This window comes from Mus musculus, chromosome 2 (genome assembly GCF_000001635.26).
Source record: "Mus musculus strain C57BL/6J chromosome 2, GRCm38.p6 C57BL/6J".
In the NCBI taxonomy this organism is placed as follows: Eukaryota; Metazoa; Chordata; class Mammalia; order Rodentia; family Muridae; genus Mus; species Mus musculus.
In genome coordinates, this window is record NC_000068.7 from 61,541,711 (window position 1) to 61,685,889 (window position 144,179).

The 144,179-nt window shown below is 38.9% G+C and overlaps 1 protein-coding gene and 1 long non-coding RNA gene across 13 annotated transcripts in view; both read left to right on the forward strand.

The window, feature by feature from the left end:
• Gm33841 overlaps positions 1-789 on the forward strand; it is a 9,013-nt gene extending 8,224 nt beyond the window's left edge. The window contains exon 3 of the long non-coding RNA XR_001783316.2: positions 1-789. This exon is cut by the window's left edge and continues 487 nt beyond it. This is a non-coding gene — a long non-coding RNA (predicted gene, 33841).
• Positions 790-36,846: 36,057 nt separating this feature from the next.
• Tank (TRAF family member-associated Nf-kappa B activator) lies at positions 36,847-112,461 on the forward strand. Of its 12 annotated transcripts, none has more exons than NR_149323.1 (10): positions 51,387-51,498; positions 52,287-52,491; positions 71,941-72,088; positions 85,193-85,304; positions 86,011-86,129; positions 88,472-89,947; positions 102,005-102,075; positions 102,597-102,712; positions 108,028-108,578; positions 111,669-112,461. NR_149323.1 is itself a non-coding variant. In NM_001355268.1 (10 exons), coding segments are annotated over exons 6-9 (747 nt in total). In that variant the 5' UTR covers positions 51,387-51,498; positions 71,941-72,088; positions 85,193-85,304; positions 86,011-86,129; positions 87,575-87,662; positions 102,005-102,106; the 3' UTR covers positions 109,795-109,819; positions 111,669-112,461. The 12 variants fall into 12 exon arrangements, 9 of the variants coding, with proteins under 9 accessions (NP_001361596.1, NP_035659.1, XP_017172402.1 ...); NR_149324.1 differs by lacking the exons at positions 52,287-52,491; positions 88,472-89,947 and adding an exon at positions 104,441-104,656 and having other exon boundaries at positions 85,196-85,304; positions 108,028-108,120; positions 108,251-108,578; NM_001355268.1 differs by lacking the exons at positions 52,287-52,491; positions 88,472-89,947 and adding exons at positions 87,575-87,662; positions 109,717-109,819 and having other exon boundaries at positions 102,005-102,108.
• The last annotated feature ends 31,718 nt before the right edge of the window (positions 112,462-144,179 follow it).

Below are 144,179 nucleotides of genomic sequence, written 5' to 3' on the forward strand. Positions count from 1 at the left end.
CCCAGGGACTAAACCACCAACCAAAAAGTATACACGGAGGGACCCATGGCTCCAGGTGCATATGTAGCAGAAGATGGGCTTATCTGGCATCAATGGAAGGAGAGGCTCTTTGTCCTGTGAAGGCTCGATGCACCAGTGTAGGGGAATGCCAGGGTGGTAAAGTGGGAGTGGGTGGGTGGGTGGGGGAGCACCCTCATAGAAGAAGGGGGAGTGGGGAAGGGATAGGGGGTTTCCGGGACATGGGGGAAAGGAGATAACATTTGAAATGTAAATAAAGAGAATTAAAAAAAAAAAAGAGGACAGGATGACCAGCTGTCCCTTTTCCAAAGCTGTTGACTAATAACTAGCAACATCTGGCCATTTATCGAATGCTTTATTAATTATTGTTTATAGAAGCATCTGATGACATAACTGTGCAGAAAGGTTTTAAACAACGGATTGTGGGGGAGAATGCCAACTTTAAAAGGTAAATCTAAACAAGAATAATAAGTAGGTTTTGACATCTGTATCAGTTAGGGTTCTCCAGAGTCATAGAACTTATGGAATGTCTCTCTATATTGAGGGAATGTATTGTGATGACTTACAGTCTGTAGTCCAGCTAACCCAACAATGGTCAGCTGAGGACGGGAAGTCCAAGAATCTAGTAGTTGCTTAATCCAATGAGGCTAGGTGTTTCAACTGATCTTCTGTATAAGCTGCAATCCTAAAGAAGTAAGCTCCAAAAGATGTGCTGGCAAGTTAAGTGCAAGCAGGCAAAGAAGAACGAGTCTTCCTTCTTCCATTGTCCTTATGTAGGCTTCCAGAAAAGGTGTGGCCCAGATTAAAGGTGTGTACTACCACACCTGGATCTGGAACTTGCTTTGTCCCAGTCTGACCTTGAACTCAGAGATCATCTTGCCTCAGTCTCCTGGGATTAAAGGTGTGTAATACCTTGCCTGGACCTAAGCTTTTCTTGGCCACTATGCCTCCAAGATCTGGATCACAGGTGTGCCCTCCAGTTCTGGATTGTAGTTCATTCCAGATACAGTCAAGTTGACAAGAAGGAATATCCATTACAACATCCACAACTAATTCCACGTTATGTAATTTTTGAAACCCACACTTGCCTCTCTGTACTAAAGTCTGCCAGGATTCACATGGCCCCAATACAATGGCATTAAGAACAGTCTATCATTGTTTATTCTTTGTGATCAGTTGTTTATCCGGTGTTAAACAAATATTGTGGGAAGAATAGATTGGAACAGGCTTCAGAACTATTCTTTGGATGCTCATCAACAGAAACACAGAGAGACAGCAGAGCTCAGCACTTGGATAGATAAAATCCAGCAGGAAATCTAAAAGAAAACTGACTCGAATTTTAAATCTTCAACAATGAATAGAGTCATGGGATTACTGGTATAAATGCAAACCTGATGCTGCAGAAAATAACTCTGAATTTTTGTTTCCAAAAAATAAATATATCAACTTGTCTTTCCAAGGAGATCCTTAATGATACATGTGCCAGGGTAATGTATGCATATATATATATATATATATATATATATATATATATATATATATAATGTGTGTACTTTATATATAGGCTTTTTTGAAAAAAGCAGAAGTAAAAAAAAAAAGCATGAAGAACATATAACATATGGCATTCTCTGTCGCCTCAGCTGGTGTTTGCCATTTCCTGCTTGTAACTTTCTTAATTTTACATCTTCTTTTCAATTTCAATATACTAGACATTTAAATCAGAATTTTAAGTTGGTCTCCCCCCTTTTTTCCCATTTGCTGTTCCTGCTCCTATTAGTTTTTTTCAGCTACACGATGAGCTCTAACTAATTTAAAGAAGAGCTTGTGATTGCTGTGAGGTATCATCAGGATTAATCAATGCAGCGTTCATGATGATGTGACTACCCAGGGTAGGAGATGCTCAGAGGCGAGCAATAAAATAAAAACTTATTCTAATATCTTAATCGAATTCTGTAGGACTTTAACTGATATTAGGGAGAATGAAAATCTGTGACTGTTACAGAGCCGGTCTTCAAAATAATACCCAAGTCACTCTGATCCACTTACACATCGCCCCTCAGAAGTGGTGCCTTGGTTTCCTAACCCCAACCAAAGCCAGGCCACCCGAGGAAGAAGTCCTCTTTAGAAAACTCGGGAAAGCAAAAGCATCCTTAACCCTCAGACAAACAAGTTCTTCCTCAAACCACCTTACTAGGATTCCAAAGTATTAAGAGCCTGGTCTCTGCTGGCTGCAGAAACATTTCTCATCAATTCCAAAAGTCAAAAGTGAAGGGAAGAGAACAAAAAATAAAAGCCGCCTTACTCCTTCTACAGTGAATCTTTGGGGCCAGCCAGACGGCTCAGTGGATAAAGTTATCAGAGCCTGAGTCTGATGCCTGGACCCACGTGACCAGAGAAGAGAAGCAGTTCTCAAGAGTTATCCTCTCACGTCCACATGACTGCCTGACACGTAGGGAATAAGTAAATAAATGAGATATAATAATATCTCTGCCGGGCAGTGGTGGCATACGCCTTTAATCCCAGCACTTGGGAGGCAGAGGCAGGCGGATTTCTGAGTTCCAGACCAGCCTGGTCTACAAAGTGAGTTCCAGGACAGCCAGGGCTACACAAGAAACCCTGTCTCAAAAACCACAAAAAAAGTTTAACAACAAAAACGTATCTTGTTCTACACTAGAAATCAGTTGCACTCTTCCATACTCAGGCAGTAGTGCCTAAGATGAGACTGTGTCCGCTAAGGGCTAATGTAGCTAGGTAGAATTCCGTCAGCGTCTTAGCTGTCAAAGTGTGTCTAGCGGCTCTTAATCGAAATTCCTCTTAATCACATACATGCACATGAATCCCACCACACTCCTCCTGCTTCACTAGCTTTTAGAGGATGGGGGTATTATCTTAAAATCTTAGGATTTGCGATTGAAAACTCACGCCAGCGCCTCCCTTGTATGCTTCCTCAAAGCTGTCTGATGGCGTTATGCTTTGCGCTTTCGTGAATCCTTCTACCATGACGATGGCCAGGTTTCAGTGGAATTACAAATATCAGTAGTTACAAAATTTGAGGGGGGGGGGGAGAGAAGGGGGGAGAGAGAGAAAGAGAGAGAGATCAGGCTGGAGAGATCAGTAGTTAAGAACTTGTACCTCTCTTTCAGTGGCCCGGAGCTTGTTTTCCAGTGCCCATATGAGATGGCTGGCAGTTACCTATCACTCCAGCTCCAGGGGACTTAAAGCCTCTGATGTCTTTGGGCACTGGCACTCACAGACACAGACATATACATGCAAACATAATTGAAATGTTAAAATAAATGCTTAAAAGCAAAAGATACAAACATTCTAGGCTACCCGTCTTCCTGCGGTATCGAGGGCGGTAATTTCCTCCATCTGCTGATGTTTTTGATGTAACGGTTCATAAGCCAAAGCATGAGTCTCCAAACATGGAACCAAGACTTCAGTAGAAGAACCCGGGTCGAAGTGAGTCAAGTAAAACAGCTAAAAAGGGGGTGGAAGTTGGGGGAGGGGCATGGTCCAAAGCAGAGAAGTATACCCTAGTGTCCTCTAACCTGTGAGTTACCTAACTGCAATGTGGAATTATAGACATTTTTGTCAAACAGCTATGAGCATGACTAATCCTTATTGTTAATATTTTTATGATCATGAACACATAGTTCAGAATTTTTAAAATTTATTCATAAGAGAGCAGTCATTACACTCACGCCACTGTGAAATTTGTTTCTCTACAAAAGAAAGGAAAAGCAAGGAAAAGCAACAGATTCAAAATAAAGCATCTCAGAGCTTCACCCGGATCTCGGAGCTTCACCCAGACCTCGGAGCTTCACCCTGACCTCGGAGCTTCACCCGGATCACAGTTCCAAAACTAATCGCTGAGACTGGGACTAGAGATTAATTAGAATTAATTCTTAAGTCAAGTGAATCTTTGGGTGTGTAAGAAATCCCATCTATTGCTAAATAAGAGAATTTTCGTGTTACCAAACGGATGGGGAAAGGCTAAAGATTACACAATCAAGGAAAGCCAAAACTTAGTGTGTCTTCAAACAAAACTTAGCATTTTCATTTCTTGCCCTCATGCCTTACCCCAGCTAGAGAACTAATATGGAACTGAGGCTTAAGGCCCTTAGACCCCAACACCTATAAATCACTATGAAAATGTACTATTCCAAGCGTGACAAGAAGAAATTCTTATGATGAACATTTACAGCATTCAAAAAAAAAGTGATGCCAGATGTCAAAATATGTATTTAGTGGCTCATAAAATTCCATTGCCCTAATGTGGAAAAAGAAAAAAAAAAAAAAAAGAGGAATACCACAGTTAAAAAATATTTTCTGCAGATGTCTCTAAAGTACTTCTAACTTTAAAATAATTCTTCCATCTTCTCAGCATTTTCTCCTGACCTTAAGTAGCTCTCATTTCGTTGATATTTTCTTAGCACTGTTCTCTAGGATTAGATACAGATCTAAAGGGAGAAGAAAGGGGACGTGACTGCTCGGCTCTCACTCCCTGCTCACTCCCAGACACACAGCCAGACAGGGGAGATGGGAGACACAAGGGGAAGAAAATGAGTGTTTTTAACCCCATCCCCCATCTCCATCTTTGTGAAAAGCGATGTACAGGTTCCATATTATATATAATGTTTTAAAATTGTTCCATGGTCCATTAAAGTAAAACACCATTAGCAAAATAGCAATTTCATACTGACAAAGATGAAGAAAACGCTACACACCAGAAAAGGAAAAAAAAAAAAAAAAGACCAAAAATGCCTCCTTTCCCCAGCCTCTGAAGAAAATTATCTTTTACGAAAATTGAGACCAAAGGCTAACTAAATCTTCCTACAGATAGGCGTTCATTGTTGCGTGTTTTGTTTCCTTGCTAATGGTTTTGTTTTTAAGGCATGGGGTCATGTCGCTCAGACTGTTGCAGAGAGACGGATGATTTCACACTCTTGACCCTCCTTCTCTACCTACCAATGATGAGATTACAGGCATGTACCACTTTGCAAGGGTACAGGTACATACATTTCTGATAAGTGAAATATCTTTCAAAAGATCTCCACCCTACAGTTTGACATAGTCCTTACCACCACCTCCTAAGTGTCCCAGGCCACTTCACACATTCACCTAGTTTCTTAGTCCCTCTATGGACTTCAGATTTTGAACCTCAAAGTTAAAATCATCTTTTATCCACTCACATAAACTCAGCACAGGAGGGGGCTTCCAAACCCATCCTTTATCTGTTAGATAATTAGATTTTTCTGATACACACACACACACACACACACACACAAGCTTTAGCAAATCAGAAAACCAAAGGGACTTTGAACTATTAGAAGGCTAAGTTCTATCTCCCTCCCATTGAATTAAAATAGCCAAGGAAGAGGGAGAGGGAAACTCCTCATCTACTCAGGCAAATCTACCTGGTGAGCAGCCAGCACACATTTCCTTATTATATCTAATAACAAAGAGCTCGCAGTTTGTTTGGTTGGTTATTAAGCCCTGAGGTAGTTTGACAGTATATCACAGATCCTTGTCAAAACTTGAGGGGTTTGTTATCAAAACTAGTCTTAGTTTCTTCTTCCTGTTGTACATCTCATTCGCTGCCTGCTCAGTCTGGAGAAATCTGTCCTTCTCCATGTCCACGTGAATACCTATTTAGGTATTTCAGCTGTCATCAACAATATCTTGGTGGTGGGATGAAGGGGATTTTGCTTCCAAAACTATGAAAGAGAGTCCGTGTGCAGAAATGACACATTGGGAAATGATGAAGAGCAACATCTGGCCCAGATTGAGTCATACAGGTGCCGTCAACAAAACAAACAGGAAACTTCCTTACTAAATAGCAGAGTTAAACTTCCAGGCTATTTTGGACGTTATACAGGCCTATTAATTAATTAAGTAAAAATGTAATTAGAATGGATTTGACCAGATGTTTGTCTGTACTAGTTGAAGTGATGATCATTATAACATGGCAAAAATTCATCCATAAAACTGACCACAGAAATTTAATAGCCATAGCTAGTATACCATACTATAATATAACGTAATAGAATATGCCAGATAGACAGTGTAACATATTTGATTCTTTTCAGAGTTTTAACTCACAAATAATCTCTCTGCAGTAATAAATAAATCCAGTGTCAAGTGATAACAAACCCACATGAAATGAAGAACAGACCTGTCACATGATTTACTCATTTAGAATCAGTGCCCACTCAGACAATCAAATTTCCAAATCTGACACCAATGCTCAAGCCCTGCAGATCTTCATCTTTCCGGCTTACAGTGTCTAAGAGGAAGCTGGGAAGAGAAGAAAAACTTAGCCAACACAAACTAAACTGTGATTGTAGGAAACATATCCCCAGACAAGAAGAAAAGCAGGAGAGAAAATAAACCTGAGAAATGAGGAGTGGTGAGGTACTGCTGGGACATAAACATCTGCAAGCAATTCCCAGGCACATCAGGAACAGGCTGTCAAAGACACAGATGCAGGGCCACAGACAGGAAAATGGCACCGCCCAGCTGAGCAGCCCTGGCACCGCCATACAGAAGAAAACTGACATTTTTCTTGCAAGACATCCCATCTAAGGAATTGAGCTCTGGAACATCTGGGGAAAGCAGCTGAAAGGGTTGCTGAACCAACCTCAGCAACCAAAATGTTTCCTGAGGGTCACTTATCAGAGTGGGAGATACAAAGACATTTCCTCTGCAAGGAAATAACTTTGAAAAAAAAAAAAAAAACCCGATGGATAGTTATTTGATTCTGCCACATTTTGTTCGGCATGCAAAGGTCCGTCAGGACAAAATAGAAGAAACAGTATCTTCTATGTCAAGATGTTAATTCCTTCTAGTGACTAAATGCTGGGATTATCAGTTTGAAACAAACAAGAAAAAAATGACGATGGGCAGACCTGGTGGAATAAAGATTCAATTCCCTGCTCAGGAGGCAGGAGTAAAAGGATCTCTGTGAGTTCAAGACTAGCCTGGTATGCATACAGAGCCCCAGACTAACCAAAGCTACATAACAAGACCCTGTCTCAAAAATTTGAAAACATATAAAAAATATTAACACATTACAGTAAAACAGCATTCTATCCCATGCAAATGTACAGGGATGAGATTGGAAGTGGACTGATTTCGTCTTCAGTACAATTCTTCAAGGACATGATATTAAAACTCTGCTGTGAGTCTGGAGAGATGGATCATCAGTTAAGAGCACGACTGCTGTTCTGAAGACCCTGAGTTCAAATCCAGGCAACTACATGGTGGCTCACAACCATCCATAATGAAATCTGATGCCCTCTTTTGGGGTGTCAGCTACTGTGTACTTACATATAATAAATAAGTAAATCTTAAAAAAAAAAAAGCTCTGCTGTGGAATTGTAAACAGATTACAGAACTCTTTGAGGCTTGTTGTTTTGTTTTGTTTTGCTTTGCTTTGCTTTGTTTGTTTCTTTGTTTTGATTTTTGAGATAGTATCTCTGTGTCGCTGTCCCTTTCCTAGCACTCACTTTGTAGACCAGGTGGCCTCAAACTCAGAGATCTGCCTGCCTCTGCCTCCGAGTCTTGAGATTAAAGGCATGTGCCACCACACCCAGTTCCTTTTGAGGTTTAAAATATATCATTTCATTTCTTTCAGTTTTTAAATTTTACTAGTTTTCAGTGTTAGTTTAAAGATAGATAAACTTACTCCAATTGTCATGTGTGCCTATACTAATATTTATTAGTAAGTTTTATATGTATATGTGTGTACACATGCCTGCTTTAGAAAAAACAGAATTTAAATACACAGGAAAGGCCAACATAATAAAATTCAAAATATTAAAATCAAAGCAATTATTCATCTTTGTTCATATTAAGTCTGACTTATGTTATAATCTGTGTGTATTATAAAACATGTAAATTGGAATATAGGTTAAGAAGCCATATCTGAAATGCTGTGACCAGAAAGCCTGCAGGTTTCAAAAGATGATTTAGATTTTTGGAACATTTGTATAAGTATTATTGATTAAACTTCAATATAAAGCTCAGAAGGCTACTGAACAGAAGACTTCTTTCTTAAGAGCCTTACCATGAAAAGGGGGTGTCAAAATGAATAAAAGAATGAAACTATAACTATATTCAGTGTAGAGTAAGAACACAAGACAGTTGTCAGCATCCTGATGATAAGTAACATAAAGATAGTTATCATCAGGAAGATGGACTTTTTACTGTAGGCAAAAACACTAAGAAGTTTTAACAGTAAATGATTCTTAAAATTGTATTTCAAAAATAGCATTTCACTATCAGAAAACAAAAGAGTTTGAAAGGATCAAGACCAGACATGAGGAAACCAAATATCAAGTCTACTAGTTGAGTTCATGTGATAGGGTTAAGCATGTGGTTTTCTCTCTCTCTCTCTCTCTCTCTCTCTCTCTCTCTCTCTCTCTCTCCCTCTCCCTCTCTCTCCCTCTCCATTTCAATGTAAAATGGCTAGGTCTTAAAGTAGAAATACTGAAAGGAAATAGAAATAGAGTAGAGGAAGAGTACAGTGGAGATGGATATAAATAAATTCATTTAGTAGACTCACATAATGCTTTGAGAGAACCTCCCTCTACAAAGAATCTTAAGCTAGAAAAGCCCCTGTTTTCTAAATCAACAAGTAAGAAAATAATAGTTTAAACATAAGCTACTGTTTTCACAAATTCTAGACTTTCTTTGTGAAACTGAACTTCTAAAAAGCCAGGCAGGAAAGAATGTATGAAGTCCACAGTGCAGAGCAAATGAGAATACAGCTGTAGAAATATACTGAGTCAACAGAAGGAGACACCGCCCACAAGATGAGAGTGGATGGCATCAAAGGAAAGAGAGGATACCAGGTAAGGGACTTGGATCAATTTCCTCCAAAGGAGATACACAAATGTCCATTAAGAATCTAAAATGATGTTCTATATCACAAATCTTCAGAGACATCAACACGATAGCACAATGAGCTATTGTTTCACCCACTAGAGCAATGGGAGTGGGGATAGCATATTGGTGGGAATGTGGAAAATGGAAAGCTTTTTACACTCTGATGGGATGGCAGGATTGTGAAATGGTGCCACTTCCATAGCAGCTCCTTTAAAAATTAAAAATAGAACTACCATGTGAACCCAGAATTCTAGTTCCCAGTATTTGGAAGTATTGAAAGTAGTTTTAAGGAGAAATGTTTAGACTGTGTTTATAGTGGCATTTACAGTATCCAGGGATGGAAAAAACAAAACAAAACTATGTACCCATGGGCCAGTAGAAGAATGGACAAACAATGGCATTTCACTCGGTCTTAAAAGGAAGGAAATTCTGTCATATGCCAAACATGGATGGAACTCGAAAGCATCATGTTAAATGAAGCATCAGAAAAAGACTATGATTCATTCCCCTTACATGAAATGTATAGACCAATGCACAATCTTCTCAACAATTCACTGACAAATCCCAACACTTGGGAAGACCACTGTGAGTTTCAGGCCAGCCAGCACTACATAGTCATAGATAGATAGATAGATAGATAGATAGATAGATAGATAGATAGATAGATAGATAATCACCCACAAAAACAGATTCTGGTCAGCACTCTGTTCTCCGGGGGGAACTTGTGACCAGGGCATAGAAGATAGTTCAGAGTGCTGGCTGTCAAATTCTTGGAAGAATTATCAGGATCCACAATGACTTCCAATAGAAGACTGCATAGAAAAGGTTGAGTAATTGCCTAGGAGACTGCTTTCAACCCAGAGATAAAGGTGGGTGTTATTGGCATAACCAGTGTATTCTACCATCAGTGAGAAGGAGGTCTCCAAAGAACATGGGAATCAGTTATAGAAATAAAATGAAAACATGAGATTTGGTGTGTAAATTTCTACCACCTGCTACATTTCCCATGTTTTGAGATGGAAAAGTCCCTGCAAATTGCACAGATAAGAATAGGCTTCTGGAAGTTATGTTTTGAGTTTTGGTGCTGAGTTTAACCCAATGCATGCCCATAACAACAAGAGGAGGAAAAAAAAAAGTACTTGACAGTAATATATATATGGAGATGATCAAGACCGTCTTGTACAGCTTCTACTTTTCCTGGAATTACAACATATGTACTTGAGCCAAAAGCAACTCCATGACAGAGGGTTCTCAGAAGGATCGTGAGGCCCTCCCTTTTCCAACTACATAGCTGTGTGAGGCTGGATTTTAAAAATATACACTTCAACCAAAACAACATTTCACAACAGATTGAACGCAGGAATAGACACGAGAATCCAGCTGTCTTCTAGTGAGACAGACATTAAAGCGCTTTGCAAAGATGTAAAACAATGCCACTCTCCACATTAATTTTTGTTTTTTAAAGTAAAATTAATATATATGGTTATATAATATATAATTACGTTACTATGTCAATAAACCCGTCTCACTAATTTCCAATAAATTAGTACGTCTACTTAAGCTTCTCTAATTTCTACCATGATGCATAAAACATTAATCACAGACTTGAAGGTCTCCCCAGCAATTTTGAAAAACACTGGGCTACCAAGGAGGATGATTTATGCCCTTAAGCCCAGGAACTTGGGATGCTGAGGCAGAATAGCGCGACCTGATGGACTGTCAGCTTAAAGCTAAAGTGGGATACTCAGCTAAACAGTTTCTAAATTAAGAAATAACACAAAGGTATCCTGAAAGCAGAAAGAACCGCTGTTCCGAAGAACCTAAATGTGTGCTGTTTGTAAAAGACACTTTTTGACTTTATAACACAGAGGAAGGACAGAGACTAGGACAACAACAGAAACTAAGGACACATAAATAGCACACACACAAAAAAGGTGACTTTAAGCTTCCTCTTCAATATCACCCTCACAAAAACACTCCATTGGAAGTAGTTCCCACTAGCAGGAAATGACACAGACTTTAGGGAGCATCAAAGTACTAACAGTACTTGACCACTCATTTGTGTCTGATCCGATTTTATTACTGTGTTTTATCCAAGTTTGTTCTAATAACTGATTTAGCTTCTGATTTGAGAAGCTCATCAAAAAGTTAAACACCTAGCTGTGTACATACATATACATGTGTGTGAGTAAACATGCATGCATATATGTGTATATATGTACATATATAAGTATGTGTGTGTATATATACATACACACACAAACATATATATATATATATATATATATATATATATATATATACACACACATATATATATACACACTTACGCACATATTGAGGCCTGCCCACCTAGCATAGCTGTAGCCATTTTGTTCCATGCTTGCCAGCTATTTCATATCGTTGCTGTAATATGCCTGCCAGTCATTGACAAAGAAAAATAACTTGACTTAGAGCAGGATCATGCTGAAGAACATACCCTGTTATGTTCCATATATTATGAGGTTTGTTAATATTAAGAAACTGCATAACCATAAGCTTCACATAGGACCCATTATATTAAAGGTTTGAGTGAGGGCCAAACACCAGGCAGCACTGCCAGGACCTGCGTATAAGCTCATAGTGGTTTCTGAAGTTCTAGCCTTTATAAGCTGGCCCTGAGAAATGTCCAGTGCACAGCTTTTAGCTCTAGAGCCTGAGCTGTTGCCCTGGTCCATCAGTCTTTAGGTGTGTGTTCAATAAACTATCCCTGTCTGACTGAGATCGGTGTGAGATTGATGTTTGTGTGATTTGTGGGGAGGCTCCTGGATCCCAACATATGTACAAGTATGCACACATATATATGAGACCAGGCTGGTTATAATAAGTGCGTTTCAATGAAAGGGGACAGTGTATGCTAGGGGAAAACATAAACAAAGGATATTTATTACAACATTTACAAAGCACACAACACATACAGCCAGCATCCCCTTAGAGAGAGGATCTGATCGTTTATGGACACCACTTACTGGATCATAGATTCTAGATTCCCCTAGAACTTTAGCTTACAGAATAAACAGAGAGTAACATGGTTACACGTGGTATACATTCCTGTTCCTGACCTGGTTGAATCTGAGTTTGCTTCATCACTAAATCCCTTGCTAAGGTGTTTTTGTTTGTAATATGTAGATAATAATATCTCCCTTACTAATTCATCCTAAAAGGATGCTATAAAGGAAGATAAGATTGGTGATGGCAATGCTCTTTGTTTGAAAGGTGCTATTTAAATTTTTAAGTGCTATTATTAGGGCTCTGCAGTGCAACAGATGGGACCTGGAAGAAGCTTAGTGTTGTTGATATTTCCTTTGAATATTTCTTCTCCCCATCTCTCTCACTTATTATTTATTAAGAGCCTACCTCTGATGTGCATAATAATAAAAAGTGGGGGGGTCTATATTTGAGCTGAATTTACCAAGATAACCTTATCCAGACAGTATAAAATGTGTTGCTTCCATCCTTTGGCAATGATCTATACCCTGGGATTGCTGGCCTGCTAGGACTTGATGCATGTAAATAGATTGATTATAAGCTATTTTCTTTGTAAAAGCATTGCTTTTTATAGTTGAAAAAGAATATGAAGAAAAAGCAAAGACACACTGCTGGTGGGAATGTAAATTAGTATAGTCTTTATGGAAAACACTATGGCCCTTCCTCAAAATATTTAAAATATAGAGCTATCATGTGATCCAGAGTCCTACTTCTAGATCTACATTAAAGTGATACGATTACTTTATTAGTATATGGATAAGACATCTGCACTCCCATGCTAGCTGCAACAGGATTCACAGTAACCAAGATAAATAAACTTCATTGTCGACTAAGGAATGAATGGGCAAAGAAAATGTGATGTATGTACCCCACACTCCAGCCACAATGAAGGAAATTCTGCCATTGGTGATAATCTGAGTAAATCTAGACAACATGAATGACGAAAAAATTAGGATAAGTACAGATAAATGAATACCCAGGGATCTCATTTATGAAATCTGCAAAAGTAGATTCTACAGAAATAGAGAGTTGAATGGTAGCTACCAGAGGCAGAAGTAGTTGGAGGAGGGTAAGGAAGAGCTATTGATTAAAGATTATAAAAGTGTAGTTGGGAGGAATAATATCAAGTTTGATAACTATAGTTAATGATTCTATGTTACAATATAAGGGGTGCTAAGTATTCTTTTTGTAATAATAACCATGTGAGGTGACACATTTGTTAATTACCTGGATTTAACTACTATGTGTGCATATGCTTCAAGATATCTTACTGTATATGAGAAGCGTATAGTTTTAAAACCATCTTATTTTAAAATGTGTTTAAAAATAAAAGTGTTCTCTATTGGCACTTAACGTCCATGAAATGAAAGTAGAGCAATACAACATTAAAGCTCCGCCTATGATTCAGGTGTTTCCCTGGGGTGGCTAAATGAACACCATAAATGAGAGCACCATCGTGCCATTATCGGTAGGTGCCAGCAGTTCACAGCAATGAGGGAGGGAGATCAGGAAGGCTCAGTGATGGGAGCACTGGCCAACAGAGGACGTGGCAGTATACAGCAGATATAAAAAGGGATTTCCTATAAAGGCCTGATTTGAGAACCTAACAGAGTCAGATCATGCCTCTCTCTCTTCCACTACCTCCACTTCCAAGTTGCTTTCTGTATACAGACACCTCTGGCTAAAGCATTTTTTTTACTTCAAGGCTGACCTAGTGTTCCTTTTAATTGTATGTAAATTGTTTCTGTAGCCAACTCACTACTGTGATACAGTTCCGCACTGAAGATTTGACAGGGAAAATGCCTGGAACGCATCTTTACCTTGCCCGACTTGTGGATTAACACAGTCACAGAGAGGGAGATGCTGCTTCGGAAGCGAAACGATGAGCAGGCTGCTGCTGGGCAGAATATGAGAGAAAAAGAACAGGTTGTGCCTGTTTATTGCTGCTTGGTGTTGTTCCCAAATAAATGGATGCTAATTGAGAGGGAGTGTGGCTTCATATTTTATGACACCCCGGGTATATGCTAGGAAGTCTCAGGAGAGGTGATTTAAATTAAAGCTAATGTTGAACTCCACTTAATTAGCATTGCTGTGGATGATTTCATTTTTTTTCCCTGCTAAGGGAAGAATGTGCGAGGTTACTGTTTTCCTGTTGCAAATACTAAACTATATGACGGAGGTGAAGAAGTTATTTCAGAAATGAATGACTTGCTGGCAAAAGAGAACCAGACAAGGATGGCATGTTACTAATTAAGATGAGTGATGTACGAGCCAGATGGAAGGAATACAGATTAGAACAATGGAAAGAAATCCTCAGAATGACACCATTATTTTGGAAACTATTGTAAATCAGCCAGGGGTGGAGACTACAAGCAATTTCCCTGACAAATGAACCAGTCACCCTGAACATCCTGTAGGAGGCACATGATGGAGAGTCCATACTAAAACCTTGAATGTTCATCTCTACCTAATGAGAACCTAAAAGTCTAGCAGGAGAGTGACTAGCCCTCACATTTGCCAGATCCTGCCAGTCAGTACGACAATTACTCTAACATTGGCCTCCCTTCATCTTCAGCTCTACCACTCGCCTTTATCTTTTTTTCACATTTGTGTGTACGCTGTGCAGACTTTATGCATCTGATCAAGTTTCTTCCTTGAGTGCCAGGGAAGGAGTTGCCATGTTGGCTACAACAAAGGGGCTGAGACAGTCTCTGATCTCCTTTTCTATGAGACCATCTCTCAATTTGGAATCCTAGCTTCTCTCCAGTCAGACAACAGTCCTGAATTTATCTCCCAAGTTTCTCGAACCCTATCTAAAGTACTCAACATCCCTTGGTATTTTCATATTCTGTATTACTCCTAGTCCTCAGGAAAGATAGAATGGACTAACCTTTCCTTTAAAACCACCCTTCCTTGTCAAACTGAACTTCAGAGCACACGATTGGTTTGTTGTGATATAGCCTTCTGACCATTGCATCAGGCACAAATACTCCAGAAGCATTTTTTGCAGATTAAGAGAGAAATAAGTGGACCAGAGAAGAAATACAAGTGTGTAATGATCCTACAAACTATTTGCTAAGTGGCCTGTCCTGCTCAAAGTCTCAGGAGAAAAATTCTGAAGTTGGCCAGTACTCAGTTACCTACCTCTGCCAAAGTGGACGACTGCCATCTCAGAATCAAGATGATTATTCAGCTCTCTGACGCAAGTCAAACACACTCCCATCTCCTGCTCACAAGGCGCCAACATAAAATGGATGCTGAACTGGGAGAACAGGTGTGTTTGTGCTTGGAGAAAGCAGCCAGGGATATGAAAATGACTTAGCAGCTGGTGGGAAAGAAGATTGAAGTTGTGCCAGGCAAAAGGTGCTTTTCCCCTAATTATGCAAAAGCTTTAATTTCATTGATCATATTGTTCCCTTCTTTCTCCCTCTAAATGATATGAAATCTATATAACAACTCTTTGGGGAAGTCCAAATCATTGCCAGGGATGCTTAATAAGGGAGCGAGGGGCAGAAAACACTCTTAGGTGAATGACCTTGCTATTTTATGAGCATTTGTGAACTGTGGTAAGATTAATTAGCAGGGAAAACACATTTAAAATGAGATGTAGTCATTAGAGCTCAAAAATCTGTCAATAGACCCAGGGAACCTGAAAAGCTCTTTAATATCCCCGCCGCTATTAAACTATTGACATTTATTCATTCTTCTCATTTGATAAAAATGTATCAACCAACAGTGCCTTGGCGGGCACTGAACCATACTTAACGAAACATAGGTTGAAAAATATAGTTCCTACTTTCTATAGTGGCTCACAATGTAGGCATGAAAAAAATGATCTGCCCTCACTCCTCTGAGGTGTGAAAGAGGCAGTGATTTAGATAGAACATGATTCCAAGGTCAGTCTGTCTTTTCATTTAAGGTGGAAAGATAATTTTCTAAGTTGAGTCTTAGGTGAACTTGATGATTTGTAAAAACAACAAAAACAACTTGGTAAAGGATTTTAATTAAGGGCAAGAAGCTTACTCACTCACATGGAGCAGTGACCCTCGGGTTTATGGCATCCCCTAGCATTGCTCTGTAACATACAAGTGGTCCCATATAAGTATGTTTGCAAGATATGCCTAGCTTTGGTAAATAAAGTTTAAAAAGCAGAGAATTATAAAATCGCACACACACAGACACACACGCACACACGCATGCACAAACATGCACATATTCTCAGCAAAGAACAACTGCATGCAAATGTGTTGGTGACATTGTTGTTCTTAATCTCACTTCGTTCCCATTTAAGAAAGCAACGTGTGCCAAGTCACCAAGTTAAGGCTACCTTCTGACTCTACAGCTTGTGGTTATGAACCAACATTACACATCTCTCCACACTGTCAAAAAACTGTATCAGCCGTCCTCAGAGCTGGAAACAGCAGTCACAGAATGAGGTTCCGTATCTCTCTGTTTGACTTATAAAATGTCAATCATTGTGTGGTCTCAGATACATTGACTTGCTCACTGTTTGGTAACATTGCAATGACAATGTGTTTTAAATATATGCTGGAAGGACAATTTAAACACTTGACAGCAGTGAGAGTCAAGACAGACCATATTTTCTTTTCTGAATCTAGTATGCAAGAGAATCTGCACATACTGCCAGGGTTTCATTGTCATTTACATAGTCTTGGAATGTGAAAGTGCCGCTTAAGCAAGCATTTCACTGGTTGGCTTTTACCTTGAGAGCCTGACACAGGGAAGGAGGTTAGTGGAAAGAAACCAAAGAAGACATAAGCATAAAGAACAAGCCTATGGGTACTACCCTTTTGTTCTGCTCACTCTCTGCAATTAATTAATTAATTAATTTTACCAAATATTCTGGGAATATTTGGCTTCTCTTGTTTCTTTTATTGTTGAACTTTGAAGGCCACATGGCATGAATTTGGAGTAGAAGACCTAGATTTTACTGGATATTATATGAGTACACTTCTATTGCACAGGTTTCAATCAAACTTTCTTTTTTAATTTATTTTTTATTTTATTTTTATGTGCTGTGGTGTGCGGGTGTCAGATCCTCTGGAACCAGAGTTATAGACAGTTGAGAGCAGCCACAGGGGGTGCTAGGAATGAACCTGGGTCCTTTTGGAAGAGCAGTGTTCTTAACCACTGAACCATCTCTCTAGGCCCTGATCTCCACTCTTTAATACAAATAACTGGCTCTAGAATTTAACTTTACTGATTAATAAGTTAGCCTGCCATGATTTAATGGATCTTGCTGGCTGATGAGATCTTGGGTCAAAGACAACAAATTTTATAGCTAATGGTGAGGAAGGTTAGTGAGTACCGTGGTTTATATGGATACATGTGTGTGTTTGTTTGTTTGTTTGTTTGGACAGTTCTTTCCTGCCTTTGTGTCCCACGGAAGCTGTATAAATACATTTGTGTGCCTGCAGTGGGCTACCCTTCAAGAATGCCGTGCTGAACTCTAGTCTCTTCTACTGAACAGCAAGCATGCTTGATTTAGACTCTTGGGACTCTAACTCTATCCTCGAAAACTATTTGCTGTACAAGCCATTTTGAAAATGCATCCAGGATCTTTACCTATCCCAAATTGGATAGGGGACTAATATCCAATATATATAAAGAACTCAAGAAGGTAGTCTCCAGAAAATCAAATAACCCCATTAAAAAATGGGGCTCAGAGCTGAACAAAGAATTCTCACCTGAGGAATACCGAATGGCAGAGAAGCACCTGAAAAAATGTTCAACATCCTTAATCATCAGGGAAATGCAAATCAAAACAACACTGAGATTCCACTTCACTCCAGTCAGAATGGCTAAGATCAAAAACTCAGGTGACAGCAGATGCTGGCGAGGATGTGGAGAAAGGGGAACACTCCTCCATTGTTGGTGGGATTGCAAGCTTGTACAACCACTCTGGAAATCAGTCTGGCGGTTCCTCAGAAAACTGGACATAGTACTACCGGAGGATCCAGCAATACCTCTCCTGGGCATATATCCAGCAGATGTCCCAACCGGTAAGAAGGACACATGCTCCACTATGTTCATAGCAGCCTTGTTTATAATAGCCAGAAGCTGGAAAGAACCCAGATGCCCCTCAGCAGAGGAATGGATACAAAAAATGTGGTACATTTACACAATGAAATACTACTCAGCTATTAAAAAATGAATTTATGAAATTCCTAGGCAGATGGGTGGACCTGGAGGGTATCATCCTGAGTGAAGTAACCCAATCACAAAGGAACTCGCACAATATGTACTCACTGATAAGTGGATATTAGCCCAGAAACTTAGGATACCCAAGATATAAGATACAACTTGCCAAACGCATGAAATTCAAGAAGAACGAAGACCAAAGTATGGACACTTTACCCTTTCTTAGAAATGGGAACAAAACACCCATGGAAGGAGTTACAGAGACAAAATTTGGAGCTGTGACGACAGGATGGACCATCTAGTGATTGCCATATGCAGGGATCCATCCCATAATCAGCTTCCAAATGCTGACACCATTGCATACACTAGCAAGATTTTGCTGAAAGGACCCAGATATAGCTGTCTCTTGTGAGACTATGCCAGGGCCTAGCAAACACAGAAGTTGATGCTCACAGTCAGCTATTGGATGGATCACACGGCCCCCAATGGAGGAGCTAGAGAAATTACCCAAGGAGCTAAAGGGAACTGCAACCCTATAGGTGGAACAACAATATGAACTAACCAGTACCTGGGAGCTCTTGTCTCTAGCTGCATATGTATCAAAAGATGGCCTAGTCGGCCATCACTGCAAAGAGAGGCCCATTGGACTTGTAAACTTTATATGCCCCAGTACAGGGGAATGCCAGGGCCAAAAAGGGGGAGTGGGTGGGTAGGGGAGTGGGGGGGGGGGGTGGGTATGGGGGACCTTTGGGATAGCATTGAAAATGTAAACGAGGAAAATTCCTAATAAAACAAAACAAACAAACAAACAAACAAACAAAAAAAAAAAAAGAAAATGCATCCAGCAATCCCAGATTATACCTCTGCTCCTGTGGCATGCAGAAATGTCAGAGACCCATGAAAAATTGTCTCTCAGCAGTGTTAATCCTACTGTAACATTTACAAAGGCTTAAAAAAAAAGGCATGACCTCAGCCCTTCAAGAATCCCACAAAAGAGCTCAAATTAGCTGATGCGAGACTGCAAGCAAAGAACTTCACTTTTCAGTGCTCCTCTCTGTGTGATTATACAACAGGAATGATATCTGCCCACTCGTTGCTTATTTTGAGAAATAAAGGGAAAAGAACAGTTTGACAAATACTTTGGGTTTCGTGACGGACACTAAAATAGGAGAAGAGTATATACAAACATATTGAGTTCTAATCACACGTTTATCCTCCAAGGCTTTGGGAGGAAGTATGATAAGTTTACAGATATTTTATTCTGATAAGGTGGGAAGCACATCTTTTCATTAATGTTGAACATGTTTAAGCCTTTAGATCCATCAAACTATAGAAGTCAATCAGATATCTATTAAATACTCTGTTATTATTGAAGCCACCAAGTGATTCCCTGAGCTCATATGATTCTCCTTACAGCTTGTTCCCTGCCCCCCTCATTAGCATATGCACGTGGTGGCCACAGTGGCCATAGTGGCCAGGGTCCCCTCCCTTCCAGCTCAGAACTAGATGTTATCTTCATGATTTTTACTGTCTTAAACATTCTCCCTGCTATCTGCTGAGTGTGTGAATAAAGCCAAAGTAGACTTTGAAGTTCTAGCAGCTGCCTTTTTCTTTTTATCTGAATGCAGATCTCAGGCTACTAACAATTGGATAGCCTGCATTTCCCTTGAAAGTGTTTGACTACATGCAGTCTGTAATCCTCAATATGAGAATGCCTCTCCCACACCCCAGATCAGCTAAATTAGAATATCTGAGGATGGAGCCAAGAAATAAGCAACCTAGCTGATACTGAAAGTCTCTAGGGTTTGAGTACTGTTCATTAAAATAATCACTAATATAATTCCAATAATTATGTTAACCTTATACATTTTAGAATATAAGAGGCAAGCATAGGCTACTCGTTAAAAGGAAAATGAGACGTAAAGAAACTGTATTTTAAATGAAACAAAAAAGACCAAGTGTATCTTGATGATGCACTTTTAAACATTCTCCCTGTCCATTTTAAAAGGACAATGAGCTAAAAATAATTCAACAATGGGAATGCAGTCTAAGCATCTATTCAATGACTATTTTGCAGTTATTATAAATAATCATTATGGAACATGAATAAAAATATGCATAACTGATACTAAATAGTTCATGTGTTTGGAAAAAACTGATAGAGAAAAGGTCAGAGTTATAAAATTATATGTGGATTCTCTTTCTATTATTATTTTCAAAAATACATTTGCTTATATAATTTAAGCTGAAGCAATAGAAAGTAACCAAACTTAGAAATTTTTGCCGCAGCCTCATCATAACACGTCTTGATCCTATGAAACAATAGATGATGGTGGCTGGTTCTGAGCATATATTTCATATTAATATCTTAAATTAGTCACATTTATTATACCCAGTCACTTATGATCAAGACCTAAAGACACGTGTCAGTCTAGGAATCACATATTCTTGTCTCTTCTCTCCACTGTTGGCCTCCCATGCTTGCCTCTGCCAGTCATTTACTGTTTCTCATGTGAACTCTCAGAAATCACTTTCTAGAAAGTTCCCGTACTCTCTTCCTCTGAACACCCACAGACCTGGTGGCCCAACCTTAGAATTCATAGCGAATTTTGTTCTGCAGTGCAAAGGTCACTGACGGGCCTATCACAACTGGGTGTTATATTTTCGGTTGTTGCTGTTCTTTTTAGAATGTCTAGTTAGGAAAAGAGATTATTTCCCCCCCCCCCTTCTACTTAGTAGCTGAAAACCTACAAAGTGGACAAATCTCGAGATGAGATGCCCTTCCATCCTTTGTTTAATAGGAAGCAGCATACATCATATCAGGAATACCATAAAGTGCTGCTCAAGATGTACATAACCCTAAAGGGGAGGCAAAAGTTGAGTGGCAGCTAGCAACCAGCCGGAGCTGTGCTCACCAGATCTGCTCCTTTGTTGATGTAACACCTGGAAGGGAGTACACAGTCCCTTATTGGGAGAAAAAAAATCTGCAATATGTTTGTCTGTCATTAAAGCTCTTTGATTGATTTTTCACCCCATCAAAAATGCCTGCCCAAGCATTCAGAATAACTGAGGATCTGAAAATACAAAATTGTTCTTTTTTAGTGCTTTTTTTTCCTGTACTTGCAAACAAAGGAGCTAGCTAAGACCCCACCAAGATTACCCCGGGTATTTGATTTCTTTCGTGCACAGCCTGCTGAAGAGATCATGGCTTGAATTTTTCTGCTTAAAAGTAATTCTAGCATTTGCCATGCAGAACTCCAGGGAAATCCAGTAATAATAATGTCAGTGTTTCTGGAAACAGAACAGTTTCTTCAGTATATAGAATAAAATATGGTAGTAGGTACTATGTAGACATAATAGGTCCTATTAATACGCTGTGAACCTTAGCATTAACTTATAATACATAGAACACACATGTGTCTGATGAACCATTAATATTACCGCTGTCATTACTGTTTCTCTCATGTGAAGTCTGAAAAAGAGGAAGTCAATCAAGGATTTAGTTAGAAGGGGAAGATCAGAAAGTAACATATGAGTTGATTTCATCTTATTAACAGTTATATTTTCCATTTAAGTAGCTTTTACTGAAACTAATGACTGCCTGCACCGTGCTTGGTAATCAAAGCATGACTCATGACTGTCACATGCCCGTTCAGCTTTTCCACACCATCAGACGTTCTCTTTGTCACTTGCCCGTCTTCAACTCATCTGTTCTTTAATCAGTGATGTCTTCTAAGATTGTTTGCTTTAGCACTTTTTGTAGTTCCGACTAACCAAGCCTACAGCTTTCATTTTAGATATTTGACATTCAAATATCCATTTTATAGAATTTCTGCCAAATTTCCCTTTAAGATCTGCTTTAACGATTCCATTAGTGTTAAGTGCATCCAATCACAAGGGTAAGAATCCCCAGAATAAACCTGTAAGTATGATCCGGGGTAGTCAGGTCTCAGAGGCCTGTGGTGCTAACTATTAGAGTTAAGCCTGAACTCATCTGACTCAGAATGTGAGAGCTATAGGGACAGGATGATTCCGCTTCTCATCCATCACAAGATCATGGCCAGCAACAACAAGGGAAAAGTGTGCAAATTCATTTAATATGTTTTGTGTGTGACATGAGCTTCAGAAAGGAAGCGCAAGAAAAAAAAAACATGTCTTCTCTGAGCAGTTATGCAGAAACAAGATCAGAGGACAAAAGCCCTGATGTAAAGGAAAGAACCAGGGGGCTGAGTGCTCAGAAAAGCCTGCTTGTTCAGATTTTCCTTGTCCTCCCTCTCCAACATTCTTTCCTCAGTGTATTGTGAGGAGCCGCCCTCACATTTGCCATTACAAGATGGCGCTGACATCCTGTGTTCTAAGTAGTAAACAAATAATCTGCGCATGTGCCGGGGTAGTTTTCCACTCCATGTGCTCTGCCTTCCCCGTGAAGACAACTTGGCCGATGGGCTGCAGCCAATTAGGGAGTGACACGTCCGAGGCGGAGGACAATTCTCCATAAAAGGGACAGGGTTTTGCCATTCGCTCTCTTCCTCCTGAAGAACTAAGCAATAAAGCCTTTTGCCGCAGAAGATTCCGGTTGTCCTGAGTGTGTTCTTGCCGGTGGGGACAAAAGCTCGGGATAGTGTATGAGGCAGAACACTGGTACAATGAGTGACTTACGGCCTACCTGCATGGCAGATGGAGTAGAGAATGCCTTTATGACCAGATCTCCGAGGAGAAAAGCAGAAAGCGGCTGCAGAGCTGGATATTGCTTGCCAACCTGTCTATACTGAAAGATACCTAGAAATTCATAAAGCAAGTTCCATGTGGGTCTGTGAGGGTGTTTCCAGAGATGATTGGCATGTGGGTCAGGAAAGTGAGGGTAACATCTTTCAATAGGTTGGGGAAGGGGCTCTAGAAAAGTGGGAGGCTTCTGCACAACTATTTCTACCCAACTCTCACTGAATAGGTGATGGTTTTGGCTACTGCCTCCACAGGTTATTAAGCCTCTGAATGGTAGCTCCCTCTAGCTCTGTATCATTTGGTCCTTCTCATTCCGCGATTGCCAGCTTCCAGGACTGAGCAGCTAACGGTTGCTTCAGTTTTCAGGCCTACAACCATCAACTGTTCAGCCTTTGTTCACTATCTTGGTTACTTTTCTATTGTTGTGAAAGAACACCAAGGCCAAAGCAACCTATAAAAGAATGCATTTGGTTTGGCTTACAGTTTAAGGGTTAGAGTCCATGACACCAGAGAGAGGAGTAACCTGAGAGCTCACATCTTGATCCACAACCACTGGGAAATTGCACAAGTTTTTTGAAACCTCAAAGTTCACAGTCCTAGACACCTCCAACAAGGCCACACTCCTAACCCTTCCCAAAGAGTTCTACCAATTGAGGATCAAATCTTCAAACTTATGAGATCTTTGGGGCCAGCCTCATCTAAACCATGAAAGTCATGTAAACCAATCTCATAAATCCCATTTTGTTTTTATTATTATTATTATTATTATTATTATTATTATTATTATTATAAACAAGTCCTATTGATACTGCTTGTCTTCAGCAGAGAGTAAACATCCTGCCTTGTTTTGTTTCGTTTTGTTTTTATTTTCCTAATCTTCAACAGAACTTACAATTTTATTCCACGCTTACAAACATGGACTTAAACAGGTTCAAATACCGTCTATCTCATTGACTTTGTTAGCTGTCTTCAGAATTGGACTAACCCGACCCTCTGCCTGAATTTCTAACACTGCCAGGCCAGAATCTGCAGCTAAGAGTTTTGCTGGGTATCTGGCAGCTGGGCCAGAAATTGGCTCCTCCAGCCACACAGGGAAAGACGCAGCATACTGAAAAATTAAGTACGCAGAGAGTACATAGAAAGAGAGTGGTGAGAGATGAGGGGAAACGGAGCAGGGGCCACTGCCATGATAGGAGGTACACATCTATCTAAAATGTGTTTTGTATGTAGCTCATTTGTTCATTTGTGGGTTTTTCATCTTGGTTTTGATCTGTGTGTGTGTTTTAAAACATTCATTTGTCCATTTTAAAATAATTGTTATCCATCTTCTTGTGTAGATGTATTCTTATGGAGATAAACAAGGAAGTTAGTAGTCCCATCTGCCTCTCTAAAGTGTATGTATATGAAGACCATAGACCCATGAGTCAGGGACTAGTTGCCTTCTGTTGTCAAATTGATTAGGTCTGGGATCAACTAAGAGATAAGCCTCTGGGAGAGTCTGTGGGGCTGTTTCCTGGGAGGCTTAAATGAGGCAGAAGTACTGTGTCCCAGAATGGACAGCACCTTCCTATGGCTACCCAAATACAAAAAGAACTAAGGGGAGTGGGGTGGGGTGGGAAGAGCTGTGTTCATCTGCCCACTTTCCTTCTTCCTGGTAAGTGTATCTGCCCCATTGCTGCTACTATGGTCATCCTTAGTCGATATTAGTAACTAGGTGCTTCAGTCTGCCAGGATGGACTGAAAACCAGCAGTTCTCCAAGGATCCTACAAGCCTTCAGCACCAAATTGAGATTCTTGAAGCACCCAGTCTTGTGGATGAGCAGGCTGTGAATTCTCCGCCTCTCCAGTGTGCAGACAGCCAGTGTGATGCAGATGGTCACTGTTCCCTAGGTCTCCCTTGTAAGACATATTCATTCCCATGGTTCCATTCCCCTAAAGAACATTCACTGCACACCTGACAACTAATTCACCTGCTATTTACTGTGGCCAAGTTCACTTGTCTCTGAGCCTGCCTTGTCGCCTGAAAAATATCAAATTTGCAAGATAATTAAGAAAATAAAATGAAAATAGCCTATCCCAGAAAAGGTACAGGATACAAGTTAGCTTCCTGCTCCGTCCTTTTACTGAAATTTGCAAACTAGGTGTTAAGGTAATAAAAAGAACCTCCATGTTTCCAAGATTAGCCTTTTCTGAAACTGCTCTACTTCAAGGCAATCTCATTAACACCCACTTCACCTTCACCCACACAGCCGTCAGCTCCAACAGCAGTTAATCACTAGCAGGAGGTCACAACGTACATCCAGGCCTCCTGAGCCTTACTCCCAATTTATAGTTTCTGGGCCTGTTTGCTACAGAAAATTTAAACACGATGACAACACAATATTTTATTTGTGGTCTAAAAATAGGTAGATTGAGTTTTGAATTTATGCTTCTCCCTTATCCTAATTTCCAGCATAAATAGATTATCTGTAAATACTCTAATATACATAAAATATTTCCAAATAAATATTTTGTGTAATTTTCATATTCATTTACACAGCATTTATTTGTGCTATAATACAGCAGCTTTTGTGGGATGTAAATGCTTTTTTTTTTTAGGACTTTTAAGGTTTTTTTATTTTGTTTTACTTATTGTTGTTGTGGTGGTGTGGGTAATGCTCATCATGCTAGAGAGAACGTGTACAGATCAGAGGACAACCCTGTGGAACTGGTTCTGCCACTTCACTGGATCACCTTTTAGGTCTTTCAAGACATAGAATGTCACAGAGTTTGCAATGTTGACTGCAAAAAAACAACCAACTGGGGGCAGTACTTTAAATACTGATACCCAGGGTGACATATCTATCTGGATCATGTGACAAAGCTAAACTGACCCCTCATGTCCAGGAAAAAAAAAAAAAAAAAAAGAAGAGAGAGAGAAGAGAAAGAGACCTTTCTTTCAATCATACAATAAAGGTCTTAACAAGCTCTTTTAGGACACGCCCACACTGGCACTGACCCAAGTACCTCCCACTGGCCACACCTCCCAGGATTTCCCCCATTTTCTATTTGCACCATCCTGGGAACAAAGCGTCTTTTTAATACCTGGGCTTTGGCAGGGTGGAGTGTGGTGGGGAGACTCAGTACACATCATTCAAGATCCAAGCAGAGACTGAAAATCAGTACCAATCTCAAGCATACTGTGAATGTCATCCCATTAGTTCTCTGGGCAGTAAGCAGCACGCCATCCCAGAAGTCCACCTCCATGTCTGTTTGCCCATTCCCTCTTCCTTCTGCTACCCCAGGGTCCGCATTCATAGGCTCTAGTACATCTAAGGGATGACAAGCTTCTTTCCCGTCAGCTGAAGAAATGTCTGACGCTGGACAAAAAACAAAACAGTAACAATAACAAAAAACTCACATTTTTTTTTCCAGACTTTCTGGAACGTAAACCTCTCATCTCTGTCAAGTTGCCACAGACAGTTTTATCCAACGCAGGCTGCATAGATGAGCAGCCAACACAGTGTGAGGACCAAGAGTAGAAACAAGAGCCTGAATCTCTGTCAGGATTTATTTCTGCCATCTTTTAAGAGTTAGTGCTGCTTCCACTGGGCAGAGCTGAGCAGGGCTCATAGGGCCCTCCAGAGACTGAATCATGGGCCCCCCTCTGAGTACACATTACAGTTGTGTTCTTGTGGGACTCCAACCGTTGGGGTTATTTCTGACTCTTTTGCTTGTGCTTGGAACTCTTCGCTGATACTGGGTTGCCTTGTCCAGCCTTGACGTGAGACTTGTACCTAGTCTTATTATATTTTGTTTTGTTTTGTTTTGTTTTTTTCGAGACAGGGTTTCTCTGTGTAGTCCTGGCTGTCCTGGAACTCACTCTGTAGACCAGGCTGGCCTCAAACTCAGAAATCTACCTGCCTCTGCCTCCCAAGTGCTGGGATTAAAGGTGTACGCCACCACGCCCGGCTTATTATAATTTGTTATGCCGTGTTAGTTGATATCCCTGGGAGGCCTGCTCTTTGTTTTTGAAGGGAAACAGATGGGGAATGGATCTGGGGGAGAGAAAGGAGATGGGGGGAGGGCGGGAGGGGGAGGCACTTAGTTGTTAAGACCATTTGGTGCTTTTCTGCAAGACTGGAGTTTGATTCCCAGCATCCATGTCAAGTTGATGGTTCACAATGCCTTTTCTGGACATGGCCATGCACACACATGCGCACGCGAATGCACAAACACACAAATAAATATAAAATCTAAACACAGAAGGAAATAACTTGATAGAGAAGGCAAAACTATGTTTTAACTATGGTTTAAAATCAGCATCAATGACTGTTTTTAAAAAGGCTTTTCAATTCAAAAACTTGACTTGCAGATTGGTGACTAGTAGGCTCGCTGTGACAACGGAGACAGAGTGCTTCCTGTTGAGTGGACACAGTGGAACAAAGCCCATGGGCAAGTAAAGGCAAGGCAGTAAGAACAGAATTCACACAAGGGAGAAGCAAGAATAGGGCCCAGACTGTCCACTCAGGCTTGAGAACAGACCACTGAATTCCACAGTAAAATAGAAATAGTTCGAGAACACGGGTTATTAAAGTGTGGGAAACCTGCCAAAATCAGCAACACGAGATCAGATTTAGGTCATTATAAAAATGATGATCACAAAAGACCAGACGCAGGGGTTTTTGAATTAAGCAAAACCCCTTGTGTTGGACTTTCACTGGAGAGGAACCATAGTGACTTTAAATATACCTTTTGTAGGTCTTCTCTGTCCACCTTAGCCTACAAAAGCATTTTCATTTCGCAGTTCCGTTTCCCAGCCTGTGGGAACCACCCTGAGAGAATTACAAAAGTCTCAGGGCCTACACACCAAACTGGTCCAACCACTTGGGCTGAAGTAACTCCTTAAGAAAACATGTCCGTGCACCAAACGATCTTCTTCCATTTGTATGCATGGCTAGATTATGAATAGATGACTGAAGCATAAAGCAATACTAGCAAGATTTTTCTTACATTACGATGAGAGGCAACCTATTTCAAATATCATATGATTTGGGGGAGTATCAGACTTTTGGAACTGTACCTGAAAAAAAAATTACAGTTAATGTTTGTTTCTCCAACTTTAACTAATATAGCTAATTCACCTAAATAAGTGCTGTTGTTGAATGCTGGCATACCAGGATAAAGAGAAAAACTCAAGGGTGCCAGATACACATGTACTGTCCTTTTGCTCAAAGACCATCCTCTGCTGTTTGCTTTTCAAAGGGCTTGGGGTGGGGCTGAAACATTGAAATGCTTCTCCTTTGCAGTATGGGCAGCTACAGAGGCATAGAAATGAAACACAGCTTTTCTTTCTTTCTTCTCTTTTCCATTTGCTTCCTTTTCCTATCTTGTGGCTGGTGCCTGGACATTTGCCCCAAGCTGTAGTGTCTATGTATGGGAGGCTTCTAGGGAAACTTCAATACTATACCTGCTGACTGCTTCCCAATGAACCCCACAGGTACCCCTAAAGTTGACTTACCTGGCTCAGTCCCTCTCCACTTGGGAAGCAATCACTGCTGACCCAACGACATGTAGACCATTTTTGGTATGAAGGACCAAGAGCACTTCCTGCAGGTCTCTCCCCTCATTTGTTCCTTATTTGGATGCTCTTTTAGAGACCTGGGGTATTCTCATAAATTATTTTTGCTAACTCTTAGTAGAATACCACATCGAATAATTTGCCATACTAAAATGTCCTTCTCAAATTACCATATGGTTTCTGTCTCCTAGTTGGACACTGACTAATGTCAAGGGATGAAGGAGACCTTTATGCTAGAAGAACAAACTTTTAAATGATTACCTAAACCCGTGTGTGTGCGTGTGTGTGTGTGTGTATACATATATATATGCATATATATAGATATATCAGACATAATTTGACTCTCTGCCAGTTATCTATTTGAAGAGACTTGACTATAATAAAGGAAACAAAAATGAGCTATAAAGTTTAGAAAGACCATCATATTAAATCTTCAACCCAAAGAAAAACAAAAGTCTGAAGCAAACTAAAGCTTCAAGTCTGAGAGCTTTAATCAGCTACAGGATGTCAGTATTATTGTACCCTAATATCTTCTGGAGCCATCATTTTGCTGACTGGGCAGCAAGGCTAAGGGATCTTCCTGTCTCCAAATGACAGCACCATCTTCCTTTAAATATTTACTATTTTTAGTAATACTATTACTATTTGTATGTGGAGTGTGTGGTGTGGTGTTGGGTGTGTGAGTGGGGGGGGGGGTTGTGTGTGTGTGTGTGTGTGTGTGTTCATGTGTATATGAGGTTCCTAGCGTCTTTAGATTACAGAGTCACAAATGGTCAAACACTTTGGAGCTCAGATCTTTAATGCCCTACAAATCTGTCAGTACCATCAGTCAGCTTGATATTGAGAAAATCAATTCATCTCTTCATGTTTGTTTCCTCTTTGAGGTAAATGAATACAGCCAGGTTCAGCCAGAGAAGTAGCATACCCCATACATAATTACTCTGTCCATTTAGCTCTACTTGAGTCTTTCCCCTGGTAACAGTAACTTGTGATTATCTCAGATCAGGTACCTTACTAAATACAATCAAATTTAAAAGAGACCTAACTGATAAATTAAAGTACCCTGAAGTCACTCTGCAAGCTTCAGCTAGTTAGTCCTCCCAGCAGCGTCAGGGCATCAAACTAAACCGTTTTCCATGGTCAGCTCTCACACTTGAGTCTGACTTGTTTTATTAAAGTCCTCAAAGCACCCAGAGCCATGGTTTTCCTGTCTTGGCAGCTTTTCTCTACATCTTATTTCTCTCTTACTGCTGTTGTGCCTTAAAGATTACAAATAGGCTAGTGTATGTGTGTGTGTGTGTGTGTGTGTGTGTGTGTGTGTGTGTGTGTGTGTGTGTGTATTTTTTAATCTCATCATTTACTGAGAATTACAAGTATGAACTGTGAATCTTGCTAATACTAGATGCTCTGTAAGTACTAACTTGCCATGCTGTGTGTACTCAAATGGAAAATTATCAGTGACCTTCGGTATCTTGCAGCTGTTTCAACTTTATGACTTTATCAATCCAAGATAGAGATATCAAGGCATGCAAATTTGTTTTCTGTCATTTATAAACTCTGAAACTTTTTAATGGGAGCCAGTATTTCTAGTTTCTCCTGATATCTAAGCCCTTTTCTAGGTTTCTCAGCTTTGAAGGAAAATGCCTATGAGTCATTTCATTGGTGGTTCTCACTAACATCAGACAGGAGTTCCAGAGCACACATCAAAGTCAGAACATGCTGTAAACTAAATGGGTTGACACCTTAGGTCCTGAAAGAGATAGCAAACCGTCGTCTAATGCTTGAAACAGACTCGTCTCATTCCCTGATGGGATTCTGTCAACTTTCAGATTGCTAATGAAAACATAAGCAGTTCTTGTTCCCTGCAGTCTGGAAAAGCTGTCTGTAACAGATTAGAAATGAAAGAGAAGTTGAAGAACAGAAAAATCAGAACATACATTGCCATCTCCCTTAAGTAATGGTACTGTGCCCTCCAAGGCATCTTGGTTTTGTTAAACTGGCACTTGAGAAGAAACCATGAGCCTAAATTGCCCCTCCTGTTCTTTTTCTTTTTTAATTAGATATTTTCTTTATTTACATTCCAAATGTTATCCCCTTTCCTGGTTTCCACTCCAAAAACCCTCAATCCTTCCCCACACCCCCTGGTCACCAACTCACCCACTCCCTCTTCCTGGCCCTGGCATTCTCCTATACTGGGGCATAGAACCTTCACAGGACCAAGGGCCTCTTCTCTCATTGATGACCAACTAGGTCATCCTCTGCTACATATGCAGCTAGAGTCATGAGTCCCTCATTGAGTTTTCTTTGATTGGTGGTTTAGTCCCAGGGAGCTCTGGGGGTACTGGTTAGTTCATATTGTTGTTCCTTCTATGGGGCTGTAAACCCCTTCAGCTCCTTGGGTACTTTCTCTAGCTCCTTCACTGGGGACCCTATGCTCCATCCAATGGATGACTGTGAGCATCCACTTCTGTATTTGTCAGGCACTGGCAGAGCCTCTCAGGAGACAGCTATATCAGGCTAGCAGCTTTATTTATAATAGCCAGAAGCTGGAAAGAAGCCAGATGTCCCTCAACAGAGGAATGGATACAGAAAATGTGATACATTTACACAATGGAGTCCTACACAGCTATTAAAAACAATGAATTTATGAAATTTGTAGACAAATGGATAGATCTGGAGGGTATCATCCTGAGTGACGTAACCCAATCACAAAAGAACACACATGATATGCACTCACTGATAAGTGCACAGAATCTCAGAACACCCAAGATACAATTTGCAAAACACATGAAACTCAAGAAGAAGGAAGACCAAAGTGTGGATACTTCGATCCTTCTTAGAAGGGGGAACAAAATACTCATGGAAGGAGTTATAGAGACAAAGTTCGGTACAGAGACTGAAGGAATGACCATCCAGAGACTGCCCCACCTGGGGATCCATCCCATATACAACCACCAAACACAGACACTATCGTGGATGCCAGCAAGAGCCCCTCCAGTTTCTTTTTTTTTTAATGCAATAGCCAATTTTATTAAATATCAGATCACTTATACTTGGAAGGTAAGAGTCACATGAGTAAAGTGTCTAATCACAAGGGCAAATCACATGTGGCAGACAAGCCATACATGGTGGGTAAGTCACATATGACAAAAGCATGCTTTTCTATAGCAACACATAAACAAATAATAGTCAGTTATAATGAATAGTCTGAAGTAAACTCACTCTTATCTGCTATACCTGGAAGGGGCACAAAAGCATAATCCAAGAACAAGTCCATGTTTTTGAAGAAAATGAGGTCACAAGATTTTTGTCTTGGTTTCTTGGAGTTGTTTTTTTTTTCCATTTTTTATTAGGTATTTAGCTCATTTACATTTCCAATGCTATACCAAAAGTCCCCCATACCCACCCACCCCCCCTCCAGTTTCTAACCAGAACATCTACTCTGCATCACCCTACTTTCTCTTCACCTTTCTCCTACTTTATCCAACTGTACTATGATTACATGCCTGTGCCAAGACTGAACTTGCAGGTAGAGAGTAGATGTTGAAAGTGATATATTCTCAGTTCATTACTTTTTTGTAAATGGCATGAAGTAATCAAAAGTGGCAGGAAAAAAAAATCTGAATTTCTTTCACCTCCCCTCCAATTCTGTGCTGCTGTTGAATAATGGTCTCCATGTTCAAGTGCATGACAGTAGAGAAGTAGGCCTGCCAGCTTTGCTATGAGATACTTGTTAAAACCATGGACTATGGAGACACACATGAGGGCTTCTACATACAAGTAATTTGTACTCAATTAGGCTAGTTCATTTTTATACATCCATTTTTGTACCTGTAATATAGTACTTTCACCATGGGGTGCTTACAAAAATTGAATGAAGTGTTATATGCAAAGTGCTTGAAATTGTGTCAGGGCCACAGTAATTTTTTAAATTCCTCGTTGACTGAGGTTTTAATCCCTTCTCAAGGTTCCCAAACAACCATCATTTGTCATGTATTTGATTTATTTGTACAAAAAGAAGAAACTCGTTGCTTCCTGGAGTGAACCTACTTATCTTCTGAATACAAGAATGTTGTTTTCCTATAATAAACAAAATTTGTTTCCTAATTGCTCTTATCCACTAGCCTGAGGCCTACCTTGAAGAATTTAATTGATACTTGAATACAGTTGTTTTTTTTTTTTTCTCCATATTCTCTAAGGAAAGCATTTGCCTTTCCTGCAATCATGTGTTTATGACACGGATGAGTATTTAACAGTTTGTCTTTGCTCTCAAAGATCAGAAAGATGGGTCAGAACACAAAAATGTTGCTTCCTTTTTCTCTAAGGGAACTCCAAGGCCTTTATTAGTTTGGGGATGGCTTATTGCCTCCATATTACTGCCTCCAGGAAAACTCGTCAATTTTGTATGATTGCTCATAGATTAAATCTCATCGACCTTCCTAGTCACAATCAGTTTTCCTATTGTTTCTCTTCCTAAGATGGTAGAGACCAATAACTAGAGATCTTGTAATTGTTCCTATTAATTTATTATATATCACAGCATATTTTTTCCTTTAGATAGCCAATAATATCAGTTGTCAAATAAATGAGGATGGCTGAATGCTAGGGAACTTAAGACCCTAGTTTTATTGCCATTCTCAAAAAATAAATCTGAAGTACCTCTTAGCTGCTCAGTTGTGTACCTCAAAGCTTTACTTTAAGAAATGCCAAGAGTATTAACATCATGTCTGTCCCCAAAATTAAAAATATTCTTCTATAATCCTAAAAGCAAATGGAGATTATGTTTTATCTACTTGAAAATCAATAAAAACAAGCAAAAGCCATAAATGTAACCTAAAAGAAACAGTAAATACATTGAGATCATAGGAAAAATATGAACTACAATTTTAACCCTTAACTCTTTGACTTCTTCAGTGCTTACTCTTAATGATTAGTTATTGGACTGAGAACTGTCTCTTTGCCCATAAAGCATTATTATGTAGTGATTTAGATAAGAAGTATCCTCCATGCTCCCGCATAAAAGACCTATGTGTTAAGAGCTTGGTCGCCAGATAGTGAGCATCTGCAATATAAGGGTTTTCACTTCCTTGAAAGATGAGCTCACTGATGAATTTGTAGCTTAAGTGGTGCATTATTAAGATGTAGAGCCTGCTTGAGAAAAGTGTGTCACTGAGTGTCTTTAAAAGGTGTGCTTTGTCCCTTCCTGCCTCTTGTTGGAGTCACTCTATCCCCTCTATGGCACTGTACTCTCTGCAATGATGTCTTGCATTATTATGCAAGCACCCAGAAGCAGTACAATCAAGTAACCATGAAGTGAATTCTGAAATCATGAGTCTACAAGAATTCTTCTTCCCTTAACACATGTGCACAGATGTTCTGCTACAGTGACATAAAAAATGAGTAACACATCCTATTTTCATCTTTCTCAATGAGTTGAGTACACAGCCCGGCATCCCTAAACTCATGGACTTGAATGGTAAGATGCCTCAGTGTGTTGTTCCCAAAGCCTGATAACCTGAGTTGAAGAAACAGGTAATAAATGTTTATCAGACAAACAAACAAGCACTGATATAAGGTTGTCTCAGGGTTTTACTGCTATGAAGAAACACCATTTCCTTATAAAGAACAACATTTAATTGAGTCTGGCTTACAGGTTCAGAGCTTCAGTCCATTATTATCAAGGCAGGAACATGGCAGTGTCCAGGTAGATGTGGAGCTGGAAGAACTGAAAGTTCTACATCTTCTTTGTCCAAAGACAAACAGGAGAAGACTGGCTTCTTGGCAGCTAGGATAAGGGTCTTAAAACCCACCTCCACAGTGATATGCTTCCTCCAACAAGGCCACACCTACCCTAACTAGGACACATCTCCAAATAGTGCCACTCCCTGGGACCAGAATATTTAAACCACCACAAAGGTCAATCATTAAATTGGATTAGAGCATAAATATAAAAGTTGTCGCTCTGTCCTATTACCAAAAGCTTAGGGAACATCTCAGAAGAGGGTGGAAGGAATGTGCCGAGAAGTGTTCTTCTGGACGTCTGACGCAATCATGGGAGCCCTGGCTACTAGCTCATACTAGATTTGGCTTGTCAACATTTATCATGAAATAGGAGAGGGCTAGTGAGACCATGTTCTTCCCTAAAGGACTATTGACAGTTAATGGTAGCTGGAGGAAGGATTACACTTTCTTTAATGATGTAGTCACCGACATGTTACCCATACTTCAGTAAAGCTTTTCTCACCCAAGTTCACTCAGGCTACCCCATGTGACACACACAAAACAAAGGCACAAAAGTGGAAGATGGGTGAGTTAGGAAGAGGAAGAGTTTCAGAGGGAAGGGGCATAAAACAGGCTAACAGCTTTTCACAAGGACGTACATGTATAGAACTGTCAAAGAATAAGAAAAAATATTTTTGAAGAATTGTAACAAGTGAGGTTATTTCCCTATCTAGCTTTGCTCCTTGTATTCTCCAGCCATTCATACCAGCCCCAAATTCTACGGTATGAGAATACCAAACATAAATATTACTACTAAGAAAGAAATATTTGGCAGAAATTTATGTGACGATGCAAAATCTTATCATCAGCTACTCTCCCCTACACGTGGTTTATGGAAGTTGGGGAAGTTAAGTTTAAAATAAAAAAGCATGAATCTTCTCTTCAGATATGGTAAATTACATCTCAGGATCAGGCCTGCTGCAGCCATAGACCAACAAGATCTTAAGAGCTTGCCCCTATCAACAGGTAAAGCCACTGGGATTTCTACAAGAGGATAAGAAGGTAAGAGTCAAGAGCAGGAATGGACAAAGGACTCAATAAGGACAGGGGAAATTATCATTACCTGCCTAGAGTCTAAATTAGTCAGTGGTGTCTTCGGCTTTTAATGTCATGCTTACTCATAACATCTTCAAAACGCATCTCTAACCAAATGAGAAAGCTTCTGCACCACGGTGTTGGGAGCCCCTCTCAATGTCCTACCGGGTTGAAACCAATATTCCAGGAATTTAGCCAGTTTTTCACGAGTTTGGGACTTAGCCAAACTCAATGGCCAAAGTAAATAATTGAAGGAGGAAACGTAGGACGGAGAGACCAAAAACTGAAGGTGGGGGCGTGTATTTCCCCTTCAACACGGGAGGGCTGCTTTTCCAAAAAGCTGTGCTTTAAAAAAGCTTGCTTCACAACTGTAAACTCTTAAGGACTAAACTGTCCACACGCCAGCACTATCATAAGTTTCTGATGTTTCACTTCGTTGTATTTACATTGTTAGATTTTAGTTTTCCATTGCACAAAAGCATGTTTAGTATTTGATATTCGCCGGTGAGATTGTAACAAGTACATAGTGCTGAAAGAACACAAACGCTTCGCTGCATATGTTATAAGAATATAGAACAGTTTTTAACCACATGCTTATTCAGCACTTTAGAAACTTTAAAAAATATTTTTGGGGAAGGAATAATTCCACCATATGCAACATTATCTCCGATATGTTCGATATGCAATTTAAGAACTGATAGTGCTTTACAGTAGCAAAGGAACTAAACTATGAATCAGAAATTGTAGATTTTAGTTTCTATTAACTGGAACCTTGGGGGATGCCTCCCGACATTTCTTACGCAGGAGCTCGGCAGGGAGACTTCCCCACAGGGGGCAACCTTGTTCCAACTCATGAACTTGCTGTGAAGGAGCAGCATACAGTGCACTTGGGGTCAGGCCCGTCAGGGTGGCTGTTGCTTCTAACTTTGTTACCCTCCCTGCTTACTCATATGTAATAAAGGGGGAAACCGAAGAGATCGTGTCTAAGGACATTTCCATTTTATAACAAAGAAAAATGCCCGGATATTGCTGTCTTCCATTTATATGTAAAGCTTACAGTTTGGTCCCATGTGGTCTGAGAGAAACACTCCCCCAGGGCCGAAATGTGCTCATCTATGCAAACAGTGACCTGCATCTCAAACCTGAAATTCTGTCTAAGGAATCCTTTTTTGCTTTACCTCTCTCACTAGTACCTATAGTCCCATTCTGGAATCTTAAGATATACCTTTTTTTTTTTTTTTTTTTTTTTTTCACTAGGCTTCATGAACTTGCTGTGAACTGGCCTCTGTAAGTCAGAAAGCAAAGAAAAATATACTCAAATTTGGGGTTTGCCTTTTATTTATAGATATTACTTGGAGTAAGGCTAAAATGGCATTTTTCCCCAAATAAGCTTACTTTTAAAACTTTTTACATGAAAAATACTTTTTCCAAATAAAATTTTCATGTTTATAATTTCTAGATTTTTTTCATGTCTTAACTATTCAGGTAAAATATCATTGTTTCAAAAGGAAGTCAGAGTTATAGTCACGGGTGGTTTCAGAACATTTTCTGGTAGTTTTTGCTTCATTTCAATATTTTGCCATGATTGGCTGTTGATAGCTACAAATAAGGAAGTCTTCAAGTCAGGGGATTTCTCAGTGGAAGTCCCCAGTTCAACACAAGGGAGAGCTCAGGACAGTTTGGGCAGCATCTGTAGAGCCTGTGCAAACGGCTTCCAGAATGGGTACGTGCCTATGTCTTTAAAGAGACATAGTCTGCGAAGGAACGCCTGTCACCTGGAGACGAGGTAATCAGCTCTTACTAATTTCTATCCACTGTTAGCTTAGCAAGGAGGTTGGGATGCCTTAAGTGTGGCAAGATCTACTCTGGTATAGCTGACTAGGCTGTCCCTGGCACGAGTCGGCGATGCCTTTGGCATCCGCATCAGGGTTAGAAGGATCCAAAGAATATTTAAAGCACTCTGACCCTTTTACTCTGTCCCTAATTTTTAAGACAGAATGGTTTATGTCTTTAATTGAGATGAGTTTTAAAAGTTTATATCTGATATGTGAGTCTTCTCAAGAAGTGTTGTTTTTTTTTTCTTTTTCTAATACTGTGTAACTGAAAGATAGTTGGCCTAAGTTAGGTTACATAAAAACTATGTCGAAAGTAAATTAAAAGTATATGTAGTCCGACTTTTTGCTTATGTTTAAAAAAATCAATTCCAGCCTGATCAAATGTGTCTGTTCAAATGTTAAACTAACATTAGTACTTTTATTCTCATAGGAAATATATAATGATGAGCATTTATGACATCAGATGTTAGCTTCTTGAGCAATTCTAATTACAGTAATCAAGGCTTATGCTGCTCCCAACAGACCCTTTTATTTTCATCATAATTAATATTGACGATCATATCACATTATTTCCTTAAGGATAACCCCAGATTAACTATCAAGAACTATTTTCAGTATTGTTATATTAAATAGTTTTTAGACAATAAGAGTGTCTGCTAAAAAAAAATCATGGATATTCAGTGATATAGTCAGACAAGACTTAAATAGAAATTCATATGACTTCATTTTTCCTGGCTTTTTTATCACTACCAACCTGCCTTCTTACAATACTGAAACTGTGTTCCAAGCTGGAGGAGAATGGGGAAGAGAGAAAATGACTTCATCCAAGTTACAGAATAATCACATGATTCCTGTAGACCGTCTCCCTCCTCACTCACCCTCTGCCACCTCTGGGATTACAGTACCGTATGTGCATAGCAAGAGATGCTAGTCTGCCTCTGGGGATGTGGAACTATATATCAACCTAATGTGCCCAAGTGTATGCCCAGAAGCCAACTGGGGTCCTAGAGTAATGTCCAGTTATTTCTCTTAAACATTTGTGATTTATGGCTACCAAGATGACTCAAAACAACTGTGAAATTCCCCTGGGAGGGGTGGGGATTCTGGCTGGAATTTTAAAAATGTACACACTAACTTGAGAGAATGGGCCGTCCATGCCATAGAAAATATTCCTGTCTGTGAACATTCTGTCTTTCTATGCATTGAGGCTCCAGTAAACATATGGAGTCCTTTGCATGATACATTATAGCTCTAATTGTAGGACATATTCCCGGCCAGTTTGCTTTGTGTCCTCATGTGTGCAGTAGGGGAATTATCTGGGTGAGAACCTTCTTTCTGGTATGTTTTAACTGCTGCTAACATCTGGATTTTATAATTTTATGTAGTCATTTTATTGTTCTCTTACTTTTTTCTAAATTACATAATTTACCTGCCATTTTAGATTTAAAAAAAAAATACGTCTTTCTCGTCTTCTAGACCAGCTAGAGTTTTTGGATCAGGGCTTCTTAACACAGGAGAAAGCAGTAGATTGTTATATTTCTGATGTCAGGGGAATTTTCCCAGTGGTTAATATGAAGAGTGAGATTGGCTGTTGGTTTGAGGTAAATGCTTTTATGATAAAAAAGAAAACCAAATAATTAACAATATCCTGATTTATTAAGGGTACAGTTAATAAACAATTTCGAGGCTTCATGTTGAATAATATTTAATGTCTTTGATCACATTAGAGACAACTGTGTGACTTTAGCATTCACATGAGGCAGCTATCTGCTTTTTTAAAAGACTTCGAAGAAATCAGGTTGCTGTTGTGTTTCTCTGACAGAGCTGATTTTATAATTAGAAACTGTATATATTGATGTTTCTCAGATTAAAATAATACATTTGGTTGATCAAACCAAACCAAGCCTACACATTTCCTTTTTCTCTTCAATCCACATGCTTAGACGCCTCTCTCCTATCATTTTGACTTCACAATTCGGTTCACAGCTCAAACTAACAGGAAAGAATGAAAACAGTGTGTTGGAAGCCAAGCAACCCTATCCAGGCCGAGCAACCAGACTTACAAACAAAGCAGCTGTTCCTACGCACGCTCCCTGCAAACAGCTTTCGAAAGTTACATCCAACGAGGGTCTGCAAAATGTGTGTCCAAATCAGTTATCACCAATCCAGTTTGCATTAAGAAAACATATACTGAAAAGCAAACGTTTGTGGTTTGCTGAGAATTTTTGCACTCATACACAGAAGGCAAATTCATTTAGATTTTCATTTTAGGGCACCTATCAGTAACGAGTTTGTCTACCAAGGTTTAGTTTCGGAAAGGAAAATGAGGAAAAGGCCAAGACATTCTAAATGCTAACACGTATCATGTACGTGGTCTGTTCCCTGACATGTTTAAGGAATCAATCCAAAGCCTCGACCTTGGCATCCCTGTCTACAGATAGTTCTTTAAAATATTTTCCCAATATCTTCTATTGTTGTTGATTGATATAAATTTAATGATTTTTTTTAAACATAGCTTAGGTTTTGTTTGAAAACAATTTTAAAACAATTCTTCTGTTCAATTTTTTTAAACATATAGACGCACATGATATCCTATACTTTTAAAAATCATTTCTATAACTGCATAGATAATCCTTTCTGGTGCTCACTGTTTTATATTTGTATTCTCTCTCTCTCTCTCTTTTTCTTGATTGGTGGATATCACGGAACTAACCCCTTGGATGTGACATTTTATACTTAGCTGTATACAAAATATCTTTTGGTTTTATCTTTGCTAATATTTGAGAGATATTTTAAAGATTATTTTACTCTTCTCAGTTGCTGATTTGAGTGTTTAAGTTTATATATTTTCAACCCTTTACTGTTTCCTAATAATATTTAAGACTATAGAACTTTTAGGGCCACTTTAACTACAACTGATAAATGTTTATATGTCACTATTACAGTAACATAGCTCCATAGTTTCAGCAGGGCTGTTTGGTTTGGCTTTGGGTGCATGGGTGGGAGTGGGGAGTGCTGAGGACCGACCCCCAGGACCGCATACAAGCTCAGGATGCAACTTTACCGGTTTTAACTGCAGTTTTATTTTCTCTTTAACCTGGAAGCTATTTAGGCCAGTAAACTTTGTTTAGAACCATTTTAGATTAAAAAAATTAAGCAAGAACTATTATAGATAATATAGGTATTATATGTACTATAGACAATATATACATTGTATATATATATGTGTGTGTGTGTATATATGCATATATATATGTATATATATATATATATCTTGTATGTCATCCTACTTCCTGCCTTTAACCCAGTGTCACTGCTATTGACGTTAGCATAGATATAACAAATCTAGATCTTTTTATTTTATTAAGTCTTTAGAAGTTTTTATTATTTATTTGGCTTATCTCTCCTGTAGTGCCTGTTAGGCCCTTTCCCCTGATAACTCGTTTGTCTTTTTCTAGTTCTTTGGAGTATACAGGGTCTCACCTTATTCTGATTCTCTAGCAATGGAATTACAAGAGCCCCATCACCATGCCTTCTTATTTGTTTACATGAGCTCTGGAGATCAACTTGGGTTCCCAGGCTTGTAAGGAAGTGCTTTATCAGCAGAGCTAGCTCCCCATCCGAAAGTTTTCCTTTCCTTTCTCTTCTCTTCTCTTCTCTTCTCTTCTCTTCTCTTCTCTTCTCTTCTCTTCTCTTCTCTTCTCTTCTCTTCTCTTCTCTTCTCTTTTCTTCTTTTCTTCTTTTCTTTCTTTCTTTCTTTCTTTCTCTCTTCCTTTCTTTCTTTCTTTCTTTCTTTCTTTCTTTCTTTCTTTCTTTCTTTCTTTCTTTCTTTCTTTTTTGTCTAGATCACATTTATATATTTACTGGGTGTGATGATCAGACATACCTAGAGCATGTCTGCTTTTTCCTCCCACCTTATCTGTGGTCAGACTTAGTGATGAGTGTCTTTATAGACACTGAGCTATCTCATCCCCCTCTGGTTTTCTTCTTAATGAGGATGTTAACTTGTATTCATGGTTCACTGAGCGCCTTTTTAAAGCTACCTGGCCTTTCATGTGTTGCAATGTTGCTTTCACTAACCTCTAAGAAAATCTTCTTTGTTTTGTGATTTCTTTTCTGGCTCACTGGTTGCTTTAGAATGTGTTCATCTTCACAGATCTGTGTCTTTTCCAGTTTTCCTTGGATTATTGACTTCCATCTTCTTTCTATCTTAGTTGAAGAAAGTATTTCATATGACTTCGGTTTTCTGAAATACAGTGAGACTTTGGAAGGGGCAGCATTGGGTCTATCCTGGAGAAGAGTCCTTGTCCACTTGAGGAGAGTGTGTTCTGCTTCCTTTTGGCACAGTGCTCGGTTGACTCGGGGTTGGCCCAGTTGGCTCACAGTACTGTTTCAGTTGCCATTTCCCTATGCTCTGTTTTTCTGCTTGTCATCAAATGTGGCGTAATGAAATCTCCAAGGATTGTTGTAGTCTATTTCCCTTTTCAGTTGTGTAAATGTGCTTTTCAAATTTCTTTAGGGCTCTCTTTTCTGTTTATATGTATAATTGTTATATCTTCTTGGTGAATGTTTTTATAAATGTATATGTATAGGTTTTTTTTTTGTTGTTGTTGTTGTTTTTTGTTGTTTATTTGTTTGTTTGGTTGGTTTGGTTTGGTTTGGTTTGGTTTGGTTTTTTTGAGACAGGGTTTCTCTGTATAGCGTTGGCTGTCCTGAAACTCACTCTGTAGACCAGGCTGGCCTCGAACTCAGAAATCAGCCTGCCTTTGCCTCCCAAGTGCTGGGATTAAAGGCATGCACCACCATCACCCGGTTGTATGTGTATTCTTATTGTTTGTCTCCTATGGAGGGTTTTTTATTCAACACATATTCTGTCTAATATTAGTACAGTCACCCATCTCTCTTTTGATTACTGAACTCAGAAATATTTTTTCATCTTTTATCGTTATTATTTTATCTTTGTGTGTTTTTGTACAGCATATATATGCTTGGGTGTGTGTAAGCATTTCCATGTGTGAATTCACGTGCATGTACATCATGGTGCACCTGTGGAGGTCAGAGGTCACCCTCACATGCCAGTGGTTCTCAGCTTCTTCCATCTTTGAGAAAGGTGCTCTTAGTTTTGTTTCTTTCCCACTGCATAGGCCAAGTTACAGGGCCCCTGGTTTCCAGGGATTCGTCTCTCTCTGTCTCCCATCTCCCCATAAAGATGTTGATATTATAGACATGTGCTACAGCATCTGGACTATACAGCTCTGAGGATTCAAACTTTGAGCCTCATACTCGCATGGCAAACTCTTTATATGCCGAGCCATCTCTCCAGTCCACATCTTTCACTTTCATTGATGAGTGCCTTTTCATCTGAAGTAAGCCTCCTCTAGATAGCATAGTTTAATCTTTGCTTATGTTGGATTTTTCATTGTCCAAGCTCTGCTTTCTATCTATTTTTAAGGTAATCACTAATAAGACGTGCCACTTAATGAATGCATTCTTTATAATGTATTTCTTTTTTTTTTTAAGTCCAAAGTAAAAATACCCAGGCTTAAGAATGGATGAATCATGCCACTTAAAAAAACAAAACCAAAACCAAAATAATAAAAACCCTCCAATGAACATTACTTTTTTTTAACCCATGGTACAGTCTTATGCCATAATCACTTTCACTAATTCAAGTGAGATTATATTTAGAAATGAAGTCTAGCATAAAAGTGAATGGCTAGCAAAGTTACAATAAGTTTTAAAGTTACAAAATAAACAAATGGCACGTAATCAAGAGTACAGACAACGAAGAAACCCTGTCAACCTCAGGCAGGGCAAGAAGTTGAAGCTGCTCAGATCTGATAGAATTTGTCTAGTTTGCACTGAGAAATTTGTAAAGTAAATAGAAATAATATCTCTGAGTTACTGGCAAAGAAAAGCTTAGGTATTACCTATCTGGATTCTTATAGAGAAGTTGAAATATTTCTTCATTGAAAGAAAACAATCTTTAAAGGTTTAGTAATCATTTCATGAATTCACAATAGAAGGCCTAGTTAAGTTAAAATATTACTAAATATTTGGTTGAGGATCAGTTTAGAGAAGATGGCTTTGACATTCAAAGTTCACGAGAAAAACTCAGCTATCTTTTAATTTTGCTTTAATGTCAAATTAAATAAGGCAACTTTAAAATTCAATAAAAACACGATTAGTCTGTTTTAAGAAGAATTTCCAAAATTCAACCCATTAGCTTTTTTTCAGGAGATATCATATGTGAGAACCAATTATCCTAACTTAACTTTAGAAGTTCAAATGCAAAATAAAGCTCACAGCACAATGATGTAAGATATTTCCTCCTCAGTATCAAAGAATTACTTTATGTTCGTAGATGCTATTCGGTGCCAATGGGTAATTCAACTCAAATGGTAGCTTGCCTGGTCAACATCCTTCTCAATAACTTCTTGTTTGCATTGAGGATTGTCTTAGTCAGGGTTTCTATTCCTGCACAAACATCATGACCAAGAAGCAAGTTGGGGAGGAAAGGGTTTATTTGGCTTACACTTCCATGCTGCTGTTCATCGCCAAAGGAAGTCAGGACTGGAACTCAAGCAGGTCAGAAAGCAGGAGCTGATGCAGAGGCCATGGAGGGATGTTCTGTACTGGCTTGCCTCACCTGGCTTGCTCAGCCTGCTCTCTTATAGAACACAAGACTACCAGCCCAGAGATGGTTCCACCCACAAGGGGCCTTTCCCCCTTGATCACTAATTGAGAAAATGCCTTACAGTTGGATCTCATGGAGGCATTTCCTCTACTGAAGATCCTTTCTCTGTGATAACTCCAGCTGTGTCAAGTTGACACAAAACTAGCCAGTACAAGGATGTTCTGACATCATTGTCACTTCCTTAAACTACTCTGTGAACGAAAGCTGGTGACTTTCTGCCTGAGCCAGCTGCTGATGACAGCATAGCCAACATAATCACTGCTGACTGCAGAGATTCATGTTTTCAAGAGAAGCCCCTTCATGGACTGCTTGAATCATCCTTATAATTTGGTTCCCAGACACTGTGCCCTTAACTAACAAATGCCTCTGCATGCTCTTACAAGCTTTTGTCCATTCATTATTTCCTAAATTACTTCCACCTTCTGTGTTTAACTGATTCTTTATTTACACTGTTTTAGCCCCTTTTCATTTTTCTGCTCTGTATTTTTTAACAGATATTTTTCGGAGGTACATGGAAATTCAGATAATTTAAGTGAATATAGGCTTAGTTTTAGTAATATCCATAAACTATCCTATTGGTTTAATGCCTCTCTTATGCTTTATTGCAAGTTATCTTTATCTATTTGTATACTCATGTATAAAATAAAAAAGAAATTATACATAAATATTGAATCATGCTGGAATTTATATTTACATAGTTGATTGATTTATATTATATAGTACAAAAGTGGGGGTTTTTTGCTGTTGTTTCTTTGTATGATTTCAATTCTAGTAGGTTTTTAAATTTATCATTTTCCAGTACTCCTTTATTATTCTTTAGGGTAGTCAACTAACAAAAAATTCCTTCAGCTTTGATTTGATGTCAAAGTATCTTTGTTCTCTCTCTCTTTTTTTTTTTTTTTTGAAGGATAGTTTTGCTGGATATAGAACTCTTGGTTGACGTTTTTTTTCCCCTGCGTTTTCAGCATGTCTTCACATGATCTTGTAGTCTCCATGGTTTTCAAAGCAAAACTGCTGTTAATCTCTTTTTTAAAATGTTGTATATGCTTGTTTTGACATGTCTTTTTGTATGTCTATATACGATGTGTATGCCCAGGGTTCTTGGAGGCCAGAGAGGGTATCTGATCCCCTGGAACTGTATTACAGACTGCTGAAAGTTACCTTACAGACTGTTTCGAGCCACCGTGTCATACTCTGGGAAAGCACCCAGTGACCTTAACCACTGAACCATATGCCTAGCCACCAAACTACCACTAATCTTAATAATAATTGCTTGAAGATAGTATGACACATCTTTTTTGAGATAGGTAGGTAGAAAGACAGACAGACAGACAGACAGACAGACAGGTAGGGACTTGTGAAGCTCAGAGTAGCTCCAGACTTGCTACACTTCTAAGACTGACCTCTCTCCTCCTGAGACAACAGTTGTGTGCCACTGTAGCCTGGCTCCTCTTCTGATTCTCTTGATACTTCCAAGATTCTCATTTTGTCTTGGACTCTTTATGTTTTCCCCAGAGAGGTAGGGTGTCATGTAGCCCAGGCCGAACTAGAACTTGTATCTGAAGATGACCTTGAACTTTTGATCCTGTCTCTAGCTAGGACTAGAGGTATGCACTGCTGCACATGGTTTGTGGGGTGCTGTGATAAAACACAAGGTTTTGTGTACATGAGGCCAGCACTCTAAACAGGCTACATACTCAGCCCCAAATATGGAAAAAAAATTTTTTTGAGATAAGGCTTTATGTAGCTCAGGTTGGCTCAAACTCTCCATGTGCGAAGGTTGACTTTGAATTCCTGATTCCCCCTGCCTTCTCTTCCTGGGTGCTGGGATACCATGTAGAGATGTGGGAATGATACTTATTCCAGGCTTGTGGTTTATATTTAAAGTGATGAGATGACGTAAAGTGACTGTAGGTGATTTAAAAAAATCTAGAAACGTGGTAACATTAAATTTTGATGAGAGATAATATGAGAATAAGTATAATGTCAGTATGAAAATTATGAATTAATGGTGGTTTGAACAAAGGGTAGCAGTGGAAGCAGACTAACATTGAGAACTGTATACGTGTGTGTGTGTGTGCGCGTGCGCACACACGCAAAAATTGAGGGGAAAAATTTGGGGGAGGAATTCTTATTATTTGTCACTCCTATAAATTTCTTGCCAAAGTGTTCACTGTTTTATGTTTTCTTTATGTCTCATAGTCTTCTCAAAGGGATGCTCTGTCTTGTGTTTGCTAGTTTGGATTTTGCTTCATTCTGGGTTTTTTTTTTTTTTTTTTTTTGGATATAGAATTCCATTGTGTAGCTCCAGCTGTTCTAGAACCCACTAGATAGGCAAGACTGACCTTAAATTCACAGAGATCTGCCTGTCTCTACCTCCTTAACACTGAGACTATGCTCAGCTTATATTTACTTACCTGAAGCCTAGTAGCCCTTTCTAATTGGATGCATAGCTTCTCCTTGGTTCTCACCTTCTGCCTGGTGTTCCTTGTCCTTCAGCACAGATCTTGAATTGAGACACCATGTAGATGCGGACAGTTCACAGCTAACTCTCCACTTGAAACTGATATTCATCAGCTTCGGCTCTGTGGGTGTTGGGCTGAAGGGACACAGACTGTCTACTTTTCACTATGAAAAGAGTTCTCAGCTAAGTAGAAACTATTGTGTGTCTTTTCTTGTCATAAATCATATGTAAAAAGTAAGTTCTGACAGAGACTCAGAGTCCCAGCTGTCTAATAACATCCTTTCCTTATTGATTCCACATAATTGGGTATAGAGCATCACACCTATCACTCACATTACAGAATTGTTATCCTCTAAATCTTAGCCCCCAAACAAATAATAAAGATACTTACCAGGAACACTGGGGCCAGAATACCACTTGTAGGTCACACATAATAACAATTACTGTCCAACTGATAAGCAGGTGCCCCAGGACTGTTAGCATTTTCCCTATTCTTCAGGCCTCCAGACTTGCTTCCCTTCACACAGCAAAGAGCATGTCCAATTCTTCCAGGAAGTGTCTTATCAGCAGAGTAATGGGGATTTTAACAGTGCCTTTGTGCAAGGTAGGAAAAAAAAATTTCTCTGGGAAAACTCCGACAAACCTCAGCAAGTGACCACAGCCTGTTCAACCATACATATTTGATACTGACTATAAGACTTAATCTTCAGCACCCTGTGATATTGTAAGTATTCATATAAAAAAAACTTTAAATGGAGAGTCTAAGACACAAAAAGCTCATCCAGATGTGACTGTAAATCAAAAGGCACCATATTGACTGGGATATTTCATATCAGAGGTTTATCCAATACCTGAGATTCCCAACTATAGTAAATATTTATATTGGCATGCTTCCTTGCTCCTAGATTTATATTCAGAACTCTCCATAAAATATGAATTAGCTTCAAAAATAGGTCCTGTTTTCATCCCCTTTCCCAATGCTGTGATTAAATACTCTGACAAAAGCAACGTAGAGGTAAAGGGGTTTATTTGGCTCACAATCCCAGGTTACAATTCACCGTTGCAGAGAAGTAAAGGCAACAGTAATGTCAAACAGCTGCTCACATCCACAGTAAAGAGCTGAGAGTCAGTGAATGCATGATTGCTTTCACACAGCTTGCTTTTTCTATTCTTATCTAATCCAGGAAGGAACCCGTTCCTAGGGAATGCAGCCACCGAAGTGGGCAGGTCTTCCCACCTCAATTACTGTCTTAAAGAAAAGCGTACAGGCTGATCTAGACCATCCCTCACAAAGACCCCCTTCCCAGGACATTCTAAATTATGTTAAGTTATGACTAACACTATCATAGGCCCCAAGGCACATTTTTTTTAAAGCTTGTGATTCCCCATACTACCAACATCAATGCCACTTCATTACTTACTAATCAGAAGTATATACTAACGAGTGAGGAGTAATTGCATTATCATTTTAAAAGATTATTCCTCAAATATCCACACTCGTTATTTGTTAAATGTGGAATCATAAATACATTATTGCTTCTTAGAGTTTTACAGTGTTGGGGTTGGGGAGATAATTCAGTCAGCAAAGTTCTTCACGGGCATAAAGACCCAAGTGTTTGTGTACTTATAATCCCAGCACTGGAGAAATGGAAATAGGCAGGTCCCTGGGACTTATCAACTAGAAAGCATATTCTAATCAATGAGCTAGCCCCAGGTCCTAATGAGAAACAATGTCTCAAGAAACAATATGAATGGCCATGCCTAAGGAGCATCCAATGACAATCCAATGACAATCTTCAGCTTCCATGCATGCATGTGTGTGCAAGCACATGTTAGAAACACATGCATGCCTGCATATACATATACACAAAAATAATTCTACCAATGTTATCCAATATACTTCTTACAGTTCTCATAAAGCATATATTGTATGTTGATCGTATGTCCCCCACACATATCCTCCCTTTCTCAGGCCTCCCTCTTCCCATCAGCCCTTCTTGTTCCATTAGATAGTTTCACTTCAACTTTTGTATTTTGATTTTATATATTTATTTAAAATCTAGGAAATACAAATGAAAGCTAAAACTAAAAAAAAAATCTATTTTTTTGTACATTCTGCCGTTGTCCTTATTTGGTTCTATAACAGATACTGTGAAGAGTGCTACAATAAATATTGCCGTGCAGATATCTCCATGATATATCAACTTGGAGTTCCTCGGGTAAATACCCAGCAATGATATAGCAAGGTCATATCAACTTTTTTTTTTTTTTTGAGAAACATCCATATTGACTTCTGTAGTGATTGGACTAATTTATATTCCTACCAGCAAAGTACAATGGTTCGCTTTTGTTCAATTCCTGCCAGCAAACATTTTGGTTTTATTTGTTTTCCTTATCGCTTCCATGCTGACTGGGGTAAAATGGACTGCCAATATAGTTATAATTTTTATTTCTCTGATGGTTGGTGGCATTTAACATTTTTATATGTTTATTGGTCTTTTGTATCTCATCTCTTGAGCTGTCCATTTCATTGGCTGATTTTTGATTGGGTTGTTTCCATGTTTAATTTATTGAGTTCTTTATATATTCTAGATATTAATCCACTGTCAAATTCCGTAACAACAATTTTCTCCCATTCTGTAGGCTATATCTTTGCTTATTTAACATGAGGTCCCATTCATCAATTATTGGCCTTATTCTCAGAGCAAATAAAGTCCTATTGACAATTTTTGCCTAAGCCTAGATCTCCTCCACTTTTTTCTCTAACCGTTTTAGAGTTTCAGTTCTGACATTCAAGACTTTGGTTCTTTTTGAGTTGATTTTTTTTTTTGTACAGGTGAGAGATATGAATCTAGTTTCATTCTTCTATATATGAATGTCCACAACACTATATTTTTAATATTCATTGAATGTCAATGCTGATGAAAGTCGTAATCATTACAGGAAAAATAAAATATATGTCTGTGTTTTGATTTAAAAATCATCAATTTTAAACAGTTCTGTCAGCATTTAGGCCCGTTGCACATGTACAGTCATTTCTCTTCATGACTAAACATCATGGGAATGGAAAATAAAAAAAATCTATGTGTAAGAAATGCATATTTTCCTTATTCAAAGTTTGCAGCACATCTATATTTCTAACTGCCTATGTAGTCAGCCTTGTGTTCTTAATGTATTATTAATTCTATAATTTTAACAAGGAATTTCTAAAGCAGCTTCAAGTGTACTCAAAACCAATGCTGAATGAACTAGATTTCATTAAAATGTGAAATTTCTACTCTTCCAAAGATATTATCAGGAGGCCCGTGGCCTCTCATGCCCTTAATTCTAGTACCAAGGAAACATGAACAAGCAGATGTTTGTGAGTTCAAGGCCAGCCTGGTTACATAGAAATTTCCTGGCTATCTAGACCTGTTTAAAAAACAACTAATATAAGCATATGCAAAGAAAGGCCATGTGCCCTTAAAGAAAACACTTCCTCTCCCAGAAGTCATCAGTTAAATCAATCAAGACACAATTGCCTGTTAGAACAACCAAAATCTAGAATACTAAAAACACTGAATGAGGACTGGCACAGACAGAAACTTTCCTTCATTACTGCGCTAACAAAATAGATACACACTTACCATCTTTCATATTCTTTGCATCTGCCTTAAGGAGTTGATAATTTATTTTTTCCTCATGAAAATTAGAACATTGTTCTTGCTAGCAGTTTTTTCCACCTCAGCACTGAGGATGAAGATGAGGAACATGCTGGAAGTTTCTAGACCTTTCTCTCAATTTACTTTGCATCTAACCCTGCTCTAGAGAAAACAAGTCATTTTGTTTTATTTTAATATGAGCAGTGCTGTGTCACAATTAACTTGATGACTTAGTGGGAAAAAGTGTTTACTTGATCTAAATGTTATAGGTGGGAAGTTCTGCTTGTTAAAATTTTGAGTAATATTTTATAATATTTTTTAAAGAATCATATAATGTGTTTGTTCTATTTTTCCTTTAGAAATATATTATAATGCATATATGTCTGGGTGAGGGTATAGGATCCCCTGGAACCAGAGTTACAGACAGTTGTGAACTGCCATGTGTGTGCTGGGAATTAAACGGGGGTCTTCTGGAAGAGCAATCATGTGTTTAACCTCTGAGCCATCTTTCCAGCCCCACAATGTTCTGACCATATCCCCCTCAACTCCTCCTAGATCCATCCCCTCTCCCAACCTTATGACCTCCACCTCCCACCCCAAGTGACCACAAAGTCCAGTTTGTGCTGCCTGTATAAATTCAGACATAGTATCATCTACTGAAGCATGAGACACACCCTAAATAAAACTGGCCTCCTCCCCTCAAGTCCACCCACTGCCCTTAGCTCCTCACAGATACTGGTTTGACATATGGGCTTGTGAACCCCACCCACCACTGTGGTAGCAGGTTGATTGGTTGGATCTTGCTTAGGTTTTCTGTGAGCAACCGCAGCTGATGAAAGTTTTTTAATAGTTTTAAACGATGGTTTGAATTTTAAAATTTGCCCCAAATATTCAAGCTAACGGTTAGAACCAGACAAGTGTTTGAATCTTTGAACTAAAGAGAAAATGGGGCAGCCAGAACCCAACTCTCTTGTTCTAACACGGAAAAGATGTTTTTCTCACTGCGTCCATCTGAAATTTCTCTCTCAGCTATCATTCAAGCATGTCTGGATAAAATAATGAGAAACTTTTAATCCCCGAGAAATTTACTAGAAATTGAATTTTTTTTAGCAAGTATATCCATTGGAAAGTATTACTAGTGGGAGGAAACACCGAGTGTATATGTAATATTTCTCAAGTTGTGGACTTTAACTCAATTATATTCGCATAAGGATCTGGTGAAAACTGTAATTTCCTGGGCCTTCCCCTACCTGCTCTAAACAGGAATTTCACAATATATCAAGTTTTTCTGAGTGGTTCTCTAACCTACATATAAGGTAATATTAGAAGTAGTTATTTACTGTTTGCTCAAAATTCTAGCTAAGACACTGAAGTGACCTTTAAACAAATGACTTATGTTTAGGGTTCTCTTACTGTCAGATGCTATTTCCTGTATGGCCCCGGGCCTCCAAGGAGCTTGGCGGGGCGGGGCTTTGTGGGCGGGGCTTTCCTGCAGAGGCGGGACGTGGGGCGGGGCTGGCCCTGAGGATGGAAGGTGAAGCGTTAATGACTCAGAGCGCAGTCGCTGCCCTCTGAACTGGAACGGAAAGCTACTTCCGGTTGCAGTCATTCTGCCGGGCACCGGCGACCTGTGGCGTGAGCGAGCACAGCCGGAACCCTCCACTGTGAGTAAAAGCGGAGACAGGGAGTCTGGGTCGGCCGAGCCCGGGGACGCAGGGCTGGGGTGTGTGAGCGGGTGTGGGATGCGCTGCGCTGCACCGAAGTCTCCTCCGAGAAGTAGAGCTGCGGCCCCAGCGAGTTTACAGCGCGATTTTGAGCGAGAGAAAGCGCGGGTCCCTGTCCCCGAGCTGACCCTGTGGGGCTTTCCCGGCCCGTGACCTCAGCTCCGCGACGACAGTCCCCCACCCGTCGCGGCAGGGTGACTGCCGCTCTCCTCGCTGCTTCCCGGGGCTGGAAACGAGCGCGGCACGGCCTGCGGTGTTGGGGCGCCGGGGATCCCGGAGTCCTCGACTTCGCAGAAGCCGGTCGCCCCGGCGGTTATGCCCTCGAACACTTAATAGACTCTTTGTGTCTATCCCGGGAGTTGCACAATTCCCTTCTCTGCTTTCCTGTGGAGTGTCATCATAGTCTTGTCAATGAGAAGTTGGGTAACTTCCCCCTAGGAGTCCCGGAGAGAATGGGTGGCCAAGGCTCAAAGAGCAGAAGTAGCCATCCTCCTTCCCTGGTCACCCAGTCATTAGGTAGAGTCTCCACCGTCGTGTAAACTGAGTGGCAACGAGTTATACACCAAAAACAAGCAAGCAAGCAAACAAACGAGAAGAAAAAGAGCAATGCTTGTCCTGAAATCCGATCAAGGGGGAAGATGCTCGCTGTACCCCCAGAGGACTTAGGCTCTCTCACTATTAGGCTGGCTGTACAAAGCAGCCTTCTTGGGTGTCTTTTTCTCTCGCAGAAACTTTTGAGAAGTTAACATGAAGAAGAAACGATAAGCTAGAAAGTGAAGAGAGGTGGAGTAACACCCCGCCGTTTGCCCAGTAACAGAAAGACAAGCACCACCTTCTTGCGAAAAGCCATATTGTCCCCTTTGAGAGGGGCCGTGAACCCCTCAAATGATAAAGGAGAAAATGAAACCACCCCGCTAAAGCGTTTTCAATCATGTAAGACAAAGCCTTCCACATCTCTTAAAGGCGCCTACTCACGTTGTTTTGCTCCCCTATGGAAATGAGATCATTGCTTACTCTGTACACCCTCTTCTCTTGGCGTTGGTCACTTTTCCCAAGTTTGGATTTTTATGTCGTTTTTTTTTTCTTCCTTCCTTCCTTTCTTCTTTCTTTCTTTCTTTCTTTCTTTCTTTCTTTCTTTCTTTCTTTCTTTTCCTTTCTTAAAGGTACAGTTGTTGCCAGGCATGGTGGCTCATGCTTTTAATCCCAGAACTCAGGAGGAAGATACAGATATAGTAACCCTTCATGCTATGTGCCACATACTGTAAAGAACTATTAGTCATGTGGCTTTGCCTAGGTTTTGTATCCAAGATTATTGTCCTCTTGCAAATTATTGAGATAATTTCCTGTGCTATTTCATTTTAATACTTGACTCATTTTAAACATCTGAAGTTATTCTTGTACACTGTAGAAACATAATTATGAATTAGGTATCATAGGTTTTTTTTTTCAACGTAATAAAAACAAACATACCAGGAAGAGGAATTTTCATTTGAGGTATCGTCTCTATCAGAATGGCCTGTGAACTTGTCTGTGAGGTATTCTTTTATTGCTGGTTGATATGGGAGGATCCAGCCAGCTCTGAGTACTATGATCCCTGGGCAGGTGGGCCTAGACTTTATAAGAAAGAATGAGCAAGCTGGGAGAAGAAAACTGGGAAGTAGGCATCAACCTTCTGTGGTTTTTTGCTCCAGCTTCTTGCTTGAGTTTCTGCTCCAACTTCCCCCAGTGATGGGTTTTGAACTATGAGTTGTAAGATGGAGTGAACCCCTTCATTCTCAAGTTGCTTTTGGTCATAGTGTTCATCATAGCATCAGAAACAAAAGTACAAGTGGGTTAGGTGAGTAAGTTGACTTAGCAAGTAAAGGTGTCTGCCACTAAGCCTGACATCAGGGATCCATCCCGAGGACCAGCAAGGTAGAAGGAGAGAAACTAACCCCTCAATGTTGCCCTGTGACTCTTTTACACACACACACACACACACACACACACACACACACACACTACACGCCAAAAAAGAAAAGGAAAGAAAGAGAGAAAAGAAATTAGTTCTTTCAGTTCTTTTCCAACTGACTGAAAATTCTTTTTTTATTTTTTTTGAAGTCGAAAGATTGGGCCATGTGAGACCCTGTCTAAAAAGAAAAGCCAGGCATGGTGGCACATGCCTTTAATCCCAGTGCTAGGAGGCAGAGGCAGGATCTCTGTTGAATTCAAGGCCAGGCTGGTCTATAAGCTAGTCAGGTCTATATAAGCGAGACCTGGTTCTCTAAAAAAAGAAGAAGAAAGAAAGGAAAGTTTACAGCGGCTAATTTTATGCTATGTGTAATGTGTATTCTGTCACAGGTTTTAGGGGTGTGTCTTGGTTTTTTTGTTTGTTTGTTTGTTTTTAATCTTTTTCAAGATTAGGGGTTGAAAAATGTGACACATATTACAAAGGCCTGAAATGCACATTTTCAGTTGCTTAGAACCAGGTACCCTTGCCTATTCTAACACTCCTCAGTTTTTGTTTTTGTTTTTGTTTTTGGACTGCATTAGCGATCCACCCAAAATGTAGTCCTTTGTTTTCCCTCTCTACATATAGTTCATAATCTTGATTTTGAAAGGTTTTTTTTTTTTTACCTATTCGGATAGCTTCCTCTTTTCCTTAAATTATTGAAGATTAGCACAGCAGGCAGAGGAAAAATGGCAGTATACATTCTAAAGGGAATGTGGTTTGAATGAGAATAGCCTTTAGTCACCAGCTTGGTGAACTGTCTAGGAACAATTCTGATGTGTGGCTGTGTTGGAAGAGGTGTGTCAGCGAGGATGGGCTTTGAGGTTTCAAAAGGCCTATTCTCTCTCCACACTATTTCTCTACCTTGCTGAGAATGATGACTTAAAGTTCTCAGGTACTGTCTCCAAATGCCATGATGGTCATGAACTAACCTCCGAAACTGTAAGCAAGCCCCAATTAAATGTTTCCTTTTCTAAGTTTCCTTGGTCATGATGTCTCTTCACAGCGATAGAATAGTGACTAAGAAGATAAAAACACAAACTTCACTTGACATAACTGAACATAAATGAGTTAAAATCACCCAGTAATATTTGTATCTTTAAAATGTTAGAGGAAAAAAGATAATTAACTATAATCATACGAATAGAGGTTTCCTATTAGCAGACCATTTTTATTTTCCACTGACCTTAATATAAGTATGTTTTTTAAAAAATTATATGGTATCATGTCAATATTTTTTCAAATTCATTTCATGTGTGTGCATATATGTGAGGGAGGGAGCATGAAGTAAGCATGTGTATGCCATGGTACACGTGTGGAAGTCAGAAGCAACTGCCTTCACAATTCTATTTTCACCTTCTCCCTTGTTAAAGTGGGGTCTTGTTTCTGTGGAGCTGTGTATACTCCAGTCTAGGTGACCCAGCTTCCGGTCATTTATTACATTTCACCATTGGAATGCTATTTCACCTGGCTTTTTATGTGGATTAAGCACTGAGCCATCTTACCAGCCCCAAAATTATTCTTACCATAGAAAATGTAGTCATAAATTAAAATAACCATTCACTAAAATGCCTGAATTCTAATCAAAGTATTGTCATGGCATATCCTCCATAGTTCTCATATATATATATATATATATATATATATATATATATATATATATATATGTATATGTATATATATATATGTATATATATATATATATATATATATATACATACATACACACACACACACACACACACATATATATATATATATATATATATGTATGTATGTATATATAATCTGCCTAAGATGATTCTTGAAAGTAATCAAAAAATGTCTGAAATAGTCATGTGTAAAAGTTAATAATTCTAGGGCCAACTACATGGCTTTGGAAGTAAAGGAGTTTGCCACCAAGTCTGCTGACCTGAGTTTGATCCTGGGACGCACATGATAGAGAGAGAGAGACAACTCTCACAAGTCTTCCCTGTCTTTCAGACACATTCTATGACACACACCCCCATTTATACCCATATATAAATAGCCATGTCTTTTAAATTCAAGTTAATTGTTCACAGGCTAGCTAGATAGCTCAGCAAGTAACGGTGTGTGCTGTACAAGCCTGGCAACCTGAGCGTGAACCCTGGTATGCATTTAAGTAAGTTAGAAGGAGGGAGCTGACTCCACAGAGTCGTCTAACAGATACGTGCACAATAGATTACTTAACATCATTTATATATCAACAATAAACTATTAGTTAAAAAGTGCCGGCTAGTTTTATGTCAACTTGATACAAGCTAGAGTCATTTGAGGAGAGGAAATATTAGTTGAGAAAATGCATCTGGGGAATAGCCTATGGGCAAGCAAGCCTGCAGTGCATTTTTAAATTAGTGATTGATGTAGGAGGGCCCAGCCACTTGTGGGTGGTGCTACATCTGGGCTGGTGTTATATGAAGGCAGGCTGAACAAGCCATGAGGGACAAGGCAGTAAGCAGCACTCCTTCATGGCCTTTTTGGCCTCTGCATCAGCTCCTGCCTCTTTGTTCCTGTCCTATTTGAGTTCCTGCCCTGGCTTCCTTTGATGATGGATTGTGATGTGAAATCAAATCCCCTTTCCTCCCCCAGTTGTAGTGGTGTTCTATCACAGCAATAGAAACCCTAACTAAGACAGCTTTTGTATAGTGATTGGCTTGTAACCAATCCTTAAAGCTCTGCTCCAAGCATTTGTAACACACCATTCATTATCTTTATCCTGAACTGACCTGGTACTTTTCACTTCATATTAAATAGTGTGTAATTTCCCACCCATTTCCTTTAATCTGCCTGTGCAATCTGACTACAGAGCAGTGTCAACTTGGTTATTACCATTAAAATAAGTTTTCCAGAAAAAAAAAGGAAACTAAAAACAATAGAGTGAAGCCGATAGTTACCTTCAGGGTATAGAATCTTGCTCTGCAGACAAAGCAACACCTTTCCATTTGAAAAGGGATAAGAAAAAAAGCATGTGTTTTACTTAATACTAGCACTGTCTGGCTACTTCATTTTTCATTTTGTGTACAGGATTGGTGTTTGGCTAAGATTAGTAGAGCAGTTCTCTGCTCTGTATAATTGGTGTCCTCACCCTCTCGTCTATTTGGGTTTAATTCCAGGAGCTTTGGTTTCATGTTCTGATCTTCATCTCACACTGTAGAACCCTGAACCTGCGATCCTCCTACCTCAACCTTTCTGCTTCCTGGGATTGCAAACCTGTCCCACAAGGTCCAGGAATAACAGTAGTTTTAAAGGGACTTTTGGATCTTTTTTTTTTTTTTCTTGTTTTTAAGAGAAAGAAATTGGAGGAATAAATATTGCTGATTTTCTCACAGAAAAATATCCTGGACAATGACTTGATTCTTCTTCTCTCAGAGCTAAAAGTCTCCATAATAATAGCTTATGTATCAATAACTTTTACTTACCACTAATACTTCTCCTTCACACACACATGCACAAGGGTGTGAACAGTGACAATCACATCTAACTTTTACATTGTGGTAATAGGGAATTACGTGAACTTGACTAAGAAAATAATAAGAACTGTGTTTCACTGGTTACTTAGCAAGTTAAAAGTATGAGTGCTTAGAATACTTGGAGTAGAATGGGAAGCTGCTCATTGGGAAAAGGACCACATACAGTTAAAAAAGTTTGCTACAGACTTGCTTGCTATCAAGATGGAAATCAAGGACTTCCATCCTCTTAGTATCAAGGACCTGTTCTTTTAGATTGCTTGAAGAACATTAGTTGAGCCAGTCAGCGAATCAGCTGTTATTACGGGATGGTTTAGTAGTTTAGGCTTAATGACTAGTTACTATGCAGCATTTTCTACATCATAATTTCATGACCCCATATATTTGCTGTCCCTAAATCAGAAATGTTTTCACTGGATAGTGATGTTTCTCAACATTTTAAAGTTATTTCTTTCAGATTAATCTCAGAAATTGTGGATAATAATTTGTGCTAATCTTCCCCCACATAATTGTACTTGTCCTCCTCACGTGACATACTGAATACATTCTCTGTAGTTTTCTCATCTATGAATGTCCCTGATATATATGATTTATTATAACAGATTAATATGAATATATAAATTTTCATGCCCTTACTTCTCTGTCTCCAGATTCTAACATGTCCTTAACTGAGACCTCTTAAACATGACTCGTGAGGTGGCACATTACCTGCAAGCTCACAATTTCACAGTCTGAGACAGGAGAATAACAAGTTTAAAACCAGTTTAGAGCACATGTAGAGTGTTTCTGTCCATGTGTTTCTCTCTTCCCCTTCTTTTCTCCTCTTCCCTTCTCTTTCTCACTCTACCCTAACTCCATAAAACCCACAACAGAGTAGTCACTCATGTGCCTAAGTACAGCTTCCTGAGTAATTGACATAGTTATATTTAGTTCAGAAGTAGAAAATCATATACCCAGTTTTCCTTCTGATCTTCTGTTCTCTAATTATATACTTGAGTCCCTTGCATTTGATAAAGAGTTTTGAAGAAAGAAAGTACAGTCATATTCCTGATGGTCAGAATGGCCATATCTGATAATAGATGTGGCTCACAGCCTGGATGTGTAGTAGGTATATTATCAGGTTTGTCTAAGTACACAGTTTGGTGTTTTCATGGCGACAAGGTCCCCTAGCTCATACATCCCCATGTACTATGGAGAAAACAAGGAAGTAAAGCAAAACTCAAACTCATGGGTGTGGTCCTATAAAATCTTTCCTTCTTGGGAGACACATTTCTACCAGGCTCTAACATTTAGAGCATTATTCTGAGACTCTCTAGTTCAGCTGGTATAGATGTCCTATTTTGTTTATCTGATAATTTTAGCTAACCAGATTTTAGGAAAAAAAAAAACACAGACAAAACCTTTTGACACTGCTAGAACTATAATAATTTTTTTTGTATCAGCTGCATAATTGGAATACAGAAATTGCTTAGTGTGGCATACGATGAGTACATTCATAACTAAAGCCTATGACGTGAAAATTAAGATTAGAAATGCAAACTGTCATTTGAGAAATTTGCTGATTGCTTCTTCTATAGTCCTGGGAGTGATAAATGATCATGAATTTTAGGGATGATGGTTCCTTCCCATTTTCGTTTGAGTAAGGAAAATATGAAAGGTCTGCCTAACCCATTCAAAACTGACAATAGAAAGTGTCTTATTTATACATGTGGACTGTTGATTTTTCTGGGCTTTGCTCCTGATACTAAAATTAGAGGAACTATAGTTGAGATACATAAAAGATAAAATGTTTCTTGTACTCACCTTTTACCCTGGTCAGGAGACATCTTTTTGTATAGACTGTGAATTCTTACTATTCATACCTGGAAGGGGTTGAGGAAGGCTGGTGACCTTCTCCTCTAGGGCAGAGTAGAAGAGGTTGATGTTTTTGAGGTGGTTTCCTTTCCCTGACCTGAAACTGTATTAGGTTTGAATTGACCTCTCACTGCAAGTATAAGCCCCTAACAGAGCTTTTACCCAGAAGTTCAGAAGGCTCAGCAGTTGAGGAGACCCAGGAGGGGGCCTTCCCTACATCCTAACTCTGCCACACTTAGATTATTGGAGGTACAAAATTGTTTTGCACCAATATCCCCAAGTCTCGGTGAGTTCCTAAAGTACCACTACTCTCTCTTGACCTTTACTGCCTTGATCCAGCATTGGCTGACTCCTTTAGCAGCAAAATACTGGCTCCAGAGCAAACAGACTTTCATTATTATGTCTGAAAATAAGAAAAGTTTATTTGAAATGGCTAGGAGCCTGGTAAGCTAAAGAACGGTGATGGCAAATCTGAGGGCTTGGGGTAACATAACAAGAGCCTGGGTTACACAACAAGGCCTTGTCTTCTAGAAAAGTAAAATAAAACAAGGAAGGGGGGAAAGATAGGCCAAGCATGGTAGTATATTGTCATTAATCTCAGCACTCAAGAGGCAGAGGTAGGTGAATCTCTGAGTTGAGGCCAGCCTGGCCTTCTAGGACAGCCGGGAACCCCCCTCTCCCCATTTAAAAAAACAAAAAAACAAAAAAACCCAAAAGCAAACAAACAAAAAAAACAGGACTAAATTATCAGCAAAGAACTAAAGATTGTGTTTTTACATCAGAGACCTGTGTTCATCCAGAACTTCCATTTTCTAGTTCTGTGACCTTAGGTAACTTACCTACACTTTTGAAGTTGGGTTTTATCTCCACAAAGTAGCAGAATATGTGCTCCTGCAACAGAAAGCTTGCAAGGCAGGTGGTTTATATAAAGCATCTGGCAACTATATGTCTGATCCCAGTAGTCCTTGTAGTCTTCCATGAGGAGTAGGAAACCACTTGTGCAGCCTGACATTTCTTCTTGTGCTGTTGCCTCATGTTTAGAGGACTGCTTTTTACTTCCTTCATTGTTGGGATTCAAATCAAACAAAGAACTTAAATTGCCCTGGCTCATGGCTGTACATCTCTTAGAATTTTTGAAGACATGCCATCGGATCATGTCTTTAAATATCTGTAGACAATTTGAAATTTCAATAGTATTTGGAATGATTATGTATTGATAGGAGAAACATCAAGTAAAAAGGGTCATTGTTGCATGGTCAAAAAAGGACTGATGTTATACTGAACTTTCTCCAAAAGAATGCCATTATAATGAAAATGCTTGTTTATACTCTGAAAAGTAATGGAAATTTCAATAAAGTAGTGTTGTTCTGGGCCATCAAAAAAAAATTTTTTTTAAAAGAAAGACTTCTGTAGCTGGGTGGTAGTGGTGCACACCTTTAATCCCAGTACACAGGAGGCATAGGCAAGTAGATCTCTGTGAGTTTAAGGCCAACCTACTCTACAGAGTGAGTTCTAGGACAGCAAGGGCTGCATAGAGAAAGCCTGTCTTGAAAAACCAGAGAGGGAGAAAGTCTGCATTAGCAACTACTATTTTTGTTTCCGTCTTCAGGAACAGTTCAAAGAGCAGATCATGTATGGAGGTATGGTTTACATATTCCTGCTATAACATGACCTATGACAGTGATTTAAAATGTGTGACATTTTCCCCTTACACAGAATTATCGTTTAAGAAGACTTGTATACAATTTGCTGGTATTTGTTGCTTGATGATCCTAATGTATTTACCCGAAGTAAATTATGTTATAATCACAAACATTTTAAAATGAGCAGATGAATGAGGTCCATGGAAAGGTCTTTATAGAGATATCTAAACTTACCAATTCTGTTAAGAGACATTATGTTTTATGGAAACTGTCTGTACTCAGTTTTATATCATTTAATTTTTTCAGAGATAAATAGAATTGATATAGAAGATCAAATTTGTAGTCAAAACTCTTCATTCCCTGCAGTAGGATAGCACAAAAGTAATGCCCAAATTTATTAGATTTGAATCTTCATATTTAAGAGAAACTGGTAAGATCTTAAAGAAAGGGTGAAAAAGTGGATAATTGTGGCATAGATGGAGATCTGAAAAATTGCCAGGCTATCCAAGGATTTGGGGTAGGTGGAACTTATCAGGGATATTCAGCAGTTGCAATGAGAGTAAGCTACACAGTATACAAATATTGAATCTAGATTTAAATGTATATTATACATTTAAAGTTACACCCTAAACATCTTGGGAATAAGTGGAAATAGAGATTTGGAGAGCTCTGAAACCTTATTTACTTTCTCATTGGCATTCTCACAATTACTTCTAATAAAACAAGTTGTGACTTGCAACCATTTGCCCAACAGCCTCTAGGCGTCCTCAGGGAAATTAACACTGAGGTACGAGGAGCTATGCCAGTGGTTAAGAGCATGCAGGTTATGGCTTTATAATTACAGGGCCTTTGCTTCGTCCTATTTATCCATGTAATATTCTCAAGGCTAAATGCTGCTCAGCAGTTTTAAACTTGTGATTTAAAGGAAAAATGGGCCTTTTGTGAAGAGCTCTATCCTGAAATTTCACTCTCTAGAAGACTGTTCCCCCTTTACAGTCCTCCTTCCTTTTGTTCTGATGCGGTGACTTGGGACGCTAGAAGGGAGGCTAATCTGCTGACTCCTAAGATTTTAAGTACTAGTTTAGAAACAGAGTTGCTCTTTATTAATCTTGTACAGCTTTTGGCATTTTGTATATTGTTCTCTTATGTTTGGAGGATCTTTTAAAAGATTACGCAAAAATATTTTTCTAAGTTTTCATGTTAAGTGCTTAAAGTGATACAAACTACTTCTCTTGAAAAAGAAACATTATTAGTCATTCTTTACTGTCATAAATTTGGAAGATTAGAAAAGAGATTTTTAAAAGACATGCACTCAAGGGCTAGAGATATGGTTCTGTGAGTAAGAGGCTTGTTGAGCAAGCACATGGACCTGCTCTGGGTCCCTAGCACCCATGTGAGAAGGCCCAGCCTGGCTGAGAACGCTTTCCTTCAGGAGGATGGCTAGAGCTTACCAGCTGAAATCCTGAATATCAAGTACAGTGCCGAGGGAGTAAGGTAGAGAACAACCGAGCAGGGCACCCAGCATCTTCCTCCAGCCTGCACAAGGCCACCTGCACATGCCCATACACTCAATCAGAAAGAAGTCAAGCACCTGCCAGACACTTATTTTCCCTGTTATTTAAGTGTATGCAAAGGGTAACAGACCTGCAGTACTACCTATTTCACTAATAATCTCTTTTAGAAAAATCATAGAATTATGTTACAATGACAAGTTTTGTGCATTTCCTAGTTTTCCTTCTAGCATTTATAGATAAATAAATGAACCTATCTTTTTTTTTTTTGGTGAGAGAAAAAAAGTATTAAATGTTGGTGATATAAAGTGATATAATAATAAGTCCTGATTCTCTCTCTTTTCCATTTTCTTTTCAAAAATTATTTTTCCTTGCATTTTTCTTGATAAGAATATTTGAACATTGCTATTCAAAGGTATGCCAGTGTCAGAACATTCAAAACACATGCCAGGAATACAAACAGTGGGAAAGACATATTTAATCCTTACTTCTTATAAATTATCAATTTATTGGCTATTCTCATTAATTATCTTTTCTAGCATTCTTATTCAAAATTTAATTCACTGTATTCTCAACCACCCTACCCACCCCCACCAAACATGCTTCCTCTTACCCTGTGTCTTTCACTACTAGTCTTTTAATATTCTGGAAAATTACTGATGGATCATCTGCAACAGAATCATTTTATGCTCTGTGGTGAGTAGGTCCTAACACCCCTTTCCCGACTAGTTTAGAATCACAAATGCTCAAGTACTGCCTTTTTACCTGTTAATGCATATCAAGTCGGCCATCAAAACATCTGTCCATTTCACCTTTGAATGTCTCTTGAAACCACTCATCTTTTATCTTCTCTGGTTTTACTCCAAGCACCCACCTTCATGTAGAATGTAGCAGTAGTTTCTAAAGAATAGCCGCACATTGTTTCCTTGCTGGCATCCAGTCGTACCTTACCTTACCTACCTTCCTTCCTTCCTTCCTTCCTTCCTTCCTTCCTTCCTTCCTTCCTTCCTTCCTTTCTCTCTCTCTCTCTCTCTCTCTCTCTCTCTCTCTCTCTCTCTCTCTCTCTCTTTCAGTATAATTAGGATTTTGTTTTGTTTTTATGGATAACTTTTCTTTAGTCTGAAGACTCAGTACTTTACGTGAGCTTTGGAGGTAAGTCTAAATCAGAGTGCAGAGTATCTCCATGCGTCATGGACTCAGTTCTCTAGCGATCTCACTGAATGAAGAACATAATGATGTAGCTTCATGTCCAGTCTGGGAGACAGGTAGATGCTGCTGGAGACACTTCAGAAATGTCCCTAAGGACTATGGCCTCTAGTATGCTTCACATGATAAACTTTAGGTTTTGCTTGTTTTTTGTTTTTTTTTTTTCTGGAGACGGGGTATTACTATATAGTCCAGGCAGGTCTGGAACTTACTGTATAGCTCAGGCTGGTTTCAAATTTGTGACAGTCCTCCTGCTTCACCCTTTTACGCTGGAATTACAGATGTGTAGCATTATACCAGACCTAAATGATAAACTGCATAATAGCTGTATTAGTTTTTTTTCTTGTCAGTTTAGCCAAAATGTTTAACAAGAAGCAACTTAAGAGTGCAATGGCTTAATTTGATTTCTAGTTTAAGCTATATAGATATAGCTCTATAGTTAGGGCTGGTGGCAGAAGTATGAGCTCCCTGGACACACTAATCCAGTGAAGACGCAGAGAGAGGACAAAGAGTGGGCTCAGATTGTCAAACTTGAAGGCCCACACTCACCAGGGTACTATCTGGTGAAGGTTCCACTTCCTTCTAAAAGAGCACCTGTTGTCCAGGACCAATCCTTGACACACATGAGCCTTTGGGGAACATTCCACTCTCAGACATCAACAATGGCCTTGTTCTTGGGTATTCATTAGAGTTGATACAGTGCATAGGCTATACAGAGCCTGTTCCCTTTGCTTGTCCTCTTGGAACCAAGGGCATGAGAAACTAAGTCTTCCTTGTAAAAATAGATCTGTGCCCTGTTTGAAAACCCTCATTAAACCTTTAGTTGAACAGGCTGAAGGTTAAGTTTTTCAGTGACGTTTAATGCTTGCGACAGTCTGCCCTTAACTGAATATGTTGACGTTTATGCAGTGACTGCACTCTACAGTCCCAGAAGTCACTTTACGCATCGGCTTTATGAATAGGTGCCTTGGGGTTTTTGCAATGCCATCATACATGATGACTTGACTGTACCATATCTAGACTCTCCCACTCTCATACTCTCTGCACTAAACTTTCATAAAGGAATACTCTAGTCACCAAATAGAGCCTCTTAGTGCCGTTGCTGTTTCAGAATGAATGCTCTTTCTTTAATCCTGTTCTTCTGAAGGTCCTTCTCATCTTTTAGGACTCATTTTGTCATATCCTATATGAAGTTTTCACATTTTCTTCTGACTGAATTTTTTATTTAAACTTTTTATCTTGCTTAGTGCTTTAGCAGTAAATCCTTCGATTCTAACACAAAAATTAATAAAATTCCTCAACCACTGGATGAAATCTTGCAAATAGTTAATTCTTTTCTAGCCAAATCCCTATCAAAATAAGCTCATACCTTGTATCTAGCATTTATAATTAACTTTGTGGGTTGGTTAGGTTTTTTTCTTATGTGTTCGCTTCACTAAATAATAAGGTTTAGTGGGAGAAAAACGTAGGCCCCATGATTATTTTGTCTCCTGAGGGGAACAAAAGTATCATCTGCAATGTGTCCAGTACTGACCCTGTCTTAAATATTTTACTGAATTGGATATAGTGTATCTGTTTTCTTTTAGAAACCTAAAGAATAGTGGCCAACCAAGAAAAACGGTTTCTTTTTCAAAAAAAACGATTGAACTATAGTATGTCCAGACATTGTCTAGCCGACTTACCAATGTCAGTGACCTGAGCTTCTTCATTCTTGTTCCACCTCTTCCGGGAGCCTTCCTACACATATTTCACCTAGCTGAAAGTTGAAACAAATGAAAAAGACTGTGTTTTTGGTAGATATACCACTTGTCAGTGTTCACAGTATAGTCCCTTCACCAGTACCTGCTCAAATTAGAAGTACTTATAACTAAAGAGAGGGAGATGATTGGCTATGCGGCTTGAAATTAAGCATGTTTACTCCAAATAAAAAGTTTTTTCCTGGAGAGTGATAATTTTTCCAGAAAAGCACACCAAAATGTAATTGATATGTAACTACCCCCAGAGACTTTCCTTTTCCTATGGTCAGTGTCACTAATCTAATACATATTTCTCTTCTTGGTTGAATTAAATGTATCATTTATTTATTTATATCAAGAAAAACTTAATTCCTCAGCTTATTTCAGGGAGTAGTATGCACTCATGTGTGATTTACTTAGCAGTTCCTCTTAATGACATCATGTGACCTCATTCAAGGACCTACAGAGTTGAAAATATCCCCACAATTTATTTGCATATGATGAAGGTATTTTTAATAGAGCATTTAGGTTTTTTTTTTTTAAAGATTCATTTGTTTTATGTATGAGTACACTATAGCTGTCTTTAGACACACCGGAAGAGAGCATCAGATCCCATTACAGATGGTTGTGAGCCACCATGTGGTTGCTGGAAATTAAACTTAGGACCTCTGGAAGAGCAGTCAGTGCTCTTGACAACTGAGCCATCTCTCTAGCCTAAGCATTTAGGTTTTTAAAAATAAGAATATACCATTTTAATGGAATAGACATTTTTCATTCACAGAGTAAATTCTTACTCTACTCTAGAGTAGTTCTTACTCTACAGTAAAGTATGTATGTTACTTAGAAATCTTGTCCAAACATCATTTTTATACTGATGAGAAAGTAACTTGAAAATTTAGTGGCCAATAACTAAATAATAGAACAAATCCTTAAGCCAGATAGAGTCTCAGTTCAAGGTTTTAGTATCCTAGCTTTTAAAACAGAAGTGTGGTTTACATTGACAAATTGCTATATATGCAGCTTTTTAAGGTGAGATAACTTCTAACATCTATACTAGTGTGCTTTTCTGGCCTCCTTATTTATTTTTTGTAAATAGTCTTAAGTATACCCCAACCCCTACCTCCCAAACAGAGCAAACATAGGAAGAGTGAGAAAGAATGCCTGAGCATAGGAGTGGCTTCAAGAACATATCCTTAAGTATTTTTGAAAGAGAAAGTATTTAAATAAAATATCAAAATAGTATCATCTATCAGAGATATCAGTGAGAATTCAGTTCCTAAGTGGAACAAGTGAAGAATTACTAGTCCTTCAATTCTTCAGAAGTAATTATACTATGATCATTGCAATTAAAACCTGGAAATTGTTGTTAAGCCTGATAAGTTACTTAGAAATATATTTAAAATAGTAAGATTTAGCTTATTTGCTATGTTAAAAATGGTAAAATATTGAATTATTGGATAGTACTGTTGAAGTATTGTTCATCCCTCTGTGTTTAAAACAGCATTGCGGGACTAGGGCCATAGCTCAGGGGCGGAACATATGCTTACCATGTACAAATCTCTGGGTTCAACCTCTGTCATCACCCTAAACAAAATACTGACATATAGGCAGCTGACTTTCAACAAAGTAGCTAAGGGTATTACTCAGCAGGAAAATGCCCTCAACAAATACTGTCAGGACACCTAGATAGCCTCACAGTAAAAATAAATAAATCTGGACCCTATCTCAAATCATATATAAAATTAATGTGTATGTGTGTGTGAGTGTGTGTGTGTGTGTGTATATACATGTACATATACACACTCACACACACACATATATATATATACACATACATATACACACACACACACACACACACATATATATATATATACACACACATCTCCAAGCATAAACACTAAAATTGTAAAGCACTTCTAGGAAAACAGATGAAAATATATGTCTGTTTTTGGATTAGGTCATAGTTTTTTAGATAAGGCACCAAAAGAAATTGCAAGCAGCAAAAGAAAAGGATTAGTAAATTGAAACTCATTCAAGTTAAAAAATGTCAAGTGCCAAAAAGCACTGTTACAAAAAAGAAAGGAGCTTTTGCATCAGTGACAGTTTTCCCTGAGATCATGCCCCTCATAAGCACTCTTTGTTCTTCTCCAGAAGAGAAGAGGAAATAGGAGCAGAAGCCCCAGATGTAGAGCAGAGCCTCAGTGTTCCTGCCTTGTATGCCTGAAAAACCCAGAATTCTATAAAAGCACCAGGGTCATAAGCCATACACAGTGATCACTTTGTTTGTTGACTGTTCCTCTGTCCTGCGTTAGTGTATAAAGGAAATTAAGGTTTGTAGGAGATAGGCAAATGATTTGAGTGGAAATTATTTCCAATTTGACCAAGATAAATAGCCAAAAAAAAAAGTATATGGAAGAGTTTGTTTTCATTAAACATAAGGCAAAGGAAAACCAAACCACAATTTAATACTACTTCACACCCAGGTTAATATCCCATCCTATTTTAAAAGTGTATGTTTAAGTAAAACACAGTTATATCCTTGCCCTCACCTTCCTTCCAGTCATTCTCATGTCTTTCCCATGTCTCTCCCCTCACTTTCTCTTAAAGTGGAGGCCTCTTTTATTATTATTATTAAACTCCCATGTATGTGTATATGTGTGTGTTTGTGTCTGTGTGCAAGTATAAAACCTACTAAGTCTATTTTTGTTGTTTATGTGTTTATGATTTCAAAGTTGTCCACTTGATATTAGATAACTGTGATGTAGCTGTTTTCCTCTGAGGTTAAAGCCTCTGAGGTTAATCTTGGAAAGAAACTTGATAAGACATAGGATATAAAAGAAAAAGAAAACACCAGGTTATTTAGGACAAATTATTTACAAGGAGATGAAAGAAGAGGACTTCCAAGTGAAGTCAAACACTCCATCCTGGAAAAAAACTCCCTATGATAGGAAATCCTTGAAACTGTCTAGATTCTCTAGTCCTTCTCATTCCAACAGTATACAAACTGTAGACTGAGAAACTGCCAAATTTATCCACACTCCCACCAGCAAAGGAAGAGTGTGTCTCTTGCTCTCCATTCTCACCAGCATGTGCTATCCCTTGAGTTTTTTATCTTAGCCATTCTGATGGGTGTAAGGTGGAAACTCAGAGTCGTTTTGATTTGCATTTCCCTGATGACTAATGATGCTGAGCATTTCTTTAAGTGTTTCTTGGCCATTAGAGATTTGTCTGTTGAGAATTCTCTGTTTAGCTCTGTACCCCATTTTTAATTGGGTTGTTTGGGTTGTTGCTGTCAAACATTAGATAGAGCTCTGGAAATCTTGAGGAAGAGTTGTGGGAAGGATTGAGGGACACAAAGAGGACAGGGACTTCACAGGAAGACCATCAAAGTCAACTAACTTGGATCCCTGGGGGCTCCTAGAGACTGAATTTCTTAGCGTCTTACTGCTGTGAACAGACACCATGACCAAGGCAACTCTTATGAGAACAACATTTAATTAGGGCTGGCCTATAGGTTCAGAGGCTCAATCCATTATCATCCAGGCAGGTCTGGCACAGGAGGAGCTGAGTTCAACATCTTATTCCAAAGGCAAACAGGAGAAGACTGGTTTCCAGGCAGCTAGGATGAAGGTCTTCAAGCCCATGCCCACAATGACACACTACCTCCAACAAGGCCACACCTATTCCAACAAGTTCACACCCACTCCAACAAGGCCACACCTCCTAATAGGGCCACTCCCTGGGCCAAGCATCTTCAAACCATCACCTGAACCACCAATCAAAGAGCAAGAATGGACTGGACCTAGGAGCCCCTGCACATAAGTAGCAGATGTGAAGCTTGGTCTTCATGCAGGTCCCCTAACAACAGAGCAGGGCCTGTCCATGAATCTGTTGACTGCCTGTGGATCCCAATCACCTATCTGGTCTCCACTGGAAAGGATATGCCTAAGCCCTGCAGTGACTTGATATGCCAGGTTGGGTGATACCCAGTGGGGGTTGGGGGTCCCCCTTCTTTTAGGAGAAGGGAAAGAGGGAATAGGGAAAAGATCTATGTGAGGGTATACTGGGAGAAGGAGCTGGTATTGGAATGTAAAGGGAATGAATAAATTAGTGAAGAAAAATAAAAAAAAAACAAACAACAAAACAAACAGTAGACTGCTTAGAGTCACTTTCCGACTAGCCAGGCTTCAAAGAAGACTCAGAAAAGCCCAACAGCATAGAAGCAGGGAGCAGCCAAGAAAGCAATCTGAAGAAGGGACCAGCTACACCAACTGAAAGGGACACCTTCCTGCCTGTTGAGCTTGCTTTTGGGTTTGCAGTGCTCTAGGTTTCCAGCTTTTGTGAGCTCTCATCCATGCTGGGGTAGCCTTTTGTCTATTGCCTATTGATGCTCTCATTGTTCAGGTCTTAGTTGAGACAGCCATTTCTAGGAATCACAGGCTCACAGCAGACTTCCTGGTGGCTGACTCTTAGATTCTTTCTTCCCAATATTTCAAGATGTTATTGAGACATAGATGCAGATGTGTTGTACATATATCCACCAGGGATCCCTGGCCATCTGTTAGTCTCTGTATTGTATCCACTTATGGTTTTCTGTGATGGCCTCCATTTTCTGTTAAAGAGAAGCTGCTTTGATGAGGGCAGTGCCTACAGTTATCTGTGGATATAAAGATAACATTTAGAATGTAGTTTGGAATTATGCTTGTCTAGTAAAGTGGTAGTCAGGTCTTTTCTAAGATCCATGATTTCACTAATCCAAGGAAGCAGGATAAGTTTCTAGTATTAATACTAGGAATGCTAAATGGGCCTTAAGTCCAGTTAGACTGCTGTTAGTTTGTTCTAACGTATGAGTGAGTGCCATTATTGCCATGCTGGTCATTGCTGTGGTTCATAGATGTCATGACAACTATGGTTGTTTTACATGGACTACAAGAAGTGTTGGTGAAGATGTATAAAAATTGGAACCTTTGTGCATTGCTAGTGGAAATGTAAAATGGCACAGCCATTATGGAAGCAGTTTGGCATTCCCCGCTAAAGTAAAGTAAAGTAAAGTAAAGTAAAGTAAAGTAAAGTAAAGTAGAATTATCATTTGACCCAGAAATTCCCCTCCACAGAGGACTGGAGAGATGACTCAGTAGCTAAGAGCACTGACTATGCTTCCAGAGAACCTAGGTTCTATTCCCAGTACCCATATACTGACTTACAAAGTATTTGTAATTCCAGTTCCAAGGAATTCAAAGTCCTTTTCTGGGTACTGGGTATGCATATGGAATACAGATACACATGCAGGCAAAACACCTGTATACATAAAATAATAAATTAAAAAATGTTAATGTGTACACAAAAGTTCATAGTAGCTTCATTCATAGTAGCCTAAAACTAGAAAGAATCTGAGCACCCAGCAACTGAGGAACAGATAAGCAAAGTGTAAATCCATTCCAAAGTGAACATACAACAACATTTGGAATATATTCAGTCATGTAAAAGAAGAAATCATTGGTATGTGCTCCAACGTGGATGAACCTCAGAAATAGTGTATTATGTGAAAGAAGCCACACATTTAAGCCTTATATTATGTGGTTCCATTTATTTATTCATTTTATGATAATTATGAGTTTAACTAGGGTCCTGGATATGCTAGATTAGCACTGTACCACCGGTCTACATCCACAACCATTATCATATCATTTATATATATAAATGTTACAAAGAGACAAATTCATTTAAACTGACCGATTACTTGCTAAGACATAGATGAAGCGAGGAATTGATGATAGCTTTTAACGGGTTCAGTGTTTCTGTCACGGAAAATAAATATTCACAAAATTGTACCAGTTCTGCCACACAGAAATATATTTTAAATGCCCACATATATATGTGAAAATGTTAGATTTTATTTTATGTGAATTATATTTAAATATGATTTAAATATTTAATGCCCAAAATTTACATAGTGAAAAAGGAGAACAGAGTCCCAAAAGTTGTCCTCTGACCTCTACATATGTGTTGTGACACATGTGTTTAAACACATGTGTACAGATACATATAAAATAAGTGTTTTAAATTTTTAATTGAGGTTTATAAAAATTTCCCCCAAATAAATAATTTGCTACCCTTGAGAACCAATAGAGAAATGTATTGGTGTATTCTGTGGCTTTAAGAAAAGCCTTAAAAAAAAAGTCTGGGTTGTATTTTTTTTTTATATATAACTGCACAGGAAGAGTCAGAATCATTAAGGAGCTCTCTGCACAGTGCCAAGGAATGTATTAGAGATGTTAGGCAAACTGAGATGAGAAAACCAAATTACCTCCTCTGAGAATATCATCTGTAGCTCAGAAGCAGCAGGGAAGTTAGGAAGCTAATAGGTAGTAGAGTGGAGACTGAAGGGATGTGAATTTCCTTTTCTTTTTTTTAATGTACAATCCAACAGCAGCTCTCCCTAGATTTTGTTCTAAAATAAGAGCATTTTCACACTTTTTAATTGCTCTGTGATAACAACAGTGTGAATTCCATCCACAAACATTTATTATCTATTTAGTTTTGCTCTAATTTAGTGTAGCAAGAATTCACCTTCTAAGTAGGAGTAACTGTCCATTTAGTAAAGAGAAGTCCCTTCTCCCATTACTAATCATGTTACACATTTCTATATTAGAGTGTTAATAATTAAATGATCTTTTATGTTTCTCCATTTTTAGATGACATTTACAGGTTCCTTTTTCCAAAACAGCATTTTTATGAAATGGTCATTGATTTAGGAATTGCAATATTAGCAAAGACTATTTTACTTAACATTGTAAATTTCATATTTCATGTCATGATTTCAGGTGAAAATTTTTATAGTTTTGTAAACCTTTATATCACCTGGTGCTATGTTTATAGGGCGTTTTTCAGGAAGCAGTTCTAAAAATGTATGTAACTTAATAACTATCTAGCTGTTCTGATATTTTCCAGAGCTGGCATTCCTACCATCCTTTATAGTGATGCTACAGGACAAAGAGGAATGGATAAAAACATTGGTGAGCAACTCAATAGAGCATATGAAGCCTTCCGACAGGCATGCATGGATAGAGATTCAGCAGTAAGAGAGCTACAGCAAAAGGTGTGTGGCTTGGGATTTGAAAATTGGTTAATATTCTGGTAAATTGAGGCTGAGAACTGAGAATATTAGATGGTTGGAAACTTTGGAAAAGTATAATTATTAAAACAGAAGAGTGTAGTGATGAATCAACATTGATATTTTTGTTACCTTTTAAAAAACCATTTTGTGTCATATGGGAAAGGTTTATTTGCTGGATTCATTTTAAATGATTATGATTAAGTAAGATAGAACATTGTTTCTCTCTGTGTAGCTTTTAAATATCACGATTTACTTTCATATAAGTAAAAAATTACTATAAAGGTCATTTTATGATTAAGAGAAGTTTATCACTGCTCCTCAGTTTTGCATTGCTTCTTTGTTTTTTGTTTCTTTCTTTCTTTTTTTTTTTAATTGTTATTTGGGTAACAGGAAGATTCAAGTCTTAATGTATCCTGGAGCTAAATTTGTTATTATCATCTCCCACTCTTTATGACAGCTAAAATAAAATGGAACATGGTAAGTTATTACAGAGATGTACCAAAACTTCATAACCAAAGCATTTATGGAGAAAAAGAGTCTAGAGAAATCTGTGCTCAGCTCCTGTGCACTTTCTTCCCTCCAGCTTCACAAATCTTGTCACATGTGTGGGAAGCATAAGGAATTCCACTAAAGAGTCACAGTTATTTGGGTTTTGTTGTTATTTTTGAATTCAGAGTTGTCCTTATAGATACTGTGTCAACCAAAAGTCCAAACTCAGGACAAGTAGATCCACTGTAAGTGTTACTATACTGTCTAAATAAGCTGAGACAGCAGTCACAGTCTTACTACATAGGAATGGTGTGAAAGGCCATTTTCCCAAGTAATATCAAAGGACCGATTTTGCAAGTAAGCCTTTATGAAAATAACAGTCACAGATCTACTAGGAGGAATAATAGCTTATTCCTCCACTGACAGTTGGAGATAGGGAACCTTACATTGTTTTCTTTGATTAAAAATTTTCTTGAGGAGCTAGAGAGATAGCTCGGTGGTTTAAAGTGCTTGCCATTAAAGCATGAGGACCAGATTTGATTCCCCAGAACCCATGTACATGTTGGGTGAGCATGTTGATCTGCCTGTAATTCCAGCATTTGATAGGCAGAGTTAGGAACTCCTTAGAACAAGCCACATAATCATACTAGCCACATTGGCAGCAGCCTCTAAGGCTCAATTGAGAGAATGAATAAACTGGAGAGTGATTGAAGAAACCCTCAGCATCAGCCTCTAGAGGCACACACATGCACATGTGCCCACAAACATGAACATACATGCATAGGAACCACACGTAAAGATATGAAAAAAATGTGGTTCCATGAAATTAGAAGTTAAAAAAAAAAATCTAGCCATAAAATCTTTTGTTGTTTCAATAACTACAATAAGTCACTCCACACTTTGTTCCTTTGTAGATGGCACAGCTGCTGTTAGACCTTTACACCTCCCGACAGCTACAGAAGCTGCTTTAGTCTGTGTGGATTTTCACTTGGTTTGCAAGAGAATATTCTGTTGTTGAGTAAACGCTAGACTAATCTTCTCATCTGAGGTAGCTGGAAGGAAGGGGCATGATATGACGGGGACCTGAAGGATTATTTAAATGAGAAAGAAATTTTTAAAACACCCAGGTTTTAGTCTTTCTACTTTAGAGTTAGGTTCATTAAAAGACTTGGCAGTTCTATTTGTGTTCTAGGGTAGCTTGGAACTAGGGAAGAAGAGTGTTTAGAGGTTTTTAGATGAAGACAGAAACCAGAATTTCTCCTACCTCCCAGTTTTATCCCTTTTCTGCCATGGATGAAGCCTCTGCTCACACTAACATGGGTCTCAAAGAAGAAAATGGGAATTTAAGTTAATGTTTGTCAAGTATTCAAGAATGGATAAAGAAAACTGTGTTCTTTTATTTTAAACGCAAGATAGCCTGATGAATTTCTTTGATACATTTATTGTGAGTCTGTGTTATTGGACCTTTGATGAAGTTTTAAGGATACCAAAGTGAGTGAAACATTGCTTATGCTTTTAGGAACTTTTACAAGTTCAAATAGACAATAAAATAGTTATTTCATGTATAATTTAAAAGACCAAAAAAAAGAGGCTCAATGGCTGACTATTTTCAAGTGTTACAGAAAAGATCAAGCAGGTAGTGTACGACCCAGAGAAAAGGCATTTAATTCCTTCTTATGGATCAAGTCAGCACACTGTGTGTGTGTGTGCACGCGCGTGTGCCTGTGCCTGTGCCTGTGCCTGTGCCTGTGCCTGTGCCTGTGCCTGTGGCTGTGTGGCTGTGTAAAACAAGAATTAAGGGAATGTTTGGTACCTTGCATGCCCTACTAGGTGGTCCTATGAGTCCATTAAAAGGATGAGTATTGCAGGGAAAGAGCTGTAAAGATAACAAACTCATTAGGAGGAATATGACATAACTAGTATGTATCTTTATTCAGTCAAACATTACTGAAGAGTTGTATGCTTTAGAAATCCTTGACACTGACAAAGAGCTCAGCAAACATACTGAAGACATGTTACATGTGTTCCAAATGCAAGTAATATAAAAATATGGCAATCATCCAGTCATAATTTATAATTATAGCATGTACATTAATTAAAAATAATATATTAATAATTTGTGTAATATACTAAACCTTTATTAACATATATTGGATAATAAGATATATTCTCACGTATTGCACCTCGCCTTAAAAAAATAAATGGATAGCAGTCATTATAAGAATTCAAAACAAGAAGCTGAAGTAGCAGTTATGGGTGAATTAAATGATCTAAAATTTCTTTAGTATCTAATACTGAAAGCAAGTGGCACTTGAATGTAGGTCACTTATGAAGATGATGGTAATAGACTCTAGAATGACTTTATAATGACTACTTTAATGCTGATAACTGAAATCAAGAGTGGTGAAGAAGGTAGAGTTTGGGTATGAAGAAATAAGATACCATAATTTAGTTCTATGATTAGGTTTAGACCTGTGGAACATGTGGAGGACCATATAATGAATAGGTATAAGTTCAGTTCTGTAGGCCTACAAGGAGTTCTGTGTTGAAGACTGTGGTGGTTTAAATAAGAAGCCCCCCCACCCCACCCAAACACACACACACACACACACACACACACACACACACAAGCTCATTTATTTGAATGCTTAGTTACCAGGGAGTAGGACTATTTGAAAGGATTAGAAGGATTAATAGGTATGACCTTGTTAGCTTTGAGATTTTAGTACAGAGACCCATTTATCCTAACTGCACATAGATATTTTTTTCTTTTGCCACTCTATTCCCTAACAGTCTTCCTACTATACATGTCTTCTGAAATTTTTCAAATCATATTCTTTCTTTAGGGCCTTTACAATTGCTCTTCCTAAAGTGGCTTTCCTTTATATAGTGCCATGGTTTGCTTCCTTACTGCCTTCAGGTCTCTCTTCAGATGCCACCTCCTCAAGGCATTTCTTTTTTCTTTCTTTTTTTTAAAATTTTTTTTAAATTAGGTATTTTCCTCATTTACATTTCCAATGCTATCCCAAAAGTCCCCCATACCCTCCCCCCCACTCCCCTACCCACCCACTCCCACTTTTTGGCCCTGGCTTTCCCCTGTACTGGGGCATATAAAGTTTGCAAGTCCAATGGGCCTCTCTTTCCAGTGATGGCCAACTAGGCCATCTTTTGATACATATGCAGCTAGAGTCAAGAGCTCCGGGGTACTGGTTAGTTCATAATGTTGTTCCACCGATAGGGTTGCAGATCCCTTTAGCTCCTTGGGTATTTTCTCTAGCTCCTCCATTGGGGACCCTGTGATCCATCCAATAGCTGACTGTGAGCATCCACTTATATGTTTGCTAGGCCCCGGCGTAGTCTCATAAGAGACAGCTATATCAGGGTTCTTTCAGCAAAATCTTGCTAGTGTATGCAATGTTGTCAGTGTTTGGAGGCTGATTATGGGATGGACCCCTGGATATGGCAGTCTCTAGATGGTCCATCCTTTTGTCTCAGCTCCAAACTTTGTCTCTGTAACTCCTTCCATGGATGTTTTGTTCCCAATTCTAAGAAGGGGCAAAGTGTCCACACTTTGGTCTTCATTCTTCTTGAGTTTCATGTATTTTGCAAATTGTAACTTATATCTTGGGTATTCTAAGTTTCTGGGCTAATATCCACTTATCAGTGAGTACATATCATTTGAGTTCTTTTGTGATTGGGTTACCTCACTCAGGATAATGCCCTCCAGGTCCAACCATTTGCCTAGGAATTTCATAATTCAAAATCTTGCTAGTGTATCCATGGTGTCAGCATTTGGAAGCTGATTATGGGATGGATCCCCTGAATTTTTAATCTTAGCCATTCTGACTGGTGTGAGATGGAATCTCAGGGTTGTTTTGATTTGCATTTCCCTGATGATTAAGGGTGCTGAACATTTTTATAGGTGTTTCTCAGCCATTCGGTATTCCTCGGGTGAGAATTCTTTGTTTAGCTCTGAGCCCCATTTTTAATGGGGTTATTTGGTTTTCTGGAGCCCACCTTCTTGAGTTCTTTATATATATTGGATATTAGTCCTCTATCTGATTTAGGTTAGTAAAGATCCTTTCCCAATCCGTTGGTGGCCTTTTTGTCTTATTGACGGTGTCTTTTGCCTTGCAGAAACTTTGGAGTTTCATTAGGTCCCATTTGTCAATTCTCGATCTTACAGCACAAGCCATTGCTGTTCTGTTCAGGAATTTTTCCCCTGTGCCCTTATCTTCAAGGCTTTTCCCCACTTTCTCCTCTATAAGTTTCAGTGTCTCTGGTTTTATGTGAAGTTCCTTGATCCACTTAGATTTGACCTTAGTACAAGGAGATAAGTATGGATCGATTCACATTCTTCTACATGATAACAACCAGTTGTGCCAGCACCAATTGTTGAAATGCTGTCTTTCTTCCACTGGATGGTTTTTGCTCCCTTGTCGAAGATCAAGTGACCATAGGTGTGTGGGTTCATTTCTGGGTCTTCAATTCTATTCCATTGGTCTACTTGTCTGTCTCTATACCAGTACCATGCAGTTTTTATCACAATTGCTCTGTAGTAAAGCTTTAGGTCAGGCATGGTGATTCCACCAGAGGTTCTTTTATCCTTGAGAAGACTTTTTGCAATCCTAGGTTTTTTGTTATTCCAGATGAATTTGCAAATTGCTCCTTCTAATTCGTTGAAGAATTGAGTTGGAATTTTGATGGGGATTGCATTGAATCTGTAGATTGCTTTTGGCAAGATAGCCATTTTTACAATGTTGATCCTGCCAATCCATGAGCATGGGAGATCCTTCCATCTTCTGAGATCTTCTTTAATTTCTCAGTCTACAGTTTGTATACTGTTGGAATGAGAGGGACTAGAGAATCTAGACAGTTTCAAGGATTTCCTATCATAGGGAGTTTCTTTCCCAGCACTCACATGGCAGCTCACAACCTCCTGTTTCTCCAGTTGCAGATGATCTGGATGAGCTGATGCCTCTCCAGCCCTGTGGCCACCACGCACATGATACACATAATAGGTGGCAGGCAAAACGCCTTTACACATAAAATAAAAATCAGTGATAAGACAAGGGTAGGATAGACACTGCCATTCTAGAAGGGTGGGAAAGAAAAAGGGGATAACAAGTTCTGACTATATCTAAAACCCAGCAGGGCAAATAAAAACTTATGAAGCATGAGAATTGTCTTTGGTCCATGTCTCTTAAACACTTTGTGGTGCAAGTTGGGCCCTCAAGGCTCTAGATAATCCTGCACCCACTTTTCTGTCTACAGATCTCCTGGTTTGGATGGCATGCCTTAGATTCTCCCAGACTAAAGTTACACATTGGTCATTTTACCAGTTTGGGGTCTAAGTGGATGTTTTACCCTGACTATTCCACAAAACGTTGCCCTTGGAGAGCACTCTACAGTGACCCAAACTCCATTAACTTAGTGGAGACTTCAGTGGTACAGCTTCCACAATACTAAGTAGTATGTAGATATTTCTTTGTTACTTGTTATTTAAAAGATCTAACATTTTCAAAAAGGTTAATATATACCAGTATTTTATATTTGCCATTTTTGATCATCCAGTAAAGATTATTTTAAAAGATTATTTATTTTTGAGACAAGGTCTCACTATGTAGCCCTGGTTGATCTTGAACTCAGAAATCTGCCTGCTTCTACTTCCCCAATGCTAGGACTAAATGTCTGCACCACCATACCAGGCTTATTTTTATTTCTTATAGAAACCAAGATCTTAAAGGTTGTGGGGGTAACCAAAATTGGATTATAAAATATTTTGGTCAGGGTTTTCTAGAGTAACAAAACTTATAGAATAAATATACACAGAATGGCTTACAAGCTGTAGTCCACAGCTAGTACAATGACTACCTATGAACAGAAGGTCCATGAATCTATTAAGTTGTTCATTCCATGAAGCAAGATGCCTCACCTGGTCTTCAGTATACACTAGAGTTCTGAATATGTAGGTTCTAATGCCAGTAAAGGAATGGACTTGATAGTGAGGCCAGAGCAAGCAAACAAAAATCAAAAGCATCGTTCTTCCATGTCCTTATATAGGCTTCGAGCAGAAGGTGTGGTTCAGGGTTCAGATATAGAGATGGTTATTCCTAACTCAAAAGATTTTAAATGTGTCTTCCTACCGCATATATCCAGATTACAAGTGGATCATCCCACTTCAAATTAAGCAAATATCACTCACAGATACACCCTTCCATTTATAGGATTAGTTAATTCCAGTGTAGTCAAGTTGACAATAAAGAATAGCCATCACAAGTCCACTCCTTGTCAACCTGACACAATCATATCTTTTAATGCCGTGATTAATTTCCAAATGAAAACTAACCAGATCATAATTATGCCCAAACACATATAATCACAAGTATTATGTATTTAATCAGGTCATAATTAATGCACCATGATATACCTAGCCCACAAACAACCAGCAACAAATGCCATATTGTAAAAGTAGCTTTTATTCTCCTATAGTAGTTGTCTCCGAGGCTTATTGCCTCTGTCTCTAACCTAGGCCTAGTCCTAGAAGCTTCTAGCCTCCATATAATCTATATGGACTCAGAATGTTTTCAGCTTCTGAGACTTACTGCTGAATAAACTCACCCCTTCCTAGTTCTTTCTGATCTCTGGCTGGCTGATTCAATTCGGCTCTTCTGGCTCAAATGCCTCTCCAAGCTGACAAATTGAATCTGTCATCTCTGGGCTTCTGAATTGCTCTGCTTGGGCTCATACTTTAGCAATCTGTTCTGATCTTTGGTTCCTTCTCATTTTCTGTCTATCTGTGTCTAGCTTGTTCTCTCTTCAACCCATATCTGTAAAACTGCCTCTCTTCTTTTTCTCTCTACACTGCTCTCTCTTATGTTGCTTCTCTTTCCTCTTCTTGTGAGAGTTGGGCATAGCCTGTTCTGTCAAATCTTTTTCTGATTCATCACTTTGTCTGCCACTCAATTAGACATCACTTTCAAACATGAGTACTTCCGTCTACAAACTAACTTTATCTTCATTGTTTGGGATTAAAGGCTAAGGCTGAGCCACACCACAACTAGAAAAGTTTTTTTTTTCAGTAAATAACACAATTTTGGGGTCCACAGACTGATCAAATATCTTCCAACTTGCTGTGGGGAAATATTAAAAAATATATACCCAGCACGTTCTGTGATTGTGCCTCTGCCCTGGAGGCCTGGCCAACCATGCACTGGCGGGCAATGGCCCACCTATTTTATCTTGTGGAGATTCTAACTCGGAACTCCACAATCTTTCCACCCAGTTCACTAGGTTCTCATTGGCTGTTGCTACCACACCAGTCCTGTACTTCAAATTTCCTACAGCTGTTTTGGTGCACATCTGGCAAACCCATGCTTTGCCGTACCTTCTCTCTTGAACCCAAACAAGCATGAAGGAAAACACAACACAAGCTCAGTTCAGAAACAATGGTAACTCAATCTCTGGGCCCAACAACTAAAACCTAACCTTGTAAACCTTATTAAAATCTGATTCCTGTGATGGCAAATCCTTGTGGGTCTGCCATCATAGCAGCTACATCTTACCATTTCTGTCCCCATTCCAAAAAGGGCCTAACTCTCTTCTGCTTCCTCTCTTCCTCCATCCTACCCGGAAGTCCGGCCTACTCAGCCAGTATTGGCTCCTTTATTCGTTAGGAGATTGGTTCACAAGAACAGCACCAGGCCCCTCCACAACAACTTCTTACAAATTAGAATAGGTGGCCATGTTTCTCACGGGACATTCTCAAACTTATGAGTATCTCAAATGTGATAACCATTGATATTTTCTTAATTGATGTTACATAACATAATAAAGAACTTGAGTAAAAAATACAAATATCTATACAAATGCATTCTTTACAAAATATGACAGAAGCACTCATGTCAACTATTATCCTCATTTCTACAACTAGTCACATGGCCTTAGCTGGTATTTATAACTACCTTCCTCTACTACCCATTCTGTATTTCCTCCACCCTTGGTAAGCACCTCAACAGCTCTTGGCTCTTTTCCTGAAGAAGTGTTCCATACCTTCATTGCTGGAGGGGCTGTTGTAGTTTCTTGTTGATTTTAATCACAAGACATGATAGCACCCTGAGACACCCTAAAGGATCTCCTGTACTCCAGACAATCTTTCTTACCTACATTTTGGAGAATCAATCCAATTTTCCCATGTTGTGATTGGATCAGTCGCCCTGCCTAGCACTGTTACTCCTTTCTTAACCTGTTTGCTTAAGGGCATCAGAAGCCCAAATGGCCCAGAGGAAGTCTGAGCTTCAGCTGAGTGGGATGTTTGTTATAACTCCCCCTCCCCCCACCTCACCCCTGCATTACCATTTACTATGCAGAGAAATGACAGTACTAGCAGTAGATAGTCAAATTGATAATCTGATTTTTCCAGCTCAGTGGATCCTAGTTAAGTCCTAGTTTCTAGTCAATGGTGAGTGGGAAGCTTATTAAAATAATACACAAAGAATGGTTGAAGAAAGAGCTACATGTAAGACAAAATATATTATCTTGTACATTTTAAAAAAGAAAGTAGCTGGGCGGTGGTGGCACACACCTTCAATCCCAGCACTTGGGAGGCAGAGGAAGGCGGATTTCTGAGTTCAAGGCCAGCCTGATCTACAAAGTGAGTTCAGGACAGCCAGGGCTATACAAAGAAACCCTGTCTTGAAAAAAGCCAAAAAAAAAAGAAAGAAAGTAAAATTGATAACTCTGTTTACCAAAATTTTAAAGTGGATTTAAAAAATAGATTGTGTATAAATTATTAGTTTTTGTCTAAACTGCTATATTTTGGTATAAATAATATTTATTTTCCTTCATGAACTGTGGAGCTCCCTGTTGAGAGATTTTTATACAAGCAGCGCCTTCAATAAAGATCTCATATCTACTAATCTTGGAACAGTTTTAAATATTTTTACATTGAAAGTATGTTTTATCCACCCAACACTTATTTAATTCCCTAGTAAAAAAATCACTGGAAGAAATCCATTGTACTCTCTCAGACTGTTGGGGTTAGTTCCTCAAGATGAGAAATAATATTTGACCAGTATAGAATATTATAGATGATTTAAGGAAATTCAAATTTTTCTCCTAATATAAGAAGTAAGCATCTTAGAAAATATGAAAAATTAGAGCATCCAATGTCTGCAACAAGAAAAAATTCAATTAACAGAACCCAATCTTAATATTTATGAAACTCGTGAAAACTTGAACAGCTGTATGTCCAAAATTATTGGAAATATGGAATCTTAGCTTTGAGGAGAATGGACTGAAAAATTGCTCTAAAAAGAGAGTAATTCTTTTTAATTTATTTTCGTTTCATGTGTATGAATGTTCTGCCTGCATACGTGCCTGTGCATCACGTGCATGCTGATGCCTACAGAGACCAGAAGAGGGCATTGGATCCCCTGGAACTAGCAATACAGATGGTTGTGAACTTCCCTGTGGATGCTGGGAACCTAGTCCAAGTCCTCTGCAAGAGCAGCATTTTCTCTTAGCTGCTGATCCAGCTCTCCAGCTTCAGAATAATTCTTAGGATGAGGCTTTTGCTTTATTCATGATAGTCTATAGAATATTTCAATGACCCTTTTGATAAATTGATGGTATGTACTACTATGTATTTGATCTCCATCATACTATGCTGCTGAACACGAAGAAAGAACACACAACCCTTTATGACACAAGTACCTATATACCTGTTTACTTCTTAGATTCTGATAGACCACTTGTTTTGCTAGTCTTTGGAATTAGAAAGAGTGTCAAGTACACAGAAGCCAGAGTCATCTTGGCCAGATGGTGTTTGATACAGATGGATGGTTAGTTGTCATGCAGATCTCCTAGTTGGTAACTTGTTGCTGCCATCTGACTCAAAGAATCATTCACACACACTGGCTGTCAAAAGCATCTTCTCTTCTGTCTGTTTTAGCTGTCATGTCTGTGCTCTGTACAGAAGTGTTGACAAGACATTACTGTTGTACATTTTCAATGTGGCTGTTAGTGAGTTTTCTGTTTGTGGGGTCTTTGATAGTACTGGAATGCACTTGCTTTGTAATTGTAGTAGCTTTTACAATTATGCGACTGTACATCAATTTTCTGATTTTTTTTAAAAAACATTTTATGCTATTTATTTGTTTATTTGCAGTGAACATAATCTTTTGACTTAAAAAAAAAAAGTAAACATGTTTTACTTAGTTTCAAGCATCAAAAACAAGGCCATTTACCCCTCTGTTTCTTCAGGTCATTTTTGAAGGCACATCAATTTCTTAGATATTTCATTAACAATTTAATTAGCGTGTTATTCAACTCAGATACACTGAACATCTCAGTATATGCCAGACCCTCTGTGACACTAGAGATTACAGAAGCAAATAGTCCCTGCCTGTCAGACATGTAGACAGATTAGAAAACCATAAATCCATGAAAAGTCCAGGAGAACATGAACCACAGTTCCACTATATGCCCAAGTACACTTTCAGCATATTAATTTTTATGTAAAAAGATTTTTGCCTTGGCTTTATAATACATTATCATTTGATTCAAGAAACATCTCAAGACTTTTATGTGAAATGGACGCTGATATATTAACTTTCCTAGCTATTTAATACATTTCACCATTATTTGTTATAATATGATTTAGACAGATGTGCTGAAGTGTGTTTTTAGGCTGGAGAGAAGAAGATGAAAATTAATTGGCAGAAGTGTTCTGAGTTGGTTCCAAATGAACATACATGGTGTTTTGGTTTCTTCACGGAAGTTGGGGAGTGTGCATAATAGATGAAGAATGGCCTGAGAGTTGAATAATTTCAACACTTATTCTTAACCTATCTCTAATTTGCTAGGGTTTTGTTTTTTAACCTGGTTACTTGCTCAAGGATGTATGCACCTATCCAGATATAGTGGGAAAATGGGTAATAATTAAAATTGCTTGTTTATGTTATAAAGAATTTTAAGGTCTTTGAAACACAAATGTTGTAAATGCATAAAGCACCTAGGGAAGACCTAGTATTTTGCTGATTCTCCCACCTCAGAGAACAGAGGTAGCCCAGACACTTGAAGGTGTTAGGAGTTAGCTGATACATTTGTCTCCTTCTTGTAGTCAGGCTACCTGCTCATTCCAGCAGCTTGGGTGCCAGTGTGTATAGAATAAGAGAAACATGGTTTTGTATTAGACTTTGTTGGGATCTAGGGCTTGATACCTAGAGCTTGAATTCTCTAAGGCTGAGACTTATCCTTGAATCTTTCTTCTGTGTATAATAATTAGCATATATTTAACATTGTTTGTGAAGCTCTGTGGGGAATGTCAAGTTATGTAAGACTGCTCCCAGGTAACATACAAAGCTAACATGCCAGTCAGGTTACTTACCCACTTTCTCAGTTACAAATGTCCTATGTATGAAAGTCTGTCTTTTATTTGAGTAAATATAGTGGGTTTTTTTAAATTTCTTTTATTTATATTTGAGACATAAGGAACAGATCTTTGATTTATAAGGAACTTTAGGCTTACTTGGGACCTGAAAATAATACAACTTCATTAATTGTGAACTTTAGTTTTAGTCAATTAAAAAGCTCAAACATCTAGTATATAACAAATGTTGCTATAATTATTAGAACCCTTTTCATGTTTTGAGAAATTTACATTTAGTCATTTGTAGAAAGTATCAGAGACTTTCATACTATGTGTGCTTTCTTAGTGCAGCTCTTAAGAATGTACTCATTAGCCAGGCAGTGGTGGCGCACGCCTTTAATCCCAGCACTCGGGAGGCAGAGGCAGGTGGATTTCTGAGTTCGAGGCCAGCCTGGTCTACAGAGTAAGTTCCAGGACAGCCAGAACTATACAGAGAAACCCTGTCTCAAAAAATCAAAAAAAAAAAAAATGTACTCATTAGATAACTGTGATCTGACACGTTGAGATTTTTTTTGAAGGTTGGCATATCTGTATGTCTAATCCATGTCATTTTCACTGTTTAGTTTTCATAGTCATAATAAAATAGCAAGATCAAATGAAAGTATGAGAGGATTATGTCTCTTAAAATCTATAAGTAGAGTTTTTATATAATAAAAATTAACCTTGTTGTTCTCGTATCTGGCCACAAAAGTTTTAAAATTTATATTTGTTTCTTTGGCTTTTATAATCTTTACGTCTAGGTACTTATTCCATGGATTTATATACTCTAAAAATTAAATTCAGTGTTTAAGACATAAAATTTTGTTTTAGGACTGGTTTGTATTTTTAAAACATAACTTTAATGTAGCACATACTTTATCATTCATGCTTTTTTCTTATTTACAAGTATTAAATTTCAAATTATAATTTTTATCTTTACTGAAAGACAAAAAAAAAAAAATAGTGTCAAACTGTTGACTGGAATTTCTTTAAATAAGACATTTTTTTTAAAGTTGTCTATTGCTCTAATTGTTTTAAGTCACTGATACTAACTATAATGGAGTCAGTAACTCGTGAATAGATTTTTCAGTTACCTGGCTGGGATAGGAAGCTTCTGTGCTTATTAATAGAAGTCAATGCATCTGTCATTGAGTATTAGGCTAACTGGGTTTGGTTTTTTTTGTCAGCAGACTGAGAACTATGAACAAAGAATACGCGAGCAACAGGAACAGCTGTCATTTCAACAAAACCTAATTGACAGGCTGAAATCACAGCTACTTCTCGTGGATTCTAGTCGAGGTACTCGTTTCTTTTCTTTTTATATATTTCTGCTAACTTTAGAGAAAAGATAAAATCTAAGTATTTCTTTTTTATCTTGAGATAAGAATCATAGTACAAGCAAGAATCATAGTACAGCTATACATTATGCTTGTTTAATTGAAACTTGTAGGAAATGAGGAAGTGGATATTCAAATATTTTGTAGGCTGGAATCCTGGGTTGCTAATTCTGAGTTCAAGGCCAGCCTGGTCTACAAAGTGAGTTCCAGGACAGCCAGGGCTATAACAGAGAAACCCTGCGTTGAAAAAAACAAAACAAACAAACAAAAAATTAATGGGAAAATAAGTGTTTAGTGGTAAGAAGAACTCAATAAGTAGGCAACTTGCCACGGTAAATATTATAAAAATTATTATAAAACTAGAACTTACAATATATTCTTTGAAATTACTGAGATTGTGTTTTTGTTTGTTTGGTTGGTTGGTTGGTTGTTTTGTTGTTGTTGTTTTGTTTTGTTTTGTTTTGTTTGAGACAAGGTCTCACCACGTTGCCCTGGCTGTCCTGGAACTTACTATGTAGGCCAGGCTGGGCTCAAACTCACAGAGATCTGCCTCTCTCTGCTTCCCAGAGTGCTGGGATCAAAGGCTTGGGCCACCATGTCTGTCTTCATTTTTATTATAATTATTTTTCCAAGGCTTTCTACTGATGTACAAGTGTTTTGTCTTGCAGATAACAGTTATGGCTATGTACCTTTGCTTGAAGACAGTGACAGAAGGAAGAATAATTTGACCCTTGATGAACCACATGATAAAGTGAAACTAGGAACACTGAGAGATAAGCAATCAAAGGTAGGAAGTGCTGTCAGTCTCACTTTTAAGCCATCAGACTTCACAGAGTAATAGATTATTTAGTTTATATGCTCACGCAATTTGAATGGGTAGAACATGGGAAGAAGGCAGAGAATATATTTTTTCACCTCTAACATTGATTCTTCAGAAAGTAGCATTTAAATGCTGATATACAATATATTTCATTTTTTTCTTCCTGAGGCAATGACTCATCACTGAAATTTTTTTAAAGAGTTTTTTTTTAATTAATTTTATGTGTGCACCATATGCGTGCAATGCCTTCAGAGGTCAGAAGGTGTATCAGATCTCCTAGAACTAATTACAAATAGTCGTGAGCCACCATGTGGGTGTTGGGAATTAAACCCAGGTTCCGTATAAAAGCAGTAAGTGCTCTTTACCACTTAATCGTTCTCTAGCCTCTATCATGTTATTTTTAATTATGTATATCTATGTGCCTATATGTGGATATGTGCACATGTAAGCAGATGCTCATGGAGGCCAAATGCAGTAAATCACCTTGAACTGGGGTCACAGTTGCTTGTGAGCTATGTAGAGAAGGTGCTAGGGACCAAACTCAGGTCCTCTGCAAGAACGGTATACACAATTTACTACTAAGCCATCTTCCTCCAGCCCCCACCACTAGAATTCTAAATACAGTTCTCTATCTGCAAACATGATATATCCTCCTAAATAGCATGACTTATATTTAAAATAACCCTTAAGCTTCGTCTTTCCTAGTGTTTTTTAAAGATTTATTTGTTGGTGTGTGTCTGTATGTTAGTATGCTCTTTGTATGTATGGGTATATGTGCCTGCTACTTGCTCACAGAACTAGGAGAGAGTACCAAGTGTCCTCCACTATCACTCTCTACCTAATTCATTTGAGGCTTGGTCTTTTCAAAGTTTATTTGTGAGTTTTATGCTTGTGAGTGTTTTGCCTGCATGCCTTCATATGCACCACATGTGTGCCTGCTGCCCATGGAAGTCAGAACTACTGTGTAGGTGCTGGGAATCAAACTTGGGTCCTCTGAAAGAGCAACAAATGAATTTAACTATTGAACCATCCCCCTCCCCCCCAGCCCCAGAAGTGGAGTGTTCGCTGGATCTGGGATGCACATTTTCTGCTAGGTTGAAAGTCAACAAGTCCTAGCCATCCTGTCTCCACCACCCTTAGTGTTGGAGTTATAGATAGATACAGGCACTCTGCTTGCTATTGAGTACTAAGACCAGAACTCCAGTCCTCACAGTGACACATAAGAGCTCTGATGGGCCATCTCTCCAGGCTTCCTACTAGTTTCCCATCCCCCTCGTATCATAAGTACTTAATGAAGTATAGGTTTTAAAAAAGTAAGAAAACTCTAAACTGAGTTAAATAGTACTATAGAAAAATAATCCTAGATTTAAATTGTTTTCTATTTTTTCCTTCAACTTTCTTTGCTTGGCTAGCTTATTTCCAAAGAATTAATAATGCTGCACCAATTGTACTGTATTTGTGGACAGACCATGGAACAAGGTCTAAAGAAATAATCTCTGGGTAAGGAATAATTATAAATTCAGTGACGTATCATCATTATCCTTGTCAGTGACACTAGTGAGATTTATGTGAAAGTCATATTTTAATTCTTTGAATAGCTCATGAATTTCATTTCTTATGTTGTAAGCATTTAATAGAAATAAATTAAACTACGTTTTAAATTTTTCTTTTTCTTTTATGTTATCTTCAATCCACAGGGCTAGCAGAAACTGAATGTTTAGACAAGAAATCTATTCTTTTTACATTCATACTTATTTTTCTTTTTAAAATGTTTTTAATTAAAATGACTTTATCCCTTTCCCTCCTCCTGTTTCTCCCTCCAGCCCTTTCCAACTACCCTCCCCAGAGCCCCTCACAGGCTCCCCTTTCTCAAGTCGATAACCTCTTTTTTCTTGATTATTATTACAGTGTGTGTATGTGTGTGTGTGTGTGTGTGTGTGTGTGTGTGTGTGTGTGTGTGTGTGTGTCTACTTTTTTAGTACATTTTGCTGTTTGTATATATGTGGTTTCAGGGTTGACCATTTGGTTTTGGACAACCAATAAGGGTGCTTATCACTGAGAGAGACTAATGATCCCTCTCTCAATAGTCACTATGTGTTCTTTGTCTAGGGGTGGGACCCCAAGAGATTTCCCTCCCAAGTTAATGTCCATTGATACTGCCATTGTTCTGGCCTTGTTTATGCAGCCATTTCTAGGAGAGATGCTTCACACCTGAATTCTTGGTATTCTGGCTCTTAAAGTTTTCTCACCGACCTCCTGTTATTCTGGTTCTCAAAATTTTCTTCTCTCTTCCATTATGCTTCCTATAGATGAAGGAAGAGTGATGTAGCTGTATCCTTTGGCACTGGGCTCCCCACCATCTGTTAATCTCTGCACTGTGTCCAGTGTGGTTTTCTGTGTTGATTTCCATTTGCTGTAAAGAGAAGCTTCTTGGATTTGGGGTGCTAGCTACACTTGAATATAGATTTAGACTGTAGTAAGGATTTCTCTGGTCTAAGAAGGTAGCAACACTAGATTATTTTCTAAGACCCAAGACCTCACTAGCCCAGAAGCTAGATAGATTTCTAATACCAGGCATGATTTCCCTCCTGTTGTGTGGGCCTTGAGAGTGTTCCATTCACCACAGTAGTTACATATGCTTTACACTGTCATGTAACTAGTTTCTCTAAAGTTACTCAAAAATTAACAGCATAAAAAACAAAAATTATTTTCTCGATTTCTGTGTCAGAAGATTGTTAGACAACTGTTGACTGCCACTGACATGGGGGTGCCACTTATTGCGCCTTTCTGTGTGTCTTGTCAGGATGGTTATTGTCATGGTTCATACGTATTACAGCTGTTTAATTACATCTCTTTTGTAACATCTTTCATAGTGTATTCTGGAACCACAGGAAGGAGACTTTCAGATCTTTACCAGCCTATCAAAAGGAGGGTTTCTTATACCTGGCTCTTGGTTTTTTGTTAGACTGTAGTTCTTGAGCTAATCACAAATGGCTTGGCTTCCTCCAATAAATATGTATATTATGTGCGTGCACATATACTTATGAACCATGTATAACCTTAGGTAAATATAAAATAATACAATTCCTTGATGCTTTCTCAAACAATCTTGGTGTTATGTGTCCTTGTTCCTCCTCCCTCTGTACTAACCACCTCCCTCCCACCCAGTTGGAGGTGTAACCCGCTCCCTGTGCCTCCTCTTCCTGTTTCACATCATCTGTATCCTGCTACCCCTTTACCTCCCCCACACTGTGGTTCCTTGGTTCTTTTGGTTTCTGTAGTTACTCCATGTTTTCTACTCCTTTCTGAGGACTTGATGCTAGGAACCACAGATGAGAGAGAGAGCATGGAGTATTTGTCTTTCTGGGTCTGAGTTGTCTCACTCAGTATAATCTTTTGCTACCCATTTATCTGAAAATCCTGAGTTCCTTTCTTAGAGCTGAAGAGTATGCCATTGTGTATGTGTGCCACTTCTCATTATCCATTGTTTTGTTGAAGGCCATTGAGGTCGTTGCCATTTCCTGGCTATTGTGACTAGGACTGCTCTGAACACTGCTGAGCAAGTGCCTGTGAAGGGGAATGTCAAGTCCTTTTGGCATATGCCAAAGAGTTAGACCAGATCATGTGGAAGATTCATTTTTAGTTCTTTAAGGACTTCCCAAACTGGCTTCCAGAATGACTCTAACAATTTACATCCCTACCGACAGTGAATGAGGGTTCCTCTTCTCTACAGCTTCACCAGAATTTGTTATCAGCTGTTTCGTTAATCTTAGTCATTATAACAGGTAAGATGAAATCTCAAAGTAGTTTTAATTTGCATTTCCCTAATCACCAAGTATGATAAAAAATTTTTGAGGTATGTCTCAGCCAGCTTTATTTTTTCTACTGAGAAATGTTTAGAGCTCTAGCATATTTTTCAGTCGTGTCATTTGTTTGCTTGACTCTTTGTTCTGTTAGTTCTTTGTATACTCTGTATGTTAGTCCTCTGTCAGATGGATACTAGCAGATTCTCTCCTATCTGTGGATGGCTTCTTCCTTGCTTAGTTTTGTGAGGTCTAGTCGTCAATTATTGGTCTTAATTTCTAGGCAAATGGAGTCCCATTCAGAAAGTTCTTTCCTATACCTATGTCCTAGAGGTCTATGTGTGCCCATGCTGTCTTCTAGCAGTTATAGTGTTTTGGGTTTTAAATTTGGAGTCTTTGATCTACTTGTGAATTTGCTATGTATTGATCTGTACTGAATATGTTATAAATAAATTCACTCTTAGCTAATACAGATGAGAAACTGTGACCTAAGAATGGAACTTTGAAATATTTGGTTATATTAGGTGTTTTGATTTTTTCAAAATGAAGAAGTCCACACTTAGTTCCTATTTTGTAAAATCTGCAGGATGAAAGTAGGAAGGCATGGAGGAATGGGTAGGATATAGATAAACTTTAAGGTTTACTTTAATGTGTTGATAATATTTAAAGAAAACAATTAAATAAAACAATTTCTAGAAGTTATATTCCTAATAAGTTGTCTTTGTTTCCCTATGAATTAGTAAGTTAGCAAGAACGCCTTTAACCAGTAAAAGAAGGATTTACTACTACCCACCTACAGTTCTTTTGTCCTTAAGTTTGATGAGTAGCTTGAAGATTAGTTTTCTTTAGACTATTCCTGTTAGAATATGCCAGAGAGGAAAGGCTGTTGGACACTTTGGCAAATTGCACTTGTGTGGCTACCTAGAGAAATGAAACACGAAGCAAAGGAATGAGAGGTAGTTGGGGCAGGGGGACCATTTTAGAAAATTTGACTTTAAGAAACATCAACTTGGGTTGGGGTGTAGCTTTGTGGCTGGGTGCTTGCCTAGTATGTATGCATCCTGGCTTCAGTCTCCAGTACTGTAGTCACTCAACCAATCAATAATATTTAGAGTTCCGCTTGTGTTTGTGCTGTTCTTGTACAGAAAGTATGCAGGACATTCTAAAAAGAAAACATAAAGAGGTCAAGACATCAAGTCTTATCATCAGATGACACTCAGTATTCTTTTTCAGAGTTGAAAGAATGTGCCTATAGTTTAACTCTAATAACTGAGTTTCACATCTTGCTCACCACAGTAGTTACATATGTTTTACACTGTCATATAACTAGTTACTCGAAACTTACTCAGAAACTTAACATCATAGAACAAAAAAATTATTTTCTCAATTTCTATGTGTCAGAAATTCAGGAGTGACTTAGCTGGGTGGTTGTGGCTCACAACCTCTCATGTTGCTGAAATCAAAAGTAGTCAAGGATTATAGACTGAAGGATTATAGACTGAAGGCTTCACTGGTTGGGGGATGCACTTCCAAGATGGCTCACTCACATAGCTTTTGGCAGGAGGCTTTGCCATATGGGTGTCTACTCATAGCCTGGCAGCTAACTCTCCTCAAAGTAAGAGATCCAAGAGTAAAGAGCAAGATGCTTTCTGTGGCCTAGTCATGAGTGTCACGCACCTTTACTTCCACAGTATTCTGGTCTTTAGAAGTATGTTGTCAGTCCTTCCAGGAGCAAGAATCAAAGTCTGGCTTTTAAAGCATCACAAGCATTGTCAATTGGTCTTTTAGGAAAATGCAGGTGGTAGGGGGTAGGGGAGAGGGTTAGTCTCAGCATCAGATGATGACAATTTGTTTCCTGAATCCTGGGATTAAGCTCAGAGGGAGAAATACCGTAAGCTATGATCTTAAGAATTTGAAAAATGATAAAAGAGGATGTTAATGGACAGTGCTTAGAGAACTAAAAAACCGTCACATATTGTTTCTAATTTTTTAAACAACTTTTAAACTTGAAAATATTTATAAATAAACTAATTTATGTGGAAAATGCACCCTCTTCCCTCCCTCCCAGCCCTGGTGTGTGCACATGCATGGAATTTGAGTTCCTTATAAGCTTTGAGCACTCATTTTGCAGCTCAGAGTTCCAAATGCTACCACAGTTCTTCCAAAAACAACATGGTAAAGTTTGTCACAGTTCTGGTACCAACTTCTCTATTACTTTCCTTTCTTTTGCTGTGATAAACACCATGACCAAAAGCAACTTGGAAGAGGAAAGGATTTATTTCATCTTACAGTGCATCCTAAAGGGAAGTCAAGGCAGCAACTCAGGGGAGGAGCCTGGAGGCAGTAACTGAAGCAGAGGCAGTGGAGGAATGCTGCTTATTGGCTTGTTCTCTGTGGCTTGCTCAGGTAGCTTTTTTTTTTTTTTTTTTTTTTTTTTGTGGCATCACCCACAGTGGGTTGGATCCTCCCACATCAGTCACTAAGAAAATGCCCCACAGGCAGGCCAGCGGATGGAGGAAACTCCACACTTGAGAGTCTCTCCTCCCAGATGACTCTAGTACATGCCAAACTGGCAGAAAACAACTAGACATATCCCTTCAGTTTTTGTGTGGGTCGTGCTTGAAAACAATATGAAGCTCACAACCATTAAGCTTCCTGGCCTTTTGTAGTTTATAAAATATTAGGTTAACAGGTCTAGGTCTTGGATGGCATCTTCATGCTTGCCCTGTGTGCATTGACAAACTCTGAGCTTCTGGTTGATTTCCAACTTAGACATATCTAGATAAGTGCTGGGCCCTGGGCCTTCCTTCACTACTTTAGACATTATTTTCTGTTGCTAGTCTCTTAAACTGCACTTTTTTTCTTGTTTAAGTTGCAGTATATTATATATAGTCCAGATTTTGTATCAAGAGAGCATAACATACAGATAGATGACAAACATTTAAACAAATTAACATTTATCATTTAAATAAAACTTAAATTTTAGACTTTTCATCAAGTCATTAATCACAAAGGTATTTCTACAGTAAAGTTATATCTAATATATATCATCTAAACATACTACTATATGTAACTTTGCTAAGAATTTGCAATGGAATTGACTGAAATGTTAAAACCATTGCTCCTGTGTCCTGTTAGTGCTCACTTGCCTTTCCCTCTTCTAATATACAGAAATGGGAGTTGTGCTTAGTAAACAGCAGTACATACCAACTTGGGGCTTATAAAAAACTAAAGGAAAATGTGTTTTATATGTACCATGTTAAAAGAATCCTTGCCTTTTCAGTAGGAGCAAATGCCCCATTCTACCTTCTCCCAACCAGTTTTATTTTCATTCATTAGAATTTTAAATTTTTCCAAGGTTATCAAAATTAGATATCACAAAATCTAAGAAAAAATGTTGATATGGAAAACTTTCTAATAAGTCCCTTAAATTTAAATTAATACATATTAACTTATATTAACATTGAAAGAATTTTAGAAAAATTTTATTTTATATATATGTGTGTGTAATACTTTTTAGAAAAAGAAAGATAGAAATCGCATCTTCCCTAACACTTAAGCAAATTTGAGTATTTTCAGTATAGCTGACTTTTCTCTCCTTTTGTCTCCAAGTTGTCATATTTTCCACATCCTGCCCCTCCCTTTTTTCTAAATTATAAAGACTGCAAAATGGAGTTGGCATATTCTTTCCAGCCTTGGATTCTTTAAAGCATGAAAAGGCTGTTTGTTCCTCACAACCTCAGTAGGTAAGGAACAGACCCCACATATACACACAGCAGCCTCATTTGTCTTACTATTATGTTAAAATCTGTCATCCTAAAAGTTCTCCACATCTATTCGGAAGATACTGATTCTGATTTTTGGTTGATTGGTTTTTGGTTTGGGGGTTTGGGTTTGGTTTGTTTTTTCGTTGGTGGTGTTCCCCCCACCCCCACCCCCGGGACAGGGTTTCTCTGTATAGCCTTGGCTGTCCTGAAACTAGCTCTACAGATTAGACTGGCCTCGAACTCACAGAGATCCACCTGCCTATGCCTCCCAAGTGCTGGGACTAAAGGTGTACAACACCACCACTTAGCAAAGACATTATATTTCAGTGTTGTAGAATGCATCTACATTTAATTTGTTGTATTATTGTTTTGTTTTATATTTTCTTTATTAAATTATATGCCAGGAATCCATCCTCACATATACAACATGGTTGTAACAGGAAAGCTTTTAGCTGTTATGAGTATTATTCTTTGATGCTACACCAAAACTTAGTAACAGGTAGCTACTTTTTAAAATTTTATTTGTGTGCATATCTGCACACACCCAATGATAACATGTAGGAGAATTCTGGTTCTCTATCATGTAGGTACCAGGGAGCAAACTCCAGTAGTTGTGGTAACAGGTGCCTTTACCTACTCAGCCATCTCACTGGCCCAGTTTCTTAACTGTTAGCTGCAATGTGATATCTGAAGCCACATCAGTGAACTTCTCACCTACTTGCCTGCCAGTGGTCTATCTTACATTTTGACTGTCTTTTTACTTACGTATGATTTTAACATAATGAGATAGTTGATCATTGGCTTGCTGAATTGTATAGATTATAGATCTTCCAAGTGTTGACTTATTAGATGATATTTAAAAATTGAATTTAATGTCATCACCAAGCTCACCACATAAACCTTTTAAGTATTGGGCAGCTGTCAAGCTTACTATAACAGGTACAACTTTTCCAAAATTTTAATTCTCACTTGAAAGCTCAAATTTTATCATTGGCAACAAGTCTTGTCACTTGTTTTCCTTAAAGTGACAGGCTAGCTTCATTTGCTTTTGAGAAAAATGTCTGAATAACCGTAGCCTGCATGTCATTCATTCTTTGAAGTGAAAATAGCATTCTTTTTAAAAAGTGACTAGTTCATCTCACAACTAAAACATTATGCAAGTCTCCCCAAGACAATCCTTGCACTTCAAGACACATCAGAAGCTTCACTTCCAGCTACTTTTTGGTCAATCAGTGTAAGTGCTAGTACAGTAAACACTGCACATACCATTTTAATACTACTGTGAAAATAGTAGTAAATCTAATCATTAACCATATTGCAGATGCCAAAAGGAAACATAGACAATGTCAAAGAAAAATTTCTGTACTGGCCATAACATAGAGAGCAGTAAGGAATCTATTTGCCTTGTCCCCTCCTGGGCAGGCGGAGGTTTACAGTTATGTTACAGTTACAGGCCTATAGTTACGTTAGTGGGAAGGAACATGTAGCTTAGGGAGTCCTGCGCTTCATAACAAGCACCAGGTTAGCTGGATCTTTGAGAAACTATCTGGTCTTTCAAGTTGACTGTCTGTAAACATAGCAGTCCTGAAGAACGATCATATAAAGAATGTCAGACCCTTATTTTCATGTCATGTGCAAGGACACTAAGGGCCTATGACAGACACCTCTCCAACTGCAGACATCTTGAAAGGATCTTGGGATTCACAGAGATCTTGAACTCTATGCTGAGACACAGTGCTTTAGATAGATTGTAATTTCCTCTTAAAAATCATGTTACCTTTTTGTCAGTAAGAGAAATACTGAGAATATTCAAACATTTTATCAGCTTCAAGAATACATGAATATCACCATTTTCCTCATTATTCCTTTTCACATTTATTGGATAAATATTAATATATATTAAATGATATTTACAAATTATTGCCAGTTGTTTATCTGTATCCATTGTACTAAGTACATAGCAAATGCTGATTTGTTTTTTACTGTAATCTATTAACACTGTGGAGGCTTGGGGTGTAGCTCAGAGCTAAAGGACATGCTCACCACTCACAGTCTGGGTCTAAGAATGTAGGTAACAGGAGAGCAAGGCAGCTTGGGGGATGAAGGTACTTCCTCCAGTTCTGATATCCTCAGTTTGGTCCTGGGGACCCACATGGTGAAAAGAGGATTGCTATGGCAAGAATGCCCCAGTCTCACCACACACAATGTATAAATTGGTGCAATAAAATTTTAAAAGAGAGAATGTATGTGGATCAGAAATGAATAGCAACAAAACAAAAACAAAAATAAAACACTTAGATTTGCTTAACCATGGGATCTCCAGCCCTTTTCCCAATGTGGTATTTTGACAATTTTATTCTGGCTTTGTAATCCCTTCCATGACATTGCTAGAATTTGGAGGTTGAGTAGGAGGAGACTCACCTTAATTTTTCATTTGTATCTAATGCAGTACACTCTGAACTCTGCTGCTTACTTAGGCAGACTTGCTGTGTTATGACAACAGACTCACCCTGAAAGGTTTTTTTCTTTCCCATTAGTCATATTTCTATATTCTCATTTTAAATTTTTAGAAGATTTTTTTGTTTTGTTTTGTTTTTTGTATCTTGAGTATGGTTTAATTAAATGTAAAATACAAAAAAAACTATTTCTACCAAAAGAGTCGGCATCTTTTATTACTGTATCAAAGGTTTTATTTATCCAGATAAAAGAAATATAGGAATATTAGAAATATAGGAATATGCTTCTCATCTACATTCACATTAATAGCAGAATAAAACATCAACTCTGTGTTTTTTTTTTCTTTTACATAATACAGTTTTTAAAAACTTAATTCACAAACTATAGAGTCAGGTCTTTAAGCTCAGGTTATGCTGTGCTTGTGTGTTTTGCCTGGTAGTGCAGCACGTGCATATCTGGTGCAGTCTCATTGCGTCCACACTCAGGGAGGAAGCTGCCAAGTGCCGTTCTCTTCCTTCCACTTTGCCTCCAGACTCTGCTCAGCCCATGAGGTGGGAGGACACGTTTAAGGTGACTCTTTCCTCCTTACTTTTCCGAAAACACCCTAATAGCCGCACCAGGGTTGTGTTTCCATGGTGATTCAAGATCCAGTCAAAGTAACATTGAAGAGTGAGCATCACAGTACCGTGTACATTAAATTATAGTTAAAGGGTTTTCCAGATCTGCTTAATTTAAAGGCCGTATTTGGGAAAGAGGTATGAGAAACCTTATTTAAGATGGTTAAGTTATGTGGTTTCTATTTTGCATGAGAATTCACTCCCAGGAATAAATATCTATACATCTTAAGAGGTAAATTAGGAGGCTAGAGAGAACTGGATTCAATTCCCAGCACTCACATGGCAGCTTACAACTTGTTTGTAATTCTAGTTCCAGAGACATCCAATATTCCAATCCAAGGGCACCAGGTACAGATGTGTTACATAGACACACATATAGACAAAATACCTATACACATAGATAATACAATATTGTTAAATAAAATAAATTTAGAAAGATAAATATAATGGAAAGTGAAGGATGTAAAAGATAGGTTAATTGAGAAGTTTTGATCTCCGAGGTTATGTTAGTATATTTGTAGTCATATTAGTTATATACAGATGAAATATTTTTGACTTTTTTAAGTGTATTTTTATTGTATATTGAATTGGTAGATATTTTTGGTGGGTTTATATTATACCAGAACCCTGTAAAGAAGTTGGAAGTAATTAGGGTGTTTAATTTTATTTTTATATTGTTTATTTTCTTGCCATTTCCTCCAGAACACTGGGATGAATCCCGTTTTGCCCTGGAGTTGTTCCCACACTGGCAGGGTTTGCAGAGCATACTCTCTCGTGTAGAACAGACCAAACTCCTGGTATTTTGTTCCTCTTGCGTGCTTTATTTTCAGGAATGTTAACAAGGGTAAAAGAACCATATATTTTTCATGTACTGAAATATTTGTAGATTAATTACAATTTCCCTATTTTTATACTTACATTATCCCATTTACTTCTGTATTTTTTCTTGATCCTATTTTCTAGGATCTTAATCCTCTTGTTTTTGCTTTCTCCTTAGTTCAGTTTAATCTGATACTTGATGTTGCTATGAATTCTGTCTCACTATGTCTGAAGCTCATATAGAAATATCCAGACTCAGTTGGTCTTTTAATATTTGTTTAAGTTCAAAAAGCTACATGAACACGAACCCCATGTTTTCTGTTTCTTTCACCGCTACTCATGTTTTGGTTTTTGGTGCTGAGTTTACCTGGCTCACACTTAGAACTTCACAGCTTTTCACTCCTTACCAACCTGTCCTCTTCCCTTGTGTCTCTTGATTTGCATTGTGAGTGAAGCTCTCTAAGATGAACCTATCCTGACTCGGGTGAAGGTAGATGGGTTCCTCCCTGGGAATTGAAGGTCAGCCTGGTCTACATAGCCAGTCCCAAGTTGACTTTTTTTTTTTTTTTGGCACAGTTCTTTTTTTTTTTTTTCTATTCTTTTTAAATCCTCTCCTCTTAAACATAATTCAGAAATTATGTGAATCAATATTGACTCCACTGAGTGGCCAAAGTAAACATCATCTTTGCACGCGAGAATCCCAACTAAAGTGTAGAGAGAATACGTCATGCTAGACTGACATAACATGACAGACATTGCTATATATGCTACTGAAAATGTATCTCCTTTATTTAAAATTAATTTTCTAGGACTGGAGATACATCTCATTGATAAAGTACTTGCCTAGAATGTTTTGAGGTCATGGACTTAATCTCCAACAATGACAAAGTAAATTAATAAAAGTAAATAATAGAACTGGGCGGTGGTGGCGCACGCCTTTAATCCCAGCACTTGGGAGGCAGAGGCAGGCAGATTTCTGAGTTTGAGGCCAGCCTGATCTACAAAGTGAGTTCCAGGACAGCCTGAGCTACACAGAGAAACCCTGTCTCAAAAAAAAAAAAAAAGTAAATAATAGAATTAATAAAAATTAGCCTTTTGAGGTTTAGGTTACTTAAATATAAGAGATTGTACAGATATTTTTACTCTTTATACCAGCTATAAAAAAGATAGGACTTGCCTCAAAGTGTAAACTGAGCCAGTCTACAATCCTAGCACTTGGGAAACTGAGGCAGTAGGATGTTGATAAGTTCTTGGTGACATACTTAGCAATTCCTGTCATGTTGCTCTGAGGTCTCTATACAGGGCTCAGGTTAGCCTTGACTCAAGATCTTCCTACCTCAGCTTCCCAAGTGCTGGGATTATAGGCATGGCTCGGTTTGCATTGCTTTCTCAGAGGGGTTCCTATCTATACCTAGTATGTTTTAAAAGGCAACACAAAAACATTTTCAGTTATCTTTTTGGCTTTGTGTGTGTGTGTGTGTGTGTGTGTGTGTGTGTGTGTGTGTGTGTGCACTAAGGAACACTAAGGAACACTCCCTGTGTCTCAGGCACACTAGCAAGTATTCCACCATTGAGCCACTTGCCTAGCCCAATTTTTTATTATCTTGATATGAAGAATAAACTGACTTTTTGAATAATGGCATATTAGCTTCTGTTTCCTCTTTAAGGATTGCCCAATACGCTGCCTATTTCTGACATGCCTATTTTTATATGATACCTGCTTTTGAAAAACTAATTGGTGATCAGTAAACTATCTTAGTTCACACAGAAGGACATCTTTCAGCTTTCAGATGGGGTTCTCTTCATAGATTCAGTTCAGGGCTTATCCCTGTGGAGAGTGAATATGACATGTAATACTTTCCTTACCAATCACTTCACTAGTTACATACTCCAAACTGGAACTTGAAATAGTTCATTCTGTTGTATTATGCCTCAAAATAAATTTGTTGAATGATTAGTTCCAATTTCTCTTGCTTTCTTACTTGAAAATACAATAAGTTCCGGTTCTTACAGTATAAAATCCACTTGAATAATATTTGAGAATGGAAGGAAAAAATACAAGTTATATCTTTCTAGTGTTAACATTCTCTCTGACATGCACTGCAAACAGTAGTCATCGTTAAGGAAAGTGACATTAAGGCAAGATAAACTGGTACATACATACACACGGTCCTGTAGCAAGGAGGGTGAGACAGCATAAGGTACATAGGAGACCCTGTCAGAAAGAGAGGGCAGTGGCAGGAGGGAGAACATGAAAAAGAAAGTTAGTGTTGAACAAGAGTTAATGTTATCATTGGCCACGTTAATCCTAAACCCCTTCCAACAAAAACAGTTGTCTTGAGAAAGTTGTTACATTGGTACTGTGGAAAATGGCATTAGCACATTGTGCCCATTCTAGCCACACACTACCTCAGAGGGGCTTCAGAAATCCACTTACATTCCTATTTTCCAGTTACCATGTTAAAGTATCTTTTTTAATTCTTTACTGGATGCTCCGGATTCTAAAGTTTTCAAATGCAGGCTGCGGGTGCTGGCACACAACTGTGAACACAGCCCGCTGGAGGCTACGGCAGGGCAGTCTTACAGACCACAGAGTGACTCCATGCCTGTCTCAAAGAGGAAAACGTTGATTTGCAGCATATTAGCAGCCATAGTAGGAATGGTAGAAATTACAGTGTGCTACTTGACATGCCAATGCCTTCCCTTTCATGGTAATAAGAACAAACTGAGAAAAGCTCTATTTTTTTATCCTAAACTGAAAGATTTTCATTTTTAGTTACTTAATAGAAATTTCTGACTCACCTGAATCCCCTTTGCCTGTACCAGTACACTCCATGATTTTTTCACTAGTTATCAAATCTAGACATCAAAGAAGGTTGGCACCAGGCATGTTCCAAGCCAAACAAAAATGTGTCGTTCCTGTATTGCCTTTTCCTTCAGCCCTCCCCAGTCCCAGTGTGCTTCTAATGCTCTCAACATGAGATCAGTCACTCTTAGTTATGGGAAAACCTGACTTTGGAAAGAAGGATGTTGTCATTGCAATTTTCTCTATTTTGTCCTCAATTTCAGGTTAAACATTCTTTTTAGTTCTTTTAGCTCCCAGTAAAATAGTTACTGCAAATTTCTAGTGGCAATTTTTAAAGGAAACCACTCTATTTGTTCTAATCCCTTTTTACAATTGAACATTAAACCATCAAGCATTCTGTTCCCATGATGCCCTCTCCTTTGACTTTGTCACATGTTTGATTAGGTCATGGTGGCAGTTGGGGTACAGGGGCTGCAGAGATGGCTCAGCAGTTAAGAGCTCTCGCTGCTCTTCAGGTTGTCTGAGGCCTGTGGTCTCCATGAGCATCTGCACAAATATGCATGGATGTACACATGCCCCTACACATAATTAAAGATAATAAAATTGGATCTTTATTTTGCTAATAGCTAGCAGTGACATTAATTGAATAAAACCAAGTTACTCAACACTGGGCTGCCAAGACGGCCCAGTGAGTACAGGTACTCACTGCTGACTGCAGCCTGGATTCATTCCCAGGTCTCAGATGGCAAAGAGAGAGCAGATCCCCACCAGTTGTTCCTGCATTTGCACACAAAATAAATAAATGTAAAAATGGTTTAAGTTTGAATTAAGAATTATACAGTTTGGACTGAATTGTAAGTATATGATACTGGGATTTCTTCAGATTTCAGAATTTGTCTGCTTGTGGCTTCAGAAAGCTTGCCAGTCAGGATTAGAGGTTTTGTGTTTTCCTCTGGACCATAGAATGCATGACCATAGTGTGTTCTGCGGGAATCAGTTTGCAGCGTCAGAATATATGTAATACCAGTGTAGGCCACAGGGTGGGAGTGAAAGGCAAGGACTTGTAGCCAAACAACCCAAATGCATAATACATTATCTTGATAAACCTCTCACATGCTTACTCTTATTTTTAAAAAACTGTAACAAGAGACAATGAAATTGATTTACATATATAGGCATTATTAGTGACTATCAAAGGACAGTGTCCGAAATTTCTTCGCTACAAGTTTCTGGGCATAGAGGTGCTCAGTAATGAGATTAGCACTTTTTCTTAACTGAGTATGAAGTTTTATTATAATTATCATTAGTAGAAATAGTAATCAAAGAAGTTACCAGAAGTAATTTGTATTTTCTATCTCCCTTTCTATCGTGTATTTCCATTTTCTTTTCTTGGTCTCATTTAAAAAGAAAAAAGACCCATCATATTTTTTATGTGTACATAAAACCTCCTGTTCTGTGTGTGAGAGAGCATGTATGCACTGATGTGGCTGGGTTGAGGTAGGTGAGTGTTGTATCGTGTTTTCTCATGTAGCTTGGAGGCATATGAAGTGTCTTCATTTCTTTTTATCCTAAGGTGAGACGACAAGAAGTTTCTTCTGGAAAAGAATCCGCCAAGGGTCTCAACATCCCTCTGCATCACGAAAGGTCGTTCTAGAGCCTTCTTTGCCAACCCAAAATGTATAAATATTACAATATGCAATATTTTGCACAGTTTAAGACTTTTAACAATTATTAAAGAAAAATAGTTGATCTTCATTACTGAGTAGACCCGCGTGTGGAAATGAGCTAGCTGTATCACGTGGCTGCAGGTACCCGAGATGCAAAGCTCTGACCTCTGCAGGCTCCCCGTCTCCACAGCCTTGTATTGTAACTGTATTGTTTGGCACGGGTGACTCCTGATATGAACCAGAGTGAGGAGTAATTACTACTCTAGTTATGATGCTTACAGAGAACTGACGCTTGTAGAACAAGTATGAATGGGGTGCATTTATGAACTAGAACTTGAATTGTTTGAGGATATTTTTTTCGAAGTTAAATTTTATTTTTAATGTTTCACTTTCCAACAATTCTGTGGTCCATAAAAGCTATGCTATATATATTTAATTACAATGTAAAATCATTTGAAGGTATAACGTTAACATTTTAAAATATTGATTTGTTTTTAGGGATAATATAGAGAAGACTTTCTGGGACCTTAAAGAAGAATTTCATAGGATTTGCTTGCTAGCAAAAGCACAGAAAGATCACTTAAGCAAACTTAATATACCAGATATTGCAACTGGTAAGATTCAATTTACCTTGTAATATTTTAATTGCACTTGTTGAAATTGATTTCATTTTCAGTGTAAAAGTGCCTCCAAATTTGGCTTATGAAAAGCAAAGAATCTACACCTTGCCACTTATATTTTAAACAAATATATGCTATTAAATTCTGGGAAGATTTAATTTATCTTGTAGCAATTTTTATTGTACTGGTTGAAATTGATTTTAATTTTCAATATTAAAAATACCTACAAATTTAGGTTATGAAAGGCTAAGAATCTGTACCTTGCCCTTTATATTTAACAAATATATGCTATTAAATTCTATAATGTACAATATAGAATTCTTGATTTTTTTATATTATTTTCATTGAATGTGGTGCTGTATAGATTTAATAGAATAGCCTAATTACCAATCAGACTAATGAGAAGTACCATCTTGAAATATAGGACACATGTCTATATTTTCTACTTCGGTGTCATATTAAACATTAACTCACGTGTCAGTAAGTGACGTTAAAGCAACACTGACATATATGAACTAATGACAATTATAATATCATATTAGTTTTTAATCTAAATTCTGCCTGAAATGTTTCTGATAATCTAGTTTAAGAATAAAACTAAGAATAAAAATGTAGAATTCACATTTTCATAGACCTAGTTCTCTTGGCAGCACATAATAAAAATTGAGTATAAAATACCATTTAGGGAACATCTGTTTTGCACACATGTCGGGTTCATGTTTTTATTGAGGTAGGGTCTCAGCCTGCTGTCTGAGACATGAAACTCACCATGTCAACCAGGCAGGCCTCAAACTTGCAGCAATCCACTTGCCACTCCCCGAGTGTTAGAATTGTAGGCCAGAGCCACATGGCTCGTGCAGTGTTTGGGCAGGGGACTAGGGGGGTGGGTGCAGGGGGGAGTATTTGCTTGCTTGTTTGCTTGTTTTTTAGACTCTAGACTATCATCTTGGTAGTTGTTTCAGTGGTTACATATTAGTAACAAAATAACAGAAGTTGAGTCTAGCATCAGGACACTTCAATGATCATTTGTAATTATGGATTCTCTTATTGCCCTTGTGATTTGGGGTATTCTACAGGCAATTCCTAAGCAATATGATTTCCATGTTTTCACTCTGAGAGGTGGTACAGCAGTGAGCACATTTTTCATTAAGGATCCCTGTTTTCTGCGGCTCTCACATTGTAGCTTTAAAATCATTGGTAGCGTGGGTTCTCTTTTGGCCAGTGCTGGCACTTTTAGTTCCAGAAAAGTTGGACCTTGTGGTGAGCGGAGAGGAAGTCAGGCTTTACAGATAGAGAGAACTTGTGTTCCCCTCCTGGTATCTTCCTGACTTCTCCAAAAGAACTTTTAATTTCTCCATCTTAATTTTTGTAATGTTCATTCTACACAGATTAAAGATATAGAAATAAGCAGTTTCACTTAAAATAGGCTAGCTGTATCTAGAATTCATAAGCATGCTCTTTGAACATCAACATCTTATCAAAACATTGTAATAGTGATATATTCTTTGTTACACAGAGAACATAACCCATTATCAATTACTTAATCCTTTGACCATTTTTAAATTGCTTAAGTCTAACTCTTAGTATTTATCTGTCAACCTGAACACTGAGTGTTTAACTTCAATTTCTTCCCCACTAAAGCTGTTTCCTAACATTATTCTTGTGCTTTATAGTAACTGTGTCACAAATGATAAGTAAACCATTGCTCTTGGAATGTTTTAGATCTGCCTTAAATCAAGTAAAGCTCTGCTAGCTCCAAACGAAACACAATGTTAAATACTGCGCCCTGACAGTCCAGCTCTGTGCTACCAACTACTATATCTTAGGGGGAGAAAGAGGACACACTTTAGAGACAGACACCTGCTCAGGGTCTCCAGATACCGTGTCCTTGCCATGTCTCCTCTTCTCATTCACCCAGGAGGACAACCTTGAGGAAGGGTAAGGGTGCAACTGTATGTCTAAGCAAATGTCTTCTCATGGGATAGCAACTAGTCTAAAAGTGGGGTCCTGTGTCGTTGCCTACTAGAGTAGAATAGAGGATTAGAGGTGTAGACAACCATCAACTCTTTTGTCAGCATTCATGATAATTTGCAAAAGCAGTCTAAACGGCCTATGTGTGCATTTTTCTAGTCTAAAATTTTCATCTTACTTGTTTTCCTTGCAAAACTAAGTGTTATTGAAACAAACAAATTACAAAAGCTGCGTGCTCACTGGCTGCTGTCTGTCTGTGTGGCACTGGGTGACGGGTATTTCCGTGGACTTTGTTTCATTTTCTCTAAGCTGGGGTTTGGAATAGTCATGGGATTAGCTCAGGTCCCTTTAATCTGACTACGCTTGTATATCACTAGCTAGTCCAAAAGAAAATATCTGCCAACTTACTCCACTGCTTGCTGTCTCTCTGTTTCCTTTGAAGGGGATTTAGGTCAAGTGTTAAGAAAGTCATTCAAAGCACAGTTCTGTCAGCTTGAGGAATCCGCCCTGTGTAGAAACCAACTTGTCCAGTTTATCATAATGGTTCTGAGAGCGCTCTGGAGTTGACTACCTGGGACTAGTGCCAGGTTTAGCATCACTAGCTACACTACCTTGGAAGTAGCCATAGAATTAACCTCTCCATATCCCCTCCTTCACATGTAAATTAGGGATAATAATAGTGCCTGTGTTGGCGTTATTCTGAGTATTAAGTGAATTAATGTACATACGACAGTCAGTGCATGGCACATGGAAGTGCTATCAGTGTTAATAGTCGTTGCCATTAGCAGCAGCTGGAGATTCTAAAGTATTTACCCTGTTTTCCTAAATAGCATTTGAGAAAGTATTCTTTCTCAGGTATTATATAATTTTATTCCTGTTTCCTAGCATTTCCTGCCACCCCTCAAATCTACTGCCAAGAAAAATGACTACTTGAGAATAAATGGGGTTTTATCTACCTCAAAGGTCAAAGAAATCTAGTAGAACAATTGAGTTTGGTCTCAATTACTATCCTGTTCCTAGTCACAGTCTACGTAGTAAATGTAGAGTATAGTCCTAGACCCTGTGAGGAAGAGAACACGGTATCGTATGTGTGCCAGGCATTAGGTGGGACCTGGGTAAATAGAGAGCAGAACATGGTTTTAGATGTCCTAGAAAGCTGCTTTAATGGGGGAAATGGAGTCTATTTGCTAGCATAAGATTGTTCCATCCTCAAGTCACCTAAGCATCATGGGGAATCCATCCAGAGAATCAGTGACTAGATCAAGATGGGAAGGTCAAGCAAGAGTTAGGCAAAGAGCTATGCATGGGTAATGTGATAATCATAGCACTGGCAAGGAAGGCTGGAGCTGGAGGAATGACAGTTTGGAGTCAACCTGGGTGCCATGCCGAGGCAGTCTGAGGAAGAGATGTATGTAGGTATGTATGTAATGGTACAGAATGGACCAAAGAAGTTGGAGGCATTGTACTGCACATTGTATCCAAACAGAAAGCTTTGTGTGTTGGAATGTGCTGTGGCAGCATGTAAGTGTCTTAAGACCCCATTGATAAAAGGAATATAAATAGATTGGCATCTCCTGAGTGCCTGTTAACACAGACAGACTGTGGAAGGTGCTGTGTATACCCTGAACTCTGATGCCTGCTTCATTAGTAAAACCTTTATTTGGGAATGTATGGCTTTACTAATGACTATTTACTAATGAATAAAATACATTACAGCACACATTGTATTGCACTCCTACAATTCCAGTCCCTGGGTTGTGGAGTCAGGAGGATCAGCAGTTGAATGCTCACCTCACCTACATAGTAAGTTCCAGGCTAGCCTGAGCGTCAGGAGACTCTATCTCCAAAGACAACAACAAACAACCAGATATGCTACAAAATACATTGGCTTCTTAAAATAACATTGTGAAGCTTAATCTTGTTTTTTTCCAGTATCTCAGAATCATAAACAAGGGTAGTACTTTGATAATTGCTGGGTGTGGTTTGGATTAGTTTGGTATTATAGCTCTTGCTGGTCTTTTATTACACTGTGGCCTTTGTTGCTTTGTTTTTAAGATTTAGTTTTAATCGTGTATGTGGGTATGTGCATGAATGTGGGTACCCATGAAGACCAAAGATGTAAGGTCAGTTAAAGGTGCGATGAGCCACCCAGTGTGAGTTCTGGGAACTAAACTCCAGTCCTCTGGAAGAGCATAGGTACTCTCACCACTGAGCTATCTTTCCAGCTCAACATTGTGTTTTCTGAATTCGTGGTCTGCACTTCTGTTTTGCTTGGCTCCTCTCATACACCAGCATTTTCTGGTTCTTGTCTCCCCTTAACAGCTCGTAGCTCCATTGAATTTGCTGTGGTGTCTGTAGCTTCATCTCTGGTTCCTCGGAAGTCACCTTGCCAGCCTCCAACCAAAGCTTAGAGATCATGTTGAAGAAATGATGAATGAGCTAAAGACGCTCTAGTTCCCACCTCACATCTGCTTGTTTGTTAAAGGGCCTTTCTAAATATGAGAAAGTAACATACAAATACAGTGTTAGTTTTCTCTTTCTTCCTTTCTTTCTTTCTTTCTTTCTTTCTTTCTTTCTTTCTTCCTTTCTTTCTTTCTTGACAGTCTTTCTATATAGACATGGCTGTTCTTGAACTTGTTATGTTGACCAGGCTGGCTGTAATTCACAGAAATCCACCTGCCTCTGCCTCCTAAGTGCTGGGACTAAAGGTGTGCACCACCACATTCAGCCATATTCACATTTAATTCCTGAAAGTGCATCCCAGAATGTCAGCCTCTTTTACCTCTACTGTCTTTTCCTTTCCTGACCCTGACACCACCACTCTTTCCCATGAACTCTTAAGTGTAGACAGTGACTAAACTGACCAGAGTTATATTCAATAGCACACTGCCCTAATTTTATATATACATACATATATATATATATTACATATGTGTACGTTTATATGTATATATATATATATAAAGCATTTCCCTTTTAAACTTATTTGTCTAAGTAAGCTTACAGTTGTAGCTTCTTTTGCAAAGTAATTAAGTATATATGCTGTGAGGGTTTTTAAGTGTAAAACAGCATGACTGAGAACAAGATGCTAAGCTTCCAGAGGAAGACCCAGCAGAAGACAGAGCAGTTCCGTTGCAGCCTGTACACTGTGCTCAGTTCACCTGCAGGGGCCTGCTGTTATCCTCAGGGAAGACGATAGCAAACACAAAAATACCAGTTGTCCTCAGTTGTTAGAAAAGCCAATAGAAAAAATAATAACCCTCTGATTAAAGCTGGTTCAACACTTTTTTCAATGATTTGAATGTGACTATTTGCCTTTTGTATCTGTTTTCCTGCAGACACACAGTGTTCTGTGCCTATACAGTGTACTGATAAAACAGAGAAACAAGAAGCGCTGTTTAAGCCCCAGGCTAAAGATGATATAAATAGAGGTATGTCGTGCGTCACAGCTGTCACACCAAGAGGACTGGGCCGGGATGAGGAAGATACCTCTTTTGAATCACTTTCTAAATTCAATGTCAAGTTTCCGCCTATGGACAATGACTCTATTTTTCTACATAGCACTCCAGAGGCCCCGAGCATCCTTGCTCCTGCCACACCTGAGACAGTGTGCCAGGACCGATTTAATATGGAAGTCAGAGACAACCCAGGAAACTTTGTTAAAACAGAAGAAACTTTATTTGAAATTCAGGGAATTGACCCCATAACTTCAGCTATACAAAACCTTAAAACAACTGACAAAACAAACCCCTCAAATCTTAGAGCGACGTGTTTGCCAGCTGGAGACCACAATGTGTTCTATGTAAATACGTTCCCACTTCAAGACCCGCCTGACGCACCTTTTCCCTCACTGGATTCCCCAGGAAAGGCTGTCCGAGGACCACAGCAGGTAACTGTTTTGCATTAACAAATATTTTATTATGTGTGAACACACATTTTATCATACATGTACAGATACAAATCTGTTTTAAGTTATCAGGCATCCATTTAAAATTAATGACTATCCAGAGTTGAGGCTTTCAATAAAATATGTAAGTTCTGTATTCAAGGACATGAATTTTGAATGTGACTGCGCTAAAGCTTCCTTGTGATACTGTGGCGTGGCTTTCCCTGCTTCGTCCTCTTCAAGCACAGCTTGTTGACATCAGTGCTCTAATGGATGCTTTATTAAAGTCAGTTACAGGCAGTAAATAATTTTTTTAAAACTTGTGTAGGTACACATAATAATGTGTAATTTTCCATAAGTAGATAATTGCACCAAATATTCAAAATAAACTGTCATTCAGCCTACTTGTGTTACATTTCTAGTTACAGCAGTACAGAGGTCTGTAGTGTTTGGTTTGTTTACTAACCTGACACTAAGCAGATATCCTTATACAGTTTTCAAATAATCCCTGCACATGAATACTGTAATCAAATCTCTTCTTTACTGTTTGTGAAGCACAAAGACTTTATAGCCCATGAATCTAATCCTACCATCCTTTCTTCCAGATTCAGGTTCTTTCACAGAAATATTCCTTTTTGTTAGGAAGAAAAAAAGTTTTGTTTAATTTCTGAAGGTAAATGCTAAGTGTAGAAATGTTAAAATAAATAGAAGCATCTCATTAGAACTTTCAAACATTTGATTTTCTATCAGATTAAAAAAAATACTTAATACCTTTGGTTTACGTATTCCTATCAGTTATAGGCTTTTTGAACAGCATGGAAAGAAGCAATAGTGAAGCTGTAGGATGTCTTAGTAGTGGGCGTAAGTAGAGATTCTGACAAGTCTTAATTATTAACTCTCTTATGTTCCACCCTGTACCTTATTTCACTTTATGGTCTCAGCTATAGTTGCTACCAAATGAAACAATTAAACAATTTCATGTGTTGCGAGTAGAGTTCCTGTGGAGCTGTGAACTGCATGGATTCTAATGCGAGTTATTCTCCCTCCATTATATCTCTTGCTTGTCCTTTTACTAGTCAGCCGGGCGTTCATGTTTCAGTAGATGGCACCCTGCATTGTGCATTTACTTTCTATATTGCAGCAAGGGAAACAGCTGGTATGTGATTACAACTTGATGGAAAAGTATTCAGCTTTAAAAATGCAAGAGAATTGGTGTTGAGCTGTCACAAGACATGGGGCAGAAGGTTAGATAATTGATATTTTGGCAGAAAAAGCAAAGAAATTGGTTTGATTTAAAGGCCATGTTACAGTTTTAGCTTGCAAAAATATTTCTTCAAATGGGGCTTTTAAAACATTACTCGCTTGCATTAATAAAGCTCCTAAATACAGTTCTTGAGTTGTCCACAGTAAAAAGTTGTGGTTATATATTCTGTTTTCACTTTATATTAATCATTGCTACCAAATACGTATTTTTCACTTCCACTTTCATTGCAAATATAAAATATATACCAGCTTATTTCTGCTCTGTGTGGTTTTCTTTTTTTCTTTTTGCTGAGTCAGTAATTGGGGTTCCAATTAAATTTCAAGAACAGACCCAATCGGAATCAAAAGCTATAATGTCAGATTTCAAAATAAATTGTCAGGTGAAGAGTGGTTTACCAAAGTTAGGAACTGGCTCACTTTTAAGCTAATTTCTTGCTGTTTTATAAATCTTAATAAAAAATATCTTTAAGGTAATAATTTTTATTGCTAGCCACAACAGTTTTACATTAGGTTTTTTTTTAACTGCAGTAACATTTGAATCTAGTTAACTCTTAACTAATTTCCATTTATGCACTTAAAATTATTACTGCTTTTCTTTCATCAGGGAAATTTTTCAACCAAAAATTACTTTGCCCCAAATTTTATGAATTTTATTTTAAATATTGTTAGTTTTGTGGCAACAATCATGTCTCATGAAGACAAATTGAGTCCACATTTTAAGGCATTTGTACTAACACTTGAATGTGTCTTGCTTTTTAAACAAAGCTTATATATTAATACTGCTGTCCTGCAGTGCTCACTAATAGTGATGCATTGAAACCCAGATACTTTGATTAACAGTACTATGTTTATGTAAATAACTAACTAGAATGAAGTTAAAGGCATGAAAGTTGTCAGATGCTGAACTAAGCTGTGTTTTATTAAAAACATATTACTAACTGGAGCACAAAGCAGTCTCTTTAAGTGGTTTCTGAGGTTACTCTCTACCTATGTCAAGGTAATTTACCTATGCCAAGGTAAGAATTTGTTTTTAATAATCAGACTTACACAGTTCAGGAAAATAAGATATTTTTGTCAATATCTTCTACTAATCATCTACCATTACATTAATTCATATACATATGAATAATATATATAACTAATATATTATTCTAGACTTCTTAAAAGGATATTTACAAGTTTTTACTTCCTAATAATTACAATGGAGGTGGTTCTATTAAATTATAATTTCCTACATTCCTTTAATTGGGCAATTACTGATAAGTTTTGCTTTATTTTATTCATTTACAAGAAAGAATAATGCCAAACTATAAAACAGAAGTAAAGTAAGAAGTCAAAAGTATGTGTCTCAGCTTAGATTTTTATTGAGTGATTTAATACTTGAAATTTTTAAAAGATGACAAATTGAATTTGTTTAGTAGTTTAAAAAAAACTTCTCTTTTTGAAGAAATCAAAATGTTGATTATATGTGATTTCTTTATTTGTATCTTGGATTGTCTTTAATAAAACTGTGCTTGCACATGTACTATTAAAGACTATTAAATACAGAACCTAATATAGTCTAAAGTATTGGCCATTATTTCAAAACTGTTGCCATTAAGATAACTAATGACTGCTGCTGTTAAACCTGCACTATTTTTAAGTATGTAAAGATAAACTTCAGGAGGATGTGGTTAAGTTGTGCCCACTCTGGAAAAGAAATCTGCTTTCGAATTAGAGAATTTCAGATATAAGCACACATAAAAGTTATTCAGATACTTGGGTGTGAAATTTGATGCAAGTTGATTTTAAACACAAATAACAAAAGATGTTTTTGTTTGTTTCCTGCAGCCCTTTTGGAAGCCTTTTCTTAACCAAGACACTGACTTAGTGGTACCAAGTGATTCAGACTCAGAGCTCCTTAAACCTCTAGTGTGTGAATTCTGTCAAGAGCTTTTCCCACCATCCATTACATCCAGAGGGGATTTCCTCCGGCATCTTAATACACACTTTAATGGGGAGACTTAAATCACGTTTGAAAACAGACATATCATGTTCTCTGTGGTGGTTTTGGATTTGTAACGCTAGAGAACGCTTTCTCGTGAGCCAAATGTAAGATTGATTATAAAGTTGTTACTTTATCTTTTAAGAGATCATTTTGTATAGAACTATAACTCATTATATTATTCATGTTTATACCTATAATTTCTACATTTCAAAATTACACATGTGACTTACAGAGTTATTCAGTCATAATTTATGTTTCAAATAGCTAAGTTTATTGTTTGACTATTGTGAGATCTATTAAATTTAGTAATAGCAAATGTTTATAGGATATTCAAATTTCATTTGAATTTTTAATTATTTTTGCTACAGGTAATATTCCTTTAAAATACGTATATAACGTACAGAGAATAACAGACAATATGATCTAAGTAAATGTCGAATCAATCATTAGTTGCCCAGGGAAATTTAAACATTATAGATCATTTTTAAATAATACACATAGTTTTAATTTTTACTGTGTGTATAGATGCATGATTAAATGACTTAAATATTAAAAGTGACTTACGTCGTGCTTATTAAAAGTGTTCTTTGTTTCTGAGATAAATAAATAAATCGCATTTGGGGAGGGTTCATAAAATTCATGTCTGATGGGATTTATTACACATTAATAGGTCACTTTAAATTTCAAAATGATCTTTCAAACTGAGCATTCTATTTTTTTTCTTTTATTGGAAACAAATGTAAAAGCCTGTAAGGAGAATACATATTTATTAGTTTAGATTAGAAACGTTCAAATTCTTGTTGAGAAATTTGCTATTCATTGTTAGCAGCCTGATTGATGGCCACTGGAGACATCTTAGGGTACCAAGTATGCAGGGCGGCAGAACTGTTTAAGATGAGACTTGCCTTCCATTCTTCATGGTTCCTGCTGTTTGAGCTTCTCTTCCCACTCCCCTCCGCCCCCAATTTTTAAAAATGGTTGAGACACGGCTTCCATTTTATGAAGTAAGCATTGACTTGTAGCTTTCAACAGTAATGTAACTGTCCTTGAGCAATGTCTCATACTGGAGGGTTAAGCATGGGGGAATTTGATCAGGCCTCTGTGCCCAGTGGAAGAATGAGAATGGTACCTCGACTTCTCAAGGTGACGAGCACATCACATTGACATCTTCCTCACCAGGGTGACATAGCGATTATTAGGTATGCACTGTGAAGGGTTCTGAGGCATGTACATCTTTGCCACTAGGCTGAATGGAAATGCCTAGACAATTATCCAAAGACTCTTTTCTTCCCAGCTTCCCCTCCACTACACACACACACACACACACACACACACACACACACACACGCACACACAACTTCTCAGTATGTATTAATAAGAATATACCCACCACCACCTATCAAAAAAAAAGGGGGGGGATTTTTTTTTTCCTCTCCTCGCCTCTCACACAATTGACATCTTTACTGGCTTGCTGACAACCAAAAAGAACTCTATCCCAAAAAGTGACTTGGAGTGGCCCACTACCCTCCTCTGGAACATCCTGCCCTCACCACTTTAGTAAGGTGGGAATTTAAGATTCTAGCAGTACCCCAAGCTCCAACTTCTTAGGGCAGAGACCCTATTGGGCCGCCAGAGGGGCCTTCTGGAAGGACCCCGCAGCTCGAAAGGTAGAGTGGACACCACACCGGCCAAGTCTATCCCTCTATCCTATTGCAGTGCGGGGTGACGACAGGGCTGTCTCTGGGCTTCTGCTAGGCGTAGCCCGGGTAAGAACAGCTCCCAGGTAAGAAAGCTACGTGCGCAAAACGCTGATTTTGGGATGGGGGGTGGGGGGAACCACCCGTGGGCGAGGCAGTTGTGAGCGGGATGCCTGAGAAGTGGGAGGTGAATGTCCTCGGGATGCCCCCCCCCCCCGGGTGCAGCTTTCCCCGGAGGCTGAGGCTGCTGCCAGCGGGGACATCTGCTTTCTTACACTCCAGCCTGGCTCACCCCGCCCCCTCAGCCCCGGGTTGCGTGGTTATTTTACCAACACCGGGGGAGGGAAGACTTGAGGAGGTAGAAAAGGAATGGATGGAAGCTTAAAAGATTTTCTTCGCACCCCCCCCCCAGTCCCCTCCTTTCTTCTTCACGTCTTTTAACCTTCAAGGTAAAGACTTTATAAATATGAAACAATAAGGGAGTCTGCTGGCTCGCAGGCCGGCCGTGGGCTGGCGAGGCTGCCGGGTGCCGGGCCTCGCTCTTCTCTCCATCCTCACAAGTCTGGCCGTGGTTCGGCGGGTTAGGCTGGGCACAGGGGCCGGCGGTGAGCGCTCATCCCGTGGCGCCTTCGCTCCCGGGCTGCTGCCTCGACAGCTGCTTGTAGCTACAGTAATTAGACTGTCAGTGCTTGTTAGAGGAGAGAGGGGAAAACACGCTTCTGACAGCAGATTCCGAGACTCCCCAGTTTGTTAATTTCTAAGAGATCTTTAAAGCATTAATTGAGGTCTCCCTAACTCTTCCCTCCCATCCCTCTCCCCAACTTCTCCCACCCCAAAATATCTTTAGGAGAAAATTCTCTCCGCGTGGAAGCAGTGTTTCCCGCAAAATTGCCAGCCCGCCCCTTGCTCACGCGCGCGCGCGCACACACACACACACACACACACACACACACACCCTAGTTTACATATGCATATATAGGCACACACGTATATGCAAGGTTAACTCCGAGGAGCACTCGTCCAAATAGGGACCGAGATTGCATTTAAAATGATAATAATAAATAAATAAATCAACTAGGAAGGAAGGGGGGAGGGAAGCAGAAGTCGGGAAGAAAAGAGAAAAGCAGCAGGCTGATTACGAGGTGTCAAAACTGCCAGGAGCAAGAAGGTGATAGCAATCAGGGGTGAGAAGAGTGCGGCATTCGTGCGGGGCAACTAATTATCCGTCTCATTTGAGAAGAGCAGCATTTGAGGCAGCAGCGTTCGCCTGCTGAACGGTGACAGATTGGCGCGGAGGAGAGGGGAGGTGTTAAAACAATGGAGCCGGGCGCGCGAGCGCTGCTGCATGCTAATCAGCCCTCCCTCCGCCTGCCTGCCGCGCTCCCTCCTTCCTCCCGCTCCCTCCTCCGCGCGTCGTCCTCCCGCCTGCGGCGCTCCCTCCTTTCCAGCGGGCCCGCCGTCGCCCGCTTCCCGCTCCCTGGCTTTCCCGCGCGTCCTCCCCGCCGCTGGCGAGCCGCACCCGGGTTGGCCGGCCGGGCGAGAGAAGCGAGCGAGCGAGCGCAGCCCGCATGGGGCGCCCGGGACCCACGTTTAATGCGCACGCCCGCCCGGCCTGCCTGCCTGCCTGCCTGCGGGGGAGCGGACGCACTGGTCTGTGAGGGGACCCGAGTCACGCCAGAGGCCCGGGGACAAACCAAAGAGAGCCAGAAAAAACAAAGCCAGATCCGGGCCGAGCTGGGTCTTTACCGCATAGGCTTCCAACCTTGGTGCGAGCTGCCGAGACCCCGCTCGCCTGAGCTGTCGGCATGGTCAAGCCCTACCCCCCCCCCGCACCCCCCGCCAACGCGTCCCCCAAAGGCTTCGGGCTGTGACCCTCGCACACAAGCGTCCTGGCCCTGAGCACAAGTGCGAGCGAGTGCTTTAATAAGCCAGAGAGGGCCTTACAATTAGTTGTACTCCCAACCCCTGACCTCCTGACCCCAAGACTAGGCTAACTGGGCTTCTGTGTCACATACCCTGGGGAATACCACCTAAGACAGTAGCTGGTGAGACGAACGTCTTTTCAAAGCAGGTAACCCTCCCACGACCCGGGGCACCCGAAGATGGGGACTGGGCATGGCTGGTGCACTGCGTGCCTCCTCGATCAATTGGCTCCGTGATAAGATGGACATGAACAGCAACACCAAAGAATGCATCATAAACGAAGTCTCGTCAAAAAAAAAAAAAAAAAAAAAAAAAAAAAAAAAAAAAGTCTTCCATACCTGTTGAGGCTCGCTGGGGAGCCAGGGGAGATTTCACAGCGGTTCCCTTTTTGACCCGCAGAGTTGATGGTTGAGCAGAAAAACATTTAAACTACCATTTCATCAGCCATTCTTAGGATTAAAGACTTTGATGTTCCTCCCTGTGACAAAAGTGTCTTAGCCAGAACCCAGAAACAAAGAGCTGGCTGCAGTTTTTCCTAAGGCACTTAGCTATTAGCTAATCAGGTGCCTAAATTAACGTGATAAAACTTTCCTCTAACCATAGATGGTAAAAGAAGTAATTGCAGGATAACCTACGAAGTATAATTTTTTTCTACGGACTTTAATCTTGGTATAACAACACAAACAATTGTGTGAAGACTTATTGAGGACACAAGGGTTTCATTTCTATTATTGCCTTTCCCCTAAAGTTAGAATGTCTATTAATTAAAGTATATAAATATAAAATCAAGTGACTTGAGTGAATCTTGGTGGTTTTAGATTTTGATTCTAGTCATAGTGGAAGCTACACAGTGCTCAATGTAAGTAATTTTCCCGCTAGAATATGCCCAGGCATACCAGTAAAGTAATGACCTACTGAAATGCTATAAAGATTTAAAATTGAAAATTCCTAAAAAGAGTTATATAAAGTGTTTTGTACTGGGAAGCAGAAGTACTTTTGGTTTCTCTGGAAACCCACTGAGCAGCCCTCTGCCCTTAGCCCTTAGCCCATCACAGACTTTCCATTGCTATACTGTTAGCCTGCATTTGGAAAAATCCCCAAATCTGTTAGACTAGGAATCCATCTAACAGCAAGGGTGGAGGGTACATCCATTAATGTAAACCTGGGTCCAGCAATTCCATCGACATTGAAATTTATTTATTAACTATTTATCAGCCTTTTCTTCGTTAGCTAATTCTATGGAGGCATTTCATTTGAAGGTGTGAATTTATGGATTTCAATCCCCGTGTTGCCTTATGCATAGCCAATAGCTAACAAAATTATTTACCTTCTATCGGCTGGCTTTTTACGGACCTAGGGTAGTTTCTTCTCAGCCCTTAGACCTCACAAATTTGCATGGCTGTTTGAATGGCATATTTACAGATAAGTTTTTATTTGCACATAAGGACAAAAAGGTGAAGTGAAATTTGGTCCCAATGGAAACCTGATAGCTTCCCTGAACATATGGCTCCTTGGGCTGTTACTTCCTCTTTGAGATCAGTTTCCAAGTTTTTTTTTTTAATATATACATCAATTTGACACCAGTTATAAAGAAAATATATTGGTTTCGAAGATGCCTCCACCTGGGACTCTTAATAACAAACCTCCACCTCTTAATAACAAACGATGTAGTCAGGTGTACCTCTGAATTTACAGGTCTTGGCGAGCAAGGCATACTTTGATACCAGTTATCACTGACAACTGATTTACAGTCTTCAAAATGAGTTAGTTCTGTAGGTTCTTAGAACACCCGGACCAGGGTGATTAACACAGGTTAGGGGTGAGTGCAAAAGGCTCTTTTTGCTAAGGCCCTGCACTTAGGATATAATCTTACAAAGACCTCTCTCTCCCTGTAGATACAAATGATGTAAGTCTCATTTGATGCAAGTGCTTGGTGCCAGCTTAAGACTTAAGGGGAAAATCACAGCACTGAAAAAGATGTAAATGTTCGATTGGTAAGAAAGGGGGGAAACCGTGCTAAAACATGTGCCTATTTCCATGATGCTTAATTTACTATTCAAGACAAGTTTTTACTAATAAGCTCTATTGTTTCTTTCTGTTTTGTAAAATTTAGTATGTGTGAGACAAAAACCAGATTCAGAATGTGAATGAAGTCTGTTTAGCAAAAGATTGTTGGGGATTATGGCTCAAGAAAGGCCTCACATCAAAAGAGTTATCACCCGCACCACTGACACCATGCAAGGGCGAGTTTTCCAGCTCATATCTGTGACCACTTGCAAGGAACTTCTTCTGCCAACTTCCCCTATTGTCAGAATGCCTCTTAGATGAATTGATACACTTAGAAGGACACCAAGTGCCCAAAATGTTTGGATTGGTGGTGCTGTGTCTGTTGGCTACCTTGCTTTAGCTCTTGTATCAGTACAGTCTTCTTCCATTGGCCACAGTCCAAACCTAGAACAAAAGTTAAGATCTGGGGTGTGTCCATCTGTGAAAGGAGGGTGTCTCTAAGTCACACCTCTCCATAGAATAGGCATTTCACTATGGAATCCTTTCATAGATAACCAGTGCCACACGCACACACACACAAACACACACACCACCACCACCATTTGAATATGATCCCTTGCCATCTAAAAAGCTTAGATAATCTGAAGTATGTGTCCTTTCTTATTGAGGGATCTACAACAAATACACTGAAAAACTGATTTACTGATAGTATTTGTTTGGAAAGAGTATATAAAATATGTTATCACTTACTAATTCAAAGAATAGCTGTTTTCAAAGTAACAATGCCTGAAAGATGGCTCTACTCGATTGTCTTGGGTTTGGGGGGAGGGCAGGGAGGCACTATACCCAAAGAGAATAAATAAATCTTAAAAGCACTTAAGTTAGCTAGAAGTCAGGTAACACTCTCTAGACCATTAAGCTATTTCTTTCTTCCATAAAATTCCTCTCACTTGCACACACACAAAGTATAATATTCCTCTGACTTTATACTAGGCTTAATAGGAAAGCTAAATCCATTTGAAAGTCTTTTGAGTCAAAGACACCAACAATTAAGCCAAGTGAAATGAGCAGGGTAGTGAGCCTGGCTACAGAGTGTGGCCCGCTGTCCAGGTATCGTAAGTTCTCCACCACCATAGCAAGGACCTCAGTGCATCTCTGTTGGAAGAAGAAGTGCCCTCATTGCTGAATGCTGAGAATTTCTCAGGCTGGCTCAGATGAGGATAGAAAATGTATTGGAATGATTTTTTTGTCATTTAAAATGCTTCAGGTAGGACAGCAATCATTTCTTTAAAATGCTCAGCTAACCCATACCATAACTCCCAAACTACAATGCTTACTTCTGATTATCTGAATTCTGAACCAGAGGCTAGAGTCCCCTAAAGGAAGAATAGGAAGAAAAAAAAAAAAAAAAAAAAAAGGCAGCATGAGCTCAAGTAAGCCTGAGCACATTCTGAAAGCAAGTGTGCTGCTCTCCAGCTGAAGGCTCCACTTGGCTCCAGTTGGCCTTCCTTGTCTGTGATGCCCTGCAGCTCAGGAGGAGGTCTCAGCCTTGCATTCTCTTCCCTCGGTGTTGGGGAATCAAGTCTGAAAACAGCTCTCATTAGACAAATAGTTTCTCCATTTGCAGTTGTTAAATAGCACTAAGTGTCAGTGAGAAAGGGGCATCCTGTGTGGGTGTATTCATACCACTTCAAGCAATTGGCTTAAAAGGCAGGCTAGCTCACTGGGAATCCAAGGAATCCAGAGAGTGGCAAAGCTTGCTCGTAAAAGCTCTCCCTGCCTGGGGCTGGAAGAGAAATGCAAGCAGCCCTGGGCGTCCTCCCTTCCCCCTTAAAGCAGCTTTGAAACATACACACACACATACACACATATACTCACACATATAAACACATACACACATACACACACATATACACACATACATATATACACTCACATACACACATACATACACAGACACGCATACACACACACATATACACACAAACACACATATATGTACACATATACACGTACACACATGCACAAATACACACACATACACACACATACACATATATACACATACACACACATATACACACACATGCACACAACATGTACACATATATACACACATACACACACACACACATACACACACACACACATACACACACTCACAAAACCCCACTGCTGTTTTGGTATCCTTTTCCATGAAGATTTACTATGAGCATTTTGAATGCTTTTTCTTAGGCACCTACAAGACATTAAATGAGGTTGATTTCTAGATTAAAATCTTTGATAACTTTCAAAGCAGGTTTTGCTTCTACCCTTCATCTTTAAAGTTTCCAAGCCCCAATTTTGTTTTCTTTCCCAATAAACACTAAGAGGTAATACTGCTCTATAATATTACAAACAATTCTGACAAGGGTTTTCTCTGAGATGGCCACAGATGTGGTAAGACCCGATAAACCAATAACCCCAGAGAAGGAACCCTAGTCTGTTTCTTTATATAGAAATGAATCTGCTTACCCCAAACTGCCCATCAAAGCTGTCTGTTGTCTTCCCTGCCACACACCGTACTTGGAAAAAACTATGTTATAAAGACAACCAATTTAAAAAAAAAAAAAAAGAGTTCATAAAAGTATACACAATGTCAGGCTTACATCAGAGAATATGCCTTCCTACCTACTAGTATGGTTTCTTCCATGCAGGAGTTGTGTAGAGTTGGTTACTACAATAAAAATACAGGATGCTCAATACATTTTGATTTTTTTTTCATAACATGGACTATAAAGACATTCAACCAGGTCTTGAAAGAGCCTTCCCTAAGGGTCTGGGGAAATAGCCGGGGAGCCTGTTTTTTAGGGTTCACCCCCAGTTCACCAGACAGCCCAGACCTCTCAGATCTGTCCACAGGACTGCTCTTGCTTTTGATTAAACAAAGCTCTGTGTTGATCCCACAAGAGTTCCTGTAGCCTCCACGAGAGTGGGAGCTTAGAGAAGGGCGTCTCCTACTTCCTCTCAGAGCTCTTAGCAGCTACCTTGTCTTTTGTGTTCTGCTGCCTCGGGTGGTCGGGAGGGACACCTGAGCCATCTGGACTCACTTCTGACCCAGATGCAAAGCAAAGCTGAGGCTGAGAAACTGGGCCCTAGAAGAACAAAAGCAGGAAGCCAAGAAGAAGGCTTAGAGTCCCATCCAGTTAAGCACTGCAGGGTTCAGGGCCTAGTAGTCCTTCCCGAGGCCTGAGCCAGGGGCCACCTCTAGGCCTGCTGACCTTCGCTGGGTGAAGCTCCGAGGCCTAGGACCTGGGCAGGAGCCGAGGTGCCCGCACCCTCGCAGCCCCGCCGCTGCCAGGCTTCTGCGGGGCGATTCTTCCCCTCATTTGTTGCATTGTTTGCATTAATATGAATATCTTGTTCTGTTTGTTTTGTCTCCTGGGAGCCAATAAAGCTGTGAGTTTTTTCTTTACACCAAGTGCAGCTCTACGGGCGATCAATCAATGGGTAGTCTTCGGATAATCTGCGAGAGTGAGAAATCTAATAAAGCTAGCGACTAAAAAAGGAAAACCAGATCTATTTTTCTCTTAGGTTAACTACGTCAGGATTAGTGTGCTCCACTTCCGCTGCTCGAGATGAGCTTTTTGACTTTTAATGGATTTGAATGTCAAGACTGGAGTGAGCCGATGGGGGAAAGAGGAAAGAGGGCCTCCCAGGACTGTCCCCGGCTCTGAGGTTGGTGGGTTCTATCAGGAGGGAAAAAAAATCAGTTCTTCCTGAAGTCTCAGAAAATGAGAGTCTAATAAAGTACACTCATACAGCGAGAGCCTCCCACAGCTTTACAAAGAGAAAGGAAATACACGTTGATAATGAAGTAAACTAAACAATGGGAAATCAAGTTATCACTGTGTCCCAGCTCCAAGGCCCTGTTCACCGAACGGAACCCAGGGAATCGTTTTCTGGGAGGCGCTCAACTGAGTTTGGCAAGGCAGGAAAGATCAGGATCCGTCTGGACTGTCAGTGTTCCTCACGGCACAAGGCAACCCAAATCAATAACAGACAGATCAAAAATAACTCTCCGAATTATCTAATATTAACAGCTGAACTGAAGAGCTCAAGAGTAGGTGAAGAGTTTGTTAAATTGCAGAAGCATTGTTTTGGATTGCTAATTAAAAAAACAAAAACAAAAACAAGAAAAAAACATAAAAAAAAAAAAAAGCAAGCAAGCCCCATGACTCTACATATGACAACCGAAAATACCCACAATTTATTTAATAAATGAAGTGTCTAACAACTTTAACACTTCCTGGTCGCCCTGTTAATAAATGTAATTTGAGGTAGATTTTAAAAATCTTCCATCTAAACAGTGAATTCATTACGCGCCATTCGGCTCTCTGGATGCCTATGGACTTCTTGGAATTAGGTGCTAAATAGACAAAAGTGAACCAAACTGCCTTTAAAAGCACAGCATGACCATGTAATTCTTTTTCCAGTTTGTGGTAAAAAATGATGAAACTTCTTTCCAAGTAGCTATCACCCAGATTTAGTGTGAAAAGTAGTGTAATTGTAATTCACGCCATCAGGGTCTATCGCTGATAGACGATCAGCTGTTCCGTGGTGGGAGAGGCTTTCTTTTCAAATCGGAAAGCTGCCAAGCGCTCTGCGATACCTCCAGCTAGTTTATCGGATTGAGTTCAGAGCCAAAACAGCAGCTGCACACATATGCAAATTGGCAATTAATAGTATAACATTCTGCAAAAAAAAAAAAATTGTTTAAAAATTTTTTAAAGAAAATAGAGTGAGCTACCTGCACATTAACCTCCCCTGTACCTGGGACTCCTAAGAGATGAATGACTAAGGATTAATTACCCTCTGGAGAGGGCTGGCTCTTTATTGCCTCCACTTCTGTAGACCATGTCTTTGTTGTCTCTCGTGAGTTTTGCCTGCTTCCTGGAACACAATGGGCTCTAAAACAAGAAGTTTAAAAATAACTTTTAACAAGACCCTATATGTTTGATTCTAGGAACGGCTTTAAGTCATTCCCATTGATCATTCTTCCCATATGCAGAGTCCTGGTGAGATGACACTTTGTGCCCAGTGCTATCTTCTTCCACTACAGCTTACAGTAGGAACAAACTTCACATCCTGGGGTGGCGCTTGCCTCCCCTGATTTCTGTCTGTCTCTTCCTCCCTTTGACAGCAGTACCATTTGTATGCTTCACACAGCAGTTTGCAGCAATCCAGCAAGGTTTACGGGTTATGTTGCCCAGCATGTGTAAACACAACACTCAATGTTTCTTTAAAAAACAATTTGTTAAATTTTATACCACCCCTGTTCCCCCACTCCACCCCAACTCAAATTCCATTCTCTTTCTCTCTCTCTCTCTCTCTCTCTCTCTCTCTCTCTCTCTCTCTCTCTCTCTCTCCACACACACACACCATTTCTACACATACAGCATTCTTTTCTTTGATACAATGATACAGTAGTTGAAGCTAGAAGTAGGTTTGCTACCTAAGCCACTTAAAAGGGTCTGCCATACCTCACAGTGGCCTTTACCCCAAACACTTAGAGTCTTCTCTTCATTCTCTCCATCTCTAGTGCGCTAGTGGACTAACAAATGTTTCTATGAACGCCCCTTCCCCCACTGCTAGCAATTGAAGCCAGGACTTCAGGTGTGTGAGTCAAGGACTATACCCCGGAACCACACCCCCATATCATGTGGATTCTAACACTTCTGTGGCTGAAAGACTCCTTGTTTCTGTGATGTTCTGGGTCCTTGGCATTTCCAAGTTCCAGATGATCCATTAGCAAGGAAAGGGAAAAACTCTATCTTGCTTTGTGTTTCTGGCTGTTAAGAGGTTGCGGGCGAATTGACACCTGACTAACACACAAAGCAGACTTGAAACTGTCATTTCTTTTTCTCCTTTTTGCGCCTGTGTGCCTGCACTCTATTTTATTGCGAAGGAACTGTGTCTTCAGTTTACAAGTGCATTTCTTCTTACGTTCTATGGACACTTCTAAACTGAGACAAATTCGTGGTTGCTAATGTTCTGATCAAAAGATAGTGGACACTTCTTCCATTGTTAAGGTAGCCTTTGAGCTTAGATGCTGACATTCCTCATTTACATGAGGAAATACACTCCTGTAAATTTTAAATATATGTTTACATTTTCTAGAAAAATACTTGGGATAATGATGAATTAAGCATGAAGACATTATGAGACTGAGAACGGTTATGAGACATTATGAGACTGAGAACGGTTTTGCCCATCAAGAAACCATCTCTTAGTCCACTGTGTTTTTTAGATATGATTACCTTTTTCTGATCTTAGCAGACACCTTCCATGTCCAGAAGACTAAATGTATAGGAAGAAAATGATCTTAGCAAGTTTAAATTTTTATGCGTTAAGTACTGCTTTTCTTAACTTGTGATCCAACTTAAAGGCATTGTTAGGCTTTTCAGCTTTCTTGTGATTAAATGAAGAAAGGTTTAAAAAGCGAGAAAGTCATTGAAAAGTTGCTTTTGAATAAAACACAAAAACGGGATTGCCAACTTTCTCTAAGACTTCATTAGCATGGCTGTATATACATTTGCATGTAAAATGTAGTTAACAAAAATTACGCAGAGGTAAATTTAGTCCCCCAGTCCCTACCTCTATGGTGAAATCAGACCATTTGGCATAGTGCGAAGTCTTCCAAGAAGCCTGGTTTCCACCTGGAAAATAAATTACTAAATTTGAATGTGTTACTTATATTATGGTGAGTTGTCTATCTGTTACATTTTATTTTAGTGCATATACTAGAGATTGTATTTAGAATGTTCTAAAATTGTCATCTGTCAAGGTAGAGACTTATAATAATATAATTATATACAGGGAAAAGTGTCTGACTCTAGATTGTTTTGATGCTGTTGCAATTATGATATAGTTTTTAAAATTCAGAATGTTCATCATAAATGCATAGGTTTAATGATCAGATTTTAGCAGTAATTTAGATTAGCCATAGCAAAGTTATTCCCTCCCTCCCTTTTTGGGTGCTGAAGGTTGAACTCATGACTTCACACATGCTGTGTGCCTGCCATTGAGCTATCTCCCCAGTGTCCTTCACATTTACAGATAGAAAATATTTATATGCAGGCTTCAGTGTAACAATATCAACTTGTACTTCCATTGCTTTGTCCCCAAATAATACTTAAAAGTTTTCACCTGAAAGAATTCAAATCATTATTAGATCTTGGTGTTGTAAATAATAAACACTTTGACTCTAAGTTATAAGAACCTGTTTTGATCTGGATGTGGTAATGTACATTCACAACGTCAGTACTGAAGAGGCAGGCACAGGAAGAGCCAAAGCTTCAGGCCAGCCTGGGCTACATAGTAAGACCCTGACTCAAAATATAGATCATTTTGAGTAGTCAAAGAGTCTATGTTGTTTAGCGTCAAGTGTCATAATGACATCATTGGTGAGATGTCACATTTGGTGAAGACAACACTCAGTAAATTTATCAAAAAAGAAAGATACTGATGAAGAGGAAAGAGAGAAGAGGTTCTTTTAATCCCGGCACTCAAGAGGCAGAGACAGGCAGATCTCTGAGTTCAAGGCCAGCCTGGTCTACGGAGTGAGTTCCAGGACAGCCAGGGCTATACAGAGAAACCCTGCCTCAAACAAACAAACAAAAAAGCAAAAGACAAAAACAAACAGAATCCAAACAAACAAACAAACAAAAAAGATAAGTTCTTCGTCGTCTCAAAGGAGAGTGCGTTAATCTCCTGAAACAAGCCAATTTCCTTTCTGAAATAGTCATTTTGTAAGCAGAATTTACCAGAACAGGTGTTGTGCTGGCCTCCAGTGTGCTCAAGTGCAGAAACTACATAACCCGCTACATTGTACAAAGCATGTCTACTCATTATACTATCTCCACAATAATTATAGTTCTTCTGTCATTTAAAAACTTCTGACGGGCTCTGTGAACGCAGGTGAGTCTGTAATGGCTACGACGTTCTGTGTGAGTGAACCGGAGAAAAACTGATTCCTATTTAAAGGTGCTAGAGTTGAGCAATACGGTGTTAAAAATATTTTCCTCCGCACAAGGCATTTGTTTGAAAGAATATATCCACAGGATTCATGACACTGCTAGGCAGTAGAGCAAATGAAGGTCCATTTCTTAATATAACAAAGGGGGATTAGCTTAGAAAATCATCCCTCTAGGAAACGTAGGTAGCTATTGGGTTAGTAGTCTAAGAGGTGACCATGGAGCAACAAAATTGATGTCTGAGTTAAGCTCTCTCTGTGGTGGATGCTTCACCTACATTCCCTGATTCCATCTGATTTAGCCATTTAGGAGCCCAGCATTAATGCCTTTGTTTAAATCTCATGGCCAGTGAGGGATGAGCACCCCAGGGCTCCCGAGACCACAGCCTTATCGTGTGTCTCAGGTCCACTGTGATCACTGAAGCGCAGAAGATGGGAGGAGGTTTGGAAACTCTTTGCTGGCCCATGACTTTGGCACCACGGTCAAGGTCCATTTGATTAGGAAATCTCCCTGTGACTAGAAACAGCACTGGCAAAGGCAGGAAGATGGGCGATCTACACATCCATCCATCCATCCTCAAATTTAGCAATTCGAAGCAGTCAGCTATGCGGACAGTTTTGTATGCATTGCTAAATGCAGACACCAAAACTGCATTTGCAAAAAGAGGAAACCCAGTTAAACTAGGTTGCAAATTTGGCCCTAATTTAGCGTAGCATTTGTGATACATATAGGTTAGAGTGACATTTCTATAATGGTGTGAAATATGAGAAAGCTCCAATGCTAGACACAAAGACTCTTACGGCTGCTTTTGCCTACTCTGGTTAGTTTAAGAAACAGGAGGAAGAATCTGGTTTTTCAAGTGATGGGAAGCCTTTAAGGATGTTGGAACACTATTCAGTCCCCTGGGGTTCTGCCTGCTGTACAATTTTAAATGTCTTTTAGCTAAAAAATTGGCCAACAAGGGAAACATCGAGATGAAATCTCTTCTTACTTAGCCGGGAAGTGAGAAACTATAGGGGGCTAGCACAAGCTAATTGTGATAATCGGGTATGTGGTCAGCTTTGAGGGTCAGAGTCCTGCAGTGCTTCTAGTTAACAGTGGTTTGTGCATCTACCCGACTGGAGAAACTACACGCATGTCAGAATTCATTTTGGAGAGTCTGTCCTTATGCTTGGTTGTAGACAAGAAATATAACCAGAAGTGAGGCTAGATTAGTACACCACACACAGATGCTTCAGTCATGGTACCTGAGACACGCCATCTCCCCACTGGAGGCCACTGGGGGGCAGTGTTTTCTCCTCTGGGAACAGCACCTGGTCTTTGAGCTAGATTTCAAGTACTAGAAGGCTGCACTTTTTATTCAGACTGTTTGGGGTTTACCCCTCTTGTTTACATGCCATGGAAGTTTTTGTTGAAACTATACTGCCAGAAACTATTTGTGTCTAAGACCAGGTTCCAAAAGATCGTGTCCAATGCTTACTATTCAGGAGACTTTTTAAAGCTATTAATTAATCATTTGAGAACTGTGTTACTTTAAGTATGGAAATGAAAGAAGATACGGAACCAGGAGTGAGTAAGGTTTACCGGAGGTTTTGCATTTGACAGCTTCCATAGTTTATTCCCTTTACAGAGTCGATCACTGTCTTATACTTGACATGTATATATGTTTTAAACCATTAAGTCAACATTTTCTAGAAAAAGAAAATGAAGACACTGTCCAGAAAATTGTTCATAATTCTTCTCATGCACTTGCTTCCTGTCCTTATTATTTTAAAGAAACAAAATCTGGCCCAGTGGCTCACATCCGTAATCGCAACACTTGGGAAGAGGAAACAGGGCAATCAGGAATTCAAGGTCATAGTTGCTCTACAGCAGGTTCAAGTCCAACCTGGGCTGCATGAGACACTGTCTCAAGAGATTAAATACATAAGCAAATAATCTGTTATTCAGTGTTGTTATAAAATTGTACTGATTTGTTTAAAATTGAAATTAGACTATCTATTATAATCTGGTAGGTATGGGAGAATTTAATCTTTACTTAAAGGCATATAAAGCTAATGGAATTGTTTTCATTATGACAGTCATTTGTCATTTCCTAAATGAAAATATCATTTATTTTATATTTATAAGTTTTTTTCAAGCCAAAAATTGAGTTTTTTCTAAAATCAACATACAGTTTTAATCTGATGATTTATTTTGTTTCTTTTCTTTCTTTTTTTTTTTTTTTAATAAAGTGCCTAGATGCTTAGCTGGGATTTTGCCAACATATGGTAAAGCAACCAGTCACTTGAGAGAAAAACGTACATTTTAATGTCTATGCCACACATGGTTTAATTTTTTATTTTTATTATAAAAGTTATACATATTCACTGTGGAAATTATAAAAATAACAAAAGTTATAAAATCTACCAAAACATCAAACTTAAAATAAAGAAATAAATAAAACAATTACACATTATCCTTTTAAAACTCTTATCTTTGTTACACATTATTTCTTTTTTCCATTGCATGTATGGATATGTTGAGAATCAACCCAGGACCTGAACATGCTAGGCACATGCGGTACACATACACACACACACACACACACACACACACACACACACACACGACCCATCTAATTTTTCTACGCTGTAAATGGTGTTATACACTATCTTGTAAACAAATATTTAGATACATCTGTAATTTATCTCTTTTAGGTAAATTTCTAAAATTAGAATTTCAAGGTTTAAATTGTGATTTTTTTTTCTTTAAATCCTGTTTCAGTACACAAACCAGAGAGTCGGGCAACACATAAGAATGTCCATTCACTCACGTCTTCCAGAACACTAAATGTCCTCGGGTTCAGCCTTCTGAAAGCTGAGAGCTGACAAAGGATGCTCTTTGCATTTCTTTGCTTCATGTGAGAAGCACCCAAGTGTTCAAGCATCCTGACCATTTCCTTTCCTGCTGCATAACTTACTTATTCCTCCATGCCATCCACTGCTGTTACTGGGGTGTTATTATTTTAATTATGAGAACTCTCTTAGAGGAACAGTAAGAAAACCACATGATAGTACCCATTACAAAATGCAGTAAAATGCATTTTACAAGTATTTTCAAAGCTAAGTTTTATAATATTTTGGTAGCTAACTCTTTCATGCTTAAATTGTCAATTTCTCAATTGTTTCATTTATGCTATGGATTCTACATTTAGAAAGTCACCCCCATGAAAAGCTATTCACTTTATATTATCTACCTGTCTATCTATCTATATCACTTATTCTGGTTTAATACATGAGGTGAGGATTTGATTATTTTTTTCAGTTGCTAATCAATTGTTTCTGTATGATTTTTTTTTAATGGAATACTTCTCTCTAAGAAGATTTAAAAAGATTTTAAAAGACTTAAAAAGATTTCCCAACGGAAAGCTTTTGTGGTTCGGGATCTACTCCTGAGACTAATTTCTCTTCCACCGTGTTCTCTACCCTACCTCTTGTGTCACAGACTTGTAATTTTCCACTCCTCCATGGAATATTGAGAGCCCTTATTAGGAAGCCTTTCAAAATGTGCCCCTCTTGACTATTCCTTCATGCACTGCAGAATTACTTTACTAAGTTAAAAAGATTCACTTGAGAACATATGCTTTGGTATGGAAAAATGCCCAAGATATATTAAGTGAGGAACAGTATGTATAACATCATCTCTCATAATGTAAAAGAGGCAGAAAAAGCAGAGAGAGCGTTCGTGTATGTGTGCATGTGAGTATGTGCCTTATGGATACGTACAAAAGTTTTTGGGAAATGATTGAAAATATTATTAGCAATGCTTACCTAAGGACAGTGAGAACGACTATTATATGGAAAAAGGAACTTTTGCTTTTTTTTCTATAAAGTATCTTTACACACTTTAAATTTCTGCCATGATAAATCATTATTTTTACAAGCTTCAACAGTTTTTTTTTAAGCTGGAGCTCTCTGAGCATGGTAGGGCTCACATTTAATCCCATCGTTGGGGACGAAGGATGGGGAGACAGAGGCAGGATTCCCTACGAGCTGAGGCTATCCGGGTCTACAGATTAAGTTCCAGGACAGTGTGGGCTACATAATGAGACTGTTTCAAAACAAATGAATAAATAAACCTGGGGATGCGGATATAGCTTTATTGGTAAAATGCTTCCCTTGAATAGAGAAAGCCTTGGGCTCAATCCCCACACCACCCCCGTACCATTTAAAGCAACATAGTGGTACAGCAAGTTCACAGAGACAGAAGGATCTGACATTTAAGGTTATCCCTCACCACACAGAGAGCTTGAAATTCGCCTGGGTCATGTGAGACCCTGTCTCTTAATTAATTAATTAATTAATTAATTAATTAATTAAAAAGTCAGTCATACACAAAAGAATAAACACTGCACTCTCATTTATAAGAGTAATCTAGAGTAAGCCAGGAGAAAGGAGGACTTTGTCCAGTAGGTATCAAGTCTCACTTGTACAAAATGAAAACCTGCTGGAAGTGCACAGGGTGAACACACATCAAAGGATTAAGGTGGAACAGTCTATATTTTAGCACAATTAATAAGACCTAGTACATGATATCTCTCTGGGGAGCTGGACTGAGGAGGAAATATGTAGGTTAGAACTGTGTTTCTTACTTAACTTCTTCATGGCCTGTAATTTTCATAAGAAGTCTTTATTGCCTTCAGAATAAAACCCATTCATGTCTGATTGGGAATAGGGAGATGACTCACCAGGTAAGAAAGCTTGCAGAGCAAGCATGAGGACCTAAAATCGGATCTCCAGCACCCACGTAAAATCTGAACATGGCCATGCAATCTGTAACCCCAGCACTGGTCACCAGCATCACCCTGAGAGCTTCCATTTCATCAAGAGACAGCTGCCTGAAGGCAGTAAAGCAAGAAACAGTAGTGAGATATGTCAGAGGTCCTCTGGTCTCTGCATGTGCAGGCATGTGCACTCGCATCTAACATGTATGTACCACACAGCACAACAATGGAGGGAGAGGGGGGTGGAGGAAGAGATTGTAGTGCCATGATTAATTTGAAAATTCTTTGGAAAACGTAAGCAGAATTATAACGAATTTACAAATGAATTGAGGCAGATTTATAATATTAAAATACTCCCCCCAAAAAGCCTTTTTTGTGTTTGTTTGTTTGTTTGTTTGTTTGTTTGACTTTTATTAAGGATCTGACTGTACAGCCCTGTCTAGCTTCCAACTCTTCTGGGATTACAAGCCTGTGCTAACATGCCAGCTCTTCTTTCAAAAATAAATAAATAAAATCCAGGGGGCTGGAGAGATGGCTCAGCAGTTAAGGTCACTGGCTGCTCTTCCAGAGAATTCGCATTCAATTCCCAGCACCCACACCACAGCTCCCAACTGTCTGTAATTCCAGTCCCTGGGTATTCGATACCCTCTTGTGGCTTCCAGGGGCATCACACTCGGGTGATAGACAAATATGCAGACAAAACATCCATACACATAAACAAACTTTTCTTGAAAAAAACTTATATAAAAATTTGTCGTCTTAATCACGCCATAGAACTTTCTTCATGTAGATTGTATACAAGTTCTGTAGTTTATCAGTTTATATCTGAGCCCCATTTCTGTAGCTAAAGTTTGATATATAGAAATAAAAGGCATGCAATAGATAACCCTTTGTGAATTAAATTTGCTTAATTAAAAACAGTTTTCTCAATTTTTATTTCTAAATACTTTAGGGTAAACATTGTGCTTTCAATGTTTTGAACTTTAAATTTTAAAATAATCTTAAAGTTACCATTCTGTTCAAGTTTAGGGTAAAATGATTTATTTATATAGAAGTATTCTAAGTTTAGTCAATATAACTTTTCCTTTATATGTAAATTTTTAGTCCTGGAGGCATGGCTTAAGAAAATAGTTATTACCAAAAATATTGTGCAAAGAAATAATACCTATTATTTTCTAAAAGAAGAAATGAGGAAAAAATATTAGTATATATGTGATTCCATGAATAATTTATGAGATCCTTGAAAAACAGATATAACCTATTTTGAAGCCTACAGAGTTTTTCTCATATTTATAGATATTTTTAAATATGTATTTTTATTTTCTAAACCAAACATTTCACTACTATTATTTCAAACTATGAATATGTCCTAATCACAAAAGCATTCAAATATATTTTAACCCTTATTTTATGTGTACATGTATCTTGCCTTCATGTGAGTTTATGCACTGTATTCAGTGCCTGTAGGGGACAGAAGAGGTCATCAGATCCCTGGGGACTAGAGTTCCAGATTGTTGTGAGCCTCCATGTGGGTGCTGGAAATCAAATCCTGGTTCTCTAGAACAGCCAGCGTTCTTAATCACTAAGCCATCTCTCTAGTCCATCAAATAAGTTTTTCTTTTTTCTTGTTTTTTATGGCAATGCTTCACTATGTGGTTAAATACCCCCATCTCTGTCTGTCTTTCTGTCTGTCTCTGTCTCCCCTGCCCCCTCTCTGTGTATGTGTGTGTGCTGCTGCTGCTGCTGCACTGTGCGAGTATTTAAGTGCACACACCCATGCCAGTTCTGTGGCTGCCCTAGAACTTCTCACTGCTCTTCCTCAGCCTCCTCAGTTCTAGATCACACCACCATGTGTTCTTAGAGGAGAATCAGTCATGTATCTTTTCCTTTCCCCTATACATAGCAACAAACTATTTGGTGATATTTGGCTTATTCTTTAAGAATTAATTCTAAGGACTAGAGAAATGTCTTGTGAGGCCAATGCACTGGCAGCTCATACATGCCTATAGGTCCAATCCCAGGGCATCAGCAGGCACCAGGACACAAATGGTATACAGACATACATGCAAACAAAACACACACACACACACATATATATATATATATATATATATATATATATATATATTTCACATGCTTGTGAAGATGAAACTGTACAATACATGGTTTTGTAGATTCCTTTTTCTCTTGATGTACACTCACTTTTCGTGTCTGTAAACGTGGACCTTCATAATCCCTTTTTCTAGCAACGGACTTCACTGTGGTATTTGCACATGTGTGTGAAATGTGTTTTGATCATGTTCCCACTGATCTCCTTCCTCTCCCTTCCTGGCCCCTCTTTGACCCACACCTACCTTTTCTTTCTTATTTTCCTTTTTTTGGTCTTTGTTTATTTTTTTAAAAAATTTATCTATTATTATTTATTTATTTTATGTACATGAGTACACTGTAGCTCTACTGATGGTTGTGAGCCACCATGTGGTTGTTGGGAATTGAACTCAGGGCCTCTGCTCACTCTGGTCCTGCTCACTTTGGCTCAAAGATTCATTTATTATTATATGTAAGTACACTGTCACTGTCTTCAGACACACCAGAAGAGGGCATCTGATCTCATTACGGATGGTTGTGAGCCACCATGTGGTTGCTGGGATTTGAACTCGGGACCTTCGGGAGAGCAGGCAGTGCTCTTTCATGCTGAGCCTTGTTGAAGGGGGTGTGAATTGGAAACAGGTTTTGAGGTTTCAAAAGGCCATACCATGATGGGGACAGACTTTAACCCTCTGGAACTGTAAGCCCCAAATTAAATGCTTTCTTTTTTAAATTGCCTGGGTAATGGCCTCTTATCACAACAATAGAAACCCAAACTAAAAAGATTCCCCTAACCACCTACTTACAGGAGGCCTACTTTATGCCCTGCAAATCCATTGTCATTTTTTTTTTCACTTAACATCCATGAACTGCATATTCTTGATGGCTAATGCTAAAATGTTTTTGGTTTATGGATTTCCTATAATTTATTGATTAATCTTCTGGTTTGATTTTTGTTGAGTTCTTTTCTTTGTTGTTGCCATTGTTTTGCTTTGAGACATGATCTTGCTAAGGCCAGGTACTCACTGTATAGTCAATGATCTCAAATTGGACATGCTCCTGCAACAGCCCCCCCCCCAAGTACTACACATTGAAGTGTATGCCACCACACAAGGTGATGACTCTCCTGTTGACTACCATTTCATCTTTTACAATGAATATAATATTTACAATGGCTATTTTTATTTTTGGTGCACTATTTCTTCCTTAATAGATTGAACTATTATGGGCTGTGGTAGAGGATGTCTATGTCAGTCATGGGCTGGAATGGTGAACACTTGTAATTCTAGCACTCAGAATCCTCAGGCAGGAGGACTGGGAGTTCAAGGCTGTCTTGAAACACACATACACACACACACACAGAGGGGAAGAAGAGGATAAATAGGAGGAACACTGGGGAGAAAAGAACTAGAGACCTTTAACCTTCTTGGCTGAAGAAAGGAACCAGCTTCCACATAAGTGCTATGGCACACACACTCCCATTGCAGCAAGCATCCACCCATTATCACAACAACTTCTTCTCCTCCTCCTTCTTCTCCTCCTTCTTCTCCTCCTCCTCCTTCTCCCCCTCCTCCTCCTTTTTCTCCTCCTCCTTCTCCTCCTCCTCCTTCTCCTCCTTCTTCTCCTTCTTCTCTTCCTTCTTCTCCTTGTTCTCCTCCTTCTCCTCCTCCTCCTTCTTCTCCTTCTCCTCCTCCTTCTCCTCCTCCTCCTCCTCCTTCTTCTCCTCCTTCTTCTTTTTATTCTTATTCTTCTTCATTTTTAGATTTATTTATTTTATGTATGTGAGTACACTGTTGCTGTCTTCAGAAACACCAAAAGGTAGCATTAGACCCCATTACAGATGGTTGTGAACCACCATGTGGTTGCTAGAAATTGAACTCAGGCCCTCTGGAAGAGCAGTCAGTGCTCTTAAATGCTGAGAATCTCTCCAGCCCCAATACACACTTCTAAGATAAATAAATGTAGTATAATTTTTTGAAGATCATTGCAATTTTACTCTCAACTATTTCCTAGGTAGTTGGTAAGTTTATTTTAAAATTCTTTTATATTTTAAGTGAGAAATGGTATCTCACTACTCTCTTAATTTTTAGAAGTTGATTACTAATAAAGCTTACCACGTGTTCATATTAAGACCCACCATGGCTTTCTACACTTGGGAATTACCTATTTTATCTTACTCTTTTGATTCCTTTGGAGTATATATTTTGTTATTAGTCAATAAGTGCTTCTTTTTCAAAATCCTATATTTTATTCTACACATATTTATGCTTTTACATTCTTATACTATCTTTAATCTATGAAGATGTCTCCTTTAAAGTGTAAGTTAGAGATTCAAGCACACTTTTCCTTCAGTTTTCTAGTTAATATTGCCACACCTTTCAACACTTCATATTTTTCTTGGCTGCATTTTACTGGAGTTCCTGGTTTTTCTCTCCTGCCTCGTACCTTTTTAGCCATGTGACTCTGGTGCTTTCCTCAAGTCTTGCTGCAGTAATACTGTAAAACAGAAACTCCCACGATCACATCAGCTGGCAGCAGCAAACGTCTATTCCTGTGTTTTGAGTTTCTGCCTCAGCTGAGAGACTACAGTGTTCTGGTGACAAATTGAACTTTCCTCTCTCTGGACAGTTTTAGGACTACTGTGTCTTTCTCAGGCTGACAGCCACTGCCGTTATCATCAGCTAGATGTCAGGAGGGCAGAAGGATGGGACAGACTTGATGGCTCTCTCTATTCCCCTGCTTCTTCCCTTCTCCCCTCTTCTTCCCCTTCCTTTCCTCCCCCCCTTCTCTCTCTCCTACTCCCTTCCCCCCCTCCTCCTCCTCCTCTTCTTCTTCCTCTTCTTCTTCTTCTTCTTCTTCTTCTTCTTCTTCTTCTTCTTCTTCTTCTTCTTCTTTTCTTCTTCTTCTTCTTCTTCTTCTTCTTCTTCTTCTTCTTCTTCTTCTTCTTCTTCTTTCTTCTTCTTCTTTCTTCTTCTTCTTTCTTCTTCTTCTTCTTCTTCTTCTTCTTCTCCTCCTTCTTCTTCTTCTTCTTCTTCTTCTTCTTCTTCTTCTTCTTCTTCTTCTTCTTCTTCTTCTTCTTCTTCTTCTTCTTCTCCTCCTCCTCCTCCTCCTTCTTCTCCTTCTTCTCCTTCTTCTCCTTCTTTATAGTCTCATGTTGTAGCCAGGCTAGTCCAGAACACTCATGACAATCTTCCTACTGCCCTAATGCCACCACACCCCAAGTACAAAGAGTTTCCATCACAGCCACCCCATCCTCCCTGACCTCCAGCTTGGTGTACTTCTTAAGCCTCAACTGAGCACACACTCCTTACTTTCCACATTATATTGTTCTGAGAAAAATCTAGTGGCCAGCCCTGAATGAATGAGAATGAAAAAGTATCACCCCACCCCACAGAAGAGATGTCAAGGACTTATAACTAACTAACAGAGAACTAAACAAATAACCCTGTCTACCACACAGAGCTGGTTATCTTCCCCAATCCTCAACATCCTGTGTGTCAGGATGAGATGACTGTGGAATTTCAGCAGCAGAGATAACAAATGTCACACACATTGCACCTGACCTTTAGTAATTTAAAAATGTATTTCTGCTTCCTAACAAAGACACATTATTATAGTTTTGAGAGATATTGCTGTGTGAAAGGCAGATTTACTCCTGTCCCAGTCCTGTGTAAAGGACTTTTCTAACTATTCTCTATCATTTGTCTCCAGATGACTTTTGAATATGTAGGAAATGTGTTTTGATTATGTAACAGGTATACACCTCTTTACTCCCTGAGGAAAGTGTCATCTAGCCATACTTTTAAACTGATGAGTGATTTGGTCCACAGCCTTCCATGAGGAGGCTGAACAGTGACTCTTAGAAACCATAATAAATAACTAATATGTATGCTGTGAATTCACAACAATTAAAGCTATACTATTCCACTTTTCAAATTGGATAGACTTAATAGGAGTGGTTAATGTCATAGACATAAGCTAATAGTCACATTAGGATAATGATAACATAAAATGATGCTTGCCAGAGTGGAAGTTACAGGTGAAGTTACCAAATGAGAGAGAGATGGTCTCTGGCACATAGTGGCTTCTCCTGCATTTTTGAGTTTATATCTTCTGTGGAAACTACGCTGACTTTTTTAATTTTATTTTTTTTCTAGGTTGCAATATATAACATAATGGCTGCTTACAGTATTGGTGGCAGCGGTGAGGCGCAGCTCCTGCTAGTCACATGATCATGGAGAACGATAACTGATATTCTACAGTGTGCTATGTGGGTAGGCTAGATGTGTTGATACACTCTGAGCTTACAATAGTCTCACCTTACAGTGAATAACAGACATAGCCCCACTGTAACCTGAGGAACATCTCTTTTGGGATGCACAAGAGTGAAGAGATAAACAAACAAACAAACAAACAGGAAAAAAAACCAGGAAAAAGTAGTTTGAGGTTAGGTGGGGTAGCACACACCTTTAATCCAAGCACTCTGAGTCTGGTCTACAGAGAAAGTCCCAAGACAGCCAGGGCTACACAGAGAAACCTAGTCTTTGAAACAAAACAACATGGCTTAAGGAGGACAAGCAGAGTGACACGTGTCCGTATTCCCAGTGCTGTAGATTACAAAGCAGGGACAGGAGTTCAAGTCCAGAAAGACCTAGAAGGAGGAGGAGGAGGGGCTGGGGCAAAGGCTCCTGAGGATCTATCAAACAGTCAACAGCATTCTTAAAACAAATAATTTTTATTATTTTGTGAGTAACCTTATATAGGCAAGGGTGTTTTTTCTTTTTTTTTTTTTTCATGCACTATTTACATATTTGAGAATCATTTCTTGTTTACACTTTAAAGGATGGGAAAAATTGGTGATTGTTCAAAGAATAAGAAAAGTAACAAAAATTATCTAATTTAGACCCCTGAAGCAAGTTAATCAAATTTGACATTATTCAATTTTAAAAGCTAAGGTGGGAACAAAACACCCATGAAAGGAGTTACAGAGACAGAGTTTGGAGCTGTGACAAAAGGATGGACCATCTAGAGACTACCATATCCGGGGATCTATCCCATAATCAGCTTCCAAACGCTGACACCATTGCATACACTAACAAGATTTTGCTGAAAGGACCCAGATATAGCTGTCTCTTGTGAGACTATGCCGGGGCCTAGCAAACACAGAAGTGGATGCTCACAGTCAGCTATTGGATGGATCACAGGGCCCCCAATGGAGGAGCTAGAGAAAGTACCCAAGGAGCTAAAGGGATCTGCAATCCTATAGGTGGAACAACAATATGAACTACCCAGTACCCCAGAGCTCTTGGCTCTAGCTGCATATGTATCAAAAGATGGCCTAATCGGCCATCACTGGAAAGAGAGGCCCATTGGTCATGCAAACTTTATATGCCTCAGTACAGGGGAACGCCAGGGCCAAAAAGTGGGAGTGGGTGGGTAGGGGAGTGGAGGGGAGGTATGGGGGACTTTTGGGATAGCATTGGAAATGTAAATGAGGAAAATACCTAATAAAAATATTTTTAAAAAATTTAAAAAAAAAGCTGAGCTGGTGAGATGGCCCAGTGGTTAAGAGCGCTGACTGCTCTTCCAAAGGTCCCGAGTTCAAATCCCAGCAACCACATGGTGGCTCACAACCATCCGTAATGAGATCTGACACCCTCTTCTGGTGCATCTGAAGACAACTACAGTGTATTTAGATATAATAATAAATAAATCTTTAAAAAAAAAAGCTAAGGTGTGTGGGAGTGAGGATTTAAGAGATAATGTCTGTTTTCAAAAATATAACATAACCTGTCAATGAAATTGACCAACTTGCACTGTTCTGGTAGAAACAAAAAATGCTGTATTTGTTTGTATTTAATTAGCTGCCTCTGGCTCAGTGAAATATATGTGTACTTGTGGCCAGCTCACCAAAACTCATCTTTTCTCAACTGTGCAAAAAAGCCATGTGCTTGAAGATTAGTAACAGACAAATTAACCCTGTCAGAACTTTTAAAAGTCATCTTCCTAAGCCACACATGCTATTTGCTCTGGTTCCACACACGTTCAAGAGCGAGCCAGCTTTAACTTCCCTCTAATTTCCTCATCTCTACCTGAGTAAGTGGCCTTTGGAGCTTTAAAGACTTCTGGTAGTTTCCACATTTGAATTTTTATTGTGTTATTCTAACTACTGACAATTTCATTACTACAAAAGCATTGTACTTACTAAGCTTCCAGATGTAACTGACCGTTTTTGCTCAAAAGATAAATCAGAATACATCTTCAATCCCAGAATTCAGGAGGTAAAGGTAGGTGGATCTCTGAGTTCAAGGCCAACCTGGTCTACATAGCAAGTTCCATGATAGCCAGGGCTACACAGAGAAACCCTGTTTCAAAACACAAAACAAAACAACAAAAGTTCTCAAATTCTTATAAACTAATAAATGTATCTCAATTTAGCACTTTTTAATTGTTTTATGTTGAAAAATATATGATTGAGTTAATATTTCTCTTAATATACATAACAAATCTCAAGAGATTTTAATAAATGTGTGTTCGGATTCTTCCTCTGTTCCCCTTCTCTTCTTCCCTTAGTCTTGGGGATCACACCTAGTGCCCCATGTGTGCTAGGCGAGCATTCTGTTGTTAAACTAGGCACAGCCTGATCACACCCCTCCACCATTTGGATCTCCATGGAGATCCAGCTGGCCTGGAACTCTCCCTGGAACCCAGACTGGCCTCACACTTGCAGAGAGAGATCTGCCTGCCTCTGCCTCCTGATTGTTGGGGTCAAACTTGCGCACCACTAAACTTGGTCGTACTTCTCACTTGTTCTTGGCTTACTTCACAGAAGATACTCATTGCTGAGTCTGAATCTCATTCCTACCTTTAACTCAAATCTGAGAGCTGCAAGGGTGTAGCATTGTTTAACTCTTCTCATGGTTTCCTTTCACATGGACATGTCTACAATATGCAACTTAACTATATATCATTTCTTGACTGTATTTTATCATGACAAACACCTTAAATCATGAAGAAGCAGAAGCAGAATAAAAGAAGAAGAAGAAGAAGAAGAAGAAGAAGAAGAAGAAGAAGAAGAAGAAGAAGAAGAAGAAGAAGAAGAAGAAGAAGAAGAAGAAGAAATAGCAATTTGTCAAGAGAAAATTACCTTCCAAACAAAGAAAACCTTTACACTATGGAACAGGCTTAGACTTACTTGTTTCTTGCAAACCCTCACTGTATTTCAGGTGCATGTTTTGAGCTTCACTGCAAACATTCTGAAGACCTACCATAAGTTCACCATGGTTTTTCTCTGAAGCCCACTCTTAACAGAGATCTTCCATGAAGACAGGGAGACTCTCTTCTTGTTAAGTATTTTATAGAGCTGAATAAGGGTCTTTATTTAAGCCTGTTTCAGTCTATTTTAAGCTGATTTTATCTTGTTTTTATTTTTTTGTTTGAGAGGTCTGAGAACTGAACCCAGGGTGCTCTTCCACTGAGCTAAATCTCCAACTCCCTTAAACTGACTTCTAATGAAGACATAATGAAAGAATAAATCTAGGCATCACCTGTATCACATAGCTCATAAAGTAAATTCTAAATTAAAAGTATAAGTATTGTATAAAATAAAACCTAATGACAGTTAATTATTTAAAATCAGAAATAGCCGTTCATTTTCTCAGAGGAGTTTCATAAGGATGGAGAAATGTTTCTGTGGTTAAGAGTACTACTTCCTGATAGACTAGAGAACCTTAGTCAGATCCATCTGGTGGCTCATAGCTGCCTGTAACTCATTACATCCTCTTCTAGTCTTCCCAGGCACCTGATCTCCTCCTCCCCTCCCCTCTCATCTCCTCCCCTCCCCTCTCCTTCCTGCCTCTAGCCTTCTATCCCCTCCATTCCCCTCTCCCTTCTCTATTCTTTCCCCTCTCTGATCTCAGGTCTCTCTATATAGCCCTTGACTGTCCTGGAACTCACTGTGCTGACCTCAAACTCAAAGAGATCTGCCTGCTTCTGCTTCCCATGTGCTGGGACTAAATGTGTGCACCACTTTATCAGGCTCAAAATATTCTTTTTTTTAAAGATGTTTTCAAGTGCCTTTCTCTCTGTGTCTCTGTTTCTCTCTGTCTGTCTCTGTCTCTTCTCTCTCTCTCTCTCTCTCTCTCTCTCTCTCTCTCTCTCTCTCTCTGTGTGTGTGTGTGTGTGTGTGTGTTTGTGTGTGTGTATGCTTAACCAAAAGAAAGTGTTGAATCCTGTGGAGCTGGAGTGAGACGCACTTGTGAGCTGGTACTTCTTAACTGTAATTTTGCTACTGTTTATGAATTGTAATATAAATACCTGTGTTTTCCAATGGGCTTAGGAGACCTCTGTGAAAGATTCAGTTTGACCATCCCCAAAGCAGTTGCAATCCACAGGTTGGGAACCACTGCTTCAAACCAAATCGTTTTTTGTAAAACAAAACAAAACATTTTGGGGCCTTAGAGAGATTGCTCAGTGGCTAAGAGCTCTGGCTACTCTTACATAGGACCTGGGTTTGACACACATAGTTGCTTAAAGCCATCTGTTAAGGCCAGTCCCGGGTGATCCACTATTCTCTTCTGTTCTCTGTGACCAATTCACGGACATAGTGTGTAGTCACACGTGCAGGCAAAAAATCCATATGCATACATTTTTTAAAAATATATATATTTGGTAATAAACATATAGAACATAAACACGATTTCATACATTTATGTATAAAAAATTCCAAGGAAAATATAGGCAGGTAGTTTAAAACTTCAAAGCAGAAAAATAGTAGTGTGAGGAGTGTTTAACATTTTTTAAATTTAATTTTATTCATGTGCTGACACACACACATACACACACACACACACACACACACACATGCACAATGCTCATGCCTGGTCCTTGCGAAGGCCAGAAGAAAACACCAGATCCAATGGAGATAGAAATGGTAATGAGGTACCATATGGGAAAGGAACCAGGGTCCTCTGCAAGAGCAGCAAGAGACATTAACTAATTTTCTGAGGAACCTCCAGACTGACTTCCAGAGTGGTTATACAAGCTTGCAATCCTACCAGCAGTGAAGGAGTGTTTCTCCTTCTCCACATCCTTGCCAGCATCTGCTGTCACCTGAGTTTTTTATCTTAGCCATTCTGACTAGTGTGAGGTCTCAAGGTTGTTTTGATTTACATTTCCCTGATGATTAAGGATGTTGAACATTTTTTCAGGTGCTTCTCAGCCATTCGGTATTCCTCACTTGAGAATTCTTTGTTTAGCTCTGAACCCCATTTTTAATGGGGTTATTTGAATTTTTGGAGTCCAGCTTCTTGAGCTCTTTGTATATGTTGGATATAATACTACCGGAAGATCCAGCAATACCTCTCCTGGGCATATACCCAGAAGTTCCAACTGGTAATAAGAACACATGCTCCACTATGTTCATAGCAGCCTTATTTATAATAGCCAGAAGCTGGAAAGAACCTAGATGTCCCTCAACAGAGGAATGGATACAGAAAATGTGGTAGATTTACACAATGGAGTACTACTCAGCTATTAAAAACAATGGATTTATGAAATTCTTGGACAAATAGATGTATCTGGAGGATATCATCCTTAGTGAAGTAACCCAATCACAAAAGGAGTCATTAGATATGCACTCACTAATAAGTGGATATTAGCCCAGAAACATAGAACATCCAAGATACAATTTGCAAAACACAAGAAAATCAAGAAGAGGGAAGACCAATGGGTGGATACTTCATTCCTCCTTAGAATAGGGAACAAAATACCCATGAAAGGAGTTACAGAGACAAAGTTTGGAGCTAAGACGACAGGATGGACTATCCAGAGACTACCTCACCCGAGGATCCATCCCATAATCAGCCACTAAACCCAGACACTATTGCATATGCCAGAAAGATTTTGCTGACGGGACCCTGTTATAGCTGTCTCGTGTGAGGCTATGCCAGTGCCTGGCAAATACAGAAGTGGATGCTCACAGTCATCTATAAGATGGAACACAAGGCCCCCAATGGAGAAGCTAGAGAAAGCACCCAAGGAGCTGAAGAGGTCTGCAACCCTATACGTGGAACAACAATATGAACTAACCAGTACCCCCAGAGCTCATATTTCTAGCTGCATATGTAGCAGAAGATGGCCTAGTCGGCCATCACTGGGAAGAGAGGCCCCTTGGTATTGCAAACTTTACATGCCCCAGTACAGGGGAATGCCAGGGGCAAGAAGGAGGAGTGGGTGGGTAGGGGAGCAGGGTTGGGGGAGGGTATAGGGAACCTTCGGGATAGCATTTGAAATGCATATAAAGAAAATATCTAATAAAAAAATCAAAAGAGAGAGAGAGAGACAGAGAGAGAGAGAGACAGAGAGAGAGAGAGAGAGAGAGAGAGAGAGACATTAACTGCTGAGTCATCTCTCTAGCCCCAGGTTGATTTCTTTTTACTTCTTTGTATTATTTTCTTTAATCCCATGTTCTTTTAATTCCCATTTTATTCTTTAAAAAGTTATATTTCTGTAGTTAGTAGCAAATGGAGGCATTGCTGCAGACCAAGTAGTCAAACGTCGATCTATAAAAGTTTGAGAGTTCTGACTTTGTCTTTAATAACCCTTGGGTGCATAGTCCTCTCCTTGTGTTTTGTTTTCTCATCTCTCACCACCTCCAAGACGCTACCACCTCAGGCGGCCATCTTTTCAAGCACCAGCAAGGGAGGTGGTTTTGTGAGGACCCTGGCTTTCATTCAAATGGAGTTCAGAGTTTTAAAGTTCTGATGGTCTAATCTGAGAGACAAGATAACCTTGAAATGACTTCCATTAAAATAAACCAATATGGATTATTTAGTTGCCTTGGTATTTATTTGTAGGTTTTCCTCAGTGTACAGATAGATATGTATCTATTATATGATCGCCTAAGAACTAATGTGCGTGATAGGGAGGAATCTGTTCATTATAACTTACTATGTAGAAATGGCTAATCAGAGGAAGTACATGGCTAAAATTCCCATACTTAGAGATAGCTTTAGGATTGTAACAGAGCAAAAGGCAACCTAAGCTTTTTAGAACACCTGAACTTCTAGAAATCATAGTGCTGTCACAAGAGGCATGGGTGGCCTCTGTGAGACAACACAGAGTCAATGTACCCCCATTTCTGATTCTCCATTTGTCTTTCTAAAGTTGATGACTTGGAAATAGCATACCTTTAAAAAAAACCAACTGAATAAAAGAATTGTATATATTTGCATTTATCTGAATGGTTTCAGTTCTCTGAGACTATCATTTATTGATATTTGACAGCAGTCCTTGGTTATTGTAGGATATGATCTGCAATAAACCTGGTCACGGTGATTTAATTCTTCTGTTTGGTGGATGGGCTGTGGCGCCATTTCTGAGCTTGTTTCTACCAAAGATGCTTCCATGGTGCTTAAAATTCAAGTTACATACCCAGCGGATTGTATCTAGCACACTTGGTTATGGATGTATTGTCTATCTGTAGTTAAATGACACAGACTTTCACTTTCTTAAACTGCAAAGGAGGAGACATTATTTTGTGTTCCATCTGAACCTTGGTCTACTTTTCTTTCTTCAGGGAGTATGATATTAAATTTCCTTGGTTAAGTGGTCTTTTAGTAATGTATCAAGCCACCAAAGTGGGTTTCCCTCAAGATGAGATGTACTTTAAAGACTGTGAGTTATCTTACACATCACTTTTTACTGTGACAGAGACTCATGGCTACGTTCTACGCTATACTGAGTGTGTCTCTCATCGTCTCATTTTTAATGTTGTGAGAGGAGGTGCTTCTCCACCGTAGGCTTTCTAATTATTTGAGGTGGGTCTTCATTTCTTTAAAAATAACGGCTATTCGGGTT

What these genes read in the sequence shown, in the direction of transcription:
- Tank (NM_011529.2), top strand. Translation starts at nt 36,931, where the DNA reads ATGTCTTTAAAGAGACATAGTCTGCGAAGGAACGCCTGTCACCTGGAG. An exon ending in TCTCGTGGATTCTAGTCGAG is followed by an intron (nt 85,305 to 86,010) that starts GTACTCGTTTCT and finishes TTTGTCTTGCAG; the next exon opens with ATAACAGTTATGGCTATGTA. An exon ending in TGAGAGATAAGCAATCAAAG is followed by an intron (nt 86,130 to 102,004) that starts GTAGGAAGTGCT and finishes TTTTATCCTAAG; the next exon opens with GTGAGACGACAAGAAGTTTC.